The following is a 142,007-nucleotide window of genomic DNA, read 5'->3' as shown; positions in this document are numbered from 1 at the left end:
TAATACTTGACTAATTTTGTGCTATTCACTTGTACTCCCTCCGTCCCACAATATAAGGGATTTTCAGTTTTTGCTTGCAACGTTTGACCACTCGTCTTATTCAAATTTTTTTTGCAAATATAAAAAACGAAAAGTTGTGTTTAAAGTACTGTAGATAATAAAGTAAGTCACAAATAAAATAATTAATAATTTCAAAAAATTTTGAATAAGACGAGTGGTGAAACGTTGCAAGCAAAAACTCAAAATCTCTTATATTATGGGACGGAGGGAGTATTATTTTACATGCCATCATTTTTTTAAAAGCTGTCGAATCGAACGGACCCAGTCTTATCGTTGTCCAGAATATCACTGCGTGTCTGCGTCAACGATCTGCCACTTCGGCCAGTAATAGTGAAAAATGTTTTATGCATGCACTAAATATCTCTACAATGGAAAAATAAGTCATTTTTAGTTGCCAACTTTTTTATCCCATACTTTTTCTTGCAGTCATTAAAACAGTCAAAAAAATTAAAGAAAATTTAACAAGATAGATTAATACTCCCTCTTTTTTTTTTCAAATTTGATGTTAGTTAGCTCGAAATTCGATCAATTTTCTAAATTTTTGTATAACTATTTGAAGAAAGATTTTTAAAATAAAAAAATCAGAGGGCATCCTCGAGGGGGCAAAAAAGACTTCCCCATGATATCTTATCTATAAAATTCTTATTACCCGGTCGAATTTGAGTTTCCAGGGTTGAAAATTTACATGAGGACGTTTGGCTGTTAAACTAATGTATAATAACAAGCGAGTCAAGTCAACCTTTATAAAATGTGGTAGAAGTATACCCGGGCCCCTCGATCGGTGTTTGTATCTAGCAGAAAAAAAACAAGATATAGATACTAGCTAGATAGCGTGTAGTGACATTGATATATATATACCAACATCACCAGAGGGCAGACAAGTATATAGGCTGTCGTGGAGTACATGGGATGTGTGGACGCAATGATGTACGTATACAACTAGCTAACTAGAACAGTGATATATATAATATACTTAATTTCTTTATTTTTAATAGTTCCATATTTTTTAAGAATTATCAACATGGATTGTGAAAAGATAAGGGACCTAATATATAAGTAGAGGAGTCCCTTATCTTATTGGCTAGCTTTTATAGTGTAAAAGACATTTACGATCCTACAATGGTATCAGACATAGGCAGGCTTAGTAGTGATTCAAGGCTATTCAGATGTATACCCAAGATTTTTGGAAAAACAAAGAAGAAGCCTCTATGCTTCATATATGTATTAAAAAATAAAGAAGAAGCCTTAAATTACTTATCTTGGGCCCTATTTCACCATTCCTTCTCTATTAGCCCCATATTTCCCACTCCCCTCCCCCTTTCCTCTCAGGAATAAGTTCACCGGACGTTCCTCAACTTTACATCAAGTTTGTCTGAGATCCCCAAACCACAATACCAGAAATCTCTACCCCTCAACTATTAAAAACTATGTAAATTTGGTCCCATGGCAATATGCACCAAAATTTCCCATGGTTCGCTGACATGGCATACGGTGGCCCCACTTGTCAGCAAATTTTCAACGGAGTGAGCTCTCTCGTTGTTGTCCGGCCAGCTATCGGACGACGACGATGACAGCGGCGGTACTCGCATGGAGGTTGATGATTGCTCCATCTCCATAGGCAGGTTCATCACCTCAAGGCGGCCCTGACACATGCGATGGCCTGGCCTCGTGGCAAAGCGGCGGCGTCCTGTCCTCAAGGTGGAACAATAAAGCGTCGGCTGGCCACCCGTCGTCCTCCTCAGCACATCGTTCCCATGGCCCCTCCCTCGCGTCCATCTGCGTCGTAGAAGCAGATGATGGGGATCACCGGCGGATTCGCCGGCAGCAAGGTCGGCATCAGTGACTTCATCGCCAAGAGCCCGCTTCTCCCAAACCGACCCAAAAGAATGGGCTCGCTGGTGGTGAAATAGTGACAGTGGAGCGGCCAAGGGCGCCTGAGTAGCCGTTGCGGGATCTGTCGCCGCCGCCGCATGGATCCCACGCCGGGTCGCCGGATTGGGGAGGAGGACGAGACCGGGAGATTAGATGAGGGTTGTCGGGGAAAATTGGTACACGTTCCTTGACATGCCGCTGTCAATGAGGTTCTTGTCGCGGACGCCGTCGATCACCTTGTGCTCATCGAACGCCTGGACCCTGAACGACTTGAGGTCCCATGACCCCTTCTTGCCGAACACCTTGTCGCCAGAGCCTCTCGCCAGGGCCACCTCCGCCTCCGCGCGCCGGCGCTTCTTCATGTACATCGTCGCGCTGAGCACCACGAGCACGACGGCAAGGTCCGTGAGGAGACAGGTGAGGACGGTGCGCGTGGTGGCAGCCAATTGGCCTCTTGCTCCGCCGTGGGGGCCCGTGGGGGCGTTCGCCTCCGCCTCTGCCGCGATGGGGGAGGGAATGGGGAGGCCGGCGAGCTCCCGCCACCCCCTGCTTGCTTCGTCCGCAGCCCAATGCCGCGCTCGCTCACCGTCGCTCCGCCCGCCGCCGCGTCACCCTTTGTCGCTGGTGACCTCGCTCGCTGAAGAAGACAAAGAGAAGAGAAGAGAAGAGCAGAAAGAAAAGAGGAGAAAAGAGAAGAAAAAAAGAGAAAAAGGAACGACACCAATGGCACACTGACATGTGGAACCCACCCTATGCCATGTCAGCAAAACCAGAGGAAAATTTGGTCCATACTGCCTTAGGACTTACTTTGCACGGTTTTTAATAGTTGAGGGGTGGAGATTTCTGGTATTGTGGTTTGGGGATCTCATACAAACTCGATGTAAAGTTGAGGGACGTCAGATGAACTTTTTCCTTCTTCTCAGCCCATACTGAGTTTGGGACACAACTCAGCCCATTCGGCTATATGTTAAAATACATTCAGTTCATTTCATGGCCAATTCTATGAATTTATGAAAATATACTTATAGCCATTATATATTATATAGTTTAGAACTATACGAAACTATACATACATATCATTTATTAGGCTTGATATTTTATTTTTTTATCCCTTCCTATTTCGAATACCCAACCTAAAAATCCTGGGCCCACCCCTGGTATCAGAGGTAAGCTATCTTAACATCTCTGATCCGATGGACAAGAATTAGGGTGAGATCTAACTTGATGTTACAAACAAAACATAATTATTACCAATGATAGTGTTTTGAGATTTGTTAGAATAAAAGATAGATCCCCTAAGCATTATATTGAAAACGGAAAAAACACACACTACTACAGAAAAGAACTTCGGTGTCGGTTGGGAACCCCGTTAGGTGTCAGTTTTCCGAACCAGCACCACAGAAGCGGCACGGATGACTTCGGTCACCGGTGCCTGTTTCAAAACCGGCATCTATATGTGTAATAGATCCCAGTTTGTAGGTTTTAAAACCAGCACCTTTGAGACATACGCGAGCCAAAAAAAAAAAGCTTGATGCATCGACTCAGATCGAGACGATGGATCAAGCGCATCCATCCTGCATCACAGAACTCCCAAATCAATCAAAGACAATGAACATCAATCACAATCCCCAATCAAACAACATCAATCACAGAAATCATAGAACAACAAACATTGAAGAACACTCGTCAATTCATCTTTCACTAAAATTTTTCGCCGCTGCTCACCACAGACGCGGAAGGAAAGAATGTCGCCGCTAGCTGGAGGATCCGCCGCCGGACCACCTCTCATCCCGCTGCCAGGCCACCACCTCCTCCCGCCGCCGGGCCACCACCGCCTGCCCTCCCGCCGCCTGCCCTCCCTCCAGATCTGACGGAGGGAGGGCACTACCGCCGGAGGATCCGCCGCCGGGCCGCCACCACCTCTCCTCCCGCCGCCGGGCCAACACCTCCACTCGCCGCCTGCCCTCTCTCCAGATCTGGCAGAGGGGGGAGTTGACAAGAAATCCGCGCTGAGCCGATGATGTCGGGTCTGTATTGGCACGAACTAAGTCCGTGAACACAACGGCCTGGGAGATCTGCTTAGCTCCAGTGCAGGCCCAAATATGATGAGATGAGGGCGTGCTAATCAGTTTAATCCTGCAATTAACAAGATGTACAATAGCAGATCAATGAGCCGATCGGCTGACAAGCCGATGGAATAGTTCCAGCCGATGCCGATACCAGCCGATAGCGATAGGATTTTGAGCTATCGGCTATATGGTTAATGTAGAGTCTGACACTCGATGTAAATAATAATATAAAGGAAATCAGCTGATGGTAATATAATAAGACAACAATGTAATCCAATAAGAACCAATTGGCTAACAATAGTATCATAGAACAAGTGATCCGAAGGTTAAAGCATACATCGGCTGGATGTCCGATGTCATAAGATCCATAAGATTAAATAAACATTGAAACCTTTGTTGTGATCAGCTAAATCCAACTTGTATGTAATCCTTATAAGCCGATGCAAACGTCCAGATAACTCATCGGCTGAAACCCCGATGAAACCCTTATTGGCAATCAAAAGGCATATTAGTTTTTATGGTTCTAAGCACAACTAAGGTCGATGCAACTCGAAGTATGCAAAGAAACATAAAGTCTAAACAATCGAGCCTTTGACTGATTCTAAGAGTGGTGGATACCTTAGTTAATCTAATCTGGTAAAGCAATTTAGCCGATACCAGCATAAATCCTAAAACGAATCTCAGCCGATACAAGTAAATTGATAGATCGGTGCTTACATTGACAAGATCAGAGTGTCGAAGCCCTAATCCCGCCGATGCAAACAGCCATGACAATGACCCTGGGTGTACATATTTATACCCATGGGTAGATACTAGTCCTTCTTGAACAAGAAAGAAACTTTCCTAAAGATAAAAGGAGAGCGCGCCGCAACCGGGCCATTGACGTCTCCGCTGGATCCGGCCCGCAGGAGCTGCTGCCTTGCCAGTGTGATTGAAGAGAGGGGGAGGGGACGGGGAGGAGAGGGAGTGATAGGGAGAGATAGACGGGTGAGAGGAGGAGAGGGAGAGAGAGAGAGAGAGAGTTGTGAGAGAGAAAGGGATAAGACGACATCCTCGTGGTCCTTGCGAGGGGATAAGGACGGGCACGAGTGGATAAGACGCGATCAGCTCAGCTCGATATTTTCAGGTGCCGGTTTTTACCTATAATAAATTATAGGTGTCGATTTTTTTAAAAAATCCGGCATCTTTCTCTCACACCAGTAATAGGTGCCTGTTCTTTTTAAAAACCGGCACCTATTTGAGGATAAAGGTGCCGATTATTTGGATTTTGACGTGTGGACGGACGTGTGGGTGGGCGCGTGGGCTGGAAAGGCATTATATTTGCCGGTTTTACCTACTCCGGCACCTATAGTGCCGGCATCTATTTGATGTTATGTAGTAGTGACCCCTTATTTTTAATTTACATTTTAACCTATTTTTAAAACAAACTAAGTCTAACTTTATTTTGGATGATGAAGTGGATCATAGTTAATTGCTTATAAAATGAATTATACATAATAGTATACAACAACAAATAATAGCTTGGAAAAAGTTATTTAAACAATTCCGATCAAGAAAGTATTTTACACAAATCGTAATTTTAAAACATAGCACAAATAATTCAGTTGATAGTATAAGTCGTCCAAACTAAACCCTAACATACATGCCCGCATATCCGAGCGGGCATCTTCCTAGTTAATTGTAATTTTCGGTGCACTAGTAACTCCGAAAGCTACCTCTGTTCTCATCGATACCAATAAGATTTCTATTAGGTTTCTATTATTTTATTATCCTTCCCAAAAGTCACGATGCAAAATACCTAAAATATGTTTTTCTTTTCATCTTCCTAGTCTAGCCTCTCATCCCTTTCTTTCTCGAACAGGTCAGTAGCCCAAGCCTGCAGCCATGGTTGCCGACGACGGCCGGGAGCATGCAAACTACAACCCCTCAAAATCACTCAACACCACTGGTCTAGTACCCTCGTGCATCTATCTCGCTTCTTCGCTCGAGCTACGATGTCGCCCGCTGCGTGCCTTGAGCTCACTCGCCACTCCAGGCACATACTATATACGTATATATACTATCCTTGTTGGGTTTAATCCCACATCGGTAATTGATGGTAGGGGAGCACGACTTAAAAGGTGGGGGCGGTCCTCACCCATTAGACTAGTCTTTTGGGTTGTGTAGGCCCAAAACCTAAAGTTGTGGCTCCGGTTAGGCCTGTGGTAGAGCAGGCCCAATGTGACCTGGGTGGCCCACGGATGGTGGGCCGGGCTGCGCACTCTAACAAGTGGTATCAGAGCCCAAGGTTTGGAACCCAGAACAATTTCCAGGTTTGGAACCCAGAACAATTTCCATGGGTCACATGGTGGAGAGGCCAGATAAAACAAAGGTTTGGAACCCAGAACAATTTCCATGGGTCACAATTTCCATGGGTTTTCCATGGGTCACATGGTTCCAGAACAATTGCCATGGGTCACATGGTGGAGAGGCCAGATAAAACAAAGGTTTGGAACCCAGAACAATTTCAACAAAGGTTTGGAATGGTGGGTTAAGGAGATTGTTGGTTTGGAATGGTGGGCAATTTCAACAAAGGTTTGGAATGGTGGGTTAGGTCACATAAAGGTTTGGAACCCAGAACAATTTCAACAAAGGTTTGGAATGGTGGGTTAAGGAGATTGTTGGTTTGGAATGGTGGGCAATTTCAACAAAGGTTTGGAATGGTGGGTTAGGTCACATGGTTCCAGAACAATTTCCATGGGTCACAATTTCCATGGGTTTTCCATGGGTCACATGGTTCCAGAACAATTTCCATAGGTCACATGGTGGAGAGGCCAGATAAAACAAAGGTTTGGAACCCAGAACAATTTCAACAAAGGTTTGGAATGGTGGGTTAAGGAGATTGTTGGTTTGGAATGGTGGGCAATTTCAACAAAGGTTTGGAATGGTGGGTTAAGGAGATTGTTGGTTTGGAATGGTGGGCCGTGGGTCACATGGTGAAGAGGCCAGATAACAAAGATAACAAAGGTTTGGAATGGTGGGTTAAGGAGATTGTTGGGCCGTGGGTCACATGGTGGTGGGTTAAGGAGATTGTTGGGCCGTGGGTCACATGGTGGAGAGGCCAGATAACAAAGGGTCACATGGTGGAGAGGCCAGATAACAAAGGTAACAAATGTTTGGTTTGGAATGGTGGGTTAAGGAGATTGTTGGGCCTGTGGGTCACATGGTGGAGAGGCCAGATAACAAAGGTAACAAAGGTTTGAAACCCAGGACAATTTCCATGGGTCACATGGTGGAGAGGCCAGATAACAAAGGTTTGGAATGGTGGGTTAAGGAGATTGTTGGGCCTGAGGCCGGTAACAAGTCTTCGGGGGTCACATGGGGTTAATGTGACGGGGGAGATTGTTGAGCCTGAGGCCGATAACAAGTCTAACAAGTCTTCGGGGTCACATGGGTTGATGTGACGGGGAGATGAGGCCGGCAACAAGTCTAACAAGTCTTCGGGGCCACATGGGTCGATGTGACGGGGGAGATGAGGCCGGTAACAAGTCTTCGGGGTCACATGGGTCGATGTGACGGGGGAGATTGTTGGACCCGATGTGTGACGGGGGAGATTGTTGGGTTTAGGGGTCACATGGGTCGATGTGACGGGGGAGATTGTTGGACCCGATGTGTGACGGGGGAGATTGTTGGGTTTAGTCCCACATCGGTAATTGATGGTGATGGTGGGGGAGTACGACTTAAAAGGTGGGGGCGGTCCTCACCCATCAGACTAGTCTTTTGGGTTGTGTAGACCCAGAACCTAAAGTTGTGGCTCCGGTTGGGCCTGTGGTGGAGCAGGTCCAATGTGACCTGGGTGGCCCACGGTTGGTGGGCCGGGCTGCGCACTCTAACAATCCTCAGGCTCGCTCGTTGTCACCATGTCCATCCTCGAGCTCGTTCGGGGCGCTGCACCCTTGAGCTCACTTATGGCCGTCGTATCTCTCGATCTTTTCTCATGTCACCGTTGTTGCTGATATTGCCCTCAAGCTCACCCGTCACCCTTGTGCTCATCATGGAGGCTCTACAGCTTTGCCGTTGCCGTTGAAGCTCATCCACAGCGACTGGGCCCACTACAACAAAAGAAGTTTTTCCAAGTGGCGAATAAAACGTATTTTCGCAGGCGGGCACGGTACGAACCGTTTGCCCCCAGATATCTGTAAAAATAGGAAATTGTCGCAGGTGGACAGCACAACTACGCGCAAGAAGGATTTCCGCGAGCCCAGCCCGCCAGATCTATGCGCGAGGGAGAGGAAAGCGGCAGGATCCGCGCGGTAGGGGGAGAGCCTGCCAGACCTGCCCCTTAATTTCATGAGATTTGGATGATGCTAGTCCGCGCGTGCGCGCCAGCAAAGTTGCTGGCGCGCGCGCCAGCTGGCACGTCCCGGCTCCCCCACGCCATTTTTTTCGTTTTTTTCCGATTTTTTTTCTTTTTTTTGTCTTTTTTCTATTACTTTTTAAAATCTTTTTAGCACATATATTTTTTTCGAATGTTTTGAGTTGAAAGTTTTTAAATCTTGACTTAAAAATTTTCAAATCTTAACTTAAAAATTTTTAATCTGATTTGCAAGTTTTCAAATCTGGGTTAAAAGTTTTTAAATCTAGATTGAAAGTTTTTCAAATTTGAGATAAAAGTTGAAAGTTTTCAAATCTAGATTGAAAGTTTTTCAAATTTGAGATGAAAGTTGAAAGTTTTCAAATCTCGAGTCGAAAGTTTTCAAATCTGGGTTGAAAGTTTTTTAAATTTGAGACGAAAGTTGAAAGTTTTTAAATCTTGAGTTGAAAGTTTTCAAATCTGGGTTGAAAGTTTTCAAATATAAGATGAAAGTTGAAAGTTTTCAAATTTGAGTTGAAAATTTTTAAATTTTAACTTCAAAGTTAAAATCTTAAGTCAAAAGTTTTCAAATGCAACTTAAAAATTTTCAATCTACTAGTAAAAAAAAATCTCAAAAAAAATCTTTCCTTAATTACTATCATTATCCTTAACTAATATAGTTAGTTACGTTACTTTAAAAAAAGCACCACCAAAAAAAACCTATCTTCGGAGCGGCATCGCGATTTATAGCGTCGACGGCACCGCGACACGCGTGGGCCTTGGGCCGGAAGTGCGCGCTCCGGGCGCGTACGCGCGAATTAGAAATCTCGAGATTTATTGTCATATACATCCTTCGTTCCATAAAAAACTAACTTCTGGGGATGAATCTGGACAAGCATTTTTTGGACGGAGGGAGTATATGTTTGTTTTATAATTTTTTTATCAAATAGTTTTAACAATAAATAACCAATCAACTAATATACGCAATAAATTACTCATGATATATATTTTTTACATAATTTCTTATAGTTGAAGAATTCCAACATATTGGACATAATTAATGATGGATGTATGTCATACATCCCATCGACGTGATATCTTGTATCAATTATTATCATACATTGTTTTGCAAATAAGCATAGTTAAATTAGATATACAGTATATAAAACTATCTCAGATAATACACTATATAAAACTATATCAGATAAGAGGAGTCAAACCCATTGTATAAAAAAAAGTATCTGGTGCCTTTAGTTAGAGTTTAGTTAGAGAAAACAAATAGTTGGTTTTTTAAAATTAGTGTGCTCAAATAATCCAAACAGGCCAAATAATATTTCACATAAGTGCTTTAAATATATTCTATGGTTCCTTTTAGTATAAACTATGAAGCCACCACGTGTTCATCTTATAAACTAGAGAAAATCCTAGAAATTATGAGGAAAAACAACAAAACATCTCACCATCTCTTATCATTTAAACCGGTGGAACATTCTTTCCGAACATTAAATTTATCTTATATATTAAAAAACAAATACCTACCACACCTCCACCTCCATCTTCCCCTCCTGTATATCTTATTCAAGAATCACGTACCAGACTTGGCATCTAGCCTATGGGTGCGAAACCAACAGAAATATACGTTCTAAAAATCATATTGTCTAATTATATTTAGCCGTCCGATGCAGAGCCTTATATGTTCTATTCAATCCATTAGTTAATAAACAATGGTAAACTATATCAGCAATCCAATTAAAAAAACACCTTACTTTTACTATACACTTAATTTGGTAAACATATGTTCTAAACAAAAATATGTCTATCTTATTTTTAGATAATGAAGAAGACTATAAATTATTGTTGCTAAGGATTAATTAAATCTCAATGCTGATAAAAAAAAGGAGAAATCTTATATTTTTGAGTGTAGCAAATGTTCTCCAGTTTATATTATGTTTTTTAGTCTCTTAAACACTTTTTCGAAAAAAAAATAAACGATGCATACCCACGTAAATGCACAAACTATCTTTATATAGGTGTTAGTGAATCTAGACAAGAAATGGGGAGACTAGAGGAAACTATTTTCATCCCTCGAGGGGATATCTCCTCGTTGTTTGCATGTCACCTAAATGGTTATAAAAAAAATTAAAAAAATGTGAGAAGATGTATTAACATGTGATATATCACTCTGCAAACATGCAAGTTCAAATTCAACTTGTACACCTCGCAACGAAAAAACAAATTAAACTATATTCACAGTTAAATTTGTTTTTTCCGTTGCGAGGTGTAGATGTTGAATTTCAACTTGCATGAGTTAAAGTTGTTTTTTTGTTGCGAGGTATAGAAGTTGAATTTAAACTTGCATGTTTGTGGAGTGATATATCACATGTTAATATATCTTTTCATTTTTTTCAAATTTTTTCATAACTATTTGGGAGACATGCAAACAACGAGGAGATATCCCCTCGAGGGATGAAAATCCACTCCCGAAAGACCAGATAAAACGCCCTGTAACGTGGAACTGAGGGAGCTAGTTTTGTAACGTGAAACACAGGGAGTAATGGGAGAATGACAGGGCTCGGGCGCCCGACGAGGGTGGAGCCGATCGGGCGCTCCTCCCGTGCGCCCCTCCCCCCATGCGCGTGTATGCAAGCCCTAGGCCCACCGCTTTCTCTGCTCCCACCTGCCATTGCAACAAATCACCCACATATTTTGAAAACCCTTTATTAAGGGAATTTTGTTTATTTTTTGTTTCACCAAAAATATTTCGCCTAGTGTACTCACGATGTTTCACTATGTATATATTTAATGCTGCGATGAACTGAAATATTCCATTGCAACAAAAAAACCCACATATTTTGGAAACCACTTATTAAGAGTATTCGTTTCATTTGTTGTTCCACCGAAAAATGTTTCACCTAGTGTACTTATAATGTTTCACTATGTATAGATCAAATGTTGCAGTGAACTGAAACATTCTTTCGCTATTTGCTGAAACATTGTTTTTATATAAGGTGAAACAACATCCGATTTAAACGAGTGAAATATTTTTGATCTACTTAGTGAAACAATTCCGATATACCTGGTGAAACATCGTGCAATATTTAAAAATAATTTGATAATAAGCTAAAAAAAAATTTCGTCAGAATATATCCATGTGTGGTCTTGTTTTGAAGATTTAATTGCAACGAATTTAATGGTGCAATCAGATCATGGTTTGGATAAGTAATTTAAGAGAAACCAGTTTAAAATAGTTTTGCTCGTAAATCGGGCGTGACGTTAGCGCACGATTTTTCTCCAAACCGATCGAGCGCCCGACCCGTGCACTCGTCCGGAGTACTGATTATTGCAGAAGGGCACGACGGTGTAGAAAGTCTGCATGAGAGTGGCGACGAGCATGACGAACGCCGCGACGAGGGAGATGAACACCCACGGGGTTGCTCAGATAGGTGGGCTTCAAGGTGCCACGCCACCTGTTCCGCCGCCTCTTGCACTGTGCGTGCACCTCACGCAGCACGTCATGGAGGCCGCTACTAGCTGCATCTCCCCATCACCACCCCTTTGCTCAGCATGTCGTTGATCAGGTTCGCCCGCCACCGCCTCGTCGCTACCCATGCCGCTCTCCACGATCCCCCTGGCCCTTGGTCCTCAGCAGCTAGATCAACGTCCTTGGTCGTGTTCACGAGGTTGTCCATGAAGTAGACGAACGCGGCCGGTCACGTCGTTGACGGCGCCGGGATGCAGCCGCGCTCGGACGCCATCAGGTTGAGGATCGAATATCGAAGATGCACTCGGCGTTGTCGTACGTGAGGATGCTGGGCACGGTCAGCACGCCGCCGTCGAAGCTTACGGCCGCCGTGATTCCACCGCCGCCGCGGCTTCGGCCAGCTTGATGTGGACTCCACACACTGTCGTCGACGTCGCGTCGCCGGCGATTCGAGCGATGCTTTTCTGAAGGACGTCTATGAGATGAAGTCCTAGGTGGTCGTTGACAGGTGCAATATACTGACAGTACATAAACGAGATTGATTTACCTTTCTAGTTGAATATAATCAAATACTCCCTCCGTCGCTAAATATTTGACACCGTTGATTTTTTTTAAACATGTTTGATCGTTCGTCTTATTCACAAACTTTTGTGAAATATGTAAAATTAAATGTATACATAAAAGTATATTTAACGATGAATCAAATGATAGGAAAATAATTAATAATTACTTAAACTAGGAAGATAGCCCGCGTATTCGCGCGGGCAGGCATATTAGTTTGTTTTGAAAATAATTCTAAAAAATAAATTGAAATTAAAGTAAGGCATTTTCTATTTTTAATTGAGTGTTCATTGTATCTAATAACAACAAACTATAATAAATGTATTTTTTCCCACCCTGCTAACCCTTTCTTTAATTGCTTCATATATAGGAGTGAAAACGGTACGGAAACGGACGGAAGCCATCTTTATCGTTTTCGATTTCATATTTTTTTTCGGAATTGGAAACCCCGGATATGAAAACGGAATCGAATATTATCGAAACCGAAAACGGAGCGAAAACGAACCAGCGCAAATACGGTACTGAAAATTTATCGGAATAAAAAACCCCCTCAAACTGATAAATCCAATTGAATAAACTATCTATGTTTAAAAGAGTAATGTTGTCGATAAATCCCAATGCATGAAAAGAAATATTCTTATGTAATTTTAGATTTACATAACAAATATTTTTTAAAAAAAATAACAGCCAAACACCATGATATTCACTACTTAGTGCTTAAAAAAATCTAGGGTATTTCAGTCACAAAATTTCTGATAATTCCGAGAAAATTTCTGGAAATTCCGAGAAAATTTCTGGAAAGTTTTCGACCGATTCCGAGTTCTGACAGAAACTGCCCTTATCATTTTTTATTCCGTTTCCGAAAAATTCCAAAAAAATTCTGACCGACAGATTTCGTTTTCGAAAATAAGTCCGGAATCCGGAAAGTTTCCGTACTGTTTTCACCCCTATTCATATATATGCAATTCATTATGCATCAGAATCAACATACAAAAGTTCTTTAAAAAAACATTTAATGTATTTTGAATTTAGTGTTTGAGTCTAATTTTGAATTTGTGTTCAGATCAAATTATTGTTTTATTCTAAATTGTCTTTTCAGGAATTTTAAATTGTACTTAATCTCGTATCGTGTTGTGTTTGGACTTTTCTTTTGATACTTATTTTATTATTACCAATTTTATCTATTTATAACTCATACTTTATATGTACTCTTGATATTTTATATTCTACATGGAATCTTTTTTATTTTTTTATAGTTTTAATGATTTTTTATTTTTTAATGTATATTTTAATCAAATTGCTTGTTTTGTTATTTTTGTTATGAATTTACTTATGAACTCCTTGTAGTTGATCCGCTTGCCACCATCGGTCTCGTGGATCATCTCGTCGACCTTCTCATTAGTGAGCCTCTCATAACGCATTGGACATAACGTGGCGGGGCTTGGTGTTAGAGATGAAGCCATTTTCTACTCTTACCGAAGACACGAAACATCTCCCTCTGCCCCTCCTCTCAGTACTTGTCCTTTAGCACGCTATTAGGCCCATAAACTCATGGAAGTTAATGCTTGGTGGTGATTGAACCTGGACTTTAAACTCACATATTTGAATTCATCCATCATTTTCAAAGTGCTATTTTGCTCAAATATTTGTAGTCAGAACGACCAAATTATCTAACTTTTATATAGTAAATATGGGTATTATGGATCTTGGATTATGTATTTAATTATCAATAACACAAGAAATCAAATAAATTGAGAAAAGTACATGTAACTTGAGAGTTATGATCATTTAGCCGTTGTTATTTTTTATATATCTTGTGTTAGCTAGAAAATAGGAAAAGTTAGCTAGAAAATAGGAGAGGAGAGTGGGATCGCAGACGAGAGTAGGAGGGTGGAGGAGTACTTACATGCGTGGCCACATACGGTGGGAGTGGAGGTGGGGGTACCGGATTTTTTTTAAAAGTATTAAAATTATTGGGTCCACCTATTTAAAGAAAAATCAATGTTTAGATTTTTTTTTATTTTTGATTTTTTTAATTTATTAAAGCGCCACATGACGTTCTAGAAGCATTGGTAGAACGCCACGTGACAGTTTGAGAGCGTTTGTACGGAGTTTAATATACTTTTAGTATATAATATAATATAATGTTCCCGCAAAATTATATTTTTATGATTTAAAATATATTCAAAACTGAGTTTTTAATTGTATAACTTAAGACTTATTAGCGTGTAAGAGTAGGGAGGCACATACGTAGGCTGTAGGGAAGAGGTAGGGCACGCTCGCTTAAAAACCACCTGATAACCCAAATGGCTAAAATTAATTAATTTATTTTCCAAAAGCTTCAAGAAATTTATATGAAATCAAAGATAGCCTTGCTGTACTACTACGTGGAATAAAGTGACAAGCACAGTAAGGTGAGAAATCAAACAAAGAGACGGAAGTTGCTTGTATCGCTTATATCGATGGAGGATTTTCTTGATCTGATTGTTTGCTTATAAAATAAATTTGAAACTATAGTAATTATTTTGAACACATCGAACTGTTGATTTCTTGATAAAAAATGATTGCTTACAGATAGAAAAGAGAATAGGAGGGGAGAGGCAGCAAAAGGCGTACAGTGCGACGCACGCACGGAAAGAGGCGAGGTGTGCTTGCCGTGAGTCTCAACAGAACTAATCTAACGATGGAAAGAGGTGACTTTGGTTGCTTTTTTCTCGAGATAAATCTAATCGTATGAAATAATGGGTCATCAATTTAAATAAAAATCAACGGTCGAATGTTTTGCTTTTTTTCGTAGAATTTATAGGATTTTCTCTATTTTATTAGAACGCCACGTGACGACTTGGGAGCATGTGTAGGAAGTTCGATGGACTTTTAGTATATAATAACAAGGAAGGAAGGTAGCCCGCGCGAATGCGAGGGCATGCGTCGTACGCTGAGTTTGAGATAAGAATAAGAGCGAAATATTAAATGGAGAATATCTACCGCGATTTGTCCATAAATTGTTTTCATCGGCATTAATTGCTTAGTAAGTTTCTAACCTATTAATTTTATAATATATCGTATTTAAGTAATATCTATGAGGAATTATTTATAGTATTCTTTATCATTCGAATATGAGGAATTATTTATAGTCTTCTTTATCATTCGAAAATAAAGTAGTCTTATTTTTCTTTAGAAAACATGTCAATGAAAGTAAAGTAAGGTGTTTTTTTTAATTGCATATCTATTCTAATAGTTCACTAAAGGATGAATTGGATGGGATATGAAGCTTCACTAAATGTATGGGTTTATATAGCCTAATACAATTGATGTAGTTTGAGAGGAATCCACCTATGAACATTTCATATAGGGTGAGTGATAGGCTTCATGTAACCTAATATGAATACGATAATGACGAAATATAATTGCGCAGTAATATTTTAGAAATATCATGTACCATGAATACATGCTTATCTTTTATATAAGATAAGATAGATCTAACGGTTATAACTAATAGTTCATCGGTTTAAAAGACATAGAAGTATTCCAATAATGTAGCTTAAAAATTATGGTTATTTTAATATCCAATGTTATTACGAAGTGGGTGCAGTTTAATTGGTTAGGTTTCTTGTGGTGGAGCTTGCCCACCTGGTTCAAGTCCTAGACTTGACACGGGTGCTCGTATTTACGGCTAATTATTCTTTCAGTGCTGGTGACGTACCCGTTGACAGCGAGACGCCCGTGGTGGCATCGTCAATCTCAAAATGCGTCGACTCAGTCTTTTGGAGGTACTCAAAGGAGCGGGGGTGCACGTGCTGTGTTTCTAAAAAAAATCCAATATTGTTGATTGTTTCTATTTTAGTTTAATAGCTAAGAAATAGCAAGGAGACAACAAAACTTATTTCTTTTTTTTTCTTAAAAATGTATGGATTAATGAACAATAGCTAGTCCATAGAATATATATGATCCAAAGTAATGATTTTTTTAATAATATAATTAACTTGATTCTTTAATTTTAAATTTTATCGCAAAAAATCTAATATATCTCCTACTTAGGCCACATTCGATCTCATTGGTTGAGCTTATGCTGGGCAAAAAAAATGATGTAGGTCATCAACGCAAGATTAATTAAGTATTAAATATTACAAACATAAAAATAGATTTTTTAAAAAATGTATACAGAGTATTTGCAAAACACGCACAGTTTAGTTGTTCAGAGAACACGCTTAAGATAAATGAGGGAGAGCCAATTTGATAAGCACTTTAGAACTCAACATTAAATTTATTACTTATGTACTTAAAAAAATATGTACAAATCAAAAGCGTAGATTGAGTCATTAACGGCTAAAATCCTGACTTTGTTTTAGAGAGAAAATAATGCGACATATTTTTAAACAATATATTTTTTTGTGTTTCTGACAATGTCCCGAGTAATTGATATTTTAATTACTCAATATTTCATCTTTAACTATCAATGTGGGCCCATTGATGCAAATAAAATATATCTATAATCAACAATTGTATGGTACGTTTATTTGATATATTATATTATATTATAGATCTATTTTTGGGTGTGCATGTTTAATTTATGAAGTTGTCAGGGTTATGGATACCACATATCTAATAGTAGTTCACTAAATCTTGGCAGGACCCACCACATACCATGTTCTATACGGAAACAACCTTCGGATATAGGAGGAGTTCCGCGTAAGGAAGGATGAATAGAGTTCTACATGGAAACGACAAGGACTACTCGGATTATATCCATATTGGTTTTCCTAGTTCTACTTGGACAAGGGGACATCTATGGGTATAAATACAAGGCCCCCTAGAAGGAGAGAGGAGGTGGAACAATAGATCAAGACACAAGATCAACATACAAGCCAACATACGCCAAGACAAGCCGCCGGATATTGACATTAGAGATATGCCTGGGCCAACCCTATCCGGTACTTACAGAGGCCAGCTGTAGGGAACTAGCGTTGTCTCTGATCTCGCCGGGCACGAACTCGAGGAGGAAGACTACCCTGTTATCGACTACGAGTCAACACTTCAGACCGCCAAGTCGACAACAATTAGATAGGCTACCCAAAATATTGTACTGGTGTGATTATGGTGAATAAGAGCAACGACCGGCTTTGGCCAACAGGAGTAGGGTTATTACCTGACAATTCAGGGGCCCGAACCTGTATGAAAATCCTTGTCTCCGTCTCTTTTACCTCAATCTCGCATATATCCTGGTACCAACGATCCCCATACTATGCAAATACCGGAATCGCGACATCAAACGTCGACAGAAGTAATATATTTTTCTTATGCTACCACTGTCGACGTTTGATGTCGCGATTTCGGTATTTACGTAGTATGGGGATCGTTGGTACTAGGAGATATGCGAGATTGTAATAAAAGAGATGGAGACGAGGATTTTTATACAGGTTCGGGCCCCTGAATTGTCAGGTAATAACCCTACTCCCGTTGGCCGAAGCCGGTAGTTGTTCTTATTCACCATAATCACACCAGTACAATATTTTGGGTAGCCTATCTAACTGTTGTCGACTGGGCGGTCTGAAGTTCTGACTCGTAGTCGCCAACAGGGTAGCCTTCCTCTTCGAATCCGCATCCGGCGAGATCAAAGACAGCCGAGAAAAAAAGAAAAAAAAGAAGTCCGAGTCCCATTAAAAAAAACATCCGACTCCGTTGGATATTCCGTTAAAAAAAGGAAAGAGATTTCTGTATGGAAAAAAATCAAGCGCGGAAAAAAGTATGAAAATTTTGTTCTGACTGATAAAAAAGGTGCGACAAAAGGGTTTCCGTATTCCGTTAAAAAAGAAAAAAAATAGTGCAAAAAAAATTTTCTGTCCGATTAAAAAAATCCCGCCTTCCGTCCAAAAAAACAAGCGTGAACATTTTTTCTGTCATATTCCAAAAAAAAAGTTGTGAAAAAAGGTTTTCCGTTTCTCTTTCTCTATCTCTATCTCTACTTAATTTTTTAAAGATGTTTGCGTCGTCCGTCCGTGAAAAGAAGCATGAAAAAGAATTCTGGTGAAAAAAATCGAATCCGATTATATGTGACACGGTAAAAAAAAATTAAAGATATTTCCGACGTCCGTAGTAACGAAAAAAGGGTGAAAAAAACATGAAAAAAAGAAAGTCCAATTCAATCTATCTATATATACCTAATTAAAAAAAATTGTATGTCTTCCGGGTTATAGTTTTCGTCCGTCAAAAAAAAATCATCACACGTGCGATCGATCCCGCTTCAATCCCTCTCCGATGGCAAAAAATAAAAAAGAAAAAACAATAATGAGAGACTGCATCAAATTTGGACCTAAATCCTAGAGAAAATACTACTACAAGAATACAAGATCAGATTCAAGAACACTAAGAAAATGCCGACGCCGGAAGGGGAGGGTGTCGCCGTCGCTGCCAAACCGCCACCGCCGTCGCAGGGATGTCGGTATGCCGGGCTGCCGCCACGTTGTTTTGAGAGAGAGGGGGATGGGAAATGATTTTTTGGTTAGGGTTTGGACTGTCGAACTTTTATATAGGTCAGGATAAATCAGGACCGTCTATCAGATCGGACAGCTCCGGCTTCTCCTGCGTCAGGCCGAACACCATTCGCAGGCCGCCCACACGAAATAAGTTCACTTTAGGTCGCTTAAGTTGTTTTTCCCAATTCTATTCCCAAGCCGCCCACACTATTGGGCCGCCTCATGGACCGCGTGTACACTCCGTATGGAATAAGTTCACTTTAGGTCCCTTCAGCTGAACTTTTTTTATTTTATTATGAATATATTTTCTTAAAGAGCTCATATCATGTAAATCTTAATCATATAATATTTTTATATTTTTTATAACTTTAATTTACCCGTTGTAATGCACGGGCATTTTTTTCTATGTTAAAAAAAGGACCACGATGTACGAGTGAGAGATATATACCGCACGCACCCGCAGGCTCATGATTAAACGGGCTGGCAACATATTTTTAATTACATGTGTAATTGTTTTATTAGGTGATTAAATTTGTTTTCATTTACATAATTAGTTTGCTCTATTTAAGCTTTTTGAAAATTGCTAAAATTTGAGAATAACTTTTCCTACTTCATATTATATTATTTTTAGCTAATGGAATTAACGGAAAATTAATTATATATTTTTATCTTTTTGACCAAAGGTCACTGCAATTTCCTTTCATTAATATTATTATTATGATTATGATTTCTTTATCTTTTTCCCACCAGTATGCGTGATTAAAATTACATTCACCCGTTACAACGCACGGGCATCATTGCTAGTATTACAGAATTATTAGACATCAAGTTCAACAGCAGAGGACTATATAGTGCACATATACACTGCATTCTAGCTGGTGCAAGACAGATCATATAGGAATAATAAGTTATAAAGTTATATATATATATGGTGCACTGCGGTTCTAGGCCTTATCTTTTATAGAATGGCACAATGGTATAGACTGTCTGCATGATAGTAGCAGCTAGAATGATGAATGCCGTGACGACGGAGATGAACACCCATGGGCTGCTGCAGTAGGTATAAAGCTAGCCCGCCACATATTCCAGTTTCTTGCGGTGCGCCTTCACCTCTCGTAACACGTCTATGATACTACTGTCTCCTACATCACTAGTCCCTTGCTTAGTGTGGCGTTTATTAGGCGCCAGGGGCGAAGGTACAGTCAATTACCGGGGTCAGTAGACCCCGATGATTTTATTTTAACCTCTCATATCCTCTTTATTTTACCAGCTATGACCCCGGTGAAAACAAATATTAGACCCCGGTGACATTAATTGTTGATTGTTGTGTTAAATTCCAATTGACAACTACAAACGATACTGGCAGCAGCAAATAGAAAATTACCTAGCATTTATGATTATACGTCAGCCGAATATGCATATACTTTGAGTTTTTGAGATTTGAGACCATGCATAAGGCCAGTGGCTCATAACTTTTCAAATTCCCTAGCAAAATAATTTCTATAGGAAATTATTTTAAAAACCATATTAATCTATTGTCTTTCAAGTTTTTTATAAGCTAATAATGCTTAATTAATCATGTGGTAACCTCGCCCTATTTTGCGTGCTGGGAGGGAAGGGTTCAGATCCCATAGCTAGGTCTGAACACACCCAGATTGTATCAGGGTTCACCAATTCGATTTAAAATTAGATTCCAAATATAGCAATATGGCTTTTTTTTACCAAAATTTGATATTTTTTTATTAATTTGGTTTAATTTTACAATTTCAAATTTGAATTCTTGAAAAACTATTCCAAATTTCACTCAAAATCTACTTTTGTCCCAAGTTGGAACATCGAAATTGCGTTGTTTTCAATCCGTTTTGTTTGAAAACATAGACCATGGCTAGTAATGACCCCGACGATCATTTATCCTGGCTTCGCCCCTGTTAGGCGCGCCACTTCATCATTATTGCCCTTACCGCAGCTTGTGCCACGTCCTTTGCGGTGTCAATGAGGTTGTCCATGTAGTACACAAACGCCATCACGTCGTTTCCAGCACCTGGGTTGCAGCCGCTCGAACACCATCAGGTTGAGCAACATGCTGTCGGTGTTGTCGAACAAGTAGATCTTGGGGATGATGATCAGTACGCCTCTTCTGAAACTGACCGTCCCTCCTCCTAAGGCCGTCTCCAATGGGCAGCTCTTAGCTAGCTCATAGAGTTTTTTAATCGATGAACAGGACGCGCTAGCTCTTCTTCAAGCGCTAGCTCTCACCCTCACTGAGGCGGTGCCCTCTCACAGGCACACTCGCCTAGGCAGTGGCCGCACTGTGCCGAGCGCGTATGAGCTAGCAGCCGGCTCATACCGCTGGATAAGGCCTAACCCTGCAACTTCGCTCACCTTGAAATCAATTCCTGCTTCGTGAAGTTCCACTGCAGAAGGCATATCGGAGTCGTCATATTCTGTGACAGCTGGCCCTTGGCGGTACTGACGGATACCACCGATGCCTTTCTGAAGAATATCCAGGGGATGGAGAGCCAGTTGGTGATCACTGATAGGTGTGGATTAGTGAAACTGATAGACGTTCCATAGAAACCGGATGACACGGACGCACGCACGAGTTGCTTTGTGCGTGAGTATAGTACTATATATATGTTTTTTTCACAGATTTTAATAAAGAAATATTTATCCTCATTTTTGTGACTTAGAAATCAACACATTAATTGAAAGAAAAATAGTGAATCTAGAAAACGTTTTGGTCCATGTTTAGATATAAGGATGTAGATTTGTCAAATATAAGCTCTATCTTTATAATTAGTTAATCCAAATCATGATCTCATACCGGCCAGGAAACCGAACTGTTCTCTTCCTGCCAACACACATGGTATATAGCTGGGGTGTGCAAACATGAATACAACATAAACAAAAGATCATTTTAGCAATTATTTAATTGAAAAAAGGAATCAAAATCCTCTCCTTCAGGTTGGGCCAAATATGAAAAAGTTCAGATTTCCTCCCTTCTGTCTCTTCTCTGTTTATAGCTTGTTTCCTTTCAAAGTCCAGTTTGTGTCCTTTCAATCGACCCTAAGAAAAGAAGTCCTAGCAGAAGTCTAATTTATCTCCCTGTTGCTACAGTAGCTTCTTCAAGCTCCAGCCGAGCCAGAACTCATACTCTATCTTTCCCCTCAAGAAACTGAAGGAAATCCCGTGGAAATCGCTCATGTATCGAGCTCAAGCTCGTGTTTATTTCTCTGGCAAACACTCGAGTTTATTTCTCTGGCAAACACTTTTTATCTCTCCGACAAAGTGGAGTCGGATTCAACCAAATTAGCGTGTTGACGGACAAAAACACAGGCAAAAGGTGACGAACTGAAAGTTACCAATTTTTAATTAGTTAAGATAAGATAAGATAAGATAAAATATACGCACCAACGTCACATTTTGTCTTGTTTCTTTTTTAAAAAAAGAAAAATGGATGGGACGTTCGTTTCCTCCGATTTTTCTCTTCGGCCTGACCGCCTGAGGTAACACCGCAACCGTAAACACGGACCATTACTTCGTCGGAGAAAAGAAAAAAGAGAGAAAAATTCCACCGATTCGGAGGAAGTCGAAGCGGAGGGGCAATGTCGGCGGCGGCGGGGAGGAATGCTCTCCTGGACGAGCTGCGCGCGCTCATGGCGGCCCACTCCCCGCCGCTCCACGCGCTCGTCGTCCCATCCGACGACGCCCACCAGGTCTGCTCTTGGCGCCGCCTCGTCCGCGGAATGGGGGGAGGCGATTGATCGGTCGGGTCGGGATTAGATCCGATCCGACCGAGCTCCATTTTTTTTGTTGGATTTTGCGTTTTCAGCTATCTCTCCTCCTGTTGGTTTTGTTGGTTCGTGCTGGTGATTGAGGATTGGCGCGATTTGTGGGTGCAGAGCGAGTATGTGGCGGAGCGGGACAAGCGGCTGCAGTTCATCTCCGGGTTCACCGGGATCGCCCGCAGCGCTGGTATGTTGCTTCCTCAACCTCAATCCATCCGTCCCTTATGACTTGTGAGCTCATTCTGTGCTAGTTCACCAGCCGATGAGTTGGGCTGCGATGAGTTCAGGATAACTTGCCTTGGATCTGTACTGGGTTTGCACGATTTGGTTAGGTTACTGTTTCGGCAACCGCATTACATTCTGTAATAGTGTGATAGAAGTGGCAGAAGTGGATTGTTGAAATGGTTAAGTATTTAGATCTTCTGCGTGGCATGGCATGACCGCAACGATTGGCTATTTTTCTCATAGGTTTGCTTAACACTTAGCGTGGTTTGTTACTTTTGTTGTGACGTGCTAGGCAGCCCAGAAAAGAAAATGCAAACATGGGCCACACATCAAGCGTCTTTGTAATGTCAAGTGCCACTCCATCCAAACTTGTGCAATCAATGGGTGCTTTAATCAAGTATAATCATGTGATGGTAAATTTTTTATAGTTTTGTTCACTACTTCACTGCCTATAGACATAAGGCACAAAAGTTTCGTGTGGCTCTTTATGCCATTGCCCATTGGGGAGACAACTTTTACAATTTGGGGTGGTACCTCAAAGTAGTTTTGTACTGGGAAGAACTTAACTCATTTCTGTTTTCTACTAGGATGGATGTAACATAATGAACTACTTGTCGATTTCTTTTGTTTTCTGGTTATCATAGATGCAGTACTTTCTCAGTTCATGTGTATATTGGGTTCTATACAGGTTTGGCTCTTATCACTATGAAGGAGGCGCTACTGTGGACGGATGGGCGTTACTTTTTGCAGGCAGAGAAGCAGCTCAGTGATCACTGGGAATTGATGTGCATGGGAGAAGATCCACCAGTTGAAGTTTGGATTGCTGATGTAAGTCTTGAACATCTGTTCTTGAGCATGTTCACGAAATTAATTAATTTTCTCAGTCTAACATAAAAAATGTAGGTTCACACAACTTGTACGTGGAAGTTAATATAATTTAGTTATATCCTTCCTATCTCTTTTTTTTTCAACAGCCAGGTCAAAGTTTTCATCCTTGGTTTTTGAAATCTGCCACAGTTTTTGTGTTGTAAAATCCCAAAAATGGTTTTATTCTTGTTAACTTTAGCAAGTTTCTCTCCTAAATGCGGTCTTTATAGCTTTGTTTTTAGATAACCATATTCAGTTGTGTTGGTAATACCTCAAGCCTACTATCTTTCTACCTGGCTGCTCTGGTAGATTCAAGTAATCACATGATAGCCGGTTTGATACATGGGACTTCCTTTCAAAATTTGTCAGAAATATCAGAGTTTTGGACACATTAAATTATTGTGATCTTAGCAAATGTGAACAGAATTGAAAGACAAAATTGGTGAGATGTTTGTTTTGTTATATGGAGAAAATGTTTATTTTATTATATGGAGAAAACCTATGCACAATTATGCCAGTTATGGAATGATAAATACATTAATAATATATCTTTCTTCCTGGCTGCCAGAGTAGATTCAAGTAACCAGTGATAGTTGGTTTGGTATACGGGAATTCTGTCCAAAACTGCCAGAATTATCAGAATTTTGGACAATAATTTATTTTGATCTTATGAAATGCAATCAGAAATTTAAAGACCTGCACGAGGTTTCTGTTTTGCTATGGAAAAAACTATGAACAATCATACCAATTATTCTATGACTAGAGAGAATGAGTTTAGTTATTTTTTTTTGCATTGTAACACTACTCATGATGACCATGTTATTTTGTTCTGAAATAGTATTGTTTCTGACTAATTTGTTTGTTATTGTGCAATCAGAACCTATCAGATGAAGCCGTCATTGGAATTAATCCATGGTGCATCTCTGTTGACACTGCCCAAAGATATGAGCATGCATTTTCAAAGAAGCACCAGACACTGTTTCAACTTTCTTCTGACTTGGTAGATGAAGTATGGAAGGATCGTCCTCTGGCTAATACTCAGCCTGTAGTGCACCCTGTCGAGTTTGCTGGGTGTAGTGTTACTGGAAAACTTAAGGAGTTAAGAAAAAAATTACTACATGAAAAGGCTAGGGGCATTATAATTGCTGCCCTTGATGAGGTGCTATTAAACTTATTTGTTTCTTGGTTTCTTATTCAGTACAATATATCCAATTGTGTATGTTTTGATTTCTTGAAATTTTGTTAACTTTGCCAGTTTTAATTATTCTCCTTTTGTTATTCTTATTTAGGTTGCTTGGTTGTACAATATTAGAGGAAATGATGTGCACTACAGCCCAGTGGTCCATTCGTATTCTATTGTAACCCTGCACAGTGCTTTCTTTTATGTGGATAACAGAAAAGTATCTGTTGAGGTCAGTTAATCCACTGAACATATTTTCTTCAATTATACCATTATGTCTTTCATAGAATCGTAGTCATGATTTTGAAGGGCATGTAGTGAACTGTGACTCTTATTTAGTCAAGGTCCAGAGCTACATGTCTGAGAATGGTATTGATATCAGAGACTATAATATGGTTCAATCAGATGTAAGCTTGCTTGCATCTGGACAGCTAAAAGGCTCTGCAGTTAATGGTAGCTCACATGAGGGAAATGGTATGAATGATAATTCAAAAATTTTGATTGATAATTCGTGCTGCCTTGCACTCTACTCAAAACTGGATGAAGATCAAGTTCTTATACTGCAATCACCTGTTGCTCTTTCAAAGGCTGTGAAGGTAAATTTTGCTTCCGTTGTCCCTCTTTTATGCTAGTATTTAACAGATCATGTCGGCAGCTTTTCCAATATACTATTCGTGGATGAAAACTGATGTATTTACTTGATTATGGGAAAAAAATATTACACGTTATAAACCTAACAAATAGCTTAGAATAAGTTGTCTAAGTAATACAGTAGAAGATTTTTTTTTTGAGAATTGTATTTTTAGAAGCATGGAGCAAATAATCTGTGACAATAATCCGATTAATAAGCAGAAAAGAACGGGATCTAAAACCATGTGTTTTAATTTATACTTACTCTAGTATTGTTAAGAGGGTATATGCGTTTCAAGCATCTTGGAACTTGCTAGTAAAACAACAACCTGATAATTGAAGTTTGTAGCCTGAGTTGTATATATGAGCTCAATCAATTACCAAGAGCTTTTGCCTCCTGGTTAGGTTGAAATTAGGGGAGTTGGAGATAGAAATGAAGGACAAGAATCATTGACAATTTAACGTCAAGCCACATAGTTTTGTGCTATCTAGCTCCACCAGCCTTAGCTAGAATTTGCTCGCAAAATAGTTTTGTGAGAGACTGTCACCCCTCAGCTTGGCTACCGTAGTAGGACCTATGCTGTGCTGTTCTGGGAATGACAAAATACTCTTGGTCAGCCAAAATTTGTATTACAAATCAAGATATAACCATATATATGTTGGGGTTATGGTGGGGTACTTTTTTGGGTTTTGTAGGGCATAGGAGGGCATAGGAGGAGGTAATGGTGGGGTGGCGGGAGCGGACGGACAACTCCCCTTTTAGAATAGTAGAGAGAAGAATGGGAATATAACACTTTACACTAGAAGTGTATTCTGTTCAAGTATTCCTTTTGTTTCCTGCTATTATTTTTAGTTCTTTTTATCTATGGAAAATCAGCTATATGCCATTACAAGTTTTTATCATTTATTAATCTGTATGCCTGTATTTTTGATTTCTAATGATGATGTAAAATCCGATAGAGCTGGATGGTTTGAAAATCAGCTATATGCCATCGAAAGTTTTATCATTATTAATCTATGCCTGTATTTTAATTTCTTGTAATGATGGTATAGAATCCCGTAGAGCTGGATGGTTTGAGGAAGGCACATATTCGAGATGGTGTGGCTGTTGTGCAATACCTGGCTTGGCTTGACAATCAGGTTGGTGTAAATGTATTTCTTGTGTAGCCTGTTAGCCTTGGACTTTTCTTATGCTCATATTTGAGGATATGACAATTTGATTTGTACCTGCAATGTTCTTTAATGCTGCTGCAATCTTTCTAGTTATTTTCTACTTGCTCTCATGCTCGTTGTCCTATTGACAGATGCAAGAGAACTATGGAGCGTCTGGTTACTTTAGTGGGGCCAAGGGATCACAGAAAAAGGAGCATGTGTGAGTAGTAGTGTTGTATTTATGTTCTTTCGGTATCATATGGAACATATGATCTTTTGTTTACCTATAAAAAATTTGGAATAATGCATTATCAAAAGATGGCCAACATCTCTTTTTAGATTAGGTTTGGGCTGTCAGAACTGTCTAAATCATTTATAGGATAAACAGCGGTTTCTTGCCCTCATGACATCGTTGTCTTGAGTTTTTTTTTTAAGAGGCTGGGATAAAATTTTCTTGAACTTCATGTGCAATACTTGCAACTTGACTTGGTTGCGAGCTTGAGACAGTTCTTTCAATAATCATCCATTTGAGTTTTTCTTTGGAGGAGGTTGGGATAAAATTCTTGAACTTCATGTGCAATACTGCAACCCCACTTGATTACGAACTTGAGACAGTTTTTTAAATACATTGTTACCAAATTCTTCAATAAGACTGATACGATTGATTGGTCTGTGTGTTTCTCTTATTACTTTTTTTACCCCCCTGTTCCTCGGATACAATCGATCCTTCTACGGCCAAATCTCAATTTGTGGGAAGCCTTCGATGGCTTCCTTATGAAAACATCCATTTGTATATGGGTATTAGGTATAGATGTTTTCCTTTTGGATCATATTTAAAATGTAGTTCCTTCATTTTTACACGGCTGCATCTCAGCACTGCATGCTTAAGCTAAACACTTTCAGCAAAAGCCATGTTCTGCATTCAAATTATAGACCAAGGTTTACATGTTCATTTTTTGTTTTTACCTATCTTCTGGAATTATCATGTATCCAATTTTCTCATTTATGCTGCTCATCTATTTCCCATGTGGATGTGTACATCATCTACTTGCATTCTCTGCCCTTTTGTGTATTTTCCAATGGTTAATGTTGTTGTAGCAAATGTACTCTGTCAAACTTGTGAGCACTTTTACATTTGGCAAATTCCTTGAAATTTCAATGCTCCATGATTATTTTTGTTCTTAGCCTATTCTTTTTGTTATATATTACCTTCATCCTGAAATATAAGAAGTTTTTGGGGTTGCACATAGGTATTAAGAAAGTAGGTGAAAATAAATTGAGAAAGGTTGATTGGTTTAGAAGAGGAAATAGGTGGAGAAATTAAAATGTGGAAAATTGTGATTGGTTAATAAGAGAATGTAGGTGGAGAAGTTGTTATCTTTTGTGATAAGAGGGAATATAAAGAAGAGTAAATTGCATCAGTGATACACGAACTTGTCAGGTTGGTGCAATTTAGTGCATGAACTTATAAAACGCTCGTTTTGGTGCATTAACTTGTCTGGTGTGTGCGAACCAATGCCAAATGCCATGAGCAGGCCAATTTTTCTAAGTTGAACATCATAAATTTGTACGATAAGTGTGTGCATGTATGGTAGAAATTCTATATTTGTAAACTTGGTTTCTACTTTTTCTTTCTTTCTTGTTTCTACCCTTTGCATTATTACTCGGTTTTTTATTTCATTCTTTATGCAATTATATGCTTTAGTGTATGTTTTGCTGAACAGATCTTTGTCTAGCTACGTGATATCCTTCTGAGATACATATTTACATAGCGTTCAAATCAACAACAAAATCAGCAAGATAAACCCTGCCATGCGATTTTGGCCTTGGTCCACACACACTAAACAAGTTTGTGCACCAAAACAAACGTTTACAAGTTCATGCACTATTTCACCTACCTTACAAGTTCATGTACCACTGATGCAATTTACTCTATAAAGAATCATACCATTTTAATCATATATTGTTTAATACATGCATAATGGCAATCAATTGTTATTTGCTTTATTATATATGAACAGTAGTGTGCATTTGTGTTAATAATATTTTTGTTTCACTCCTGTAGGGAAGTAAAACTTACTGAGGTTTCTGTGAGTGATAAACTTGAAGGTTTCCGTGCCGCTAAAGAGGTATGCTGCTAAAACATCACTCTTCTTTCAAGCTTAAGTGTACTACATTACTATGGATCTTTTATAGCTCCTGTAAACAGCTGTAGTTACTGTCATTAGCCTCGATTTTTGAAATTAAAAAATCAGCAAGTACACTTTGGTTTTGTGAAAACTGTTAAAATATAAAACAAGTTCCTGATAGTTACTCCCTCCGTTTCATATATATGTCTAGATTCATTAACATCAATATGAATGTGAAAAATGCTAAAATGATTTACATTGTGAAACGGAGGAAATAGTTACCTGTGACTTAGTTTTAGCAAGCCCTAATATCCATTGCAAGTTTGGAACTAATATTATAGCCAAGGCCAATGTGGTTTCACTTGTATCCGTTAAGAACTATCTGTACATTGAAAAATGTATTATTAACTATTTTATTTTTCTTGTGCAATCACTGAGAGCAATGCACACTGTTCTTTGGAGTATATCAGTTATCATGATTATCGACCTTATAGCTGGGGAGTAGTTTTCGAGCCCCCCATCGCATTTGTAAACCCTGGTTGTTACTTTGACGTAAACACACAGTAAGTGGAGATAGAGGGAACCGTCAGAGGCCCTCAATCTCCTTAGTGGAGAGCTCAGAGTGAACGTAGAATCTTTTGCATAAAACAGAGCAAAACTAAGGACAATTTTACACTGCTGATTGTATGTTCAATCTGAGCTCTTCATTAAGGACATTGAGGGTCTCCAATAGTTCCCTCTTTCTCTGCTTACTGTGTGTTTGCATCAAAGTAACAACAATAAGACGTGTTTTAGTGGAACATTTTTTCTTTGGTTGTTAGATGAATATAGAAACTACTACAAAGCATTGCTTGAGGTCATTTTGCAGTTCATAACTATAGTCTCCTGTTATGCCACAACTTTGGAATAACCAGTAACATATTTCTGCAGTACTTTAAAGGTCCGAGTTTTCCTATGATTTCAGCCGTGGGACCAAATGCAACAATACTTCACTATTCACCTGAAGCAAGTTCATGTGCTGAACTTGATACTGATAAAATATATCTGTTTGACACTGGGGCTCAGGTTGAATACATTTCAGTCCAAACTCAAATTTTATGTTAGATGACCTGCTATAATCTTACTCTTTCTATGGTAGTATGCTTGCAGTATCTTGATGGTACTACAGACATCACAAGAACTGTACATTTTGGCAAACCATCTGAGCATGAAAAGTCATGCTACACAGCTGTAAGTTCTGTTTCACCACTTGCTAAAATTTTCTTTTATTTAGAACTAATCGTATGTCACATACTAAGTTCTATTTGGAATTAAGGACCATACTTGTGGTGTCATCCTAGAAGTTACTGAATAAGTCATTTGTTCAAGCATCATTTTGATTCTTGTTTTTCTTTCACATGTTTTGCTTTGCTTGAATATGCATTATTTTCTGCGTGTTTCTAAGCTCTAGGATGTTGCACCTTGCTAGCATCTAGTATATGAGTGTCCAATAATCAATTGACTTGAAATGTAACCTTACCCACGTAAGTGCACCTTGCTAGCATCTATCTAGTATACGAGTGACCAATAATCAATTGACTTGAATGGAACATTACCCGTATAACCTTTCTCCATTAATAGTTTGACCAATGGAACATGTATTTTACTAAACACACTAAACTTGACCAGCATACAAGAAATAGATACTTAACTGCTAGCTCCCCTGTATTTATTTAACAATTCTAGTATTATTTCCCATGAATTTAGGACTTAGTAACTGACATGCAACGTGTTGAAAGTCATGTTGAAATGCTATTGATTCCCTCATTTCCGGAATTGCATTACTTGTCCCTACTTAGTGGATCTGAAAATTCTGTTCTTGAATAATCTGTAAAAATGGCAGGTTGAGTTTTTTTTACTGGCTTGTTACTTGATTTCCTTTGTAGAAATAAGCACAATTAAATGCTTGATTCTATAATAGTTTGTATCTAAACATTGTCCTTGTAGTTTTGACTTTTGACTCTTCTTTTTCTACTATTTATTCAATTTCTAATGCAAGTGATATCGAACATTGGAAATAGGTGTTGAAAGGCCACATTGCACTAGACACTGCTGTATTTCCTAATGGAACCACAGGTGAGTATTTTGAACTTTCATAATTCATACTTCCATACATATGAACTCTAGAGTTTGACATTGATCATGTCGTACCCTAATGATAAAATGGTCTCCAGGTGTACCACGGGGTTTCTAACATCACCTGATAGTGTATGAGTTGATACAATCATCTGTTCTTCATTTGAGTGCATAAGCTTAAAAACATGTGACATCATGTTTTCTCAAAGTCTCATTGCCTCGAAGGTCATTTTCAACGTTTCTTTAACCTTTGAAAACTATAAGAAGATTGCACTAGTCACTAATGTCATTTAGTGATATACAATTTCGCTAAAATTCCCTAGCAATAAATTTGGGAAGGAAAAATGGATGACAGAAAGTTGTATCTGATGACTTTTATACTACCATGTTCTGAAACCAATGAATGTTCACTGTGTTTATACTTAGTTTTGGCAAATTATATTTCAAAAGAAGCCATGAAATTCTATTATAAATTGTGATGTAATGCTTTACTTAAACCTCAACAGGGCATGCTCTTGATATTCTCGCACGGACACCACTTTGGAAAAGTGGTCTTGATTATCGGCACGGCACAGGCCATGGGGTTGGATCTTATTTGACTGTTCATGAAGGTCAGATACTGGTTCATTCTCTTCGATGGCAGTAAATAATCGGATTATATGGGTACTTTAAATGTTTAATTTATACTGTTTGTGCTTTTAATCCAGGTCCTCATCAAATTAGCTTCAGACCTTCTGCTAGAAATGTACCACTACAAGCATCGATGACTGTAACAGATGGTCAGTGCATATCCTAACTGGATCACTATTTATTTCAATAGGACTGTCCAACAGTTTAATATGAAACTACTTTGTAGTCGACCATTCAATGCTAATTATCTTGGTGCAATGATCAGTGTAAAAAGTTCAACTTGCATAATATTTGCAGAACCTGGTTACTATCAAGATGGAAGCTTTGGTATAAGGTTGGAGAATGTTCTGATAGTTCAAGATGCCAATACTAAATTTAATTTTGGAGATAAGGGTTATTTGGCATTTGAACATATAACATGGGTAAGCATTGATTGTTCAATCTCTAAATTATTAACTCTCACTTTGGTAACTGTTCTTCTCTTTGTTTCATTCATTTTGGACTATATCTTGTAACCAGAAGTTGATGCGTTTATAGAGGTGTTTCAAGTCTCTGTGTTTTGTAAAATACTACTCCCTCCGTATTTTAATGTATGACGCCGTTGACTTTTTAACAAACATTTGACCTTTCGTTTTATTCAAAAAATTTATGTAATTATTATTTATTTTATTGTGATTTGATTTATCACCAAATGTTCTTTAAGTATGACATAAGCATTTTTGTATTTGCATAAAAAAATTGAATAAGACGAATGGTCAAACGTTGGTTAAAAAGTCAACTGCGTCATACATTAAAATACAAAGGGAGTATCTTCAATTCACAAGAGATATCCATTGATACTAATATGTTGTACTATCGTTAGCTCGTTGCTTTTTTTATACTTATATGACCATTTTTATGTCAACCTTGTTGCCAGTTTTTTTTTTTTTTGAATATTTGCATTATGTAAACTAGGATATGATGCATGAGGATCATTATATCAACTAATTCTTGGCTGAGTTCTTTCTCTCAAGTTGGAGAGATCTCCAGCAGACGCGAAACGAGAAAGCTCATTAGCACGTAATTAATTAAGTATTATTAATTATAAACTTGAAAAATAGATTTATTTGAATTTTTCAAACAACATCTGTATAAATATTTTTTGAAAAACACATCATTCAACAGTTTGAAAAGCGTGCTAACGAAAAACAAAAAGTTAAAGTTTGAAGTTGAAGAAAAGAACTAGGCCTTGGAGCGAGTCCTGGCGAGGAATCTCCATCATATTTTTTATTGCTTTCTAAATAATCTTTACTTTTCATAACAGAAGCAGCTTCTCCTTAAATCTCCTTAAAGTGGTGCTCATGTTATTGTTCTACTCGTCGTGCAGAATATACTCAGTTCTATTGGCATATCACAATCTCCACATACGAACTGCTGCTCACCAGTTCAATATACTACAGTTCATTAACATGTAATGCTTGTCATGCATCATTTGTTTGCCCATGTATTGATGGATTTCTTGCGTTATTATGCAGGCTCCGTACCAGACAAAGCTGATTGACGCCACTTTGCTGGCCCCTGCCGAGATTGAATGGGTAAACACGTATCACTCAGATTGCCGAAGGATTTTGCAGCCTTACCTGAATGAGCAGGAGAAGGAATGGCTGAGGAAAGCTACTGAGCCTATTACTGTGAGCTGTTAAGCCATCGACTACATGAGCACATGGCACAGGGTCTCAACCAGTTGCAGCCATTCGTGCTAGATGTGCAGAAGTGCAGATGGTTTCTGACATGCCATGCTTTGCCTTGGGTTGAATGCGAAGATATGGAAGTAGAAATAGGACTAGAGGACTGGCCGCTTACCTAGTCCCTACCATGAATATGGGCTGTGTTTGAATCCAAACTTCAGTCCTTTTCCATCACATCAACTTGTCATACACATACAACTTCTCAGTCACATCATCTTCAATTCCAACTAAAATTCAAACTTTACGCTGAACTAAACACTAGTTGTGTTTGTACGGTTCTCCAGACGTTGCTTGAATGCCTTGTGGGCATTTGTATCGTGATGTATCGAGCGGCGAGTAATTGCAGTGTAATAATAAGCGGCCATGTCTGGTGATAAGCTGTTGTTTAAAATTGTATCTCACATCAACCCTGCCTCACGGCTTTGAAACTGAGCGACGCCGGTAACAAAAGGGGAAAGTCTATTATACACCTTGTGTGTTTGTCTAAATTGTATCCCTACTTGAGTAGGCGTCTTGCTGCAGAGGTCTCGCAGCGCCCACGAGCTCCCTACCATGGAGAACAGATCGGGAAGAGAAGAGGGAGGGAGAGAAGGGGAGTGATGGCATGTGGGTCTCACTCACATATTTGCTTCTTTTTTTCTAACCGATCACCCACTAACATGTGGTCCTGTTGATGTTTTTATTTTTTATTTTTCTTTCAAGTAAAATGTATAGTGGAGTACTCCCTCCGTTCCCAAAAAAAAAAAAAAGAGGCAAACTCTGGATTCCCGTGTCCAACGTTTGACTGTCTGTCTTATATAAATTTTTTTTATAATTAGTATTTTCATTGTTGTTAGATGATAAACATGATTAATACTTTATGCGTGACTTGTCTTTTTAATTTTTTTCATAATTTTAAATAAGACGGACGGTCAAACGTTGGACACGGAAACCCAGGGTTTGTCTTTTTTTGGGACAAAGGAAGTATGTCACTATTTTCAAAAATACAATCTAGATCGCTAATTTGAGTTAAGTGCATATCCAACGATTTCGCTTCCGTTGTAGTTTATATTTGGAGCTTGGGGCTGGTGAGGAGGACGGGCTTGATGAGGAAGCAGAGGTTGTGGAAGATGATGAAGAAGAAGCGGTGCTTGGTGGCGAAGACGCCGTGAATGGCGGCGCGGGCTGCGTGGATCCAACGGCGGATCTTGGCCACCAGGGCTTTCCACTCAAGGCACACTCCTCGCCGACGACCCGGATGATAATCAGCATGAGCTCCCGATGGTTGCGGGCAATGGTGGCGCGAGGCAATGTAAGTCGTCAATGGTGCGGTCGCTTGCAGCATCGGCTCGTCTGTCGCCATGGAAATAGAGGCGGGAGGTGGAGTTCTAGCGCATGAAGAACCGCTCGGTTGCCTCCAGCTCCGCTTGTCACCGGGCATTGGGGCCTGGCTAGCTGCGGGGTTGACTCCTTGTCGTCTCGACCCCCACACGAGCTTGCGCTTTGTACAGCCGCGGCGCGAATCCAGGGAGTCGCACGTGTGGGCGTGACCATGCGTGGATTGGCGCAATGGCACACGGGGGCAGGGGTGGGGAGGTAGAGGTGAGCTAGTACTGCTTTGTCCGGTCGCGCGAGACAAGTGAGCATTGCGCTACTGCTTTTTTGTTTATGGTCGTCAAATTTCTACCCGCCACCGCCGCCCAACGACCGCCACAGCGCCACTGTTCTTTCCAGCCCATAGGTGGAAAAAGATTAAGGTGCTAACATGTGAGTCCCATGTTGACTCAACTGCCACATAAGCCCGGGAGCAATACTGTCTTGGGACCTAATATGACCCAAGTTTTGCAGTATTAGGAATGCTTTATTTATGGTATTCCGTTTTAGGGATAATTTTGAAAGTCGAGGTACCTCAAGTGAACTTTTTCCTCGCTCCCACGCTGCCGCCTGTCTGCAGCTAGTTTCTCTAGTTGGGCTGAACACGTATATTGTCTGCCCGCGATCGCATCGCGGGCCGGGCCGAAACCTACTCGTGTGGAGGTTTATTTTAATCTTAACTAATTAAAAGATTAGTAATTTTTCTATCGTCACAACAATTTTATCGTCCGTAAATCCGACCGAGAGCGATGCCTTATGTCTCTGCGCGCGCGTAATCACAGCCAAAAGAAAAATCAAAATGCCGTCATCTACAGCGTGCAGCTTCTCACCGCTTGAGTCCGATTAAGATTTCCGTTCATTGTCCGCACCTCCTCTCCGCGTCCATCGTATCGTTGGACGAGGGCTATGCCAAACTGGATCGAGCTTCCCTCGCGCTACACCTCATCCGACATCAAAAATCCCAAAAAAAACCGCATGCATACAAACAAATCCTAAAATTATCTCCAAAACATCCAACCTCTGAACAAATCATGACTTCACCAAGCAAAAACACAAGCAAACACATCACAGATTGAGGAGAGAAACAAATGCCAAAGAGATTGATCGAGCCCCTGACTCCTCCTTCCTCCGCATCACTGGCCGACGACCGGATCCATGGGCTGCCGCCGTCTTGCCACCAAGAGCAACATGGCACCTACATCCACCATGTCGATGGTTGGATCTACAGGCCGCAGCCGCCGCCGTCCCCAAAGTCCTCACCGACGACGACTGCTACCTCTTCATGCCATCTCTCATCTGCTCGGCTACGTCGTCGGCCATGGAATCTCCACGGCCTCTACGTTGACTTGGACCAGAATTCTCCGCGTCGTGCCCTCCGTTGGCACCACCGCCTGCCGTCCGCTGAGGCGCTGACCCGACGCCCCCTTGAGGCCTTACCGGCGTAGCCTCCCCTTCCGTTCATCATGTCTGTCTCTCCCTCCCTATATGAGGAACGGATATACTCCTACTCCTATATGACTATTGACTGGGTAGATAAGAACGATGCAAGAGTTCGTGAATTCATAGACATGGTCTATGGACCATTGACGCATGGGAGGAGTGAGGAGACGTGCACGTGCTGCACTGTTATTGTTTGCTACTACTATTCCAACTGTTTACTAGCCACAGCTTATGTACTGTTTTATTTTTTTCTATTAGAGATTGCTACTTTATTTCTTTCCCATCAGAGAATATTGGGTTTCCAATGTCTAATATCTTGCTACCTCCGTCCTAATATAACGTCCTAATATAAGTATAGTTGTAGGTTTTCGTGTTCATAAGTTTCCTTTCGTCATAGTCCATTTTGTCCATCCGCATGATTTTTCGTCCGTACAAGTGCATCCTAAGGCAAATCTTAACTAATTAAACGGTTAGTAACTTTCTGATTGTCACCCAAATATTAAGGAAAAATCACCCAAATATTAAGGAAAAAGAAAGGGGTCTCGGAGCCCCGAAGAAAAGCTCCAAAAATTGAAAAAAAAAAGGAACGAAATACCTCACCGCTGATCGTCGCCGACACCGCGCGGAAAGTTCTCCGCCACCGCCCATCGTCGCCGACTCGCGCGGGTAGCCAACCGCCGCCGCCTGTCGTTGCCGACAAGCGCAGGTAGTCAACCGCTGCCGCCGGTCGTTGCCGACGCGCCGGGGAAGTCCACCGCTGAAAGCCGTCGCCGACGCCATGCGGAAGACAATGGGGAGACGGCGGGGAGGATCGTCGGGGCAAGGCCGCTTGACGGTGGTGCACTCACCCTCAGGCGAGTGCGCGCACCGACGAGGGGGCATGCGCCGGCGCCGCCGCTTTTCGCCGTCCGCTCCAGCTCCGGCGAGAGGGAGAGGAGGAGAAAACTAGGGTTTTCGCTGACGGCCGGGAGGGATGGGGTTTTGTCCCTCCGACGTCGGCACCCTAAGATCGGACGACCAGCACTGGCTGGACCGAAACCGATCCAAGTGGAGGCGCTCGCGGGGCGGTTTCCCTGGCCCAGGCCCAGGTTGCGGCCCGGGGAGGGGGGAGGGCCCGCACGTGCGCATAAGAGGCCGTGGGCCGATCGGCCAGGCCGGGAAAAGGTATGTTCTAGGTCCCTCGGCCGAAGAAAAGAAATTTAAGGCCCTGATTAGTTCCCACGCAAAAACATTTCACCCTATCACATCGAATGTTTGGACAGATGTATATAGTATTAAACATAAAAAAACTAATTACATTGATTGCGTGTAAATTGCGAGACGGATCTTTTAAGCCTAATTGCGCCATGATTTGACAATGTGGTGCTACAGTAAACATTTGCTAATGATGGATTACTTAGGCTTAATAAATTCATCTCGTAGTTTACAGGCGGAATCTGTAATTAGTTTTGTTATTAGACTACGTTTAATATTTTAAATATGTGCCTATATATCCGATGTGACACGCCAAAACTTTTCACCCCTAGGCCTAATTCTATATCTTAATCTTAACTAATTAAAAGATTCGTGACTTTCCATTCATCACTAGAAAGACGAAGACCAGAATTAAAAATAAGAAATATTGAAATAATAATAGTGCGGAGTCATGGTCACCACTATCACGGAAGGGAAGCAGACGGCCAAACGCGGCTGCTACCTACCGTGCTACGGTCGTCGATCGTGCTGCTGAGCCACCCCATAGATCTAGCCAACCCATATCTTCAGAGTCCATGTTGACTCGCACCGTGTAAAGGTGGAAATCAAACCAGTTTTATCTTTTTTTTATCTCCCTTTCTTCAGATTATTCTTGAATAATAATTTGTTATGAGCTATTATATTTCTCTATATCATTTGATACTTTTTCTAGCAACCAAAAGTACCAAATCAATGTAACACCTCACATGGCATTTGACAGAAAAACACCTCAAAAATCATGCGAATTCTAGACCATTGGATCGCTTTAAGATTCGTGCTGGCAATTCTAACCCTAACCCCTCTCCCTCCCCCTCGTCATTCCAGGCCGCCGCCGCCTTCTCTTGCGCGTGCGCTGCCTCCGCCGCCGCCCCACGCGCCGCCGCCCGGACTCGCCGGCTGGCCGGAAGGGGTCAACGGCGCCGGCGAGCCCCCCTCCACCCCTCCCCTCCCCCCGGCCGGCCTCCTCCCCTACCCCCTCTTCCTCCCTTCCCAACGGACGGCGCGAGTTCCCCCGCCCCGCCGTCTTCCCCGTCTCCGGCGGCTCCCCGCCGCCGGATCCGCCACCACTACCCGCCGCCTCCTAACCACGAACCGCCGGATCCGCCGTTTGCCCCCGCCGCCGACACCGGCCCACCGCCCTCCTCCATCCCCGCGGCTTCGGCGCCGCCGCCGGCGCCTCGCCGCCCGCCCTTGTCCACCGCCCACCGCCGGGCCGCCGCCTCCCACCGCCATCCCTCTAAGCCCGGCGATCCCCCACTCTTCCCCCTCCCCCCACCCCCTCCCACCCCCATCCCAACCCGGGACCCTAAACCCTAACTCCATTGCTTTCGTCGGGGTCGCCGGAGTTGGAGAAGGTGTCGCCGGAGCTGGAGGAGAAGAGCTAAGGTCGCCGGAGCACGAATCGCGAAGCAAATCCCAAGGTCAGTAATCTGCATGATTTTGGCCTAAAAAATCATTCGACTGATAAATAGCCATTCGATATATCATCGCTAGCTTTTCTTTCGTAACAGAAAAGCCAACCTACTTCCAAAAAAGAGAGAAAAAAAAATCCAGCGATTAGGCGGAGGAGGAAGCGAGCAGAGGTTGCGAGTGGAAGGGAACTGAGGAAGCGGAGCGCAATGGCGGCGGCGGCGAGAGACGCTCTCCTGGACGAGCTGCGCGCGCTCATGGCGGCGCACTCCCCGCCGCTCCACGCGCTCGTCGTCCCCTCCGAAGACGCCCACCAGGTCAGTTCCGCCGCCGCCCCCTCCTCCGCGGCGGACTAGATCGGTGGGGGTGCTGGATTCTGCGATCCCTCCTCCTGTTTGGTTTGTTGGTCGTGGTGATGTTGTTGATTGAGGATTTGGTGTGGTCTGTGCTGTGCTGTGCTGTGCAGAGCGAGTACGTGTCGGAGCGGGACAAGCGGCGGCAGTTCGTCTCCGGGTTCACCGGGAGCGCCGGTATGTTTGCTTCCTTCCTCAATCCATTCCGCCTCTTGTTTCCCAGCCGATGAGTCCGTTGCGAGCTCGCATGATTGTCCTAGCTCACATAAATTGCCTTAGAACAGTACTGGGTTTCACGAGATTTGGTTAGGTTATTGTTTGGGCATATGCATCGCAATGGGTACAGATGGTACAATTGGATGGGTGCGTGTGGCAGAGGTGGGCCGTTGGAATGGTCGACATGTTTATGCTATGCTTGCCAAAGTCGTGTATCGGTTTCATGTTTCAGTATGAGCTTTAGTTAGAAGTGGGTGGAATGTGGCTGCGTCGACGTAGTTATTATTAAATTACGTGATACAACATGGCATTATTACTGCAGATAGATTACTACTTGCCATATATGGTCATTAAATCAGTGTTGTATAAGTCGGATGTACAAGGTACCGACTAGTGACTAATTGAAGGTACATATGATTAGTTGGAATTATATGGATAATTTGGTATTCGCATTAATATGAACTTGTTTAATTTTTAAAATGCAAAGATTTGAGCATGTTTGATTGCTATCTAGTTTCAGATTGTTTATAAATTTATTGCTGAAATACTTATATTTGAAGTATTCTCTTATCAAATATGTAACTTAGCTTCCTGAATACCAAACATAAGTTGATTGGAAATCAACAGGAGAGATTAGTGATATACAGTGATGAGAGGACAAAGCCTATTCACTGCTGTGAAGGCTAATTGCCTAATTGTAGGTTGGTGCATATGCATAGTCGGTCGGTTACATGGCTGTACGGAGTCACTTTTACCACACTACGTTAAATAGATAAATAAATAGGCTAAGAAAAGAGAGGACTACCTCTCTAAATGATAGTTATAGAGGGAGTTGATTTCTTTTGTTTTCTCCCAATTGTGGTAATCATATTTGCATTAGTTTCTCAGATAGAACTATCTTTCTGTTGCTATACAGGTTTGGCGCTTATAACTATGAAGGAGGCGCTATTGTGGACGGATGGGCGTTACTTCTTGCAGGCAGAGCAGCAACTCAGTGATCGCTGGAAATTGATGCGAATGGGAGAAGATCCCCCGGTTGAAGTTTGGATAGCTGATGTAAGTGTTCACATATGTTCTTGACCATGTTCATGATTTTAATTTCCTGAGTCTAACATAAAAATATTGCTTCACAAACTGGTCCATGGAAATGATTTGAAAAGTGGTTTTATTCCTGTTAACTTTAGCAAATTTTATCTCCCAAATGTCATTCTTTCCATTTTATTCTAAGATAACCATATCCAGTTGTTTGGGTAATACCCCAAGTCTACTATCTTTCTTCGTGGCTGCTGTATAGATTCAAGTAACTGCATGATACTACTAGTCGGTTTGGCATATGGGAATTCCTTCCAAAATTATCAGAACTGTCAAAAATTTTGGCACATTGATTTGTTTTGATCTTACCAAATGCAAGCAGAAATTTAAAGACCAACTTGAGGTTTTTATTTTGCTAGTGAAAAAAATTATTAACTATGCCAATTCTTCAATGATTAGAGAGAATGGGTTTAGTTATTTGTTGATCCACATTGCATAGCACTACTCATGTTTAGTTTTCTATTTTATTCTGAACAATGTTGTTTCTGACTAACTTTTGTGGCTTGTTTGTTTTTGTGCAATCAGAACCTGTCAGATGAAGCTGTTGTTGGAATTAATCCATGGTGCATCTCTGTTGACACTGCCCAGAGATACGAGCATGCATTTTCAAAGAAGCACCAGACACTGTTTCAGCTTTCTTCTGACTTGATAGATGAAATATGGAAGGATCGTCCTTCGGCCGAGGCTCTACCTGTATTTGTGCAACCTGTAGAGTATGCTGGCCGTACTGTTACCGAAAAACTTAAGGAATTAAGAGAAAAATTTCTACATGAAAAGGCTAGGGGCATTATAATTGCTGCACTTGATGAGGTACTCTTACACTAATTTGTTTCTTGGTTTCTTATTCGGTACAATATATTCAGTTGCCTGTTTTGATTTCTAGAAGTTTTGTCAACTTTGCCAGTTTTAATTATTCTCTTTCTTTGTTCTTATTTAGGTTGCTTGGTTGTACAATATTAGAGGAGATGATGTGCACTACAGCCCAGTGGTCCATTCTTATTCTATTGTAACCTTGCACAGTGCTTTCTTTTATGTGGATAAGAGAAAAGTATCTGTTGAGGTCAGTAAATCCAATGAACATATTCTCTCCAATTATTCCATTATGTTGTTCATAGGATCGTAGTGATGACTTTGAAGGGCATGTAGTGAACTGTGACTTCTATTATTTGGTCAGGTCCAGAACTACATGACTGATAATGGTATCGATATCAAAGACTATAATATGGTTCAATCAGATGCAAGCTTGCTTGCATCTGGACAGCTAAAAGGTTCTGCAGTTAATGGTAGCTCGTATGGGGAAAATGATATGAATGAGAATTCAAAAGTTTGGATTGATTCAAATTCATGCTGTCTTGCACTGTACTCAAAACTGGATCAAGATCAAGTTCTGATGCTGCAATCACCTATTGCTCTTCCAAAGGCTGTGAAGGTAAATATTTTTTTCTTCTTTTTTTTTTTAAAAAAAAAAATTCATACCACACCTGCAGCTTTTCCAATAGACCAAAAGCATGTCTTTAATGTATGCTCACTCTAGTAGTGTTGAGAGGGTTTATGCATTTCAAGCAGCTTGGAACCAGCCATTTTAGATAATGCTTGGAACCAGCTAGTAAAACAACAATATGGTAATGGAAGTTCTTAGCCTGAGTTATATATATGAACTCATCAATTACAAGAGATTTTGGTTCCTGGCTAGGTCCCAATTAGGGAGTTGGGAGATGGAAATGAAAGAAAAAGATCAGTATAACTTAACATCAAGCTGCATAGGGTATGTTTGGTACATGTACTATCTGGCTCCACCAGCCTTTAGCAATAATTTGCTCACAGAATGATTTGGTGAGAGATTGCGCCCCTCAGCCTATACTGTGGTAGGTCCTTTGGAGGAAATGAAAAAAAAAGTACTCTTTTGCAGCCAAAATTTGTATTACAAATCAAGATATAGCCATATATATATTGGGGATACCCAATTTTTTTGGTAGGCAAACACATGCATAACTGCTCTAGTTCAACTGGTATCAGTTTAATGGAATATTGCAGTAGTTAAATTGAAGTTGTGTGCCAAGAGAAACAAAGATCCTGTCACATTTTACAAGTTTCACAGTATAAACAAACATCTTCATATGAAGGAAGTGTTTCACGTTAGGCCAGTTTAGAAGTGCATCATCTTTACACCAGAAGAATGGAAATATAACATTTTACACCAGAAGTGTATTTTGTTCAAGTATTCAGAAGAATGGAAATATAACATTTTACACCAGAAGTGTATTTTGTTCAAGTATTCCTTTTGTTTCATGCTATTTATTTTAGTTTTTTTATCTATGTAAAATTGGCTTTGATATTAAAAGTTTTACCATTTTTTAATCTATGCATGACTATATTTTGTGTTTCTTCTAATGATCGATAAAATCCTGTAGAGCTGGATGGTTTGAAATATGCTATATGCCATTGCAAGTTTCATCATTTATTAATCCGTATACCTATGTTTTAAATTTCTTGTAATGATGGTACAGAATCCCGTGGAGCTGGATGGTTTGAGGAAGGCACATATTCGAGATGGTGCTGCTGTTGTGCAATACCTGGCTTGGCTTGACAATCAGGTCAGTGTAAATTTGTTTCTCATGTGGCTATTAGCTGGACTTTAAGCAAGTATTGTTCCTATGCTATTGTTTGTGGATATGGCAGTTTGATTTGCACCTGCAATTTTATTTAATTGTGCTGTAGTCCTAATTATTTTCTACTTGCTCTGATGATCTTGTTTTAATGACAGATGCAAGAGAACTATGGAGCTTCTGGTTACTTTAGTGAGGCCAAGGGATCACAGAAAAAGCAGCATATGTGAGTATGCTCTGAGATTGTCCGTATGGTTCTTTTGGCAACATACTCCCTCTATCCACAAATATATCATTTGACTTTTTTTCCGGTCAAACTTTTGAAACTTTGACCATCAATAAATTTTAAAATACTAAGTTTGAAAACATAAAAATGGCATGCATAGATATTGCCTTGAAATGTGTTTTTCATATTATCATAAACTTATTAGATTTTTATGAACTTGTCATAAATAGAGAAATCATGTTCAAAGGCACACTCCGTAGACAAAAGAGTCAGACGACATATATTTATGATTGTAGGGAGTATGGTTCACTTCTGCATCTCAGCACCTCATGCTTACGCTAAACACACTTCTGCATCTTCTGCATTAGCCTGATTTTTGTAAAGAATATTACCATTTCCGTACACATCATTTGGTCTATGCATTATACGGAGTAGCAATCAATTATTATTTATGAACAATGGTGTGCATTTGGTTGTTAATATTTTTGTTCACTCCTGTAGGGAAGTAAAACTTACTGAGGTTTCTGTGAGTGATAAACTTGAAGGTTTCCGTGCATCTAAAGAGGTATGCTGCTAACCGTCACTCTTTTTTCAAGCTCAAATGTACTATGTTACTATAGAAATCATTTATAACTGCCATAATAAACATAGAGTTACTGTCATTACCACTTTTAGAGTCAAAATCCAGTAAGCATGTTAAAATAAACAAGTTCCTCATAATTACCTATAACTTTGTTGTAGCGACCACTAATATCCATTGCACCTTTAGAACTAATATAACTAATGCCCATCTGTATCCGTTAGAGCTACTATACCATGAAAGAAAAAAAAATATTAACTAAATATTTCTTGTGCAATTTTTGAGAAGAAGTTTTTACTGTTCTTTGGAGTGTATCGTTAAGCATGATTTTTTTTTAATAAAAGATTACTCTCTGGATGACATTATACTTTGATGTAGGTAAACACACAGTACTGCGTTCACTCTGAGCTCTTAATTCAGGACATTGAGGGTCTTCAATAGTTCCCTCTTTCTCTGCTTACTGTGTGTTTATGTCAAAGTAATAACAATAGGACTTGTTTTCGTGGAATATCTTTTCTTAGGTTTTTGCTAGATATATATAGAAACTAGAAAACCTTTGCTTGAGGGCATTTTTGCAGTTCATGGTCTCTTGTTGTACTGCATCTTTTGACTATGGTAATATTTCTGCAGCACTTCAAAGGTCTGAGTTTCCCTACGATTTCATCCGTGGGACCAAATGCAGCAGTGATTCACTATTCACCTGAAGCAAGTTCATGTGCTGAACTTGATGCTGATAAAATATATCTCTGTGACTCTGGGGCTCAGGTTGAGTACATTTCAGTCCAAACTAAAATTTTGTGATAAAAGATTTACTAGGGCCTAATTCTTTCTATGGTGGTATGCTTGCAGTATCTTGATGGTACTACAGACATTACAAGAACTGTACATTTTGGGAAACCCTCTGAGCATGAGAAGTCATGCTACACAGCTGTAAGTTTTATTTCACCACTTGCTAAAATTTTCTTTTATTTAGAACGAATGACATGTCACAGTGTTACATACTAAGTTCTATTTGGGATTAAGAACCATAATTGTGTTGACATCCTAGAAGGCTAGAAGTTACTGAATAAATCATTTGTTGAAGCATCACTTTGATGTTTTTCTTTCACATATTTGATTTGCTTGAATTTGCATTGTGTTTTCTAAGTTCTAGGGTGCTACACTTTGCTAGCATAATATGAGTGTCCAATAATCAATTGACCAGAACTGAAACTTTACCAGTGTAACTGCACCTTGCTAGCATATTATGAGTGTCCAATAATCAGTTAACCTGAGCTGGAACCTTACCGGCGTAACCTTGCTTCATTGCTACCTTGACCAATGGGACATGTGTTTTACTAGCTACATAACTGTCAACTCATCTATATTTAATCGTAGTATTATTTATCATGAATTGAAAAACTTAGTGACTGACATGCAACATATTGAAAGTTTGTTTCCTGACACTTTGAAATGCTATTGGTTTCCTCATTTGTCCCTACTTAGTGGAACTGCAAATTCCGTTGTTGAATATTATGCCAAAGGTGGCTGGTCGAGTTTTTCTTTACAGGCTTGTTACTTGATTTCCTTTGTAGAAATAAACAGCATCTTAAATGCTTGAATCTAATAGTTTGTAGCTAAATATGGTCCATGTAATTTTGACTTTTTTTTCTACTATTTGATCTATTTCTAATGCAAGTGATATTGAACATTGGAAATAGGTTTTGAAAGGCCATATTGCACTAGACAGTGCTGTATTTCCCAATGGAACGACAGGTGAGTGTTTTGAGCTTTCATACTTCTATCTATATGAACTCAGGAGATTTAATATTGATCATGTGTTACCCTAATGATAAAATGGATGCCAGATTTACCACGGGGATTTAACATCACCTAATAGTGTACGAGTTACAATCATTTGTTCTTTATTTGAGCGCATTAACATATAAACATGCGATATCATGTTTTCTTAAAGCCTCAGTCTCAAAGATAATGTCCAATCTTTAACATTTGGAAACTGTAAGAAGGTTCCACTAGTCACTAATGTTATTTAATGTGATAGACAACCTCTCTAAATTTGAAAAAAAGATCAGAAACTTGCAAGATTTATACTACCATGTTCTGAGTTCTGACACGTTCATTGTGTTATACTTAGTTTGCAAGTTAGATTTCAACAAAAGACATGACAATTTATTATGGATTGTGATGGTATACGCTATGTAAACCTTTACAGGGCATGCTCTTGATATTCTCGCACGAACACCACTTTGGAGAAGCGGTCTGGACTATCGGCATGGCACAGGCCATGGAATTGGGTCTTATTTGAATGTTCATGAAGGTCAGATAGTTACTGGTTCATCCTCTTCTATGACAGTAAATTATCTGATTGTAGTTCTACCTTTGAAATGTTTAATCCATATTGTTTGTGCTCTTAATCTAGGTCCTCATCTAATTAGCTTCAGACCTTCTGCTAGAAATATACCACTACAAGCATCGATGACTGTAACAGACGGTCAGTATTTCCTAACCGAACCACTGTTTGTTATAGTAGGACGAGTTGGTACTTCAATGGTAGTCCGTCTTGCTGCAATGATCGATGTAAAGTTCAAATTGCACAATCTTTTCTTGCAGAACCTGGTTACTATGAAGATGGAAGCTTTGGTATAAGATTGGAGAATGTTCTGATAGTTAAAGAGGCTAATACTAAATATAATTTCGGAGATAAGGGTTATTTGGCATTTGAACATATAACATGGGTAAGTATTGTTTCTTCAATCTCCATTTTATTAAATTGTTAACTCTCTTTGGTAACTGTAGTGTTTCTCCAAGTTTCAGTATTTCGTAAATACAGTCTTCATCAATTTGACAAGATATTCTGGTTGATAACGTATTGTGTTTTTGTTAGTAACTTGTTGCTTTGTTTACACCTTTATGAACATTTTTAGGTCAGCCTTGTTACCAGTTCGACTGGATCTCCACGTACAAAATGATGCTCACCAGTTCACTACTCCCTCCGGCCCTAAATATAAGGGATTTTGGTTGGATGTGACACATCCTAGTATAACGAATCTGGACTAGAAGCCTGTCCATATTCATTGTACTAGGATATGTCACATCCAACCAAAATCTCTTATATTTAGGGACATAGGGAGTAGTTCATTAACATGTAATGCTTGTTGTGCACCCGCATCATTTGTTTGCTCATGTATTGACCGGTTTCTCGTGTTATGCAGGCTCCATACCAGACAAAACTGATAGACACCACTTTGCTGACCCCGGCCGAGATTGAATGGGTAAACGCATATCACGCAGATTGCCGAAAAATTCTGCAACCATACCTGAACGAGCAGGAGAAGGAATGGCTGAGGAAAGCTACTGAGCCTATCGCTGTGAGCTGCTGTTAAACCATCAACTAGCTGGTTGGCTCTACATGGACACATGGCACAGGGTCTCGACCGGCCATTCGTGCTAGATGTGCAGAACGACAAACGATTTGTGGCGTGCCATGCGTAGATAAATGGTTATCCCGCAATTCAATTGCTTGCAATAAGTGTGAACAGCAGAATAAACATCGCAATTGATTCTTTGGCTTGTCATGCTGCTGAGGTTCATGTGAGGGACTTAGAAATAAAGCTAGGACTGGAAAGCTTCCCTCCCATGAATCTGCAGGTTTCATGTGTACAGTTATATTGTTGGGTATCGAGTGCCTAATATGATTTGCAATGAAAAATAAAGGGTTTGAAACCGTCGTCCTTGATAGTTCTCCAGAGATTTGATTGTTTCCTATACCAAGAACATCTTGTTGAATAATTTCAGTCTATCCGCACTTGTGCATAGGTGAAAAAAAATGCTTAAGGATCAAAATTTCAGCTTAAACAAAACGGATGAAGCATGAACATCATCAAGTGTTCATTTTTCCCTTCTATAATTAGTCGACCGAAAATATTGTGGGCGACATTATTAGACAATCGAAAATAATCCATAATCCGTGTTCCATCATTCGTCTCCAGTAAAGCTAAGAAAAGGAAAATAAAAGCTTTTTTTTTCCATCATACAATCACCTTGCTCGAAATATATACACAAAATCAACCTATCACCAAACCACCAAATCTGTTAACATAACATCCACCTCCACTTGCTACAACCATCAAAATGCAGCAGAGATTTCATGCCAAATAACATGAAGAGAGATTTGAGACTAATAACAGAAACGATAAATAAATAAACAAACAAATAAAAACTACATATGATTTTCCTTGTGAGTTCCTACTACAGAATAGATTTCATGCCAAATAACACAAACAGAGATCTGAGACTAATAACAAAAGATAAATAAACAAATAAAAATTATATATGATTTTCCTTGTGAGTTTCTGCTACAGAATAGTAATCACAGTGCCAGGGAACTGGGCTTTGTTAATACAGTGTAGCCATGGTCCTTCCCATGCCTGCGTAGGCCTGGTTTCTGAAATCGTGGTCAACCTTGCGCGTCGGATCGATGATCAGACGGTCGAGAGCGACCGTGCTCCGGAGTATCCGGTGCGCCAGCTCTAGCTGGCCACGGATGCCGTAGAACCCGGTCATGTAGACGGTCCTGAGCCGCTCGTGGAGACGAGCCGCCGGCGTTGTCGCCGCCGCATCCAGATCGGAGGTGTAGAATGGCGTATTCGCACAGTACATCTGCATGCATTCAAACTAGTGTGAAAATTACGCGGAAATCATAGGTGGTGTTTGTTTCTAAGAAACCAAGGAGATTGTAAAACAATATATTATCACAAATCGACAATCCATATTGTTTCTACTGAACCAGTAAAGATCATCATAAAAGTTGTCAACTGTTCGATCCCTTCGTACCATGATATAGTAATCTAGTATGGGACAAGACACATGCCAGTGCTATGAATCTGGATATAGTCTCCTAACTAGATTTGTAATACTAATATTGGTTCTTATAATTTGAAGGTAGTATTTGTACCATGAAATTAATTAAGATGTGCAGCACAAACGTACCTCAGTTCTGATCGCCATGCTTAGAGTGAGACGGTCACAAACATGAGGAAGAGCAAACGGAAGCTTGGTGCAGGCGTAGTCGAAGCCATCCGACGGCAGCAACAGCCCAACCGACGCCATCGACATGTTGACGCAATCACCAAGCACCAAAGGCACCTGGTGGTTAGCAAACTCAAACTCAGTCAGATTCGGAGCCTGCAGCTCCAGCTTCTGCAGCCTGCAGTGCAGCACACGCAGATGCCGCAGACGCTGCAGTGGCTGCTGGTGTTGGATGACCAGATCACGGTGTTGCAGGGAGCAGAAGGTGAGGCTTAACCACTCGAGAACATCGCACTCCAGGAGCAAGCTCTGAAGATCACCAGCAATGGACACCTTGTGCAGGGTAAGCTTCTTCAGGATTGTCAAGCGATTGGTATTACCAGCAGGAGACAGCTGATGAAGCAGATTCAGGGAGACAAAGCCTAGGCAGAGAGACTTGACGCAAGAATTACTACCACCAACACTGAAAAGATGAAGAGGGAAGCTGTACATTTGGTCTTTGTCACCGAACTTCTCGAGTTCTGGGCACAGATCAAGAACAATTCGCCTTGCTCTTGATGATGCTGACAAGCTGACCCATCTGTCGATGTGATCTGCGTCGCTTTGGAGGAGGGGAAATTTCACTATGAACTTGTTGAGCGTAGCTGATGGTGATGATAGCTGCCGCACGATACTGTTGGCACGCCTGATAAATGTTGTTTTATTCGATGTTGGGTGGTCTCCTGCAGCATTGCTGCTGCTGCCAAGCATCATATCTCCGGTCAAGACCAGCTTTGGGTAGCATCTCCAAAGCCGTTTCCACTTCCTGGACACAACGCTTGTACGTGCAGCTTCTTTGAATGACAATTGTGATAGTATGACACGCAAAACATCCTGCAGAAACATGACACAAATTAAATAAGCTAGAGTTTTGTCTTTCTAAAGGAAAATAACTCATTTCTTGACCAACATGCTTTAAGCCTTTAGAGATAGCAGTTTAGCACAATATGGGACTGTTTGGCACAGTACTAGCTCCAACTCCACTTCTCTTTGAGCTGGAGCCCAACCAAACAATTTCAGTTCCACCTAAAATGAGAACTGACGTGGGTGTAGAGTGTAGCGCTCTCACAAAATGAACTAGAGATATGGAACTGGGTTTAGGCTGCTCCACAACTCCACTCCCGATCTAACTCCCGGAGCTAAATTTAGAAGTTAAAGCTCTACAAAACAAATCATATATTTCTTGCAATTACATTAAAAGATATGTACATGCACGAGGCTAGCGATAAATCAATGAGTATGCAGTATATAGTCCCACTGTAATTAGCTTACTGTAACTCTGTAAGTCATGGCTTTACTTACAGGAGGTAGCCGGTGAAGTCGAAAAGCCTGGGATATCCTCTTCTTCATATTGATCCTGGCACAGCCTTCACTCTTTGTCCCCTTACCATGAACCACGGCTCTCATTTTTTTTCCACTGAAATAAAAATCAGAACATCTGCATTACAGGTATATAGAATTAAAAAATGGATTTGTAAATTGTAACCCTGAAAATGATGAGTATTGAAACATAACACCAAAGTGTACTGGTTCACAATAATACCATTGGAAGATTGCTCGAAGCCAGCCAACATAAATAAAATAAAGGATAGTGTATGAACCGAGGCACTTTGGTTCATATTGTTTGACTTAGCTACTTCCTTGATTTCCTTTAGCACGTTTTTCAAACCGCTAAACGGTGTATTTCGTACAAAAGCTTTCTATATAGAAGTTGATTTAAAAAATCAAATAAATCTATCCTGCAAATTTTTAATAAGTAATGTTCAATCAATCATATGTTAATCATGTTGTCACATTCCTCGTTCTCGATCAGGATAACTTGCCAAAGAATTAAAAGGGTTCGAGGAAGGTGGAGGAAATAAGGCAGAGGAGAAGGGGATTGGGATTCCAGAGCCGCAGTTCAGGTTAGCCAATACAGATTCTATACCCCTCCTCCACACATACATACATCCTCCCACATTTTTTTTTCGTTTTCAATTTTTTTTTTTTAATATTTACAGAAATATTATACCGGTCAAAATATTTATAGAAATAGACCCTGCAGCCCTCGTAGAGGGCGGCAGGGTGACAAAGGCCGATGAGCGGGCATGCGAATTTTGCATATGGCGAAAATTGCATTTCACCTCCTTACCGCCCTTGCGGCAGGGTCTATTTTTATAAATATTTTCGCCGGTATAATATTTATGTAAATATTAAAACAAAAAATTTAAAAATGAAAAAAAAAAATCATTGTATAGCATGTTGGGTCGTCAATTCCTTTTGGGCCTTGAGTCATTGGTGTTGCTTGGTCCTATACTTGGTGCCAGCCTAGCAATGAAGGCCGTGACACACTTTTATGTGTAGCTTAATCATCCCTTTTTTAAAACACACTTTATAACAGTTACTAAACTTAAAATTTTTCGATGCTACAGAACTAGTTGTACAAGAATATTACAGGCAAACATACAATCCTACAAGCAAAATATTTGGTCTTTCTCATAATTAAAGATCATTTTCGACTTCAAAGTGCTCCCATTGCAATTGCAATGCTTATCACATCATCAGAGAACACATACAAACTAAACAAATTGTAGCTTATTCCAGCTGGCCCCGAAATAGAATCCCTAGCATCAACACTTCCATAATTCTTGATGTTTTGGATAAGGTTGAAGTCAAGATTTTGTAACTTTGATTATTAACAATTTTAGAAATATTTAGTTTAAAGGAACTAGAATAACATTTTTAATCCTTGACGTTTTGGATAAGGTTGAAGTCAAGATTTTGTAACTTTGATTATTAACAATTTTAGAAATATTTAGTTTAAAGGAACTAGAATAACATTTGTAGATTTATCTTTCAAAAGTAATATAAGAAAAATAAACATGCATTTACTTATTGTATATATTATAATAGAAAAATAAAGTCAAATATATATTTTGCAGACCGTGTCATTATCCAAAACGGTAAAGAATTATGAAACCGGAGGAGAAAAAACCAATAATCCCCACAACTACGAGGTACCAGCCGGAATGGCCTGTAGTCTAATTGGGAGAAAGAGAAAACGATCTGGATTTCGATTATCCACGCACACAGAAACCAAATCGAGATGAGAGCGGAGCGAAGACAGATTACTAGATTAGGGGTTTCCTTACCCAAGGAGTTGTCGAGCTCGAATTATTCGCTGGTGATGGAGACGACGATGATGTGAGCTGAGTGATTTTTTTCCTTTTCAAGGTAGGAGGCCCAACAGGAGGATTTTGGGGGGGGGGGGGGGGATAGGAAGATCTTTTCGGAGTTTTGTGTAAAAAAGCGATGTAATATATACTACTTTTTTTATTATTTTTGAAACGAAAACGATTTGTTAATACTAGCCCTATATATAAACAGAAAAGCCAAATTCTTGACGCAGTTTTCCACAGGGTACGTATATACGGGAGTTATTAATAATCTGTAAAACTGCATGCGAAACCGATCAGACTCGAATCCGTTTCCAGCCAGGGCTGGGCTGGGCCCGAATCAAACAGCCCTGTGTCCACCTAGGCCCATATAAATAAACAGGGGAAAAAAATTCCACTATTCGCCGAGCAGTTTTGAACCGGAGAAAGAATCGGAGGTGAGCCGGGAGAGAGAAGTACGTAGGTAGGGACCCTAGGGCGGCGAGGCAAACGGCCGGCGACCAACGGCTAGCTCTTACAAACTGGCGCCTAGGTTAGCTTCCTTCCTAACACTGCCCCCTTCAGGCCTGGATCGGTTTAGAGGGGATTGAAGAAAATTGGAAGGGATTAAGAGAGAATAATTTTACACCGCGATAGGTGTGGAATAAATCTTTTCTAATCCCTCCCTCAGACTATGTTCGGTTAATCCCCAAGAGGAAAGAATTGGAAGGGATTTATTCCACTTCTACTTTGGTGTGGAATTATTCTCCCTCAAACCCATCTAATCCCCTTCAACCCTCTCCAAACCGAACAAGATCTCACGGGAATTAACCGAACAAGGCCTCAATAAGAAAAAAGGACAAGATGCCACTCTATTCATTGGGTTTCCTTCAATTCCATCTCTTTTTTTTTGTGTATGTTTCGGTGGGAATTTGAGGGTTGTGTTTTCCTTTCGGGCAAATTTCAGTGTCATATATATTCACTGACCCTCTTTTGTGAACGTACGCACACAGTCAACAGTGTTTCAATGTCAAATTGCCTAAATTAATTTCCCAGCAAAAAGAAAAAAAATGCCTAAATTTCGAGAGAACCATGTTTGACTCAACATAATTAGTGCGACAAACCGCAACTTCTAATGGATTCCAAGTTGGTTGACCCCGAGTTTTTCTTTTTTTAATAATGGAATTCATCCGGGCCTTTGCTTCAAACAAAGCCAATTATTATAGAGATTGTACAATGAATGACTACAAATAAATTAGTAGTAAATTACAGCTGGATTGACCCTGAGCATGCCATACTGGAATTTGATGAGGTGCGTTAGTTTTTGATGAGGCATGAATGCATGATTTTGATAAGCTATATAGTGGTCAGCGAGTCCTATTGCGTAGCTGTTCATCAAATATATCCATTTGGATATGTATACCCATTTTACACATGGGTGGATATGGATACCGGCTATGTGAGTTTTGACTACATATGAATTAGAATAATTCTATTGTTGATTCAAATTGGACATCTTCAATCCATATCCAAATATCCTTGCAATATGACCAATTGATTTTGGAAAATCATGTTTTGCATTCCATGCAAAGTTGCAAACGCTTCCCAATTTCTTTTTGTTGTGTTATCGTGTTGTTTCGTCACTAGTCCTTCCAAACTGTAGGTGGTTTTGTTCTCTGTGTTAATATCAGTATCAGATTCAAGGACTAATTGGACAGGCAGGGTTTATAGTGTTGTGCAGTTGAACAATGCTGAACCGGCGAAAACATTTCGATACCTTTGAATTATATACTTGTTATACTTTCCTCATATATCATTCACTTATTTTGCTGTGTTTTCTTTTCTTACATACTCTATCTCTGAGATTCAGATTACTAGTTTTGTTGGATGACAAAAACAAGCCACATGGTTTATGGTAAAGTATCAAACAGTAAAGGATGTGTCAGATCTGGTCTCAATAAGAGGGCAAGATATGGTAGTTTTCGGCTTCACCGCCTACCTCCTGTAAGTAAAACCATGATTTTCCATGTACTTCTTACTTAACTAGCAAAATACCTGCATTGCAACGGATTTGACAAAGCATATAGCAGTAAATTCTAAACATAATATATATATATATATATATATATATATATATATATATATATATATATATATATATATATATTTCTCATGGAAAAAATATAACTTGCAAGCAAACTTCAATCATGGAGCCAAGCTACATGCACAAAATATCTATGTATCTGCCCTTAAAAGATCCCAGTAGTACCCCATCAGTTCTAGAGATGGTGGTGAGAGGCTCTTTGTTATAGTAGAGATTGTTACATGGGAATGCAGAAAATAACTTGGTAAAGGGACTCCAAAGAAAAGGTTAATTTGCTGAGCTATTTCCCTTGTTCTGATCTGCTGCTTCTGCAGGATATTATCTGCGACATATTTTCACGATTACATTTCAAAGAAGCTGCAAGGACGAGCATGGTGTCTAGGAGCTGGAGAAGGCTTTGGAGATGCTACCCAAATCTTGTCTTCACCAGACAAACAATGCTCCATGGCAGCATAACAGCTGACGACCGCCTGGCTGCTACCTTCATCTCTCGTGTAAACAGCATCTTGTGGCAGTTCAGGTCATCCTCTCTGGAGAATTTCATAGTGAAATTCCCTCTCCTTGGGAGAGATGATGCACATCACATTGACGGATGGGTTAGCTTCTCTGCTGCTTCAAGAGCTGGGCAGATTGTTCTTGATCTCTGTCCAGAAGATCAAGAGGACACTGACATGATGAATGGCATGTACAGTTTCCCCCTGCATATCTTCTTCTCTGGTGACAACTGCGTCAGGTCTCTCTCCCTAGGGTTCGTCTCCCTGACAATACCTCCTGATCTCAATCTCAGTGGCTTCACAAACCTGAAGAAGCTTGGATTGCACATGGTGTCCATCAGGGGAGATCTGCAGTGCCTGCTCTCCCACTGCAATGTTTTGGAGTGGTTAAGCCTGACACAGTGTTCATTGCAACATCGGAGCATCTGCCAGAAGTTGTGCCGGTTGCGGTATCTGTGCGTGCGCAAGTGTAGGCTGCAGAAGCTGCATCTGCAAGCACCGAATCTGACAGAATTCGAGCTCACCAACTATCCGATACCGATTGTGCTTGCCGAATGCCTGAACTTGTCGGTGGCGACGATCGAGCTGGTGTCATTCTCGGATTGTTTGAGCTATGTCTCCACTGAGCTTCCAGCTGGTGGTCTTCATCGCGTGCAGGATCGTCTCTCCATCAACATGACAGTCAGAACTGAGGTGAGTACTGTTCAAGAGCTCAGCAAAATCAAGTATATTTCGCTCTAATATAATGTTCATGGTATATGCAACTTCACATCTCGCCTTTCTGACCATGACTGTATCGCCATTTAGTCGCGAGGATTTGCAGAAAGCAATGGCAGGTTCAACAATCTGAAGCATCTGATCTTGAACATCGATGTCCAGGGAAGTTCGGACAATATCAGCGGAATCCTTCGCCTGGCTTCGCTACTGGAGATGGCACCATGTCTGGAAGAGCTGGAACTCAATGTAAGACCAATTGCTAAAACATCACAATTAAGCTTCTGAACATTCCAAATTGAACCATATTTCTGTAAATAAAAAGGTTATCCAATCTCCAAGATTTTCACTAACTTGCAGTGAATTATTTATTTGTTCTTCCATATATGCAGATGTACTGTCCTAGTGCACCGATCTACACAAAGCGTGGTCAGTTAGATAAATTAAGTTCAGTGTGTGTGCACAAGCATCTCAGGACTGTACGCATGACAGGATTCGATAGTACACGTGGACAGCTTGAACTGGCGTTCCAAATTCTTAGGAGTGCACCCAATCTTGACCGTCTGATCGTTGATCCGATGGTCAGGGTTGCATGGAGCCTGCGCCTTGATTGGTCGGAGCAAGCTGATCTGATGCTCGTTCGAAGGATGATGGCCGAGAACCGCCTTCTCAGAAGCGAGTACCGTCACATGATTACCCTTCTATGAAAAAGGCACTTTTTTTGTAGTTTCAAATTTTGTTGCATATATAAATATCAATATCCAGCGACTTTTTTCTTTTTGGTATATATTTTCTCGCCAGTGAATTGGGAGAGGCCGTGTTATATTTATGAAAATTCTTTGTTGCCAGAGCTAGCTTGTTATTTTATTAGCCACATAGTAAGTTTTTGCGTCGATTTTAAGCATAATAATTCACATGAGGATTTGAGATTTTTTTTAACTAAGCAGCATCATGTAGTTGGAAAGACAGCACAGTATACGGCTTTCTACCTAGCTGGGCTGGGCCAAAGTCCTGTTTGGCCCTGTACTGTTTGAGTGGCATATGGAGAATTTTCTCCAGCACATCCCATCACTAATTTACCCTTAATTTAAGCATATTTCTTTCTAAGCAAATTATAAAATTGCATTCCAAAATATTAGAGGAGTCAGAAGGCGTCTCCACCAGAGAAAAACTCATGATTGTAATGGTTCTTGATGTGAGTCACTGAGATGTGGGGCCCGGAGGGCGTGTGCGTGGGTGTGGGTTGGGGAGAATACAACCATGCACAAGACTTTAGACCTTCCGGCAACCGGTGAAATGAGAAAAGAATCACTCTAGCATCTCTCTCTATCATATCTGCTCTCCACGCCAAAATCCTTTCGTTTTTGAGAAACAAACACAAACGCTCACAAAGCACACGCGCAAACCCTATTTTTATGAGCACCTATGAAAATTTAGGATGATGCATTTTAAGATTGACGAATTTTCCACATGCGCCTTAGCGTGTCAACGGGTGCGTTGACGATCACTGGAAGAATAATTAATCGTAAATATGATCATCCATATATACAAGTCGAGAACTAGAACTTGAATTCGGATGGACAAGTTTCATCATTAAAAACTTAATCATTTGAGCTATGTTCACCTTCACCACCGATCCCTTTTCTGTATTCTCCAAGATCGGCAGCGACGAATCTAGCTCGCCCTCGACGAGGGATAAAAACAGTCTCGATCGGAGCTAGCTTAATTTCCCGGTAAAAATACACATGAAAACATTGATAGTTGTCCCAGCCGTCCTGCAGGGACAATCAACCCTGGCAGGCGAGACGATGACGTTACTACGGACGCCACAGAGTCAACGGGTGCGCGCCAATTATCACTGGAAAAATAATTAATCGTAAATACGAGCACCCATACATACCAAGTCTAGGACTTAAATTTTATGGACATGCGTCCCACCATAATGAAAACGTGAAAACGTTGAGCGCTGTCCTGGCCGTCCTACAGGGACGATCAACCCTGGCGGGCTAGACGAAGTTACTGCGTACGTTAGACGTAGTATACGGCTCGCTCGATCGTCAACAGTGGACCGTAAATTTTCGGTGGTTTTTTCCTGTCCAGATATATATACTTTTCCAGTGACTCGTAACTCCAGCTCCTCTCTGTTTTTTACCGGTCGTGCTACGTCGTAGTACTTCAAATAAGCGTGGAACAAAATTGCTAGCTAGTCACTTAGAGAGGAAAATTCAGGGTCAAATTTTTCATCCCCAAAATGTCCGATCGATCCAAAAACACATGCATCATGCATATGCATATGCATGTACGTGCACATCCTTTTGAACGCCGTGGCAACAGGAGGTCCGGAGTGGTGTGCGCATGTGTTTCTAATTTTCTATGCCCTAGAGTAACGGTTTAGCTTAAGACAATATGTATTATTTACCTAGAGTAGTAACTGTTTAGCTTAAAACAATATGTATCATTTTTTACTTTAGTACTTCAAGTCTTTTTTTTTCTCTATTCCATTATTGTCATTTATCTTATATGTAACTAAACTTTTCTTATACTCCCTCCATTTTAGGTTATAAGTCTTTCTAGCATTGCCCACACTCATATAGATGCTAATGAATTTAGCACACATATATGTCTAGATTCATTAACATATATATGAATGTGGGCAATGCTAGAAAGTCTTATAATATGAAACGGAGGAAGTATTTAAGTAGGAGTAATTAAGCCAATACTTTTAAATCTTAATTCTCTTATATATTATATATCTCTATCTCTACTATTATAAAATTGAAGATATTTTTGCCGGTGGTTTGGTACGTCATCCGTATTAGAGTCCATTTCTTAATTTTATCTTTATCTTTACGGAATTGCTAACTATCGTTTGACAGATTTATGAGCCTTCCGTCATTCGTTTTTTTAAGCCGTCAGATGGTTTTTGAGATCTATGCTAGCATCTAGCTGCTAACTAGGTCCACGTTACTGTTCACTAGTGTCTGAGCCCAAATCAGTAGTTGCTGACTCCATCATTTATGGATTTGAGCTGTGTTTTCCGATGCTACTTTGTTTATGATCCCACGCGTACTAATTACATCGTACTTACACCATAATTACATATGTAATTTTCAGGCTTACATCATAAATACACTATAATTACATATGTAATTTTCATACTTACATCGTAAATATACTAAAATTGCATATGTAATTTTTAGACTTACATCATAAATACACTAAAATTACATATGTATTTTGTTTGTGTATATTAATGTCATCCATTAGATGTTGATCCAAAGGGTAAGAAATCTGCATGATATGAGGCTAAAAAATCTATCACATGATGTATAGGCAGTCCCATTTACATTGCTTTGATTGACTCGGACATTGTTTCTTTGAAAAACAAATAACGTTATCACATCACACAAGTGTAGTTGAATCTCTATCTCTATCTCTACTATTATAAAAATTGAAGATGTTTTTATCGGTACTTTGATATGTCATCTGTGTATGAGTCAGTTTTTAAGTTCGTTCACTCTTGTAAATACAAATCTGTATTTAAGTCGGTTTTTAAATTCATTCGCTTTTCATATACAGAAGGAGTCGTATAAGAAAACTCGCATGCTAACTTTACGAACGGACTCCTAACTGCAACTCATGATTTTCTAAAAATATATATATCCAAGTGAATTTTCACAATGAATTTGATTTTAACTAAACAATATAATAATAATAAGATTAAAATATATATACTCCTCTAGAAGACCCCAATGGCAGTGGTGAGTGCTGAATCTGCCACCACCCACCACCACTACCATGTGTTGTCTCCCAAACAGTGTGATAGATGGACTTTCATCCTTTCCCCAACCAGAAGCCATCAAACAAGGAAAGTTTATTTTAAACTGGGATATAAAATGATGAAAATATGATGTGAATGATTTACAATGGGGATAATTTTATTTTAATGTTTGAGGTTTTAAATTCTTTCTTTAATTCCCGTTGCAACGCATGGGCATTCAGCTAGTTACAGTAATGTAAAAAGCAGTAATTTACATTATAAACATAATTTGACTTTTTTAAAAAAAAATATGACGTCATAAACTACTCACTTAGTTTGAGAATATAATTGTGTCCTTGTTTTTCAATTAGGTTAATACTAAAAGTTTTTACTAATAATTAAAGAAAAAAGCATATGTGTTTAGTGCCATACGCATTTCAAAATATTTTCCTCTGATGTTAATTCTTTACTTGTGAATAATATATTTATGGAATAAATTAATGGCCAAGTATACTTAGAGAACATGTAATATGCCTTAGTATTTTGGTTGAAGGGATGGGATAAGATGATTATATTTTTGGGGTGTTTGATTTGGGATAGTTGGGATGCAATAATCCCTTTAAAAATATTTACTTAAGATCTAGGTCAGCTCTACACCTCAAAGACTAAGAGCATCACCAAGAGATTGACAATAATCAATTCCCAAAACTATGTTTTTTGGAGCACTTAAACTGAATATAGGAAGTGAGAAAGCTAATCTTTTCAAGAGATAGCCTAAAATTGATTTCCTATAATAAAAAGTGAGCCCACCCTTTAATTACCATAAAAAAAAATCAGTTTTCTGCTTCTCCCCTACGCTGATCTCTTCCCCTACGCGCGCATAACGCCAAGCCAACTCCTCCTTCATCTCGCGATTTTTTTACTCCGTGCGCGCAGGAGAGAGCGATTGGGAACAAAAAAAAATTGCTCCTTGAAGTGGTGAACGAGATATCCGGATTTGGGAACCTGGATTATTGGAAAACCGATTAATTAGGGATTATGTTGGATGCGATTTTGACCAAATTTTCCTAAATATGAGGATATATGAAATAGAATAAGAAAGTTGTTGGTCATGCTCTAACAGACTAATTAACACAACTCCCTTTTCTCCTAACTAACATGCAGGCCACTCCCTCTCATCGCAAATAAGTCCATTAATTCCATCCCTTATGTCAAAGAGATAGTTGCGAGCATCCTATACCATAAAACAAGGGAGTTCCTTAAAAAAAAGTAGCGACATATTTTTTACGTTGATTACTAGACTGTGCGTCTGTACGCCTTAAGATCCATGTTGTACATAAAATCGAGCGTAATAGCAGGACAGAAAGGCGCGCAGGATCAAACCTGCTACCTATGCCTTGCAAAGCCTACCAATTACTGGCAACCAACTCTTTTCGTTTAGTTACGTGCAATTTATATTGCACATATAAGTTACAACGTAATTACACTATGTTAATACTATAATTAAATGATACATTTTAAAAAAATTATCGGTATATTTTTAAATAGACCTAAAACAAGAATAGGCCTAACTCATCCTACCTCATCCTAAACAACTAATATTTTCAAACTTAGTAGTATATCTAAGTAGTCACCCATAGAGAAAATCGATGACAAGTACTCCTCGATCCGTCCTCTATATAAAGGAACAGGCACATCGCAGAAGAAAGTAAGCCCTAGTCACAGGAAATTAAGAGACAAAGCCAGCTGCTCGTAGTAGTTCAGGTAATTAGAGAATCATCACCATTTCATCAATGGCGTTAATCCATGGAAGCGAAGAAGTGATCTCCCATGAGGAGGACATGGTCGGAGCCTTCGCGCTGCTCTACCACCACGTGTTCAGCTACATCAAGCCCATGGCGCTCAAGTGCGCCGTGGAGCTCGGCATCCCCGACGCGATCCACCGCCGCGGCGGCGCCGCCACCCTGGCCAACATCGCCGCCGATACCGGCGTGCACGCGTCCAGACTCACCGACCTCCGGTGCCTCATGAAGCTGCTCACCACCTCGGGCATGTTCGCCGCCACCGCCGCCACGACCGACGGCGGCGAGGGCGAGCCCGCCGTCGCGACGTCGACCATGTACACGCTCACCGCAGCGTCCGGCCTCGTCGTCGGCCCGCGCGGGCTGTCCACCGTGGTGCGCTTCGCGGCGGGCCCCGTCGCCGTCTCCCCGTTCTTCGACATGCACGCATGGCTGCGCGCCGCGCCGGCGGCGGCGCCGCCCGCGGCGAGGTCGCTGTTCGAGCTGGCGCACGGGCGGTCCAGGTGGGACGCGGCGAACGCGGACAACGACACCATGAACGCGCACAGCTTCGTGGAGAGCCAGCTGCTGATCGAGGCCGTCCTCAGGGACCACGCCGGCGTGTTCCGCGGGCTGCGCTCGCTGGTCGACGTCGGCGGCGGCCACGGCGCGGTCGCCAAGGCCATCGCCGCGGCCTTCCCGGACATCAAGTGCACCGTGATGGACCTCCCCCACGTCGTCGCCGACGCCCCCGTCTCCGACGACGGCAACCTGCATCTCGTCGCCGGCGACATGTTCCAATCCATTCCACCAGCGGACGCTGTTCTACTCAAAGTACGTATCACATAGGCACATATGATTAAGAACACGTGTAAATTTCAGAAAACCCTATGTTTTATGGTCAACATTACACAAAACCCTATGTGGTTGCACATAACTCCAACTATTATGGTTCTAAAGTTTCATAAAACCCCACCCCAAAACATGTTGGTCAGTATGAATTTAATAGAAATTTTAAAACATAGATTGTTTAACTCTTTACTACTTTAAAAAATATTGTTTCAGATATACTAGAACTAATGGATATTTGAACAAAAAGTGGGGTTTAATTGTATGAAATATTTAGACCACAAAACCTGTGGTTACGTGTCACAAGTGAAAATACACGTGTTTTCTAAAATTTTGACCATAAAACATGAGGTTTTCTGAAATTTACTCCTAAATTAATTACCTTTGAGATTAACAAAAAAAGATAATCTTCTTCTTCCCTAGTACGTGTTGCACTGCTGGGGAGACGACGACTGCGTGAGGATTCTCCGGAACTGCAGGGAGGCGATCCCGGCGAGGGAGGCCGGAGGGAAGGTGATCATAACGGAGCTGGTGCTGGGCTCGTCGGCGGCGTCGCGCGACGCCAACGTGGCGGAGGCGGAGGACATGCACAGCCTCTTCCTCATGTGCATCAGTGGCGTCGGGCGGGAGGAGCGCGAGTGGAGGGCCATCTTCTCCGACGCCGGCTTCGGCGACTACAAGATCACGCCGGTGTTGGGCCCTATCTCCGTTATCGAGGTCTACCCGTGAAATGGAATGAAATCAATGGAGTCCGGTAGTTGATGATCGATCGATCGATCGAGTGTGTGGAAGTGAGTGACCAGTAGTATGTGTAATAAGCGTCGTTTGCACACGCATTGTGTTGTTGTTTTTGTTTCTTTTTTTTTGTGATTTTTGTGTGCTGGTGTGCTTGGGATCTGTATTTCAATAAAAGATAATTATGTAAATGTTGTCAACATTTTTGTCTGTCAGAACATTACACAGATCAAACCTTTTTCATACTATGTTTTTACGGAAGAAGCGTAGATACACATACACCACTATCTGCACGCGCCCACGAACTCCCCTAGACCCTAACGTAGTCAAAGAGACTAGCGGTATATCTCTAGCCTCATTAAAATATTTTAATATGATGAGCGGTATATCTCTGACCTCATTAAAATATTTTCATATGATGTTAATTTTTTTTAAGTTGACAAGATATTATAGTAAGCTACTATATAATATGTCATATATTTTAAGAACACAGGCATGGAGTAGTATAATATGGTAATCGAATTTCAAAAAATAATACGCCGCTGCACGTACGTAACTCTATGCTCTGGATTTCTCATCCCAGGACATGTTCGTCGCATCAAGACCGTCGATTCGTGAGGTATTTTAAAGATTCTATGGATGCATTGTCTAGTTTTCGGCTTCGTTTGGATATAGGCACACCGGATACTTGGACACTAATTAGAAGGATTAAATGTAGACTAATGACAAAACATATTCCATAACTCTGGACTAATTCGTGAGACGAATCTATTGAGCCTAATTAATCCATGATTAGCCTATGTGAAGTTACAGTAAACATGTGCTAATTATGGATTAATTAGGCTTAAAAAATTTGTCTCGCGAATTAGCTCTCATTTATGCAAGTTTTATTATTAGTCTACGTTAAATACTTCTAATTAGTGTCAAACATCCGATTTGACAGGGACTAAAATAAACACCACCTTAATTAGGACGTGGCCACGTGGGGTCAAGAACATCAGGAGAGGCGTTGGCTGGATTGTTTTTGAGCATCAACATAAGGGTCTAGATATGCAGAAATGAGGTTCTAGGGTGAGAGGCGATGATGAGTCCTGGTAATGGTTCTACCACACCAGTCTATTAATATAGGTAAATAAATTAATAGGCAATCATTTTAGGAGATGACAATCTACGACGACTCAACGATAAATCTCTAATAACTTGTGTTATTTTCATGGAGACAGCTGAAGAGGATTATCGGTTTTATTTGATGGAGACATAGAGTGCACGTAAAATGAGGCCCATGGATGTATTTCTGGTGGCAACGCTGTAGTTCTCCTATCGATCTCATTCATTACTATTGTATGGTTTCATCTGGAAATTAATTAATTTTCTTAGTATAACAATAGCTTCGGAAAAGATGGTTTTGTGTTGCAAGATCGATCGCGATGTACCGGGAATATTCTTTCCCGAACTCTTTATTTGTTTTAAAATAAAATACGAGTCTTTAAAAATGGCATTCATTCTTATTTGTCACGTGTACTGTCTATATTAAAGTAGGTAAAGAAATAATAGACATGAAAATCGTCGTGTTTTCATAAAATTAGCAATCTTATGACAACTTATGCGTCATTAGCTTTTGAATTACTGAAAAAAAATTCTCACAAATATTGCATATCGTCACGATGTATCTTTCACTAGCTACCCTCTTCCGCAGCCCAGCCGATAGAGGAATTTTTTTTATTTTTAATTTTTTTTATTAAAAGTTTTACAAAAATAATTTTTCATTTTGAAAATTGACAGAAGTGGTCACCTACCGCCCTCTGGGAGGGCGATTTTTAAAAATCGCCATCCCAGAGGGCGGCGAAAGTGACGTGGCAGACGGCCGTTCGCTCTCGGGCGACGGCCGTCAACGAAATTTGCAGGCGGCCCCCTTGCCGCCCTCCGCTAGGGCGATTTTGTACTGTGCGGGGGGCCGCCTGCAAATGGGCGGCGGGGGGCCTGGAATTTTGCAGGCGGCCCCCTTGCCGCCCTGGGGGAGGGCGATTTTATACTGTGCTTTATATTTTTTATAAATATCAATAGTTATCAAATTTTTTTATATTGAAAACTATACAAGATTAAAATCTCCAAGACTGGTAAAATACAATTTTATTATTTTTTAGGGCCTATTTGGAATGTTACCGTACAAATATTTTGTTAGTGCCAAAATATAAGCAAGTTTTGGCACTACCAAATATTTGGTAAGGTAAAATTGCATTTGATCATATTTGGTTTGCTGCCAAAATGTAAAATTGTAGTGAAGAATGTTCTACATAATCTCAAATCTAGATTACGTATTAACAATGAATAGGCTTCAATCGAAATCAAACACAAGTACTATTCAAATTACCAAAATATTGGTAGGGCATATTTTTGGTAGCAATCCAAATAGGCCCTTAGTCTTACGCATACAAAAAATCCCCACCATAATTAAACATTGTAATGATAAGATAGATAAGAAGTGCCATCGATACACGGTACAAATTTGTCGATCCCGACGAATCAAGCATGCGGTAACCTATCGGCCCCTTCTAGGTCGGTCAGAATGCATTGCATTCTCGTGGTCCTTCAATCGTTGATACTCTACTTGTGTTTCTGACTCTGTTATCTTCTGGCCATGATATGATGGAGTGACATTGTCGATCCATCGAGTAAATCCACCCATCCTTGGATTGCCCTGTAAAAATAGTAATGTTATTCAGTTTGGGTAGTAATTTTGTGCAAATCATAGCGGATTTTGTAAATGGTTAGACATACAACGAAATCGTTGTCTACATTGGGACAGACAAAATATCTCCTTCGAAATGTTTGTTCAGCAAAGGATGTAGCCACCTGCCAGCGATCTCTGCACCCACACTTTGGACGCTCGGACCATTTATGTAACCCTAATGGATTGTTCCTCCAGTCTAAGCTTGCAATTTCCACCCGACGTTCGTACTCTATCCAAGCATGAATGAACTGTATGGTCGGTTCAGGTTGCGTTATCGGCCCGCCACTTGAAGTAACTCTGACTGTGTCAATCCATTGTACGAAAGTGTGTTGTCGTGAGCATAAGTTGTTCTAGCACCATATGAATGAAAAGAACTATGTAGACGAGACAAACACAAGTAGTACTGCAGTAGTAATAGCAAAAGTAGTACTGCTTTACAAGTTTGTAAGCCAAAAGAAACGGTCACATAAGGACTGAAGAGGTAGAACACTACTGACGAGGCCTCTTACCCCTGTCCCTCCTACCCTGCGCCCTAATGTGCCCCTGGGAGTACGTGAGTCGGTCCGGGGGTACGGCACAGCCAACCCGTCCTGCCTGTACAGGTGTGACCTCTGGCTGCTCCTGAGTGTGCGCCTCTGGAGCTCCTCCAAGCTGAGAGGAGCCTAGTACGTCGTGGTGGTGTGCACCGTGCAAGTCGTCGTCGTAGAACTGGCTAGTAGGACCAGTCCTACCGACGTGAGACGAAGAGGCCCCAGTAACGAAGATCCCGGCTGCAAATCCTGCTGGACAAGGACCATCAGTTTCATACATGTATTTAATAGTATTAATAAAAAGTAAAGTACCGTGTGGGCGAGGGATCGACGCTCCGTGAGAGGAAGAGCTAGCGAACGCGCCCGAAGAGGTGGCGAACGCCCCTGCGGAGCTCGCGGAAGCGCCGGTCGTGCCTGCGAACGCGCTCGAAGGCAGACGAGGTCCTGCGATGAGGAAACGTGCAGTTAAAACATGGTGACATATTCGTGCAAAAGCTGAAACAAAAATGAACTAATGTCTGGGCTGAACTGTACCATGCGAAACCGGTGCTGTAGGTCGCACTGCTCCGAAGCTAGGGACGCTCGAAGGCAAACGAGGTCCTGCGAGGATGGAACATCAAGTTACGACGGGGTGATGTTTTCGTACAAAAACATAAACAAAACTTAAGAAACCTCTGGGCTGAGCAGTACCGTGCGAAACAGGTGCCGTAGGTCGAGGTCCTGCTCCGACGGTAGGCGCGCGAGGCCGTGGTTGTACCGGACCAGCTGGAGGTACGACGTCCACGGCGTTGCGACAGGAGAAGACGCGCATGACCGCACGCATCTTCTCCTGCATCCGGTCGAAGGTCACCCTCTGCTCAACGTCAGTCAAGTGCAAACCTCTGTTCAACCTCACTTGGACTGCGGTGATATCGGCACTGATATCCCGTGCGGCATCAGCCTATGCAAGATGGAAATAAAAAATTCAGTAGTTGTCCTATATTATGCAAGATAAATGAAATAATTGTAAGAACTAATACAAATTCGACGTACCCCCACGAAGTAGTCTCGGTCACGGTGCGTGGGATACGCGTCCGTGACAGCGGCAACGTGCGGCTCTGGGGCGTCTGGAGTGAAGGTCACACGCGCACGAGTGCGAGGAAGGTACCAGCGAAGGTAGTCACGGTAGTTCTCCTCCGTGTGTGGGAAGAGCTCGTTGATCACCTCCTCTGTAGCTAACACCCAGTCGTCAACGTACTGTTGTACACGTGGAGCCCAAAGTGCGCCTGCTAGCTGTCCCCGTCGAGTCAACCTGTGAAGAGAGGTAAATTATATGGCTCGATGAAGTAAGTATCATAAAAATTTAGAAATGAACAATCCGAACTCACAAGTGGTCGGCAGGGAGGACGGTCGGCTGCACGTTGCCCGGAAACACCTGCCTAAGTCCGAACTGTCTCATCACACGCTGCGGGCAGTGAGGCTCAACGAAAATGTCGAACACCATCGGTAGGATGGTGAGCCAGTAAGCCTGGTCGCGTGTGCACAAGGACGAAAGTCCTAGCGGTGCTCTCGCAGCGACGGCCTCTTCTGTGTACGGCTCCCAGATGACGTCGCTCGGCTGGAGACGGTCAAACTCGAACACGAAATCCGGGTAACCTCGTCTCACCTGGACGTGAGCGTAACGACGCTGCAATAAACATGATCGGAATTAGACATGTTATGTGAAGAAAAAAAAGAAGACGACTGATAAACTTATAATGCAGCGAAGTTGCACTAACCCCACGTCGACACCAGTAAGTCCCCATCGTGGGACCGTCCTCTGGCCACTGCGCGCTGCGTCCAACCCCGTAGGGTGCGCTGTCCACCACTAGTCGACCTATGGCAAACCTCTCGGCTGCCCAAAGCTGAAGCAACATAGGGCAGCCAGCGATGATCGCTCCCGCGTCAGTCTTCGTGCACGCCTCACAGAGGGCACGGTACGTGGCTGCTAGCACAGCAGAACCCCAGCTCCATTGCAGCACGTCCTGTGGCTGAGCATCCGCGATGGACCGTGCGTAGTGGACCAGCCGGAAGTCCACAGCGTGCCCGTGGGTGCTAGTGAACATCACCCACCCGAACAACCACAACATGTACGCCTCAAGGGAGCGTCGGACCGAGTAATCATCAGCGTCAGGGTGCAGAAGGTCCGCCTACAATTAAGAATGAAATGTTAGTACAAAACACTCTGTTGATCGCAAATAAGCATGTATGATAATAACAACTTATTTACTTACAGTGAACTGGAGCAACCAAGCCTTGCTAGGCCCGACTGTAGAGTACGGAGGAAGGGTGTTGGCCGGTCCTAGGTGTGGAAGGCGCATCACCTGCTCGAAGCGCGCAGTGATATCCTCCTTCCACCCAACAACACCGTCCACGGGACCAACTGGTGCTCCCGCCAGCAGTAGCCCGAGCAGGTACGACACGTCCTGCAGTGTCGGAGCCATCTCCCCACAGGGAAGGTGGAACGTGTGCGTCTCAGGTCTCCAGCGGTCTACCAGAGCGGCAAGGAGTGACCGGTCTGCATCCCACCGCTTCGCTGGGTCACGGTCGTCCCTTCTCCTCCCAACCGTTCTGCAAGTAGTCAATAGCCCGCAACATACCCGCATGACGATCATGTATAAGGCAAACGTTGGGCCTCATACGCATCACTGCAATGTGCACTCTCTCTAGGAACCAGTACCAGCTTTCAGTGTTCTCACTCTCTACAAATGCAAAAGCCATAGGTAGAACCTGGTTGTTCCCATCACACCCAATTGCTGTCAATATCTGACCTCGGTATTTACCTGTCATAAAAGTTCCATCTATGCATAGAACAGGTCGACAATGCACAAAAGCATTGATGCAAGCACCCAATGAGAAAAAGGCTCTTTGCAGCACACTCTTTGTTCGATCATCAACCGATGTAAATGTATGTAGGTCATAGTAAGTATTATTATTCCTCTGGGCAATGGTGGCTAACAAACGAGGCAAATTATCATAAGAAGCTTCAAATGTGCCATACCTCATCTCAATAATCTTTTGTTTGGCTCTCCAGGCCTTTGCATAGCTTATGGTGTACTTGAATTTGTTCTCGATGTGCCTAATAATTGATTTTGGTTCAAAGCCAATGTTACCAACAACACTGCTGTACATCTCACTTGCCACAAAAGCTGAAGTGATGTTTCGGTGATACTTCTCCACCCCTTGTAAGTAGCACTTGTGCTCGGTCACAATGCTAACTTTCCAATAATCATTCCATTTACCCTTATATGCATGGACACGCCACGGACAATCTTCCTTTATGCACCTCACTTCATACACATAATTTGTTGACTTGACCACCCTAAACTCTCTCTGCAAGGAAACTGCCCAATGCTTCACCGCCTCCTTCATCTCATCCTTATGAGCATACCTTGCACCCTCAATTACCTCGTTCTCCTTATACTCCCAGGGTACATGATCACCCTCTGATATAACAAGTCCAGAGAAGTCCTCATTTGCCCAATCAGTGGCCATTACATCACCTTCCTCATCGGATGATGCGTCGTCGTCCGCTTCCTCATTATCCGAATCTTCCCTCTCCATTTCATCAACAATTATACCGACTCTCTCCCCCTCATCCGCCATGCCCATGGCCTGCTCCTCCCTTGGTTGATTTTCCTCATTTTGCATCGATGGTCCAACAACATCCCTTGCATTGATAGGACCCTCTACATCTTCGGTTTGCATTGAAACATTTATATCTTTCTCTTGTACCGACACAAATATAACGAGGGGCCATGACCGTTCAAAAGCCATTTCCACATACCGTCTCCAAGCAGCAGTGCTGTCCATCGGCATTAGTTCCCAAAAAGAACCTTCTGTTGCACGACTCACTACAACTGATACTGACATTGTGTAGACTTCTTGGTATATTCTAAATCCTCTCAACAACCAACTATAAATTGACTGAAATGTTTTCTCCGCAGGCCTATCGATGCCCTTAGATGTCATTACAAAATCTGACAGATCAACACCATCTGGACCAAATCTAATATTTCCTTCACCGTGAACTATCTGAAATGTGACCTTATTTGACATTGTGCCTGATGAAAACAATAACTGCGTTAACCTCGCATTTCTGTACTACGCCCTAAGTTACATTCTCTACAATATTGTTCTCCAAAATTCTAAAAGTATGTTACATTCTCCAGATCAAACTAAACTACATCTTACAATTAACACTACTGTCTATGTCTCAATTCATACAATTATATTCTATGCTCTGGATCTACACATATGTGCTGTGTGCTACAGATATGCTAAAATATATGGAACTAAAACTAAAACGCAACATATATACTCAAACATAACATATTAGTACAAATGCAAAAGATGTATGGGAGCAAACCTGTGATGAAGTGAGCGAACCAGTAGGGCTTCGCCGCTCCCCTTCTGCTGCCCTCTCCTCTCTCTCTTTCATTTTTTTTGGATTTTTAGTGAATATAATGAAATTTCAGAGAGGGGGGACTGGGCTTTATAGGGGGGAGGCAAAAATCGCCCTCCCCCAGGGCGGCAAGGGGGCCGCCTGCAAAATTCCATGCCCCCTCGCCGCCCATTTGCAGGCGGCCCCCCGCACAGTACAAAATCGCCCTAGCGGAGGGTGGCAAGGGGGCCGCCTGCAAAATTCCATGCCCCCTCGCCACCCATTTGCAGGCGGCCCCCCGCACAGTACAAAATCGCCCTAGCGGAGGGCGGCAAGGGGGCCGCCTGCAAATTTCGTTGACGGCCGTCGCCCGAGAGCGAACGGCCGTCTGCCACGTCATTTTCGCCGCCCTCTGGGATGGCGATTTTTAAAAATCGCCCTCCCAGAGGGCGGTAGGCGACTACTTCCGTCAATTTTCAAAATGGAAAATTATTTTTGTAAAACTTTTAATAAAAAAAATTAAAAATAAAAAAAATTCGCCGATAGAGGTGGCCATGCGTGGCCCAGGCGGACGGACGGGCGCGCAGCCCATGTGTGGCTCGTGGGCTTTTCCGGCCCAGCCCATCTAGGCCAGGCCAGGCCAGTTCGCTTGCTAACGCACAAACACGGCGGCGCTGGCAAAGCGGCGGGTGGTCGTCGCGCGTGAGTCCGTGACGTTGACACGACGCGACGCTACAGTATGGTTTGCGAAAGCATGCAATTAGCGCATGATTATGTTTTGTAATGGAGTGGTTTTAATAATGCGAATAGTAACAATATACTCCCTCCGTCTCCTAAATGTTTGACGCCGTTGACTTTTTTAAACATGTTTGACCGTTCGTCTTATTCAAAAAATTTAAGAAATTATTAATTCTTTTCCTATCATTTAATTCATTGTTAAATATAATTTTATGTATATATATAGTTTTACGTATTTTACAAGAGTTTTTGAATAAGACGAACGATCAGCCATGTTTAAAAAAAGTTAACGGCGTCAAATATTTAGGGACGGGGGAAGTATTTAAAACCATAGTACTACCTTCATCCTACTAGAATAAAAGAAATTTTCGAGTTAAACGTTATTATTAAGAAAGTAGATAGAATTAAATGAGCAAATATTGTGATTGGTAGATAAATAAATATATGTGAGAAAATTGAATGGTGAAAGGTTGTGCTTGATTAGGAAAAGAATGTTGGTGAATAAATTACTCCCTCCGTCCCATAATATAAGGGATTTTGACTTTTTGCTTGCACTGTTTGACCACTCGTCTTATTAAAAAAAATTTGTACAAATTTAAAAAACGAAAAGTTGTGTTTAAAGTTCTTTGGATAATAAAGTAAGTCACAAATAAAATAAATAATAATTCTAAATTTTTTTAAATAAGATGAACGGTTAAACAGTACAAGAAAAAAGTCAAAATCCCTTATATTATGAGACGGAGGGAGTATTATTTTTCAAAACAAATTCTGTGTGTAATAGTGGCCGTGTTTAGTTCCAAAATAATTCTTCAAACTTCCAACTTTTCCATCACATCAAAACTTTCCTACACACATAAACTTCCAACTTTTCCATCACATCGTTTCAATTTTAACCAAACTTCCAATTTTGATGTGAACTAAACACAGCCATTTCGGAAGGGGGGAGTAGTTATAATAGCATGGATCAATTAATCTTAGGCTGTGTTTTGTAACATCCTGAAAATGTGTCATTTTCTAATATTGCATCATACTGATTCTTATGTTCTTAATAACTTTCTAAACCTAGGAAAATATAATTAGCGGGACCTCCTAAAACTAACTTGCATAAAAACCTCTATGCTATTTAACATCTTTTGTGCTTTTCATTTAAAAACATATTTGGTATTTCTTGTTGGAACTCTATTTTCGAATATTAAACTTTCTTTCGACTAAAACTCTTTTATTCAAATTTAGTTTGAAAACCATTTTTACTATTATGAATTATGGTCCAAGAAATCCTCCAATTTTGCCCTTGAACCTAAACCAAAGTAATTCCAATCTCATTGGAATTAATTGTTAGCCCGTCCTTTGATTTTAAACCCATCCTTTGATTCTCGATCCAAATATCCAAATTCCTCCTTTTGATCTAGTCACCAATTTAATCTCTGTGGCTTAATTTCCTCTTCGGCACAAGAATTGTATTATTTTTTTTGACTGAACACAAGAATTGTATTATTGCAAATATTGTGAATAATTGCTCTTGTGCTAAGAAAATTCCAACTTATACTCTTCATTCAATTTTCCCTTTTAGCTACAAATATACATAATACCAATTTTAGAATAGGTATCCTATTTATTGTCTTCAACTAATTCCCTTCTATATATTCCCAAAAATATTTTGAGGAATATTATTAATTTCCCTTCCTATTTAAGTGCTTCCAAATAAATTCCCTCAAACTCCACCTCTAAATATTGCACCCAAATAAATTAGGAAATCTCTTTTGTGAATTCTTTCCGAATTCAAATTCTTTGCAAAACCTAGTTATCCAAATCAAGTATTCAAATTAGACTTCTTTCTTTTTGTCATCGGGCCAAAATTTCCTTTCCTTCTTCCCTTGGCCCATCTCTCCCCTCAGCCCAAATAAGCCGAACCGCCTTCCTCCTGCAGGTGCGCGCGCACGCCGCCGCAAACTCCCTTCCGTCGCCGCTAAGAAAACGAAGCCGGCGCTGTCTCCTTCTCCTCCACTCCACCGGCGTCGTGACCCTCCTTGCCGTCCTCCTCCAAACCGACTTCCACCGCCTATAAATAGCCGGCCATCCCTCCCCTTCTCAACATATAAACCAAGCAATGGCGGAGGACGGAAAAAAAAACAAGGTGTGGCTCATATGGAATAACGCGAGAGTGAAAACCCAACAAGAATAAGGAAATAAACAATCTCAATTGCACGATATCGGAAAAAAAACAAGGTGTGGCTCATATGGACTAGCGCGAGAGTGAAAACCCAACAAGAATAAGGAAACAAACAATATGAATTACACGATATAGTACGACAAAATATTACGTCAATAAGCGTATGTTAAGCATGGCAGCAACCATTGATCGTAATCCATTGTCCATTTGCAAACAAGCATAAATAAAAGAGTATGCATTGAAGAATACTTAAAGTAATGAAGTATTTTTATTTTGGGAATACAAGTAAACGCTGAAGTGCAGCAAGTGCTAAACGCTGCTCTCTCCCTGCTTGGTTGCTTGCCGCGCGGTGCCGGTGCCGTTCCCAGCCGCAGCCCGCACCAGTGCCGCCCGCGCGCCTCCTGTTGCTGCCGACCGTCCAACAGCATCGGCAACGCCACGCTTAATGCATACGAGTACTGAGTGGCCCAGCCGTCCAATAGCAACGGCAACACCGTGCTGCGCCTGCGCCCTTACGCTCGTGGAGGGGTACCGGCGGCCGGAGCGAGGTATGGCGAGCGCCAGACCTCGCCATACCGAGCGCTCCGCCACTGAAACCAAGCTCTCTCTCTCTCTCTCTCTTCTCATGACCGGCCATTGCCGCCACTGGCCGATCTCCTCTTCCACAGCTCTGCAAGCCAAGTCCTTGCGCCATCATGTTTGCCTCGACGAGGTGAACCCATTTTTCCCTTTTCCCCTCTCTTTTAGCCACCACAACAAGCCACCACCGCCACTCCTTTTGTTGCCACGGTCGAGCTCTTGTCGTCGCCGTTCCGGCCTTCTCCTTCACTCTCTCCGCCAGCCACCGCCCTCCCAGGATGCGTGGTGCTCGGGAACACCACCCTCCGCCGGCTTCGCCATCTTCCAGCCGCCGGAAAACCGGCGCCCCTCCTCTCCTTCTCCTCTGCTGCTCGTGCTGGAAAGAGGAGAAAAGAAGGAAGAGACGAGAGGAAGAAGAAGGAGAAAAAGAAAAAGAAAAGATACTGACAGGTGGGCCCCTGCACAGTACTATTTCGCATTTTCTCTATTTAACTCAAAATCCAATCTTTAGAAGCCCATCTCTCCTAAACCGTAGATCCGATTCTAGTGAAATTTGGACCTAAATTCATCTAAGTTCAAACTCTTCATTTTCATACCAAATTTGCTATTTTAAGATTTTATTTGAATTTCCTTAATTTATTCAAATACCATTTGAATAAATATTTGATTTAATCTTATAATTGAATTTACAACTTAAACTTATATTTGCTTTTCAAATATTTTCTTTTATCTCCAAAATACCCTTTAGCCACTAAAAAGCCGCCGGTTGGAACTTTACGCCTTCCATGGGGACGTTCGCGCGGTCTACGGACCTCAACGTCGGACCGTTGGTTGTAAAGCCCGGCAAAAACCAAACCCAAGGCCGAAGTGCTGCTCCTGGCACCCCACGCCTTGATGCGTATAGCGGTCGGAGCTTCACTATCCTCTCGACCTCCATTGCACGCCGCACAGTTAGCTCTCGAGCTCTGTGTGATCCTAGCCGCTCCGCCGCCACTCACGGTTGTCGGAGTAACACTTCCACCCCACTAAACCTGCATCACCTCCTATTCTTCTAGCCGATATGTTGTCTATCGACACCGGCTAGAAATGATACCAAATCTAGTCGTTATGCTGTCCAACTCTAGCAACGACTAGCAAACACCTAAAACCCTAGCCGATATTTATCCTACCTCGATATCGGCCTAAACAACTAAACCCTAGCCACTATTCTACAAAAGCCCAACCTTGACCCATATTATCCACATACCTATTTAACCATATCAACTATCCAGTATATTTCCTATCATCCAAATCACGAGAGCCTTCACATAAAATATAAGCAACATTAGTTGCTTGATTCCCTTTTTACCTTAGCCTCCAACCCTCTAGAACCTCCACTTAAAATATTAGCCCAGTAATCCCTATGCCCTACAAAAGAGATAGGTTATACCTTAAACCCTAGCCCTCTTAAGCTGTTTATCGTTTTCTTATTATTTTATGGCTTTTATTGAATTTGGTTCTTCCTCTTTCTCAGTAGAGTTTATTGTCTTTTGGATGGCAAACTTTGGTATTTCGAGAATCGGATAATCAGGTTGCCTATCTTGGATTTATTTGCGTTGGAGCAAGGCAAGTTATTATTCCTCCCCTTTGAGCATAATGATCATATATTCTTATATATCTATTCTATGCATTAGTCATACATGATTTCAAATGCATAACCTGAACATAGCAAATTAGATATGATAGCTTTTGCTTAGCCCTTCCTAGTTAGACTGCATAAAATATAATGAACTTAGATTGGGACAGTACGGTAGAAATGGTTGATTTCCGGGTGGCTAGTACTGTTCCAACCGACATAAGACTGCCAAGTACATGTGAAGAACATACGAGTACGACCGCAATTCTCGTATGGGCATAGACCTAGCTGATTAAGTTATCTAGCAAAGGTGGTACCTCTGTGTAGTGGTTCTTATTTAAGTCCTCGCGCAGGAGGCAAATTTATTCCGCGAAGGGCAATATTGTGATATTTACCGTGGCGCAGGTAAATATTTGTTTGAGATAAATTATGATGTCATATGACTTGTTTGTGAACCCTGATTGCGATGACATGGTGTCATACAATCAGATCTCTCTAAAGACCCCGGAAATGCCAGAACTCCTCTCGCTGCTGATAATGTTACGTTCAGAGCGTATGGGGATTATAGTTCATGGAACAGGTACCACTGATGTTAGTAACCGAAAAGCTTTGTAATGACAAGGCTAATGTGTTTGGCACGTCATGTATTGCGGGTAAAGCGTATATCTACTGCAGTATGAATATCCTCAAAACTATTCGAGTAGCCGTGCTCGCGGTTATCGGGCATTGGGACTCACTATGGCATCTTGGATAGAAACCTAATTCGAAATTTTATTAAATACTGATGCATTTAAAACATTACAGGTTTTCTACTTCTACATTCTCTGCTTTCTGCAAGTAAATCTAGCTCTATACAGATATTACCCCTCATGCATTCATTGTTGAATAATATAATAGCTTGCTGAGTACGTTGTACTCACCCTTGCTTCAACCCCTCTTTTTCAGAGTCTATTTGGAGTTTTTGTCGAAGCTGGGAGTTCAATTACATAAGTTAGTTCCCTTTAAAACTAGTCTTCAAGTCTAGTATAATTAGACGGTTTAATTCTATAGTAAAACGGCAGAATTGGGTCATAGTATAGCTTCTGTTGTAATAGGTAGCCACAAATTTGTAAATGCCCTATTATTTTATATAAATATATCTCCTTTGGAGTCTTGACCAAATTTATGCGATAAAGATCCAAATTGTTGAACCTGTATCAATCTACTGATTCAGGGCTTGATACAGTTAAATATGTCGGTTTCTGAATCGTTAGTTTTGGGACCCGACATGTTTAGTTCACACTAAAATTGGAAGTCTGGCTGAAATTGGAACGATGTGATAGAAAAGTTGAAAGTTTGTGTGTGTAGGAAAGTTTTGATGTGATGGAAAAGTTTAAAGTTTGAAGAAAAACTTTGGAAGGTCGTGTTTAGTTCACCCCAAACTTTCAACTTTCTATCACATCACATAACATCCAAAACTTTATTACACACATAAACTCTTTTTTTTTCTAAACTTCTAACTTTTCCTAAACTTTTAATTTTTTTCAGGAGCTAAACACAGCCTTAGGGCATTAAAGTCGGAGGATGAGTCCGACGACGCTGACATGAGCTAGCAAACGCATGAGTGTTTCTGCCTGTAGCCTGTAGGCTGTACGGCTGTGTTCGTTTGGGATGGTTGGGAACCAAACTCCTCCGCACGGAAAACGGAGCAATCCATTAGCATATGATTAATTAAGTATTAGCTCATTTTTTTAAAAAATGGAACAATATAATTTTTTTAAACAACTTTTGTATAGAAACTTTTTACAAAAAATGCACTAAAATAGTAGTTTGAAAAGCGTGCACGTAAAAAATGAGAAGGGAGAGTTGGGAACAAGGGGAAACGAACTGAGCCGTACCCAGCTTTGGCGTTGGCGCAAACCCATTCGACCGCGTTGCTCTCGGTTCTGCCAAAGATGCGGTTAATAATTTACTACTCTCTCTGTCTTAAAAAAAAGACAAACCCTAAGTTAACGTGTCCAACGTCCATCTTATATAAAATTCTTTTATAATTAATATTTTCATTGTTGTTAGATGATAAAACATGATTAATATTTTATGCGTGACTCGTTTTTTTAATATTTTTTATAATTTTTTAAATAAGACTAACGATCAAACGTTAGATACGAAAATTTAGGGTTTGTTTTTTTAACGGAGGGAGGACATTACTCCTTGGTGCAGCCTTTGCAGACGTGCAGTATATCGATTGACATCTCTTCATCTACGCTCTCCTTGTTTTTCTTCACTGCAGCAGTACATGGGGCCAGTTTAGTTCCAAAAATTTTCCCCTTCACCCATCATATCGAATTTTTGGACACATGTATGGAGCATTAAATGTGGACAAAAAGAAAAACCAATTGCACAGTTTAGCTATAAATCGAGAGACGAATCTTTTGAGCCTAATTAGGCCATGATTAGCCATAAGTGCTACAGTAACCTACATGTGCTAATGACGGCTTAAGTAGGCTCAAAAGATTCGTCTCGCGGTTTCCAGGCGAGTTCTGAAATTAGTTTTTTTATTCGTGTCCGAAAAACCCTTCCAACATCCGGTCAAACGTCTGATGTGACACCCAAAAATATTTTTTTCCCCAACTAAACACACCCATGATGCAGAGCTGCAGGCGTGTCGCGTGTTACTGCCCAGCCTAGCTCGATCTGTAGCACGTGGCCGGCGTTGCATGCCGCCGTACTGGTTGCATCGGTACATCCTGACTCCTGAGTCCCTTTTTTTTTTTTTTGAGAACCACATCCTGAGTCCTGGACCTTCACATGCATGCTCACACGAACCGATCTTTTCTCGTTCAATTCCTCCACGAAAAACTTCTCAAAAGAAGAAAATAAAGAAAAAAACAAACAAAATCTGCATGATGTTGAAGCACCGCGGGTGTACTCTACGTGTTGCATTGATATCCGGGTTTATCGAATCGTTTTAAATGGGGTTACCATTATCCTAGGTTTCGGTGGTTACCATGGTAGCCGTACGGTTATCGTGAGATATACTGTAGTTCTATAAACTAAGAAGATTATTACACCCGCGGTTTTGTAAACCTGCCATGGTCCTCATCGGTAACCCTACAGCTTTAGTTGATCAGTCAAAGTTGGCCTTTTTAGTTTAGCATAATCAGTCCTAAAAAGTTGTCCAGAAAGATCGGATCCACTACCAATAGCTGGTGCTTATTTAGCCCAATAAGCTAACCGATGGGTTTAGTGTTGAATATCAGTCTCAGCAACAGCAAACCGATGAGGTCCCATGACTTCTCACACTGCTCCTCTTCTGACATTCACAAGCTCTCATTCAATTTGTGCATAATGGGGGTGCAAGATATGTAAAAAGAACTGTACTCCTGCTGCTATTTTGTCTGCATAAGTCATAGGCTGTTGCCACCTCGCAGTGCGCCGTTTCATGATCATGAACATACTGCCGATGCGTGCACCCGGCCCCATGTTCCAACAATATCTTGCCCTCGGATTTTCACGGAAAATTTCCAACGAAACGGTTGATTAATTTCGTTCTTTTATATGAATCAACTGCAAAAAGGTGTTCCCAATTACCATAACTAGGGGGGCCACACATTTGCATTATCATGGACTTAATTATCTCTGTAATGTAACTCCGTTTTACTTTTGAATTTTTCCTAATTAAACTAAAAATAAGTTTAATCAAGATTATAAAAAAAGAAAAATTGGCAAAATCTAAAACATCAAATTAGTCTCATTACAATTTAACATGAACGCATTCCAGTAAAATATTTGTTTTGTATTTAATTTGTCTCATTACAATTTAACATAAACATATTCCAATAAAATATTTGTTTTGTGTTTAAAATACTACTGTGTTATTTTATAATCTTAATCATATAGTAATTTAAAATGGAGGGAGTAATAATATATAATAATAAAGCACTGATGAGCATTTGCTTCGCACAACGCAACATACCAAAACCCAAATTAATTCATTAATTAACTCTGACCGATCGAAATCGATCACAGCGCGCGTATATATATAGTACAAGCGAAACCACCAAAATAATTTGGCAATACATATATCACGCGCCCAATTCAGCACACCTGGCACGACGACGATACATACATGCATACATACAATCAATTCAAGCCCAAATTACCCCCAAAACGTTACCCATTAATTAATTAACTGCACGCACTCAAATCATGATTAATCGTAGCCGTACACGTACTCATCCCCATCCATCCATCCATCCATCGGACGGCCAGCAAGCATCGATCACAGATCTCGATGAGATCTCAGGCGTCGCGGTCGCGGTGGCACTCGGGCGACATGGCGGGGTAGCGTTCGCGGTCGTCGCAGTAGTTGTAGATGGTGTGCGTCTTGCGGACCCAGGCGAGGCGGCGGTACTGGTCGGCGTCGAGGTCGCGGAACTCCGGCTGGTCCCACCACCGGGCGCCCTGGGTGGCGCAGTACCGGGCCTCCGCCGACGCCTCGCAGCCATCGACGTGGAAGCCCCGGTAGGAGGCGACGAACGGCGCCCGCGACCAGTCGGTCTTCTCCCGCCCGCCGCGGGTGGCCCAGTCGTCGGCGTTCCACAGGCTGGAGTAGAGCTTCATCGGCTGGTTGAACGGGTACCGCACGCCCAGGTCCTTGCTGTTCTTGAACACCCTGATCGGCGTGTCGTCCACGAAGAACCTGCATATATTGATAGATCGATACATTCAGATTTCAGAACGTACGTATGAAGTTTACAGGATTTTCATGTGCTCCCTCCGTTTCAGATTACAAGTTGCTTTGATTTTTATTAAAATCAAACTGCTCTCGTTTCATCGTCGTTTTGACTTCGATGGAAGTTAAAATGTTCTAAGTTTAATCAAGTTTGTAGAAAAAAAATAGTAACATTTTCAACCCAACACAAATATATTATGAAGATGTATTTAAATTGTAGACTTAATAAAATTAATTTGCTACTGTAAATATTACTATATTTGTTTACAAACTTGATCAAATTTAAAGTAGTTTGACTTTTAAACAACTTATAATATGAAACGGATGAGGTAGATTTTAGATCTGTTTGAGATAGCTGTACATTTTTTCATAACATTTTGTGTGTATAAATTGATGGGAAATAATTAACCTGCACATGTATATATATACATTTAGAACGTATGAATTTTACTGGATTTTTATGTAGATTCTAGACCCGACTGAGACAGCTAAAATTGGTTCATAAATGGGTAATCTATAATTTTCTATAACAAAACTTATGTGTATAAATAAATGAGTTAACTACTATAAAAAAAATTAAGGAAATGTTGCAGAAATGTATTACAAGAAAAAAAAATTATATAGAAATAAAAACTTGCACTGGAAAATCTGAAATTTAGAAATATAATAGGGCTATCATAGGATTTTACTGGAACACAGGAAATACATAGTATTTTCATCAAGTAGTAGTAGGAGTAGTAATTTCAGTTAATACTACTACTACTAGCTTTTAATTTATTGCGGTTTGCTTTCAATAAACTGTTAGCGCACAGCGGCTATCCGCTTCTTGTTCGCACTGTGCAACGCTGTAGCATCGGCGCGTGTCAGCGTGTGGGCCCCACCGCCGACCGACCCATCCCTGCTTTTCATGTTCTTTCTGAACTCTGCTGGTCAGGGACGACATGTACACGCGCGCCAAAATCAATTGCACATGCGCGCCAATCTCTCGTCTCACCGTGCAGGTACCTTTTGCTTTGCTCATCTTTACGGTGGATTCAAAGCATCTTAGTACTACTGACACCGCACTAATTACTCTTACTACTTTCATCCCAGTCTAAGGCAGGATTAGACCCATCCTACCTGGCTACATTTTGAGGAAAAAAAAAGAGAAAATCATTCTGCTAATGTAATACTCTCCCGGGCTATAATATACTCATATACTAGTTTCAAAGTTTTTTTTCAAACTTCCAACTTTCCATCACATCGAACCTTTCATACAACACACAACCTTTTAGTCACATCGTCTCCAATTTCAATCAAATTTTAAACTTTGGGCCAATCTAAACACAGCATAATTCTACAACTCTATTTGTCTTAAAATATACTGTCTGTATTTTAATATATAATACATTTTTTATAACGTTTGACTATTCATTTTATTCAAATTTTTTATGCAAATATGAAAATATTTATGTCATACTTAAAATCACAATAAAATAAATGATAATTACATAATTTTTTTATAAGACGAATGATCAAACGTTAGATAAAAAATTAACGACATTATAAAGATATTATAAAATATTTTAATACTACGAATCTCAAAGTTTACCAGAGTTGATAGTTGTAGATTGTGCTTCCTTATTTTTATTTTCTTCGGAAAATGAGGGAGTACAATGCAAGTAAATAAGTGGGGGTGTTAATGAGGGGTAATTAGCGTACGCGATCATGTAGAGGTTCCAGAGGACGGAGTAGGAGTGGTAGTCCTTGGTGGGGTCGAACCAGAGGTAGATCCTCTGCTCCCGGTCCCCCTTCCCGCCGGAGAAGACGTTCGTCTGCAGGATGTACGGCTCCCCCGTCCTGTTCCCCAGGAACTCGAAGTCGATCTCGTCGTGCTCCGAGTTCTGCGACGACAGCTGCAAATTCCCCAATGCAAAAAAACCACACATCATCGATCTCCGATCAAGAAGCAGAAGGGGAAGAGGATCAGGGAGCAATGGCGGCGGCGTACGTAGAAGGCGGTGACGGTGCCGGCGGAGTCGCCGGCGACGAGCTTGATGTGCATGCTGAAGTGGCCGAAGAGGTAGGAGCCCCGGGTCTGGAAGCCGGTGCCGGTGGACTTGTCGAGGTAGAGCTGCACCTCGCGCCCGCCGTCCACGTAGTGGATGTGGTCCTCCGCCCACGTCGGCACGTAGTTCTTCTCGAACGCCACGTCCACCGGCTTCCGCGGCGCCGCCGCCTCGCCGCCACCCAGCAGCAGCACCGACATTGCCACCACCATCGCCGCCGCCGTCGTCGTCGCCATGTTGGTGGTGAGTGGTGGTTGTGTGTGCTCCGAGCAGAGGAGCTCGCGAGTATTTATAGGGGCTCTGCTCTTCTCGGCTTCCGTTTTCTGATTATCTTTTGCTAATTAATAATCCACCTGTTCCTCTTCTAGACGCTACAGTGAACTGTGAAGCTAACTAGAGCAAGTTTAATAGTACTGCCAATTGTAGGCTACAAATCAACTATAGTCAATTTAATAGTTAATTTATATAATAGTTATCAATAAACATGTTATGCATAATTAATGTCTGTTCCCACGTATGATACACACATGCATCTTGTGGTCCGTGCTGTAGCTGGCTATAAATCTATAGCCCGCTGCTCTTATCTCTTTTCTTTTATATGCTTAAAATATGTTTATAGTCAGCTTATAGTCTACTATTGTACATGCTCTTAGACGAAGAGTGTGTGATTTGGGATAAAATTTCTTTTAACTTTCTTATTTCTCATCAACACGTTTTTCGGTGTGTTTTAAAAAAGTATATAAATAGAAGTTGTTTAGAAATTCAAATAAATCAATGTTTTCAGTTTGAAAAATATCCTCCAACGGACACTTGAGGACTGAAAGAAATCTTAACCATTGATTTATAGTTACTACATAAGAGAGCTTTTTTCTCATATTAATAGTTGCTGGTAATATACATAGATTAGTAACTACTACAGTAAAGACCATGGTGAAACATCCGTTAAATAAAAGTTGTTAATTAAGTACTCGTGATTAGCTAGCTGATGACCAAGTTGTAACCATGTAATAACGGGTGAGTGAGTGAGTGACAGAGTGATCGAGCAAGTTCATAGCAGCTGCTGCGCCAGCTGCGGCCAGACCACCACATGGGTGCACTGACGAGCCTGTGAGGCGAAGGTTTTGTCTTGTGCGTCGTGTCAGGTTGGCCTAGTGGTGAGATGCATGATGCATGGGAGCAGTATCAAGCTGACGCCATGGGATTATATTGAATTTAATCTGAATCATGCATTGCATACTTTTATATTAGATATATCAGCACACAAGTTGGGGGCATTCTTGCAGAGGATGTTTATGTAGGCGTCTCGAACATGAAGTTATTAACAAAAAGTGCTTATATATATGTTTCTTGATAGTGTGTGTATATATATACTACTACTACTAACTACACCGTAGTGTACGTGTTGTGTGCGCTGTCACAACTCACAAGAAGCTTCTAAGCACGCACGAACGCATCAGCATCAATGCTCCATGAAATTTGTGGTACAAGTGATTAGCGCAGTAGTATATATTACTGCATGAGTGTGTTTGTTTGGTTGGTTAATCTTTCAGTAATTGAAAAGTGATTTGCTCGCGGGGAGTACTAGTATATATATTGGTGGCAGCTTAATTAAGTTGCAAAACTTTTTTGGTCAGTCGCTGGCCAAAATGTTCCTGTCTGGTAGTATATCGGCGATGAATGGAGCTAGCTAGCTAGCTACAACCACACGCTGTAGTGGTGTACAGTAGGTCAGTAGCAGTGCTACAGTGGAAGCGCGTGTAGTGAGGCCAGTTCAGTGCAGTGCAGTGTGCAGGCAGGTCGGTGACCGGACCGGACAGGAATGAATGCTGTGGCCGGGGGTTCACATGGGCGGTGAACTCGCATCGCTATCAGGAGCCGTCCCTACGTACGTGTACCGCCCGGGGATACATCGAGCTAGGCCGTGTTTACTTCCTCCAAATTTCCAAATTTCCATCGCATCGAAAACTTTTCTACACATATAAACTATCAACTTTTTCTTCAAACTACTAACTTTCTCCCAACTTCCTAACTTTTCTACCATCTAAACACAGCCATAGTATATCCAAGTCCTAATGCCTCAACGCTCGCTACGTACCGACATGAACAACGTCGCCGACTGTCCGGTGATTTTGAGGTTCTCTAAACCTTAAATTTAAAGTCGATTTTGAGGTTTTCTTTTAGAAGTTTATTTTTTAGCGTTTGCTTTAAATGGTTAAGAACAAGTATGTAAAATTTTATTCACAAATTATTTTTCGTTTACAAATAGGCTTATTTCATGAATATGCCAAATGATGGGGCTGCTCAGCTTTTCCATCAAGTCTATTTTTCAATCTTTTCTTCCAAACTATGATAAACGATTTACTTATAATTTTTTTTACCTTGGTTTATTTTTTTTCAGCTTATTAGCGGTAGTTTAACTGATCAAAAGTTATATAATTCTATATGACTTAAAAGGAGATAACAAGTTTAAGGCTAAGCTGATAACGAGCACGTAAAACAAGGTGTGTTATTAGCAAAGTAATTAATTAAGTATTAGCGGTTGCTGCCCGCGGCGGCGTCGGCCGCGCCGATGCTGCCCGTGGCGGCGTCGGCTGCGCCGTTGCAATCCGCGACGTCGTCGATGGTGCAGATGTGTCATGCAATGGCGTGGATGTGACTCGGATGATCTCCTCTTCTTCAACCTTCTCCATCGAGTTACCAAGACAGCATGTTCTTCACCACCATCTTCGGATTAAGTCTTTGGTTGGCTGGATTTGGGGAAATTCTTCCTCTTTGTCTCTTGGCAGCAATAACCATGCAGGGTTTATCGTTCGGGTTGAGCCCAGATTGGATTTGCAATCTTGGTTTACAGGTTTACAGTCCGAGCTCCTCAGATTCAACGATGAACTCCGTGGAAATATTTTGCGGAGTCCGGTGATGCTCACACCAAAATCTACGGCTTCGCAACAAACCTCTCGTATGTGTCGTTTCCGTGGAGGCAGCCGAAGGGGTTTACCGGTTCGTCAAGCAGAGTACACATCAATAGAGGCCCTTGGATGCAATCGTCGCGGCATTGCCGCAGTACCCTGTCGATTTGCTCCTTCTTTGCTGCTTAGTTTCATTAGGAAGTTTGCTTCCTATTTTCAGTTGATCTCTCTTATTAAAGATGGTACAACTCTTATGTTTATCATGGACGATGTATTTGGGAATTCAATTCCCCTAAATGCTGTCGTTTAATAAAGCGTGTTATGTTTTAAAAAAAAAGTATTAGCTGTTGCAAACTCAAAAATAATTAATATGCATGATATTAATTCAAAGAAACTTTTAGATAGACTTTTTTAGAAAAAAATACGCCATTTAATACTTCAGGAAGCGTGCTCATGAGATACGAGGGGAGATTTTTGCCGACTCTGCTGTGCCGAACAGAGCATAGGGCTCAAATTCAAAGACTATAGTGTCTCCGGCCGGCACCAATGCTAATTATTTTGGGCATCAATACGATCCTCAAGATATACTATCTCCTTCCCATCGTCGCTTTGACTTTTTCTGGAACATTTGACCATTCATTTTTTTTTAAAAATAGTGTAAATATAAAAAATAATAAATCAAATTTAAAGTACTTTTGATAATAAAACAAATCACAAACAAAATAAATAATAGTTTCAAGTATTTTTTTAATAAGACAAATAATCAAACATTACAAACAAAAACTTAAAGCGTCAAGTAATATGGGATGGAAGTAGTAGTTTTCTACAACTAACTGTAACTGTATGTACAAATTTAACAAAAAATATAGTGCATATGTTAATTTATATTGTATTCCCTCAGTCCCATAATATAAGGGATTGGATGTGACACATTCTAGTATGTCACATCTACTCAAAATATCTTATACTCCCTTCATCTACTTTTGATAGTCATATTTCCAAATCTGAAAATTTTATTTTTGATAGGCATATTTCAATCTAACAACTTATTATCTTAATGACTTTCTTGGATTTAATGCATGACTCTTCATTCTTCCACACAAGATTGGTTGCATGAGCATCGAGAAATGTAAATATTAATGAATCGCTTGTTTACGAGGAATGACTAGTAGCATATTTAAATGGATGATAAGTAGAATCACTTATCCTTGGTCTGTGTGTCAAGATGAAATATGACTATCAAAAGTAGATGGAGGGAGTATTATGGGACGGAGGGAGTATATATCTTCCTTTTCCCTTATGTTAGTTTATTTTCTGAAACCGAAAGTAATATTGTCTCTACGTGCGCCGTAGCTAGTAAACGTGGCCTCCTACTAACCGTTGCAAGCAGAATTAACTACCAGTGCTAACTGCCACCAAGAAGAGTATAAGCCATGCGCCCATGTGCAATAGTTTTTGGGGCCAGAGATGAACAAAAAAAAAAGAAGAAAAATGCCGGTTTGGTACAACATGCCGAGGCGCACGTATATAACGTTATGGCATGAATGGCGCGGCTGACGAGCGAGGATGTCGGGGAGCATATTTATTTATTTATTAACCCTTAGCATCGATATTAAGTTAAACAAAAGAAGCTAATTAAGCAACCCTCCATTCACAAATACTAAGCTAGCACTTTAGGATATTGACATTAAGGACACCAACAATGTATATAGATGAAGTGGTCAGGTGGTATTAGTTGTTGCAAACCCCACACAATGTATATGGATATGGTAGGAAGTAGGAAATAAGGTGGGTCCTACGAGTAAAAGGCAGGAGAGAGGAGACAGTAGTAGGATGGAGAATACATATGTTTTTTTTTATTTCTTATGGGTGGTCTTTATACCTAAGGGTAGCCCATCATAATGTCACCTAGAACTACTCCTACTGTGTATAATACCCACCCTAAAGGCTTAAGACCCACCTTATAGCATACATTGTGGATGTCCTAATATGCCACATTGACCAGTAACCAATAATACTATATATAAAGACAAGTTATTTTAAATGGAAATTTTGTAATAATTTATTTCACAATATATATCTAGCATTATCATTTTTATACACTTTTTTGTTACTGGTTGGAGTTAAATAAAATTGACCGAGATAAACTTATTTGAAGGTGGAACCAACGGGTCATTAACCAAATCCAAAATGTCCATTATCTACACGTAGTACTAACTAATGAGGCGATGCCACATGCTGAGAGCCTCATTGGTTGGCTTAATAATTAAGCCAAATCAAAAGTTGAAATTTTAATTTTCAAACTTAATTTTATAGTTGATTTTAAGATATTTTCAATGTAAATCTTTTCCTTGGTTTTTAAATCGCTACGAATAAATATATAAAAAAATTTATTCATAAATCAGTTTTTATTCTCTAATAAACTTTGTGACTTATTAGGGAATATGGGCAATGAGTAATTACAGTTATCTGCGACGGTAACACAGATACATGGTCCCAGTTAGGGGCGATTGATGTGCTGTTGGATGATGACGATAGAGAGGTGTCAAGATACGAATTGACCGGCACATGTTGTCGGTCCGGCAGGCCCCATGTTACCCATTGGACCTATGTTTTCTCCTCCTCAAATTTTAATTTCTTTCTCTCCAAATCACCAAACCAGACTCCATCCGTCCCACTATTTTTCATGCCCAACATTAACTGTCCATCTTATTTAATTTTTTAAAAAACTTAAAAGTATACTCCCTCCGTCCTAAAAAAAGACAAACCCTGGTTTCCGTGTCCAACGTTTGACCGTTCGTCTTATTTGAAAAAATTATGAAAAAAATTAAAAAGACAAGTCACGTATAAAGTATTAATCATGTTTTATCATCTAACAACAATGAAAATACTAATTATAAAAAAAATTCATATAAGACGGACAGTCAAACGTTGGCACGGGAACCCGCGGTTTGTCTTTTTTAGGACGGAGGGAGTAAGTCACATATAAAGTACTATTCATATTTTATCATCTTATAACAATAAAAATGCTAATTTAAATAAAATTTAAATAAAACGAACGATCGAAGTTGTATACGAAAACTTATGGTTGCACTTATAATGAAACGGAGGGAGTATCTATCAATGTAACTAACATTATGTATAAATATAATTAAGCACATGCTTGCATGTGTTCTCTTTGTTTGTTCGCGCCGATGGCGCTATCAGTTCCTCGTTAGGGTAAATCCACGTGCGTCTGCCTGAGCCGTTGGATCGAAAAGGAGTTAAGAGTATGCCACAACTAATTACATACTCCCCAATGAATAAGAAAGGCTGTCCAAATTTAAATCAATTGATTATCTGGTTAAAATCCTACATGAACTATGGGTGTGTTTAGATAATGGGAAATGAGAGGTGGGATTGAGATTGGGAAATGAATGAAGGGTTAGGATTAAATGAAAGGGGGAGAATGAATGGTTAGGATTTAAAGATGTCTATTGGTGGGTGGGAAATCATTTTCCTATCCCATTTGCCAAACATGGCCTATATGATATAGAATGACAATATCAATTTCATTGTTTCCTCTTCGACTTATCAACCGTAACAAAAAAATTAAATCTTAAAACAAAATCTTAGAGTTGATTTTAACGTTTTTCTCATGCTAAGTTGTTTTTCAGGTTTGGCTTTCAATACACTAAGAAACATACATATAAATTACTTATTCCATTGCTTATATGACATGTCCGTACGCAATCAGCTGTGTCGAGACATGTCGTCTAGAATTAAATTTCATTTTCCTTTTATTTATCGAAGAGAGACGCAAGAACATCTCCACATTTCCATTAGAATGAAAAACAATAGTTCAGAGCAGAGAATTAAAGTTAATAAAAATGTCAAAAAAAAATTACACCCGCTTATTACAGTACATTGATTAAAGTCTTTAAAAGGGCCCCACGCAGCAGTCAAAAGGAGATCCATCATCATCCAGCAAACAACGCGATCTAACCTGTCCTGCAAACACCTGAAAAAAGCAGGGGGAATCCTGCATATGCATGCATGCATCGCTATCTTCTTACTGTTCATGCAGCATCCATCCACTTGCTTGGAATAATCACATCATTACATACAGCTAGCTACCATTTTTTTTTTGTTTTTTAGTCTGCATATTTGTCCAGGATAATCCATTCATAATAGCATACCCCATGTAAAGCCACATTTGCATCCATGCATAGAAGCTTGTTTCGTGAAGAAAAAATGCATTTGTTTGTACCACAGGGAAAATTGAATCAAAGAAAAATTTTCAAGAGATCAAACCTAGCATCTTGCTTTTTTTTTTCTTAATATGGAATTGACCATAGTAATGTAGGGGCTAGCTGTATGGTTGAGTACTTCAATTTACCCAAGCTTGCTATAATTTTTTTTTGACTAACTAGCCTAAGGTTTGGTTAACAAAATTAGAGCGACACTTTAGCTAGCATGACTATACGTACTTGCCACACTTGTTTTTATCTCAATGGCATATGGGGTCTACATAGTGAAGAAGAAATTTGGTCATAAGTGTGGCTATGAACCAAATAGGCATCTAGCTCGGTTAAACTTATGTAACTTGAGGTGTGGTAACCTTATACAAGTTATGTGTCAAACCAACAGCCCCTACTCATATAAATTTTTTTTCCATATGAACCAATGGGGCCTCTGGGAAAAATACTAAGCAAATTGAATGCTCCAAAAAATATTTGCCATTCTTGCATTTCAAAATGAACCATTAAACTAAACTTTAAATGGAAGTTCATCTAGCATCCTAGAAAGAATTATAGGAACAACTGAACGAACAAGCATTGCATGAATATTTTGAAATGTGGAAATTTTATAGAATTATCACAAGATTCAGTTCAGTTCCTTTAAAAATCTTCAAAACTCCTCCGTTTCAAACCAAGGCCATAGATCCACATCTTAAAAGGAACATTCACATCTTAAAAGGAACTTTGAATGGGTAGATCTTCTACGCATGATGCTCGGGAGCTGTCTTATCCCTTGTATGTCAAGTTTTAAAACCGGCCTTAGCTATATATATTTTTAAAGATAATGAAAATACTCCCACCGTTTCATAATATAGCAACTTACTTAATTAGGACTGGATGAAATATTTTATAGTCTTATTCAGATTCATTGTACTATTAAATATTTCATTTGGTTCGGTTATTATATTATAAAACGAATGAAAATAATTTACTTCCTCTGTTTCATATTATAAGATTTTCTAGTATTGTTTACATTCATATATATGTTGCCTAGATTTATTAACATATACTCTTTCCATCCCTAAATGTTTGACGCCATTGACTTTTTTAAACATGTTTGACCGTTCGTCTTATTCAAAAAATTACTTTTATGTATACATATAGTTTTACATATTTCACAAAAGTTTTTGAATAAGACGAACGATCAAACATGTTTAAAAAAGTCAACGACGCTAAACATTTAGGGAATAAGGGAGTATATGAATGTGGGTAGTGCTAGATCTTATAACCTGAAACGGTGGAAGTAGTACAGCTCTATCGGTCTATTTGCCCGGAAGCATCATGATTCGATCGTTGATTGACATGATGTTAATAAAACGGAAGATCGAGGTTGGTTCGATCGATGCCTCGATGGGATGAGCAGGCAGGTCCCAGCGGCCACGTGCTCGCACGCACGTCATGGTACTAACTGTACGCTAATTTGGTATCCAAATCATCAACAGCGTCATGGACCAGTGATGCAGGCAGCTTCATGGCTGCAGCCTGCAGGCAGATCATCACCACTGATCTATCCAACCGAGTGGGCCTAAGGCTGTGTTTAGATCTAAAGTTTGGATCCAAACTTCAGTCTTTTTCCATCACATCAACCTGTTATACACACACAACTTTTCAGTCATATCATCTCCAATTACAATCAAAATCCAAACTTTGCGCTGAACTAAACACAGCCTAAATAAATCTCTTGATCCATCCGCATGAAGATTTTTCTAGATAATAAAACAAGAAAAAGACTATGCGCACTAACTTTTTCTTACTGAATTCTTAACTGATGTCGTAATAAAATCCGCCTTTTTCTTTCAAGAACTTACATGACCGATGTTTGAAACTAATTAAGATAAAAGATTAAGTAAGTGTACGAAAAAATAAGAAAGATATTAGCGTATGATTAATTAAGTTTTAATTATTACAAATTTAAAAAATATATTTATTTAATATTTTAGAGCGACTTCTATATACAAAGTTTCTACACAATATGTATTATTTAGCAGTTTCAAGAACGTGTTAATGAAAATCGAGGTAGAAATCTACATCTATTTCTATTGGTTAACAAATAGAAATATAAATCCAGGAATCGAGGATGCAAAGACTAATAACTCCAACACTTTCAAATTTTTTCTATTATTTATCTTAAGTCTATTTGTAAATCTAAATCCCATATCGGCATATATCCGTATATATGTTAATGAACCCATCACCAATATATATAAGCATGATCTCATGGGCGCGGTGCCGATGCATGCATATTCCACAATTCGATCATGGTTCCATGCAGCATATATATCATTGATGCCATTTCATTATTGAGTGGATCCATCGTCGATCCATCCATGATACATACGATGATGAGAAGTTATTAGCAGTTAATTCTCATCATCTCGTGATGCCGGTGCATGGCCAGCCAACGCATAATGCAAATCCCCATCCATCGATCCATCCATCAATTGTGTCCAGCCAGCTGGGTCGTCTCTCAATCACCGGACAACTGCTCATGGGATCATCTTATGGCTGGAAAACAATAAGATCCCCCAACAAAAACCAAACAAAAAAGAGGAAGAAAAACTAATGGCTCCGGTGAGTCGGCAATGCACATCGATCTCGTCCAGTCTCACGAGACAATGTTCGATCAGGTGTGAGAATGACGAGCCAGCGACAGACAGATCAAACTAGGGATACATAGTTCCCGGAGTAGTAGCCTGCCATTCTATCCCGAATTTGATCGGTGAGCATGGATGCAAGTTTGATCGAGACAGTGTGAAGTTAAGAATCTAAGTTAATTACAGAAGGAAAGAAATGACCAGTCGGCAAATGATTTTTGCAACTTGAATAAGTAAAATTTGACCTTATATTCTTGCGAAGGTGATATATTTCATATTAATCTATCTTATTATTTTATCAAAAAAATTTAATAACTATTTAAATTTCATGTATGAAACGAGAGATGCTTTCTCGAGCAACAAAATAATTAATCTCTCCCACATATATGTATCAATGGGGCATCGACTACCGACATGAACCGGTGCTTTAATTTTTTTTAATTCCTGCTTGCAGTGCACTTTTGCATGCGCCGGGATGCACTGTTTGGATTGGTTATTTCAGATTAGGCGTAGAGACACGAGGGAACTAGCTGGTTTGATGGCAACAGCACAGAGAAGAGGGGAGGAGATGGATGGCATATGCATGAAAACTGCTACCAAAATATATTATGGCCAATAATCCACAAGATCGAAGCTAGCTAGCTTCCATGTGGGATCAGGACATGCATCCAAAGTTCAGGTAAAAAAATACGGAATTGCCATATTTCGTTCAACGGCAGAAATTCTTGGAAAAAATCTATCAGATTGATCACAGACCTAGCGAAAAGTGAAGTTTACGCCATCAGGTGTAAAAATCACGATGGCGTAAACAAAAAAACCTTCCCCTGCCCTTATCTTAACCTTCCTTTACCCACTAGAAAACTTCGAAAGGTGGCCACGGCCATTGCAGCCATGGAAGCGGTGATCCACGGGCGGCAGCCTTGGGAAGGGCTTCTACACGGACACGGTGGCAGCATGCGGGCTCGAGAACAGCGGATCCACCGTCGGCAGGATCGGGAGCACCAAATCCGTCCTCGTGCGTGGTAGAGAGGAGGCGGAAGGAGCCACGGCGACCACGACCACGACAGTGGCGTGCATGTTCTAGAGCATTGGATCCGCCGCCAGCGTGCTCGGGAAGGGCGGATCTGCCACCGGCAGGCTCGGGAGCGACAGATCCACCCTCACGCATGATGGAGAGGAGGCATATGGCTGTAGTGGCGACGCCTGACGACGGCGACCTAGGGTTTTGGATTTCTTTTATTATTATTATTATTATTTCAAAGTATCATTGCAGTCGGGCATCCTTATTTGGTTGCCTGCAAAAATCGGGTCTTTAAAAGTGGTCTCCTTAGGACGCTCATCTGCAAAAATGGTTTCTCACATGCGGTTGTGATGACCACATGTGAAAATGCTGATTTTTGCATGTGACCGCCGCCGGGCCACCGCCCGTCCCTGCGTCACCGTGCACGCCTTGCAACTAAGGGCGTGTTTGGTTGCCTGGACCGCACTTGGCCCGCATCTGGCGTGCAACCTGCAGGTTGTTTGGTTGCTTGGACGGGGGACTCAGCCAGGCCCAGCAGATGCAAAAAGGCCCGTCGAGCCAGGCTGGGGGAAACGACCAATTCGAGCTTCGCTGGGCGGCCTGGCTCGTGGCGTGCAGCGACAAGGCACGAGGCTGCACCCGCGCATGCAGACAGAAAGAGATGGGGTCACCGCGCGCTGCCTTGACTCCTCAAGAGCTTCTCCCTCTTCCTCATTTTTTCACAGTGAAAAAAAAGCTAGGGTTTTGGGCTACTCGTCGTGAACCTCACCGCGCCCATCCTCCGTCGCCAGGCGGATGTGAGCGCCGGCTCCCTCCGTCGCCGGGGGTGAGCGCCGGCTCCCTCCTTCGCCGGCTGCTCCTCTCCCCCCGTCGCCGGCTGCTCGTCTTCCCTTCTTCTCCTTTTAGCCCCCTTCTTCCTTACGCCCTCTCCTCTTCAGCTCTCTGCGTCGAGATCTTAGGTAAGTGCAAGGATGGTATTCCTCTTCCCTTTCCAACCTCCTTCAATTTCGTCTCCACTCTTTCTTTGATTTCTTTGTTTGGATGGATGCACATCTGCACATGTCCCCTTCATAAAAAAGTAGATCTACTAAAATGTGATGTATTTTAGGTTGATTTGGGTGCAAGGAAATGTTGCATAGGCCTGGATTTTGTTATATATGTTTGCAATGTTATGTACTGTTGGTATATTTTCTAGATGTAGCTGAGCATGACTAAAAATGTTTTTCTTTGTCGATCTACTCATCAATCATATTTGTACACATGAATATTTGTTAAATCGATTGTCTCTTAGCTCAGATCTGCACTGGTTGTTTGTGATTTGCTCATTCAAGTTAGATCTATGACCTTGTTAGTTGTGCATATTACTATGCCTTTTTGTTATGTCCGAGCAATTTTCCTTGGTCGATGATGTGTTTGTCACTGGAGGTAGCATCCCTTGGATGTGGCAGCCGTGGCATGGGTCCATAAAAATTGGATTTGCAATACTTAACAGTGTCAACACCATCATATAAATATGTATTGACAATGTACTACATATGTTATTTACATAGATGGAAGAAATGTGACGTATTCGGCGGGCCCTAATTGCTAAAGCAGCTGGTTTAGTTTCCGTGATGTGTGCTTATGTTCTTTTCATTGTGCGAAGAGCTAGAAGAAACACCCCTAGGATCTCCTATGGACCAATGTCTGAAAGAGACATAGCTAGACAATCGAACCTTAGATTCATCTATCACACAGATGATACTAATTGCTTGAATCAGCTTCGAATGAGGAGGGCCCCCTTTTTTCAACTATGTAACTTGTTGCGAGAAAGAGAACTTTTGCGGGACATCATCCATAGCTCAGTGGAAGAACAAGTTGCCATGTTCCTCCTTGTTGTAGGCCACAACCATAGATTTAGAGCTTTGCAACCCACCTTTAGGAGGTCAATTGAAACTATTAGTAGATACTTTAGAGAGGTATTGTATGTTGTTGGTGAGCTACGACACGAGATGATCACAACACCTTCATCCCACACTCATTTGAAAATTACATCAAATACAAGATTCAACCCTTATTTTAAGGTAAGAACCTAATGTTTTTGTATTTCAACTACTGAATAAAATATATGTTTTTCATAAGCTTGTGCTAATATATCTAATTGATCATTAGGATTGCATTGGTGCAATAGATGGAACTCATGTCGATGCTTGAGTTCCATATGCAATATCTGCTGCATTTAGGGGTAGGAAGGGTGTCACTACACAGAATATGATGGCTGCGGTGGACTTTGATCTTAGATTTACGTATGTACTTGCTGGGTGGGAAGGATCTGCGCACGACGCCCTCATACTTGCAGATGCCCTAGAAAGGGATGATGGTCTTAGTGTCCCCCCAGGTAATAGAAGTGTCCAAATTTAGATGATTAAGGTTTTTTTGGAAAGGTTAGATAATGATTACACTCAAATTATTTTTATCTCATAGGCAAATTCTATCTTGTTGATGCTGGATATGCTGCTAGGCCAGGGTTCCTTCCACCATACCGTGGGTGTTGATACCACTTGAGGGAGTATGGTAGAAGAAACTACCCTCGTGACAGGAGAGAGTTGTTTAACTTAAGACACTCCTCTCTTAGAGTCACAATCGAGCGGGCATTTGGTGCTCTCAAGAACCGCTTCAAGATACTGTACAACAAGCCTTTCCATCCATACAAGACCCAAGTCAAGTTAGTTCTAGCGTGTTGCATACTTCACAACTGGATACTTCGGTTTGGGCATGATGGCCATGTTCCACTAGAGGATGATTTGAGTGAATCGTCTGATGATGAAGAGGATCCCGATGAATTAGAGGAAGATAATAGGGGAATGACTCAACTTAGAGATGATTTGGCTATGGCTATGTGGAATAATAGAGGGACGTCTAGGGTCTGAATTTTTCTAGGGATATGTTTGTAACTCTCTATGTATGAACTTATGATGGTGTTGCACTGTCTTCTATCCATGCATGAATGTGTTGAACTGATAGTGCTTTATTTCAGACCTATGAAAATTTGCAATGATGACTGAAATCAGATCTGTCATGGTTTATTTTATTTGTTAAATTCATTTGTTCACTTGCATATTCTTTCATATAGGATGGCTGAGGCTGGTGGTGGGAATGGTGCCCAAGGTGGACACCAGGGAGCTTTGCGTTGGACAACCAACATGTCTAGCTTTATGCTTAGGCGTATGGTTGAGCTTATAGCGCAAGGTGTTAAGACTGACAAGGGTTTCAAGGAAGTCCACCTTAACCAAGTTGCTAGAACTGTCTCTGACCGCTATGGGTTTGAGATTAGTGGGACCCAAGTGTACAACCATCTTCGCAAATGGCGCACAAGGTGGGTGCGTATTACTAGGCTCAAAGACATCAGTGGGGCTCTTTGGGATGATACACTGTCAATGATTGTCCTAGATGAGGAGCACTACATGCTTTATATCAAGGTTTGTGTCTAACTAGCACTTGTTCAATTCGTGGCATTAGTACAATTCAATTCTCTCTTTAACTGTAATGATTCTGATAATATAGGACCATGCTAAGGATGCTGAGTATCTGAATGTCCCTTTAGAGAACTATACACAGATGCAAATTATCTTTGGCAATGGGCAAGCCACAGGAAGATTTGCCATGGGCTCAAATGAAGCCCTTGGCAACCCTCCAGACATGGCTGACAGTGCTCTTGGACCTCTTGATGGGATTATTGGGGATGTGATTGCTGCTGGACCAAGTGGTGTTGGTGTTGAAGGTGGTGGGACTGCTGCTCGAGCTAGTGGAGTTGGGCCTACTAGTGATGAGCCGACTGGAGGATCTAATCCAGATAAGAAGAGGAAGAGAACCCCGGCTTTGGCTGAAGGTGAAGTTGCTCTCATCACCAACATGACTGATTCTGTGAACAATGTGGCTTCAACAATACTCGCTACAACACATACGGAGGTGCAGCCTGATTTGGAGAACTCAGTGATGGACCTCCACTACCACCTTAACCACCACATAGCCAAATATACATAATTTGATGTCCCACTACCACCTTAACCATCACATAGCCGAATGTAAATAATTTGGTGTCACACTACCACCTTAAGCAGTGAGTACTATCCTACCAAAAGAACAAATGGTGTCCACTACCACCTTAATCATCATTACATACAAAATATGGTGTCCATTGTCACCTCTCCTGAATAGTTAGCTAAATAGTTAGATGCTGTCAGGGTGGTGCTGTTCTAGGAACTTCTTAACCCAACGAGCACGGCGAGCCTCATTCTTCTGAATGTACACAAGGCTTGCTGCCTTGTCATTAGTCAGATGAGTTAGAACAAGGTCCAATTGATCCTCACTGAAACCAGGAGGATCCATCACCATATTATTGTTGCATGATCTATGCTTCATGATAAATTTCATCCTTCTGCACTTGTTTTATCCTTGTTCCTCCACTGGGACTTACAGATACAAACTTGGTCTAGCTATTTGCACTTGCCATTTTTCTTGCTGTGAAGGGTGCAACTGATTTAGAACAAATGTGATGATTTGTGATGCGTACAAATGGATTGTGAATTCTGATATTAAGTGCGCTTTGTGATCCATGTTAACAGATTTTTGTTTGGCACTTGACTGCTCTTTGTGATCAATGTTAACAGATCCATGTAACTTGTTAACATGCCTGGGCATGATTTTTTGGTCTGCACTTGTTCTTTTTTTTCCCTTGATGTTAGAGATTGGGAAAGATGGTCACTTTGATTTTGTTTTTTAATCTGGATGACTAAATTTATGGTTTATGTTCCATAGCTAGATGGTTACCACTTTTTTCAGAATATTCGCAGATATACATGCTAATGATATCGACGACGGCTGTACAGAGGTAGAGAACACAGATGGATCAATTTGTTTTAATACTTGTATATATGTAGCTGAGGTTACCGGCATGCATGATTTTCACATTGATTCCTTCTTGTTAAAAAATATGCATGATTTTCACATTGATTCCTTCTTGTTAAAAAATTACATGATTACTGACAGCTAGTTGTTTAAAATTGTCAAATATATGAAATTAACGAGATTTTCGAAAACTTGGCTTAAATAGTAACACCATGGTCACCCACAAGAGTCAGACTTAGAAAATTTTTGTTAGTGTGCTTCGTGGGGGTAACTTTACCATATGTAAGAAGAGGTCACCCAGACCTAAGGTCCAATCAACAAACCAAACACCATCTCTATTGTACAACATCCTGTCATACAACCAACCAAACAGCATCTCATATCATCCAGGATAAACCCATGCGGACAACCAAACATAGCCAATTGCATTATCCTATCCAGGCTGAGGGCACCTTGGATGAGGGATACGAGCCAGGCTAGGGACATACGAGCAACCAAACACACCCTAAGAGATAGAGAGAAAGAGAGAGGAAGAGGGGAAGATGAGGTATGATAGGTGGGTCTCATCATTGTTTTTTTTTAAAAAAAGTGCTGACTGGATTTCACGCGTATGCCACTTAGGATAAACCAGGGTAATTTGTCATGCATTATAAGTTCAAGGTGAACAATGTTTGGTTTTCGGGTTAGGGGGTAATTTGATCGACCACAATAGCTCAGGGGTAATTTGATCGACCCCAATAGCTCAGGGGTAATTTATAATTTTTCTTAGATAAATTAGAAAGAAATAATGGTTTATTGAATTGCAATCCAAATCTACAATTTCAAGAACATTCGACAATCCAAATTAACAATAGTTTATCGAATTGCAATCCACATCTTGCTAACACCACAATCCAATTTCACCGTCTCTCAAGGGGTAATAATCTAAAGCGTGGCGTACTCGCGTCGATACCCTGCGAACTCTCGTGATTCGCCCTCTTTTTCGCTGACGATGAATCGGAGATCCATCCCTCAACCATGTGGTTGATGTGATCGTGCATCCTCTGATTTCCACCGTCGATGCGCATCTCTTCGAGGTGAATCGCGTTCTCGGCGAAGAACTTGATCAGCTTGACGCCAATGCAGTTGGGTCGATCCATCCGAAACTGGATTACGAATCTTCTCAGCGAGTTCTTCAAGCAGGCGAAGGATCGGCCACTCAATCCTACGATGCTCAGGTGTTCGTCCATGGAGTTCACCGGCGTCGGCGGCGGCGGCGGCGGCGGAGGATTGGGTTTGCGTCGGCGGCGGCGAGCGAAGCGATCGAGAGACTCGGCGAGGTCGGCTTGCTGTCTCGCTCGCAGGAGATCGCGGCCGTACCTGCCGTTCATGGCGGAGTCGCGCTCGCGCGGCGGCGCCGTGGCGAGGTGGAGCGCGAGGTGGCGCGCGGCGGGGCAGCACCGGAGCAGGTTGCCGATGGCCACCGCGGCGGCCGTCTCGCTCGCGGATTCGTGGTGCCCTTCCAGCTCGAGGTGCTCGACGTTGGGGAACGCGACGAGGAGCTCGGCGCGCGTCGCCCTGCCGGCGACGGCGACGTGCTTGAGGTCGCTCACCTTGAGCTTGAGGGACCTGATGCCGCGGAAGCTGCGGACGAAGCGCCAGAAGAGGTCGCGGCTCGTGGAGGCGGAGGCGTACATGTCGTGGAAGAAGTGGAGGTCGGCACGCGCCATGTCCGGCGGCGAGGCGAGGGAGAAGCGCCGCGCGTAGCCCGCGTACCTGAACGATCGGAGCCCCGGCGCGTCGATCTCGACGGAGCTGGTCCCCAGTGGGCGGCCGCTTCTCCGGTAGCGGTAGGGCTCCGCGTCCGTCCTGCACCTCGCCAGCACGAGCGCGGTGGTGGCCGCCGGGAGGCGGAGGCGGTAGCAGCCGTGCTCCATCCCGTCGAAGGAGACGGAGTCGAGGTGCACGGTGGCGAGCGCCGGCGCGGCGTCGATGACGCGCTGCAGGTCGTTCACGTTCACGGCGCAGGCCTGCAGCCGCAGCGTCGTCAGCCGCGGGGTTTCCACGGCGGGCGGCATGCGCAGGCCGCTGCACCGGGAGAGGTCCAGCACGCGGAGGGTCTCCGACGGGACGTAGCGGAGGTCCAGGTGGAACACCCCGACGAGACGCCCGACCTCGCCGTCGTCGTCGTCGTCGTCGACGGCCGGCGCGCTGGCGCTGATGCGGAGCTCCTCCACGCGGCGCGCCGCCGGGTGGGAGACCACGTCGCGGACCACGTCTCCCCTCTTCACCCATCTGTCCGCCTCTCGCTCGACGTCGTCGCTGAGCCGCAGCCACACGTCCGTGTCGGGCGCCGCGTCCGCACCAAGCGGCCTCTCCGTGTGCACGAACCTGTCGATCACATCCATGGTCGCCGCCCGAAGGTCCAAGGTGAGCCTCGTGACGTGGCGGCCTCGGCCTCCGGCTGCGGCGGCGGCGGCGGAGAGCGCCGCCTGCGCGGAGCGGACGAAGGCGTCATGGCAGGAGGAGACGGCGTCGTGGCTGACGCGGTGGCCGTGGCGGCGCCCGTCGTCGGGCTCGGGGAGGCGCACGGCGAGGTTGACGGCGCCGGTGGAGCGCCAGAGCGAGCGCCACCGCGCTGAGAGCAGGGCGGTGGACGCGGCCTCGTTGGCCGGCGCGAAGCGGAGGATGCGCTGGATGAGGTCGTCGGGGAGCGCCGATATGCGGTCGACGCCGCCGTGATCCGATCTCGCGAAGGCGAAGGCGGTGGAAATTTATCCGTGGCGCAACGCGAGGGATATGCATTGCAGGTGGTGCGAGTCAAAGTCGGTGTTGATGGCGAAACAAACTAGGCTGTGATGGGCCGAAAGCCCGGTTCGTCTGCAGGGCCACAACAATACGAGAATCCTCTCGTAGGAATCCGTGTTAAAGGTTTGACTATCCATCTTATTTGAAAAATTTATAAAAATATTAAAAAAAGTTAGTCACACATAAAGTACTATTTATGTTTTATCATCTACTAACAACAAAAATGTTAATCATAGAAAAATTTCAAATAAGACGAGCGGTCAAACGTTGGACGTGAATAGTGTAAAACTGTACTTATTTTGGGACGGGGGGAGTATCAATTTAAATAATTTTTCTCCTAAACTACTTATCCGATTTACGATCCGATCAGATAATTTTTTCTCCTAAACTACTTATCCGATTTACGATCCGATCGTACTTGCTCCTACTCTCTCTTCTCTCATGCATGGATTTAATAACCTTTAAAATAATTTTTCTCCTAAACTATTTATCTAATCGTACGTTGTATTCGTTATAATTAAATCTTCACAACAAAATATCGCATGATTATGTTCTGATGAAAAGAAATATATATTTTAGCCCGTTAATACTCAATGTATCATACGTGATAGCAACATGTTTCAATGTGCCTTCACTATGTTTCATAAATTTAAAGGTCATTGGTGAGTGATTAATAAATTATTAACCATTGCAAACTTGAAAAATATATTTATTTTCTTTTCTAAAAAAACTTCTACATATAAATTTTTTGTGCGAAATATTACGCCTAGTAGATTGAGAAAACTACGGAAAATATAGAAGCTGATTCAAACTCACTCAGCCAAAGATGGGTAAATTATTGCACTTAGTAAACTTAGTTTGACACAAAGCAAATCATAAGCCAACTAGGCACCACTAGGACATCACAATGCTGATAGCTGGACATGAACCAGTGGGTAGGGCGCAGGCGAAAGAAAATGAATCGTACTTGTAAATTTAACAACAGAAAGGAAATGAAGAAATGTGCCATAATCCACAACTGGTATGTTAACTCGAGCTAACTTAGAAGGCTCGAAAAAGTTATTCATCAAAGGATAAAGCTCTAAGCAACTTAAACTAATCACATTGTTGCCCAATGGCAGATTAACTATATGAGCATCCTAACAGCGATGGCTACAAAAATGTACCAGCCGATCGAGAGCATCTTCCTCTAGTTATTGGCCTGGGAAAAAAATATTAAAATGTGGCTGAACGTTTCGAGTTTATCCTCAGTTATTAACATCCAAGATGATAATTGTTAGAAGAATTAACAGCAGCGGTGTAGGCGTGTGTAGCTTCAAGCAGCAGCCTTCTTGCAGTGGTTTTCCAGCCACTCCATGGTGACACTCTTCGGTCTTTCGAGCGGCAGACCAAGAGCACGGTCCCAAATGAGCTGTCATACATAATGTATCACAAGTCAGAATTGGTTGATACAAGATCTGAAGAAAGAGGTAGACAGTTGAAGGGAAGAAATATACCTGGGATCCTATGCCTATGCTCCTCGAAACTCCGAAAAGGACGGTGTAATACCTGCGTAATTAGATGGCCGCTTTTATTAAGTACTCGTTCTGAAGTACATTTACTATTCCATCATGGGTTCAAGATTAAATTTGGTTACTAAATTATTTAACCAGGACAGGTAAACATACCGAGCTTCAGATAATCCAAAGTGGTTCAGCAGAACTCCACTGTGAGCATCAACATTAGGCCATGGGTTTTTGACCTGGAAATATGGACAATGTTGTCACTTTTTAGCCAATAAGATGGACATAAAACGGTAGCAATCATGATCAATCTAGTGGCATTACCTTGCCAAGCTCAGTGAGGATTGGAGGCACAACTTCATACAACTTGGAGACCTGACAGGATATAGATCGATAAGAATCCCAATGAGATAGTTGGACTGCAAGAGAGCCATGCAGTTGGACAGACATTTTAGACTAACCAGTTGGAAAAGTGGATCCTCAGGCAAGTACTTCAAAGCAAACTCCCTCTGACATGTATATCGTGGATCGGTCTTACGTAGAACTCCATGACCGAAGCCAGGAACAACCTACAAATGAATGCGCTGTGACCTTAGTAATTCTAAATTCTCAATTCATGTTCAACAAAAAATAAGGTAAAACTGTATGCAGATCATTAGAGATCCAATATAACACAAAATGCTTAGCAATTAACTCTTAGAAAGCTGAGTTTTCATTTCAAACTTCCCGAGAAAATAAATTTGCAGTTAAAACACGATCATATATGCACTTCCTCATCAAATAGATATAACAGTGAGATAAGCTACCTTTCCACTTTTTAGTGTCTTCCACACATACTCTTTGAGTTGATCAGTTGTAACATCACTACCTGTCTCACCTATTACAGATTTGATCCACAACAGCACTTCCTGCATTACATGTTGACTATGGTCAGTTCACACAAACTAAAAATCGATTTAAAAATGATCTGCAGCATATGTTGAATAGCGCAATGAGTCCTTTTTAGCAGGATGCGGCAAACAAGATCCAGTGCAACAAACTGAGCATATACCTGATTAGCCAGGCCGTGCAATGGTCCAGCTAAACCATTCAGTGCAGCTGCAAAAGAAAGATAAGGATCTGACAGAGCACTTCCAACCTGTAATTGAATATCACAAGTATGGGATGAAGAGGTTAGTGCCCAGAGATGAGTCATGAGAGATAGGCAATGGCCAACAAAAGTAAAAAAAAAGTATATCATAAGTTATAAACATACGGACTTGAAAGCTAAGAGATTGCAAGGTTTTCTGTGGCAAATTATGATGCTACCTTATACTATCACCACAACCACTTCTACCTTGGATATAGAAATTCAGCTCTCAGGATCACCCCAAACAACCAGGATTTTTCTAGCCATACAATAGCTCGTCCAGCAGAAATAGATCGATAGTCTCAATTTCATAGTTTTGATGCTATTAGACAATAAAATGTACTCACTACGCATTTCTAAGGACTAAAGACTCCATGGGCAGTCAATGGGTCTAGGTCCTTCAGGATAACAGTTCAACTAATGAAAATCTCAGCTGTTAGTTATGTTCCTAGTTATTTCTTAAAGATATCATCCCTAATTGCTAGTTTGGTTTATTATTACCGCTTTGTTTTATCAGCGCATACTAATCGCAGTGAAGCAAATCAAAGGCTTGAAGTGGAATCCAATGCAATAATGCATGCCAAAACTGCAATACATAAAAAGGCACAAGGATGATGCAGCAGCCAGCAGTGATCCGGTGGCAGGTTAAAACAATGTTAGCAACACTAACAAGAAAAATCAACATTGAAAACAAAGAAACAATAATTACCAGATGTCCAGTATGAGCACTGACATTTCCACCTTCATGATCACTGGAAGAACCCAGGTGAAGGTATGAGGGAAAATAAATCAAACCAAGTCTTTAAGAAACAAATATATAAGTCAAAACAAGGATGGAATACATTACGTGTGGATTGTCACATATAGTCGCATCAACTCGAGCATTTTGGGATCATCAAACCCAAGCATGTGTGAAAAGTTTGCTGCATAGTCCAGTGCATTATCAGCTGCTATAGTTTTCCCATCCTTGAAGATCCTTCAGTGAACCAGAAAATAGGGTTACTATTGCAGTTACAAAATTTACAGGATTGCCTGGAAAGTAAAGATGTTGGATGCATTGGTAAAAAAAGCTACCTCCGGTAAACATACGAAGCCACTGGTGGAAGGCGAGCTATCAAATTTAAGCAATCTTCATAGGTAGGCTCCCAGAACCTATTAAAATAGCAACAGAGCAGTCAATAACATGGACAAATCTATTGAACAATTAATGCAACTCTTGAGGCAGTATAAATCCCAAGCATACTTTGATTTTGGCATTCCTTTGTCGTAAGCTTTTTGAAACTCACTCTCAACCTGAAAATAAGAGTTAAAATAGAAGAGCTAAATAAGAATTACAAAAGGCAGAGAAATACAAGGCTTTTATTAACGATTTTTTAAATGGTTTTGGTTAATTTATTTTGGCATACATCACCTGAGAATTAAATATGCTTTCAAATAAATGGCAACAGAGTATGTTTTTATTTCAGGGGAGTGATATGCTACAAATTAAAAACAAGAAAAGAAGAAGTGTTTACTTGAAGTGCCATCACCCCTGTGGTAAACTGTGTCATTGGATGAGCAGTTACAGGGAGAGCATCAATTGCCTTATACACATGGCCTGCATCCATATCATATGTCAATCAAATGGGAGCCCAGTAGCCAAGTGGTGAACATACTATCAGTTTATAGAAGTCCAAATTTATATGCAGTACTCCCTACCACTAAAGATTAAATGCACAATAAACTCAAAATCAACTTATGAAAAATGAATACATAAATAAGCTATATCATTATGACAATATCAAAGGAATGGTGTTTATAGATGTCCAAATTTATATGCAGTACTCCCTACCACTAAGGATTGAATGCACAATGAACTCAAATCAACTTATCAAAGATGAATACATAAATAAGCTATATCATTATGACAATATCAAAGGAAAGGTTAAAAAAATTCAAGTTACTCTATCTATCAGCAGAGGGCATGAAGAGTCAAAATAGAGAAAATAAATGGAACTGGCCCAAAAATACTTTCTACAGTTGCCTTTAAAATTTTAACTACACGTAAGAAGTTCTTAAGTTAACAACAATAATCTTAAGGAAATTGAAAAGGTTAACCTTAAAGCTAACAGATTACTATAAGAAATTCAGAATGAAGTAGCTTCAATTGTTTTCAAACTAATTTATAAGAAACTTGGTGTGTTTATGTGTACTTTCAGAATAAAACTTCATAGGAACAAAACCTCCATAATCTCTGTATTTATCTGTCTATATTTGAACTTTTAAGAAACAGAAAATATGATAATGATGTGAAACTCATCTAAGCAATAATGTAATAAACCAACAGAGACAATAGCAGACCTGGAACACTCGAACGGGTAACCAATTCCTTTGATAGAGCATCGACTTGCTCTTTGGTTGGCACCTGAAACAAACAAATACGCATCAGTCCACACTAATAGCTAAATGCTGACAAAAATAAGAATAGGAAAATCGAGATTACAAGTATAACAGGTAAACAAAGAAGCTCCTACTGAATCAACAAGCCCTGTTTCTGGAAGGAACTTTATTGGCAGATCATCAAACTATTTCAACAAGGATTCTATAAGAAAGGCAAAAGCCAAACCTTTCCAGTCAAAAGAAGCCAAAGGAGACCCTCCGGCAAAGGTTCTCCACCTTTAATTGCTGTTGGCAGCACTTTCTGGCACTCTGGAATCGAGAGACCCCTGAAACGAATACCCTGGATAGAAAAGAGAGAGATTTACATCCAACAGCAAAACATGGAGTGATACACGTTTAAATTTCACAAATTCCAACTAAGTTACAACTCTAACTCAAAATATGAAGCAAAACCGCCACCTCTAAACGATAAATCATAAAAGCATCACACTCTTTCAATGAAGCACATTACTATATAGTGACTTCAGAAATGAGAAATCTAGACTATTTTGTCCGTGTACCTCCTTTAAATCAATGTGCTAAAGTTGATTGTGGAACTTGATTCACATTGACAAATATGAATAATAATTACATCGTTGTTACTGTGAATTGAACAGATCATGCTCAACTGTTAGTACAGAAACTTGTTTGGAGATCATGAAAATATGGTGATTCATTTGTTTAATTTTTCATCTATTGCACATTACAAGATATATATAGACAAAATAAGCACTTCTGCTTTTATATTATGGTATCATAGAACCATACATAGTTACAAGTATACCTCCTCCGGGTCAAGCAATGATGTTTCCCAAAGCATTCCAATCATTCCTCTCATCCCGCCAAGGACCTGGAGAAACACAATTCAAGACTTTAGCCCAATCAATTAAGGACACCCTTAAAAAGCAATAGCAATAGATTTATCCATAAATAATCGATAGCAGAATCATACCATATCAACAGTTATGTTTCCAAGCTGGACCTTCCCATGTTCTGATTTAAGTTTCTTTAAGCGATCCTGTACCAGAATGGTAAAGTGAGTTGTGCTTTTCTATCCTGATCTTTGACAGGAAATCAGCTCATATATAGAGTTTAGGTAAAAGTGAACTGGTGAGCTAGCTGCAAGTAGGTCCTTCTCTGATACAGATTCTGAATGTTGTTATTAGTGCTTGATGCAAAACTAAACTTGTGAAGAAAACAATAACCTGATAGGTCAATCTTGTAGTGCATTTTCAATAGCCCAGAGAACCAAGCTAGTGATGGGGGATTTCTTAAGGTGCTGAAACAATGCGTTCAATACAGTGTTCATCTAACATTTGCTTCTATGCCCCAGCACAGCTTTTACACAAGAGAGAGAGAGAGAGAGAGAGAGAGAAGAAGAAGAAGAAGAAGAGAGGTAATCCGCAACATTTGGATGTTGGATGTAAGCATGCCCTCACACAGTAACAGCAACTTGCATGAAGCAAGAAGATGGCAACATTATAGGCTAAAGCAAAAAAAGTAAAGATAAGGAATTGGATGCCAGAAACATTTCAACTTTGTCGAATTATTAGATGTGCTAGCGAGTAACAAAACATACCTGTTGCTCGGGAATCAATTCCTGCAGCTGGGACTTAAGATCCTGAAAGCATAATATTTAGGAACACAAATCAAACATCTTTTTCAGAGCACATTTCCAACTTAATTTCAATCGTAGCCAGCCACAGAAGGTAGAGAGGGTAACTATCAATTTCAACCATGCAAATATTTATAGCACGAACAAACAAACAAAGAAACAAACAAACTATTATTGTCTTACAAGATCAGATGGACTCTGCATCTGCAGCCATCTCACACCACCAAGCGTGGTGGCCTCCTGTGCCTGGCAGCAACACGAGCAAACGGAATTTCAGCGCCACACCACAAATGCACAAAAAAATTGACATGGACGATCGATGATGGATCACCACTACTCACCATGCGGGATCGAATCCTCGAAACCGCGGTCAGGCCCCGGAAGAACGCCATCGCCGCCTGCAGGGGTGGACCTAACAGTTGAATTGAACCAACCCCCAGATATTATACTCCCCAGATTGAACCTAGCTTCCATTCCAGATCGAGTGGAGGATAAGACAAGGTTAAGGCGAGTTCGAGGGCGCGCTCACCGGAGGCGGAAGGGAAGCAGCAGGACGACGGCACCCGCCGCCGCTCCTAGCGAGGAGGAGAGACCTCCTCCGGGATCCGAGGCCGGGAGGGAAGACGGACGGGGAGATTGCCTCGCTTGGGCACCGCCGCGATGCGATGCGATGCGATGCTCGCCGTCGCCAGCGATGGAGATCGGGTCGACGGCGGCGGCAAGGAGAGGGATGGATGGGGTTGGGTTTCCCTTCGCCGTCGTCGAGTCACGGGGGAGGGAGAAGACCCATCGACTAACAAGGCCGGCCCATTAAGCAGGAAGCCCAGCCCATTAAGGAGAGGAAATGGCTATACATACGACCCAACTGTCGACTCACGTGGTGTTTGGATCCAGGGACTTAACTTTAGTCCCTGTATTTAGATACTAATTTAGAGTATTAAATATAACTACTTACAAAACTAATTACATAAATGAAAGTTAATTCGCGAGACAATTTTTTTAAGCCTAATTAATCCATAATTAGAGAATGTTTACTGTAACATCACACAGGCTAATCATGGATTAATTAGGCTCAATAGATTCGTCTCGCGAATTAGTCCAAGATTATGGATGGGTTTTATTAATAGTCTACGTTTAATATTTATAATTAATTTCCAAACATCCGATGTGATAGGGACTTAAAAGTTTTAGTCCCATCTAAACAGGGTCTGAATAACGGTTGTAAATGGCTACTCCCTCCGTCCCATAAAAAACCAACCTACCGGATGTGACACATCATAATACTATGAATCTGGACATATTCGTAGTACCATAATATGTCACATCCGGTATTAGATTCGTTTTTTATGAAACGGAGGGAGTATTTTGCATATTAACATGTTTTTTTTTAATCTATGGTTGCATATCTCTAGTCGTGTAAGTCGTATGTATTGCAACACTCTTAAGGAGAGGACGAATGTTGTTTAGTAGCATGGGCTATCCGTATCACGAGGCAGCGGAGCACACGCTTTGCAGGGCGTCGTGGATCGGTGGACGTTCTACCGCCCGCGAAGTTTAAAAAGAAAGATTGATTTTTTTTTCTTTCAGAAAAAAATACTTGCATGCGTTATATGGGGAAGAAAAGAGAAGGAAATTGAGAAGAGAAACAGAGAGTGTAGTCGCCTAGTCGGCAAATGGTAGTAAGTGGCGATCATAATGCATATTGCTCAGCTTAGGGCATCCACAATGTGAGCCACTCCTAGAGTGTCCTCACTAACTGAGGACACTCGTAGGGGGAACTTGTCTCGCAATGGAGGGTATCCCTGGATGGGCTTCTCAAAATCTGAAACAACCCGATAAGGGTACTACATCTCACAATGGGTGTCCTGGCTCAAGGTAGCCCAGTACAAAAATTCCACCCATACCCCTCATCAGACCACTAGCCCAGCAACCTCTTCCTTTTCTCTTTCTCGCATTTTCTCTTCTCCTCCGCCCACTGTCTCCTTCTCTTCCGATCTCTCCCCCTCTCTCTCAGTCGAATGAGGCGCGGTGGCGAACGGCAAGCGCCGCGTGAGGTGGACGATGGCGACGGGCGCGCGGCGTGGCCGACGGCGACGACGTGCGCGGTGGCCGACGACGACGAGCGCGCGGGCTGGCCGATGACATCAATTGCCAGATCCCCTTCCCTCCGCCGCGGGGTCGTCGCCGTCGCCGTCGAGGGTCGTCGCCGTCGGAGTGGCGGCGGAGTGGGGCTTGCCGGATCTGGCCTCGAGCAGCGACGGCGGCGGCTTGCCGGCGAGGTCAGCGCCCGGTCGCCCTCCTCCCGCTCCCCTCTCTCCCTCCAGCCGTCGCCGTCGCCGTCGCCGACCCCGGACTCCGCCACCCCGTGCTGCCTCACGGGTCGCCTCGCTGACAACTCCACCCTCAACTCCGACACCCCCGGCACCCCCGCCCAGCGCCGCCTCACGGGTCGCCTCGCCGACAACTGGCTCGCCCTCCTCTTCAAGGCTGCCGAGCTTCTCCTCGCCGTCGCGATGGCGTCTGGTGGAGCGGATCGACGAGCAGGCGGCGCTGTGGGAGAGAGGCGAGGGTAGGAGGGGGATTTGGGGGGAGCGGCGAGGAGACGGGAGCCTGCAGTGGGTCTCCTCCCAGGGGCGAGGGTCGTGTCTCTGCGAAAAGCAGTTGCTCCTTGCAAAGAGCCGTGTCCCCCTGCTTGGCGCCGCGTTCCTAGCTGGGGAGACGACTCACGCTGAAAAGGGGACGGGAGGGAAACGGCCGTTTGCGAGGGCACGAGTCGACGGCACCCATTGTGGATGGCCTTATTAGTAGTAGTGTCGGTCCTATCATTGTGTAGCAGTAACTCTTTGGCCACTGTAACAGGTGTAAGGCTGTATTTTTTTTTGGAGGGGTTGGAAAGCCCCTCCCCTTCGCATACAAAATGGGACAATAGATTAACGTATGGTTAATTAAGTATTAGTTTAAAAAACTTAATAAGATTAATATGATTTTTACAGCAACTTTTTTATAGAATTTTTTTTATAAAAATATACCGTTTAGTAGTTTGGGAAGCGTCCGCGTGATAAACAACAGAGTGAGGTTAAGAAGCAAACATGACCTAAGTGTGCCCTATTTTTACAATGGATTGGAAAAGGAGAATCTGGTTCCCTACGTTATCCATATCTTTTTATATTATTTTTCGTCCTTTTAATCCGTCAAGTCTATAGATGGCCATGTGGGCCGCCCGGCACGGCACGGCCCAGGCCCGGCCGTGCCTGGGCCGAGGCTTGTCGGGCCGGCACGGCCCGACCGACGCACCGGGCCGTGCCGTGCCAGCCCACGTGCCGCACTCATAGCCCAGGCACGGCCCAACACGCCTCGGGCCGTGCCGGGCCGGCCCGAAGGCACGATGGGCCATCGTGCTTTTCCTCAGAATAAGTCTAAATTTTCTCCCTCCTATTGGGCTGTGACATTGTATAGCTAAAAAAAGTCTATTTTACCTCCCTCTTCTTTGTGCTGTGGTATATTAATAGCTAAAATAAGTCTATTTAAGGTCCCTATTCTTTAGACATTGACATTTATATGTCTATTTTTAGTCCCTATACTTTGTGTACCGGGTCTGGCCTGCCAGCCCATCGTGCCGGGCCGGCCCGACCGTGCCGGGCCAGCCCAGCGTGCTGGTGGGGAGGCCCAGGCACGGCCCGACGGTCGGGCCGGGCCGGCATGGGCCCGACCCAAGTCGGGCCGTGCCGTGCTTGGGCCGGGCCAAAAAGGCGTGCCGTGGGCCGGGCCTTCGGGCCTCGGGCCTTATGGCCAACTATAGTCGAGTCTAAGCTAAAAATAAATTCACATCTTACTAATCTTCTCAACACCTTAATTAAGTTTCAACCAAAACCGTAAACCATCTCCTTTAATTTCATCGCCTCTGAAGCGGTGACACTCTAAAACGCGGCATGCTGCTTTCCAAAACATCAGGTTGTGAAGAACTTCCCGTGCCATTCTCGCTCTTTGCTGATGAACAGCGACGACCAGCGATCCATCTCTGAACCATGTGGTTGATGTGATCGTGCATCCTCTGATTTCCACCGTCGATGCACATCTCCTCGAGGCAAATGGCGTTCTCCGCGAAGAACTTGATCAGCCGGACTCCGATGCAGTCGTTGTGTTCGTCCAGATGAAACTGGATTCCAACTCTTCTCAGCGAGCTCCGCAAGCAATGGAAGATTCGGCCGCTCAATCCATGGATGTCACCACTGACATCGTCCAAGTCCTTCTTCGTCGAGCTGCCTCGCCGGCGGCGGCGAGCGAAGCGGCGCGCGGACTCGTCGAGGTCCGCCCGCCGCCGCTCCCGCAGGAGGTCGTGGGCGTAGACGCCGTTCTTGGTGGAGCCGTGCGGCACCATGCGGGTGAGGCGGATCGCGAGGTCGCGGAGGTTGGGGCAGCAGCGGAGCAGGTTGGCGATGGCCACCGTGGTGGACGTCGTCGTCGTCCGGCCGCCGCTCGCCGCCGCGTCGGCGTGGCGCGCGGTCAGGTCGAGGCGCTCGACGCCGTGGAGCGGGAGGAGGAGCGCGCGGCGCGCCGCCGCGCGCCCCGCGACGGCGATGTGCTTGAGGTGGCTCACCTTCAGCTTCAGGGACTTGGCGCCGCGGAAGTTGTGGAGGAAAAGCCAGAAGTTGGCGCGGACCGTGTCGGCGGCGTCGGCGTCCTTGTGGTGGAAGTGGTCGAGGAAGTGGAGCTCCGCGCGCGCCACCACCGTGTCATCCGGCGGCGGCGCCGCCGCCGGCGAGACGAGGGAGAACCGCCGCGCGAAGCCCGTGTACTTGAACGATCGAAGCCTCGGCGCGTCGATCTCGGTGGCGCCGTAGCAGCCGCCGCACGCGTAGCAGTCCGCGCCGCAGTTGATCATCGCGAGCGCGGTGGTGGCCGCCGGGAAGCGGAGGCGGACGCAGCCTTCTTCTGCCGTCCCCGCGAGGAAGACCGACTCGAGGTGCACGGTGGCGAGCTCCGGCGCGGCGTCGATGATCCCCTGTAGGTCACTGATCTGCAAATTGCATAGCCGCAGCCGCAGCGTCGTGAGCCGCGGGAGCGCCACGACGCCGGCGGCGGCGGCGGCGGCGGAGAGGCCGCCGCACCCGGCGAGATCAAGCACGCGGAGCGTCTCCGACGGCTGCGCGTCGAGGCACAAGCGGAACTCCCCTTCGCTGCTGCTCGTGACCTCCCCGTCGAACGACGGCCAGTACGCTTCGACGACGGCGGCGGCGACGCGGAGCTCCTCGACGCGGCGCGCCGCCGGGTGGGACACCACGCCGGCGACCACGTCGTGCTTCCTCTCCCAGTCCTCCGGGTCGCGGTGCAGGAACGCGTCGGCCGTCAGCTGCATGCAGATGCGCATGCGCTCCGTCTCCACGTGCATGGTGAGCCGCCTGACGTGGCCGGCGGCGGCGGCGAGCGCGGCGTGGGCGGAGCGGACGAACGCGTCGCGGGCGGAGAAGAATTCCCGCTCCTGGTCGCGGCGAACGTGGACGGCGAGGTTGACGGCGCCGGTGGAGCGCCACCGCGACGAGAGGAGGCTGGTGGACGCGGCCTCCTTCGCCGGGACGAAGTGCAGGACGCGCTGGAGAAGGTCGTCGGGGAGGTCGGAGATACGGTCGACGGCGGCGCCGGCGGCCATCGTCGGCGTCGGCGGCGGCGATGGCATCGACCGATCCTATCAGCAAGAACCAAGAAGGCGATCGATATTTCAGATGTTGTGATGCGACTTAGTACGGATAGGATGCGGCGAGACGGAGCGAACGGGCTGGACCGAGTGCTGAAGCCCTACGGGCCGGGTTAGCTGGGCCTCAAACTTCGGGCCTGTTTGGTACAGCTTTAACTCCTAAATATAACTCCAGGAGTTGAGTTTGGAGTAGTACATTTTGTGAGAGAGCTCCATCCAACTGCACTCCTAGTTTGGTGGAGCTGAAACTGTTTAGCTGAGATGGAGCTGTGCCAAACAGACTCTTCATAATCAAATGCTCGTGGTGCATGATTTGATTTGGGATCTTTAAAAAATATATCTCTCATTTTTAAGTGTCGCATAAAAATTATCAACAAAATCTTTTTAAAAAATAGATCTACTATATGCATAGTCAATTTTAACTTATAATGATCAAATTTAACTTTAAATAGAACACGTAATTCGTGGTTAAATTTATTATTTTCGTTTTGAATTATGTAATTATGAAAAGACATATCACATATTGGTCTATCTTGACATTTTCTTTAAAATTTTTGATGACTTTTAAATGCCGCGTACAAAATGAGAGGACGTTCCTTCAAGTGATAAAAATCCACTTCCATTTAATTTTCAATTTTAGATGTCATGGTTACTTCAAATTGTTTTTTTAAGGTGTCATGATTACATCAAATTGTTTGATTCATAAGAGCAATAACAGTAATTATTACTTCAGATTCATTAGTAGAATGTGTTCTTTAGACTAACTTCACAACTCATATCCATCGTTTTTCGCGTGTATGTTTTTTAAACTACTAAATAGTGCGTCTTTTGAAAAAAAAAAGTTTCTATCGGAATGTTGCTTTTAAAAAATATATTAACCTAGTTTTTAAGGTTTTTATAGCTAATACTTAACTAATCATACGTTAATCCAGCACTCTGTTTTACGTGTAAAGGGGAAGTGTTTCCAACATCTAAAAAGAACACAGCCTATTAATGAATTTTAGGTGTTGGGAACTACTCCATCGCGCAAAAGAACGACTTGTTAGCGCATGATTAATCAAGTAATAGTTATTTTTCAAAGAAAATAGATTAATATGATTCTTTAAAATAACTCTCATATATATATATATATTTATTTAAAAATGAATGTTTAGTACTCCCTCCGTCCTATAATATAAGGGATTTCGAGTTTTTTGCTTATATTGTTTGACCTCTCGTCTTATTGAAAAAATTTGTGCAAATATAAAAAAAAGAAAAGTTGTGCTTAAAATACTTTGGATAATAAAGTAAGTCAAAAAAATAAATAATAATTCCAAAATTTTTTGAATAAGACGAGTAGTCAAACAGTGCAAACAAAAACTCAAAATCCCTTATATTATGAGATGGAGGGTAGTTTGGAAAGCAGTACACGGAAAAAGAGAGGTTGAGTTGGAAACTTCAAAAAAGAACTCAGCCATTTAGATCAGTCAAAATACAATCTAGATATGTTTGATAAGAGCAAGGGTAATAATATAGCCAGCTGCTGGTTGTATAGATCTTTATACCTATCTCTCAGCTCACTTATATACTAGTTAGCTCTTCACTATAAACATATGGTCCACCTATCTATCTCGTAAATTTTCTTGGTGATTGTGCCTAAGCCGGCTGTAAACTTACGGCTTGCTTCTCATCTCTCTCCTCTTCTCTCTCATCCACCTCAGTATTCAGCCTTCTTAGAGCTCAATATTATTCTTGCTCTAATTTTTCGCACAATCTAATACTGGTACTGGTACTCCACTAAAAAAATGATTACTTAAGATTATTTTCATGCACGATTGCGCATGCAAGCATATCATCCGAAGTTGATAACTGCCGCCTTGTTCATCACCCAGCCCTTGATCTCTCGCACCAGCTCGTCCTGGATCCACAAGGGCCCCATGGCGAGCTCGCACCTCAGCTCACGGATCACCGCCGCGCTCCGGAGCAGGTACATGGCCAGCGCCCTCTGCACCGTGCCGCCCTGGTAGTGCACCAGGTTGATCTCCCTCACCCGCCTCCTCAGGCAGGCCGGCGCCACCATGGCGGCGCCGCTCGTCGGCGCGGCGAGGACGCTGTGCCGGTTGTATCTGAGGAGGTGCTTGTCATGGAGCTCCTCCTCCTTGTGGTAACAGTATGCGCGGTAGCCGTCGTCGTCGTCGCCGTCGTCGAGAGGCTCTGGGTGGAAGACGAGCGACAACGCCTCCAGGTTTGGCGCGAGGTCGAGGAGCCTGATCAGTGCGGCGAAGATGGTGCCGTCGTCGTCGTCGTCGTCGGGGAGGCATCCTCCTAACTCGAGGCGGCGGAGGGTCGACAGGTCCGGGAGAGTCGCGAACGCGGCGGCGTCGTGGAGGCCGGAGCCGAGGCGAGCGGACGCGAGGTGGAGGTGCTCGACGCCGGCGAAGCGGCGGAGGAACGCGCCGAGCATGGCGAGCTCCGACCTCGACGTCACCTCGTCGCCGCAGATGTCGATCTTGCAGTAGGCGACCGTGACCGTCTCCAGAGAGACGCCGTGCCCGTGCTTCGTGGTGGTGACGAGGAAGAAGTCGTCCGGCACTTCGCCACGGTACTCGAAGGCCTGGAGCTCCGACGGTGGCGACGCGTCGTCGTCGCCGAGGACGACGGTGTCCAGGCCGTGGCAGCACCGGAGAGCCAGCCTGCGTAGGCGCCGGAGCCCCGCCACGGAGAGCGCGTGGGCCTTTGCGTAGCAGGCCTCGAGCGTCAGGTCGGCGAGGCGCGGGCAGCCGGAGATGAGGCGCTGCATGCTCCTCTCGTGGTCGGACTCGGTGACGTCGGCCAGGAGCAGCGTCTCGAGGGACGGCAGCGCGATGGCCGCCGCCGGCAGAGCGAGCCGGACGGAGCCGAGCGACAGCGAACGCAGCGCCGCGCAGGCGAAGAGCCCCCTCGGCACGCTGTACTCCTGCGGCTCGAACCGCCGCCTGTACACGGCCATGGGATCCTTCTTGCCGTCGTCGGAGAGGACGTCGTCGTCGTCCTCGTCGTCGGCGTGATCCTCCTCTCCGCTGCTAGGGCTCTCGAAGAGAATGTCCTCGGGCGGCATCGTCCTCCACCGTCTCGGCCTCGCATCTTCGTCGATCGCGGCGGCGGAGCGGCGGCGGAGGGAGTAGTCGCGGTGGCAGAGCGAGGGGCGGCCGAGGCGGAGGTCGAGCTCGACGCCGTCGGGGGCGGGCTGGTTGACGGCGTAGGCGATCCACTGGTCCACCGCGGGGGAGACCCTGTGGGCGTAGCCGGCCATGGAGACGCGGAGCGCGCGGAGGGGGACGGCGGCGGCGCGGCGGTGGCGGGCGAGGAGGGCGGCGCTGACGGCGCTGGCGAACGGCGGCGGCGGCGGGTTGGGGTTCGGCGGCGGGCCCCACCCGGGGCTGTACCCGGCGAACTCGTCGTGGTCGACGACGGGGGCGTCGGGCTCCACGAGGGAGACGGTGTGGACGGCGGCGAACGTGTGGCGCCACCGCGACGAGAGCACCGCCGCGCGCGCCGCCTCCTTCGCCGGGAGGAACGACAGGATGTGGCCGATCACGCCGTCGCTCAGCGAGCTTAGCCGGTCGCCGTCGCCGCCGCAGCCGCAGCCGCAGCCGGCGGCGGAGGTGATGGCCATCTGGGGTTGGTCGCGAGATCTTCGTTACCTTAATTAATTTCTCGATACGAGTTGGGAACTTCTAGGATTTACGGTGACCTTTCTCACCAATATACGAGTGCCCTTGTTTTACGAAAATTGAAGTACACCTCTTTGTAGTTTGTACTCGAATTTCTAAAACAAATTGGACAACCTACGAAAATTATGTTTATTTCTCACGGTCTCTAGCTTAGGGTACAAATTTAACATCTACCTTCTGTATCCTTATATATTTCCTTAATTGTTACGGCCTCTACGAGTATCTTGATATTCAAATACAAAAGGTTTTTTCACATAAAACCCTAATGGTATAATTTTCATATGGACAAACATGTATATTTCTAGTGAGTGTGTAGATTTTAGGCGCCTAAAGTTTCAAAAAATTTAGTAAGTTTTTTCAACCCTCCGATGACAATCCAATGTATATGGTTCGAGGGCAGCTACTGTATAGGATTTCATTGCAAAGTGGTAGTCACGGGATAACTAAATCCCCCGACAGATTTAATATGTATCTTTTTCTGACTGAGGCCCACGCTGTCCACGCGATTCCACCCCAAGCAGAACCCGGCTTGGTATTGCGCTTCGCCAGCGGCGCCGCGCCGCCGCAACTACTTCGAGCAGGAGTGCTCCTTCCTCCGGCTGGCCAGAACCTTACTCCGCACGCGATACCTCGCCGGCGACGCCTGCAACTACTCCGAGCAGGACTTCCCCCATCCAGAGCAGGAGAGGACTTTGGTTGTGATAGCAATAGGAGACAAGGATCAAGGCTAGGGAAGGGAGAAGAGGAGAGAAGACGTGTGGTGCTTGATACTTGATACCTTGCAGCCAGCCATGCTACCTGATACCTTACAGGTGCCCGGTACCAGGTCTGATACTTATGGGTACCAGCCATGATACCACAGGTACTAAGCATGGTACCTACTGGTACCATGTCTGATACCTGGGTATCAGCCATGATACCTACAAGTACCAAAGTATGATGATACCACTAAAATGTCACCGTAATAAAGAACTAAAAATCATGTGTTTATCAAGAGAGAGTTGAATAAAAACTAATAAAGGAAATATATTCCAGGAAAAAAGCCAACATAGCTGTAGAAACACCTATAGAACATGCAGAACCCAAAATCAAATGTAGAACTAGATAACGTAGGAGCTTGGAGGTCGCGAGCCTAGATCTGGGTGTACGGATCCACACCACAAGAGGTCTCTTGTCCTTGATGACAGTGACCTCGTCGACAATGGCCACCTCCTGAAATGTGATGGGCAGCTCCGCCTCCATCATGTGCTAATTGGGCACCTACCTCACTAACAGCTTCACGATCTCCTCCTCTACTCCGCCCACACCTCCACCAGCAGCAATGGCGGTGGCGGTGATGTCAGCTTCCTCCACGCCCGATGCGCCATCCCACAAGACCTCGTCGCCTCCGTGCTCCATGAGGGTGGTAGAGAGAGAGAGAGAGAGAGAGAGAGGAGGGAAGGGGAAGAGATGAGAGGATAAGGTTGAATAGAAAGTGTGGGGAGTGAGAGATATTTACTGGTAGTACTTATCCCGTGTCTACGGAATACTGATGTTGAGTAGTTTTTCTGATACGGTTCTCATCACTAGATAATTCATACTATATTACTTATCACTCTTGAATGATTGCACAATAAACTATTCTCACTTACAAAAACCAACAAAATTACATGAAATAGACTTTTGAGTCATAAAAATATATAAAAATCTCTAGAAAAATATTCAAACTTATATAAAAAGACAATAAAATCAGATATATATATAACAACAAAATTGCAGTAACAACAATGAACTGAATTGCAAATTGCATAGCACTGCAGTTTCAGGCTTAGCAATATGTAGTTTTAGGTTCCCCTAGAACCTAACAAATCACATTCTAAACAAATTAAAATATAGAAATTACCAAGGTAACGGAAGGAGTTACCATGGCACTAGGTTTTGAATCGTGCATATGTCTCTGAGTTACTTTGAAAGGACGTGCCATGTGCTTCAAACTCAATAATACATTCATCATAAAATATAAATATATATTTACATTTTTTCTATATTTTTCGATTATTTTTCTCCCAAAATTTGAACATATGTAATTATAATGCAATCGTAATTTAATTACATTGTAACTTGTACTATGTAACTTTCATATAACTTTGAACCTTTAGATTTGTTTTAAGATTCGTGTAAAGAAGGAAAAAAAGTCAAGGCATACACACATGTGAGAGGATTTGTTCCCACAACCTCCATTTCACGGAAACTACTATGTTATAGAGGGATTTTTCAAAGTTACGTAGAAGTTATACTATAAATGTATATGTGGTCCCTATATATATACCTTTTTTTAAAAAAAAATAAGGTTGAGGTGAGAAATAAGTATGATTGGTTGAGATGAGAAACTATCTAAACAAATTAATCGAGTGATGTTTGTGACTCGTTGGGATGAGTAAGTAGATGCATAAGTTGTTTTAAAAAATCAAATAAATTTATTTTGCTAGCTTTTAGTAATTAGTACTCAATAATCATATGTTAATCATGTTTCTAGTTTTACGTGCGGCTAATCATTAGTTTCAAAACACACTTTAGTAGCTATATTTTGAGATAGAGGCAGTAAATAACAATGCTCACCAATTCTTTAACATGAACTAAAATGTAGTTAATTACACACAAGCGTAATGTTATGAAAGCTCTCTTCATAACAAATTTGGCTATATATGTCATTTTGATTATTTGGTATATCCAAAATCTATATTTTGTACTACACCAATTTAAAACGACATTCTTTTATCACTGAAGATAACAAGCTAGAAAAAAAAAACCCGCATTTTATTTGCAACACACAACTTATCAAGACCTTGATTAATTTCAGTCACTTGCAAGTTTGCAATAATCCATCTCTCCTAATTTCATCGCCGCTCAAGCGGTAACACTCTAAAGCATCGCATGCCACTCTCAACGATCCATCTCTCAACCCTACGATTGATGTGATCGCGCATCCTCTCGTTCCCTCCATCGACGCGCATCTCCTCGAGGCAAATGGCGTTCTCCGCGAAGAACTTGATCAGCGAGACGCCAAGCCAGCTGCGCTCGTCGTTCCGGAACTGGATCCCAACCCTTGTCAACGAGCTTCGCAAGCAGGCGAAGGATCGGCCGCTCAATCCATGGATGTCACCGCCGGCATCGTCCAGGCTTTGGTTCATGCAGGAGATCTTTGTCGGCGGCGGCGGCGGCGGCGGCTTCGGCCAGCCTCGCCGGCGGGCGAGGCGGTGGACCGACTCGTCGAGGTCCGCCTGCCAGCGCCTCCGCAGGACGTCGCGGCAGTAGCCGCCGTTCTTGGTGGAATCCGGCGGCACCGTGCTGAGGCGGAGCACGAGGTCGCGGAGGTTGGGGCAGCAGCGGAGCAGGTTGGCGATGGCCACCGTGGACGTCTCGCTCGCCGGGTCGTGCAGCGCGGCGACGTCGAGGCGCTCGACGCCATGGAGCGGCGGGAGGAGGATGCCTTTGCCGTTGCCGGTGACGGCGATCGCCTTGAGGTAGGTCACCTTCAGCTTGAGGGACTTGACGCCGCGGAAGTTGTGGAGGAAGCGCCAGAAGCGCGCGCGGAGCACGGCGGTGGTGTCGCGGTAGTGGTGAGGCCCGTCGTCGTGGAGGAAGTGCAGGTCCGCGCGTTCCATGTCCGCCGCCGGCGAGATGAGCGAGAACCGCCGGGGCAGCCCCGTGTACTTGAACGATCGGAGCCTCGGCGCGTCGATCTCCATGGCGCCCTCGCAGTCGCTGGCGTCGTCGTCGCCGTTGTGGTGGCTCCCGTGGCCCCTGCACTTGGCCAGCACGAGCGCGGTGGCCGCGGGGAAGCGGAGGCGGGCGCAGCAGCCGTCTTCTTTCGTCCCGGCGAGGAAGACGGACTCGAGGTGCACGGTGGCGAGCGCCGGCGCGGAGTCGACGACGCCCTGCAGGTCCTCGACCTGCACGACGCACAGCCGCAGCCGCAGCGTCGTCAGCCGCGGGAGCGCCGCGCCGGCGGGGAGGGAGACGCCGCCGCACCCGGTGAGGTCGAGCACGCGGAGCGTCTCCGTCGACGGCTGGGTGCCGCCGCTGCCGCCGAGGGAGAGGTGGAACTCCCCTTCTTCCATCTCCGTGACCTCCCTGTCGGACGACGGCCCGTCGGCGGACCTGACGGCGGCGACGCGGAGCTCCTCGACGCGGCGCGCCGCCGGGTGGGACACGACGCCGGCGACCACGTCGTGCCTCCTCCCCCAGTCCTCCGCGTCGCGGTGCAGGAACGCGTCGGCCGTCAGCTGCACGGGGAGGCGCTCCGTCTCCACGTGCATGGTGAGCCTCCTGACGTGGCCGCCGGCGGCGGCGGCGAGCGCGGCGTGGGCGGAGCGGACGAACGCGTCGCGGAGGGAGAAGAAGTCGTCGCGGCGGCGGACGAGGACGGCGAGGTTGACGGCGCCGGTGGAGCGCCAGAGCGAGCGCCAGCGGGAGGAGAGGAGGCCGGTGGACGCGGCCTCCCTCGCCGGCGCGAAGTGGAGGATGCGCTGGATGAGGTCGTCGGGGAGATCGGAGATGCGGTTCGCCCCTGCACGCACCGACTGTCCGCGATGGTGGCGAGGGGACCCGGCCGGTTCGAGCTCGTCGGCGCCTCGGCGGTGTTCGCGATGATGCCCGTGGCGTCCATGAAGCGGTCGCCGAGGCGCACGAACCACGTGTAGTTGGGGCTCTTCTTGTCCACCATCGGGCACGGCACGGCATGGACGCTGGCGGCAGAGGCGCGGCAGGCCAGGCACGTCCACATCCCCGTCCACCTCGTCGAACTCCACGGTGACGCGCTCGTGGAGCACGGGGAGGTGCAGCATGAGCGCGAGCATGGTGCTGGCCGCTGGTGGACGACATGAACACGTAGGACAGCACGCCGAGGTCGCACGCCACGTCGACTATGGGCGCGGTGAACATGTCGAGCACGAGTGCAGCGACGGCGTCCCTGACGTGTGGCGCGTGCAGCTAGCTGGATGTACCGCGCGATGAACTCCTCCACGCTGAGCTGATCTTAAGATACATGATTCCAAACTAGTAAACTAAACTCATGATCTGATCGATCAGTAAACAGGCTGCTGCTAAAGCGATATACGAGTAGCTAGAAAAGAATTAATGAAGTGAATGGAAAGATGATTGACCTGTGGCTTGAGGGAGAGAAGAGGCGTGCCGTGGGCCGTGGCCATCCTTAAGCAGTAGGTCGCCGGCGAAAGCTTTGCGGCGGTGGTAGTAGTTTTGTCGACACGGAACGCGAGCTTGCCGGCGGAGTCGTAGACGGAGAAGCCATCGGTGCCCTGGAAGCCTATGCTGGACCTCTTCCACACCGTGTACACCACCGGCTGATCTGTAGCGGCGGCCGCCTGACGACGTGCACGGCTGCTCCCGCCGCCATGTATTGATCTGTATCCTCCTCACGCTGCTAATTGATGAGGCTAACTTTGAGAGTGAGGGAGCGTTAGCTAGATTATTATTAGCTTAGGTAGGGGAAACAAAGCAAAGATTTGGTTGGGCCAATTAGTAAGCAAAATGATGAAGGTATGGACAAATAGTGCAGGGCACGTAGGAATTAGGATTAGGATTGGGATTGGCTTAATTAGCGTGAGGGAGCTGGCATGCATTCATCTTCTACTATTCTACTCTACTTATCCACTGCGTGCTTGCCCGCCGCCGCCGCTGCTCCGCGCGCGCTGCCCCTTGCCTGCTTCGCCCGCCGCCCCGCCCGCCTGCAGTCTCGCTGAAGTAGAGAAGAGATCAGGGAGACGAAAGGAAAGAGAAGAAGAAAAGAGAGAGAAGAGAAGAGAAGGGAGGACAATGACATGTAGGGCCTACTGTATGCCACATCAGCGAAACCGGGAAAAATTAGGTCAATACTGCCTCGGGACCTTTTGTGCACGGTTTATGATAGTTGAGGGGTAGAGATTTTCGGTATTGTGGATTAAGGACCTCAGACAAACTCGACGTAAAGTTGAGGGACGTCAGGTGACCTTATTCCAAACAAATTTGATTTCCAGGGGTTTTAAGACGACGTAGCTAGTTCAAGTTCTTTAATTTGGTCGTAAAAGAAAAGTACATTAATTTGCAGTTTTTTTCCAAGTCACCGTACGAGAGTTGTAAGAGGAAATGTAATTCAAAGGCAATCATTTATTGGACTAGATAGACACCCATGCTACAGGAAATACAATTCAAAGGCAATCATTTATTATTATCTAGCCCTTGATAGACACTCATGCTACATAAAAGGATACTATTGTTGGGCTACATCAAAAGGATACTATTTATTGTTGAGAGTGGTGGTGGTGGAAGTATAACATAGATCCAAGAGGAGAAGTCAGGCCGATGTGTCCCTTTGGTAGTGGCCTAGGTAGAGGAGGCAGAATTGACACAACGTACGTAGATGCTCAGGGTAGGGAGGGTCCTAGTGACGTCTACTTGGAGGAGTCGGGAAGGAGTGGAAAGGGATGCGATGACCGACAAGGTAGATACCTGCAAGAATTGCAGAATCAATGTCTAGGTGGCTAAGGAGACGGTGGAGGAAGTTGAGGACATCGGCAATGTAAATCCAAGACAGTTGGCAACCCCCACGAGGGGAAAATGGAAAGTTACTGGCGATGATTCCTCATCAGACGATTCCTCAACAAGTAAGATGAAGTGTTTGGGGACAACTCAGTAGCTAAAATTTTGTAACAAGACCTAAACACAAAGCAAACCTTTTTCCATATATATCCAAACCATCCATGAGCGGAATCCAATTTGAGAGTGAAATTTTGCAGCCAAAACCAAACCAAACCAAATCTTTCTCCATCTATATCCAAACCGCTTAAATCCATTAGGTGCTTCAACCCACTCAAAGTGTTACCACATTGAAATCTTGTCTATTAAATCCATTTGTCGATGTGTTAATGTTGTGTTGTGTGTAAGGAGATAGTGACATCTAGAGTCTAGAGGTGGTTTCAGAGGAGAAAGATAAAGTAGGTGGTGACGTGGTTTCGGAGGAGAAAGAGAAGGGTATGCTGAAGTTTACAAAGCAATACAAATCTCTATCTCTATCTCTACTATTATAAAAATTGAAGATGTTTTTGCCGGTGGCTTGGTAAGTCGTCGTGTCCAAATCCGTCTCGCACATTATCACTGTCAATTTAACTATTTATGTGTCCCACATGTATGAGCTTTAAACGTTGGATTTTCCCTAAGAAAATTTGCTTGTTCGGATCAGTGACTTCAGCCGATTGTATTTCGTGCTGTGCATTGTCACGAACCAACTGCCACCGCGAAGTTGTCATCTTGCCGATACGATCTGTTCAGCAACACGGTTTGGGACCTGTTGTCACGCACCTATATCAACACCAACCAGCAGCAGTCAGTTGTGTTGCCGTGTGCCGAGGCCGGCCAGCAGCACGACATACCATTGTCGATTTTTCTCTACACGCATACACTGTATCGAGAAGAATTCCTACCGTGTTCATCAGAAACTCAATCCAATACGGTCTGCCGGGTATACGTGTTCCAGAAAGATTAAAAAAAAGATCAGGATATCAAAGCCGAGATCTATTACTACCCACATATCGAAAATCCACACGTGCAACAAGACGATCAGCAACAGTAGCCGATCGATCACGGTTGCCAAGAGAAATACAAAAACCTAATCAGAGAAATATTCAATCAAGCTACTGCACACATATCTCTCTATCTCTATCTCTTTCTCTACTATTATAAAAAATAAAGATGTTTTTGCTGGTATTTTAGTACGGCATCTGCGTATGAGTCGGTTTTAAGTCCATTCGCTTTTGAAAATACAAATCTGTATTTGAGCCAGTTTCTAAGTTCGTTCGCTTTTAGAAATACAGAAGAAATTGTATAAGAAATCTCTTTAAAAACTCACATACTAACTTGAGACGATCGGACACCTAATTGCAGCTTACGATTTTCTAACAAAATATATATCCAAGCGAATTTAACACAGTGAATTTCATCTTAACTCGACATAATAATAATAAGATTAAAATAGTTTTCACCTGTTTAACATTACTTGCCCCGTTTAAAATTTCATCTTAAAGCACGGACATTTTTTCTAGATAAAATCAGAAAAGGTCACACCATTTAACATTACTTGCCCCTTTTTTCTATTCGATACTTTTTACCTTTTGCAGTAATTAGACTTCATAATCGGCGTTAACATATTGTATTATTATTATTATAGCATTATGGACGTGTTGCCCGCAGCAAATCAAATGAAGAAGTTTATCATATAACACTTGTTTGACCCAAAAACAGTAGAGGAGACCACTATGGCTGTACGGCATATTAATTTTCGGGAAATTTATTAACGTACAGAATCAAAAGGTTATAATAAGTCAAATCCATAATCAAAGAAATAGTGATTTGCATCTCTAAGCCTCATAAAACAAATCCAGTATTGAGACCAAACTTTATAGGGCCTGTCTATAGATCATTTGACAGAAAACCCCCTCACAGATCTTAGAAATTTTAGACCATTCGATTGCTTTAAGATTCGTGTAGACAACCAAACCCTAAAAATCCTCTCTCCTCTCCCGATTCCTCACGCCGCCGCTCCTTAGCGCTTCCCCCGCCTCCGCCGCCACCGCTGCCCCAGCGCGCCGCCGCCCGGCCTCGCCGGCTGGCCGAAAGGTGTCAACGGCGCCGATGAGGCCCCCCTCCCCCTCCTCTCCTTTGCCTCAAGCCGACGGCGGCAAGCTGTCCGTCGTCTTCCCTGTCGCCGGCGGCAGGGCGCCACCACCGGCCGCCTTCAACTACCACTCTTTCCGCTTTGCCCCCGCCGTCTACACCGGCCCGCTGCCGTCCTCCAGCCCCGTTACACTGGCCCGCTGCCGTCCTCCAGCCCTGCGGCTTCGGCGGCGCCGCCGCCGCCTTGCCGCCCGATCCGCCGCCCACCGCCGGGCTGCCGCCTCCCACGGCCATCCCTCTAAAGTCGGCAAACTCCCCCATCTTCCCCCTCCCCCTCCCCACCCCACCCCACCCCACCCCACCCCGGACCCTAAATAAGAATAGTCAACTAAATAAGAATTGTGGCAGCAAATAGACAAACCCATATATTTTCTAAACAATGGATTAAAATTTCGGCCTACATCGACAAGGACGAAAACAGCCAAAGACAAACCCTCTTTCGAACAAAAGAAAGAAATCAAACTGGACAAGATCAAATTAATCGATGCATGGTTGCGCAAAGCGGCATCATATCAACCGATGTTGACAATGGCCGCCTTGTTCATCACCCAGCCCTCGAGCTCCCGTGCCAGCTCGTCCTGGATCCACAAGGGCCCCATGGCGAGCTCGCACCCGAGCTCACCGATCGCCGCCGCGCTCCGGAGCAGGTACATGGCCAGCGTCCTCTGCGCCGCGCCGCCCTGGTAGTGCACCAGGTTGATCTCCCTCACCCGCCTCCTCAGGCAGGCCGGCGCCATGGCGCCGCCGCCGCTCGTCGGCGCGGCTAGGACGCTGTGCCGGTTGTAGCTGAGGAGGTGCTTGTCGTAGAGCTCCTCCTCTTTGTAGTACGTGATATGCAGCATGGCGTCGTCGCCGCCGTCGAGAGGCTCCGGGTGGAAGACGAGCGACAGCGTCTCCAGGTTCGGGGCGCGCTCGAGGATCATGGTCAGCGCGGCGTAGATGGCGTCGTCGTCGTCGTTGGGGAGGTATCCTCTTAGCTCGAGGTGGGAGAGGGCTGAAAGGTCGGGAGCGTCGCGAACGCGGCGGCGTCGTCGAGGCCGGAGCCGAGGCGGGCGGACTCGAGGTGGAGGTGCTTCGCGCCGGCGAACAGGCGGAGGAACGCGCTGAGCTTGGCGAGCTCCGACGACGACGTGACCTCCTCGCCGCAGATGTCTATCTTGCAGTAGGCGACGGTCGTCAGCGAAGCGCCGCCGTGGATGGTGAGGAAGGTGTCGTCCGGCACGGAGCCCCTGTACTCGAACGCTTGGAGGCGCGGCGGCCCCGGCGAGGCGTCGACGGCGACGGTGCGCAGGGCGTGGCAGCAGCGGAGGGCCAGCCTGCGGAGGCCGGCGACGGTGGTGAGCGCGGTCACCGTGGCGCAGGCCTCGAGCGTCAGGTCGGCGAGGCGCGGGCAGCCGGAGATGAGGCGCTGCACGTCGCTCCCGGCGTCGGAGACGCGGGCGAGGAGCAGCGTCTCGAGGGACGGCAGGGCGATGGCCGCCGGCGGCGCGAGCAGGCAGTGGCCGAGCGACAGCGAGCGCAGCGCCGCGCAGGAGAAGAGCCCGCTCGGGACGGCGTGCACCGCCGGGGTGTAGTCGTATCCCCTCGTGGACTTCTCGTCGGAGGAGATGACGTCTTCGTCGTCGTCGTCGTCGTCATCCTCATCACAGCCCTGCGGACTACAGCTCCGACGCGGCGGCGGCGGCGACAGCAACGGCGAGCGCGGGATATACATATACGGTGGACTCAGACCCAGATTGGCATCTTCGATGGACGCATATCGCACGGGGGACCTCGACCTCGACCGCCACCGCCGCCGCCGTTTGCGGCTCGCATCTTCGTCGTCGTCGTCATCGTCGGTGTCCTGGTCTGCGTGATCCGCGCTCGCGCCGCGGCGGCGGCGGAGAGAGTAGGCCTTGTCGCAGAGCGGCTCGCGGTGGAGGCGGAGGTCGAGGTCGAGGCCAACGGCGGGGTCGGCCTGGTTGACGGCGTACGCGATCCACTGATCCACCAGGGAGGCGTCACTTCTGCAGTACCCGACGGTGGAGACGTGGAGGGCGCGCAGGGGCGGGACGGCGGCGCGGCGGTGGCGGGCGAGGAGGGCGGCGCTGACGACGTTGGTGAAGGGCGGCGGCTGGTTGGGGTCGGGCGGCGGGCCCCACCCGGGGCTGTACCTGGCGAGCTCGTAGTGGTCGACGACGGGGGGGTCGGGCTCCACGAGGGAGACGGTGTGGACGGCGGCGAACGTGTGGCGCCACCGCGACGAGAGCACCGCCGCGCGCGCCGCCTCCTTCGCCGGGAGGAACGACAGGATGTGGCCGATCACGCCGTCGCTCAGCGCGCTCAGCCGGTCGCCGCCGCCGCCGGAGGTGGGCATCGTCTGGGGTTGGTCCAGATCCATCTTGACGCGGACGGTTTCGTTTGATGGCGAGATATTTCAGGATTTTTCGGGGGATGAACCGAGACGGTTTGTTGTTAGGTCAAAGAAAAAAAAGAAAAAGAGGGACATATACTCGGATTCGGAGTGTGCTCCACGATTTAAAAAAGAAAGACCAACACCAGGTGAAATCGCAGTAACAGAATCCGAGACACGAACACGATGAACGCCACCGTTGCATCACCGTCGGAGCCAGCCGCCACCGTCACCGTCGCATCGCTGGACGAGCTCCGCGAGGTGGCCGAGCATGATCCCCGCGCGTCGGAGGAGGACGGGGGCCTGCGCGTGGCGGTCACCGGCGTCCCCGTCAGCCAGGCGGAGGAGCTGCACGCGCTCGTCCGCGACCATGTCGAGGCGAAGCTCTGGAGCGTCGTCGGCGAGGTCGACGCCATGGCGGCGCTCAGGTCCGCTGCCGACGGCGCCGCCCGCCTCGTGGAGCTGAGCCGCGCGCTGGACGCCGTCGTGAGGGACACGGAGGACGGCGTCCCGGTGCCGGCCACGGGGCCCCGCATCACGCTGCTGACGGAGCTGGCCCGCGACGTGTCCACCCAACGGCCGCCGCCGTTCCTCCCGCGCAAGTACGTCGTTGCTGTCGTCGAGGCGGTGGACATAGGGAGGCAGGCGGAGGCGCTGAGCTACTATCGGTACTCCGGCGACAGATGGACGTCGCCGGAGTCGCTGGAGTACTCGATGGCCTACTTCCGGCGGACGGCGGAGAAGACGAGGGCACGGATCGCTGCCCTGTTGGGGATGACTATCCCGTTCGAGGATCCTCCCATTGTTATCCACATCCTCGAGGTCTCAAGTTGGGAAGCCAGATATTACTCCAATTCATCGTAACGTAATGTGTAACCCAATTTTTGTTTAATTGGATCCATGTTATTGCAAATATGCTGATTCAGATAAATGTTACTACAATTCATCTATTTGTACACTTGTCATCCGAATATCTACAAATCATATTATCATCGTTATATTTTTCGTCATCATATAGACCAAAATACCTATAAACGTAGGACCCACGTGTCAGTTCTATTTTTTTTTCCAATTACGGCTGCTGGTAAGGAAGACGTTCAATTGAGATCTGCATGTGCACGTTGGCGATAGAGGAGAATGAGTGAGGGAGGCTGATGACGTGGCTTCGCGCGATAGTGGATTGACGCCGATGGGAGGAGGTCAATGGCAACAATTGCTCCCTCAGCAGCGTGACGCGGGGCACCGTGGCCGGCGCCGGGGCTCCGTCCTCCGTGTCCGGCCGCGACGGCGTCCAGCGCGCGGCTCAGCCCCACGAGGCGGGCGGCGCCGTCGGCCGCGGACCTGAGCGCCGCCATGGCGGCGTCGGCCTCGTCGCCGACGCCGACGCTCCAGAGCTTCGCCTCGACGTGGTCGCGGACGAGCGCGTGCAGCTCCTCCGCCTGGCTGACGGGGACGCCGGTGACCGCCACGCGCAGCCCCCCGTCCTCCGACGCGCGGGGATCATCCTCGGCCACCTCGCGGAGCTCGTCTAGCGATGCGACGGTGACGGCGGCGGCGGGCTCCGACGGTGATGCAACGGTGGCGTTCATCGTGTTCGTGTCTCGGATTCTGTTGGTGCGATTTCACCGGGTGTTGGTCTTTCTTTTAAATCGTGGAGCACGCATACACCGAATCTATGTCGGTCACGAACTAAGCAATCTTTCCTAAATCCGCCGCCGAGAGAGTAGGCCCACGTCGGCCGCCAACCGGACGCCGCGACCTCGATCGTTCCCGGCGCCGGCGTGCCTCGGCCTGGAGGCTGGCCTGGCCGTCGCGGTGAGGTCGATCGAACTGGACGCCCGCGCCTCGGCGAGCTGATCCGTCACGGAAGGGGCGAACTCGTCGCGCGGCGGCCCCGTGCGTGTGTCCCACCGCCTCGACGCCGTGGTGGAACGGCGCCCGGCCCAGCGACACCAGCTGTGGCACGTGCACACTTACCCCGGCGGAAGGCTACTTTGATCGGTAGCCTTCCGCCGGCCTAAGTGTGTACATGCCCCATCTAACAAAAGTTGGGTTGTACATGCATGTCTGGAAAGCCCAAATCCTGGTTAGATAGTCTGGCAAAAACAACTGGGCCTATACTCGTTATCCCGTTACAGAATAGCTAGTGTTAAGCCTGACCTACCAAACAATGGCCCAACTCACAAGAGCAATTCTTAGGTAGACGACGTTGCTTCTAGTAGAGTGTAAAATGGCCGAGTTCTTTTTCTCAAATCGAGTTTGTCATAAGTAAAATTGTAACCATACTCATAATATATTATCTCCGTTCCACATTGTTGTAAGTAGTTTACAAGTTTTAGTTGTGTCCTAACTCAAATTTCTTTATTTTTTATTAAGGTTTTGTTCTTTTCTAATTCCTCATTTTGAATTTTTATTTTTACGTTTTTCAAACTCCTAAACAATGTATTCTTGCAAAAAGTAGTGTGTATATGCCCTATCAACACCAAATACCTAGTTGTTTATCTTCGGTGAACACTAATTAACAAAGGCGAGAAAATGAAAGAAGCAGGTAGTAGGTGTTAGATGGGCAAAGATTGGATTTTGATTCTCATCAACCACAAGGCCAACGTCTTCCATGGAATTTTCACAATTTAATCTAATTAACCTGTCAGGAATAACCTCTCTAATAAATTAACTTCACTGAACATCCCATGCTACTCATTTAAGCAGTAAAAAAAAGGAAATACATATTTGAGCGAACTAATTAACCACTAGTGCATAACCAAATCAGTGAGAACTCCCAAATGCGACAAGAGGATTTGGTCAGGTCAGCAATTTGCCGCATAAACAAAACACACGGTTTCAGAGTGCGTATGCAAGCGGTTGTCAGAGTCAGAGTCGTCGTTGGCCATGACCAAACTAAACTGGTTTTCAGACTTTCAGTTTAGTTTTGTGTCTAAGTACTGTGGCACACGCCCTTTTCGGTAGGTGCATGCGTGAGCATTTTCTTCACAAGAACCGAAATAAATCCGATTATATTAGGTTTAGTTTGTGTGATAACTACTTAGGCTGCTGCATCTGATAGCCAACCAAAGATTCTTGCAGGGCTTACAGCCATCTGCCTTTTGGTTTCTATGACAATGAGACTTCACCTGAACAATACAAGGAAATGATTATTCAGATCAGGTTTCATGATTTCATCAGTAGCTTCATCTGGTATCCTATGCATGCAAAACTTTTCTTTTTGGACCAAACATTCAGTTGCAAGATTTGGTTGAATTCTCATTCTCTGAAGAACTTCCAAATTGAGCAGAAGCAGCTCTGCAGGGCATTTTCAGGTGATCTCATGAACATGATTTGCCTTCCACTTGTCACAAGACTAAATATCAGTGGAACTTCACCAAACTCTGCATCAGCTGTCAGAACTTACAGGTGAAAACCCGTTGTGCCAGGACGCAAAGATATGCAGCGAAAAGAGGAGAAAATCAAAGCTGCCAAGATTGAAATCTTTGCCCTTCTACAGCCGCAACATCTCTGAATTTCTGACCTGCAACACGGAGAAAGCTCTCTTCTTCTGCTCCGCTGCTGTCACGAACCAGCTGGAACCAACACTCGTAGTGATAGTGCGTGTGTTTTTAGAAGATTGTTCAAGTCAGGCATGTGTGTGAATAACTAATGCTCTCCTAGGCCTAGGTACAGATCGCCGCATCTTACCAAGATTGAATTTTACCACGTGATTGATGAAAACTTACAAAATTCAAACAAACAATTTCATCGAGTGTTCATTATTGCATTAATTTTATACGTTTAGAAGCACTTTGGATGGTTACAATAATAGCACATGGACCAACTGCATATTTGGTCTTCCATTTTCTGAACTTCAATTACCATTCTTTTCAAGAGTTCAAACATCATTTCTTTTCTTTTTCTTATATACTATCTCTATCAAAAGCAAAACCCTAGGGAAAAAAAGGTAATTTTAACATTCATGAGAAGGTATTAGGAGGTATCATATTTTTTAGTATAAAACTTAGTACCTTCAGGTATTAGGTACCTTGAGAACTTTGTTGAGAAATCACACTTGTAGTAGCTAGCTTGTTAAACAACAGTTCTTGGTCAAACTCTCCTCCAGTTGAAATTTGAAGTGGATTTGTCCATGCATAAGTGCACATGTACTACTACCAAATCAGTTTGATCAACTCAAAATTGGTTTGGTAAATTGATTGGGGCATTGCAAATCAATCATTCACCTACTATTCTATCTCTTCAGTATATGCTCCATACCAAACATAACCCCTAGTTGGAAAATTTTACTACCAGCTAACTGCACCCTACTTAACCCTGAATATCATAGGTCAAAAAGAACAAAAACAAAATATACAAGTCATTATCTTGAGAGGGAAACCAGAGTGATGGTCAACATTGCTATCATACTAGGCCTAGCAGCTCAGATCCTAAGGTCAAGAAATCTTATAATTAATATTGACATGCCCCAAATTCAGACTAAAAGAAGAAACCCAATTGATCTGATACTGACTCAATGACTCAGGCAGTTTACAAGAAAGGAATCCAATCAAAGCAGTAGGAGGGTGTGAGAAATTTCTCTCCTTTTTCCTCACCAACCACCAATATGGCTGCATGGAATGGATGATGGATGTATGCATGCATGCAAAGATGAAACCAAATCAAAATTGAGTCAAAACTCTTCAGATTTGGACAGAGATCTGCCATTTCAGGGGTGGTAGTGCCACATGCCTCTATGTAGCTACTTGGACCCAAGAATTGAAGGCTTCTTCACAAATATGGACAACTTTTAACACTGCCTGGTTTTTCACCTAACATTCTTCCAACTTTTCTCTCTCTCTCTCTCTCTCTCTCTCTCTCTCTCTTCTTGGTGTCATGTGGAAACAAGATGACCTGTGAATCAGTGAATGGTAAAATAATTGGGAACTAATTATGCAGAATTTATATTTTTATCCTCCACAACGACAATGAGCTATGGCACTGTAAATAGTTATAACACTCCTGCTGCATGAATTATACATCTTGAAAATTCTCAAGACAGGAAACTAGGACTTCTTCCATTTCCTATGGTGTTATCTTGAAACAAAATTTTCTTTTTGGAAAAAAACAGAAAAAGAATTGGAAACAGTCCTGTAGACAATCTGTTAGAGTTGGCTTGGCTTCTTTGGAAACATGTTGGGAGCACACTTTGAACAGAACATACAGGACAAACCTTTGATCTTTCCTTATCATGTCAACAAGGGACAAAACATTTCAACCAGCAAGTCTTTTCACAAGCATGCTGGGACGCGTTTACGACTAGATGACGGCTAAGCCGAATCCTCTTTGAAAGCTTCAGGTTTCAGAGTTCAGAGTTCAGACACCAAAACATGTTCTTACAGCACAAATTAATCCAGAAGAATGTTGCAATTCAGACGGAGAAAGCTTCTGATTTCAGAAGGAACGGATATGGGGAGAAAAAAAATAAAGGTCACCGACCACACTTTACAGATATGAGATATCGATCGAATAAGCTGAAGAACAAACTGAAGATGATGCATAACTGAAAACATGACCTCTGAATCCGACAGCGACATCAACAAATTTGCTTCGTCAGCCGTGTTGGCGACAGGCGTCAAACGATCGATCGTATGCGCCCATGGTTTGCGACAAGTGGGTATTCTCTGAAACTGTGATCGATCAAGCTGTTTTACTGTCGAGCAAAATCAGCAGTAGATTACAGTACGTTAGCATCGTCGTCAGTGACAGCATGCTTATCTCTTTCGTGTGAATTCAATTGCCTCTTGCGGTTTTTGTACAAGTGATTGCTGTTGTGTTCTTGACTCGAGCGTTACGTCAGCGACCTTTTGTGATGTTGTTACCAGGGTTTACAACTTTGGTATCAGGCGACCGAATTCCCGGAACGAAATTATTTGAAAATTGAATAAATTTTGACTGAATTTAATAATTTCTTTTCTAAATTCCACAAAAGCATGAAATTTTCGGGAACAATAGTTTCGTGCCGGTGGGTCCAAAATTTCGGAAATTTTGAACTGAAATCTCAAACACATGCTGTTACTGTATTTGTGGGAGATGTCCTAAGCAGAATGACCCGGGGGGGGGGGGGGTTTGAAGAATGGACACATAAAAACTACTCCCTTCATTTCAAATTGATCTACATATTTTTTTTTATTCTTAAATGATCTACATATTTGTGTTTATTCATTAAGTCTATTCGTTATTTGTGCATTGGAGTAAATGGACATTGATGCATGCACACAAGTATTTATAACCCATATGCAATATCTTGATTTGCTATTGGCTAAGAAATAGTGGGAATGGTGCATGTATCGAGTTTGTTGCTATAATAAATATAGTATGAGAGAGTTATTAGTTTTTTTTTGTCTTGGTGTACCTATGAAATATGTAGATCAATTTGGAATGGAGGGAGTATTTCACAACAAAAGAGAGTTTGTGGTTTGGATTTGGAATTTGGGTGCAGGTGATTTATAGACTACGGTTCAGATGTTACACAAAAAATTATGGTTTCATCAACTACTTGTTGGCTTTGTCCATCCTGAAATAAGTTTATTTCTGGTTCTATGCTAAGTCAACCATCTTAAGTTTGACCAATCCAATGGAAAAATAAAAATAATTGATATCAGATGAGCATCATTAAATCTGTTATGAAATTATTTTTATAGTCTACTTATTAGGCACTATAAATATTAATAATCTTCTCTTTTTAGTTAAATTTAGGATGGTTTTAATTAGGGAAAAACTATAAATGTATTTATTTTGGGATTGAGAGAATATTAATTTTAGCCTTTTTATGCCTTTAAAAATGGCACAGCAGATACCACAAATTATCTTTTGGTACTTCTCTAGTGCCGGTAATACACCCCGTTCTTTTGGTTGTTTAGTGTTCAAATAACTAGGTTAATTTGAAAAACTTAAGATAGCATGTTAGTTTTAAACCTAGTTTTTGTGTTTCTCAGCTAACACAATGAACTTATTTCTGTTTGGCTAGCTAGATATAGGGTGTAGGATAGTACAGTGCAGGACAGAGACGGTTGGTGATCTTTGTCATTATCCTTTATATATTCTGGCAAGCCTGATCAAGAGCCTAGTTGTATTTGGAAAACAATACAGGTGTGCGAAATTAAAAAATATATATATCAAATGTCCAATTTGTTCCTTGGATCATTATCTGCCATTACTGCTGTTCCAAAGCTTTTAATTTGTTTCATATGCAACCTGTCTATTAAACTAAGCTCTTGCATGACGTAGACCATCAACTGTTGATATCATTTTCACTGAGTTTTTTAAAGACGATATATATCTTCTAACTTCACATTTTTGTTAATTTGTTAACGTGCCGTGGTACATGGAATAAGAAGGGGAAAAAAACAGTGGTACAAAATATTAGAAGAATTACCAACACACATCCCAGTTGTAATCTGGCTAGTAAAGACACGGAATTTATTTTTTTTTTCGCAACTCAAATTGAGAAGTCCATGATTGGGTATGCAGAAGTATTTTCTAATTTAAGTTTGTAAATTCCACTAAAGTGTGAAGTCAGGAAAAAGATAAAAGGCTGTGCCGAAAATGCGGGCATCTATTTGGAGCTGAAGCATTATATCTGTTTGCCCATATCTGCTTAATTTACCCCAAATTTTACTTAAGAAATCAGAGAGGAAAGGAGACTTACTTCAGTTTGTCGTCCTATGAATGATGCAACATAGCACTTGTCAAGCTTCTCCTCTTTAATCTTCTTGTCTCAAACTTTTGAAACATATAGTGGCTTAGTGGGCAGGCATGAAAAAGCTCTGCTTGGCATAGACCTAATATGGCAGCAGTTTTTACAACAATTTTCGGGATTTTCTGTAATAAACAAAAGTAGGCTATGATGTATCCGATGATTTTGATATTTTTGTTCATATCTAATTTGATGCAGACTTCTGTTTGTATCATTTTCATTGAATTTCTTTTTGTGAAGAACCGACACTCAAATTTTTTTAGATAATGGAATAGAATGACACTCAAATGAATAATTTGTTTGTTACTCTCCAATTAAAAAAAATTTGCTGGTTTCAACATTTCTGAAAATGAATAACTTTGTGGACATATATAACACCGGAAGAAATACTGGCGTGTCCTGACGTTTATCATAGTCAAATTGACAAAAATTGAACAGAGAAATATCTCTTTCTAACGAATTTGACCATGAAAAGGCCCAAAGGTGGGAATAATATTTTAGAAAGTGAGGTTTCTGATCTGAACCGTCCAATCTACCGACATGAAAATGAAATTCCTCTTGGAACTAATGAAAATGAAATTCCTCTTGGAACTAATGAATACAATTAGAACCATCCATTTCCATACCCACATTTCCAAAATAATTTTAGCACGGAAATTTTGCCGTCCTGGATCTTTATATATTTTCCACGAATTATTCGTGGTCTCATCAAGTGGATCCATACATTTCCACTTCAAAAAGAAACAAAATGTTGACATACACATTTAATTTGACAACTACATGATCACACCTTTGACATCTCGTCATGTTTCTTCCTCCTTTTTTAGCCAAAGTTCGTTATGACTTATATATGTGAAATAACTTCTGCAAAGCAAAAGGTTCCACTTCTCTTTGTCGTCCTATGATGCAATATCTCTGAAACTTCCGTACTACTTCCAAAGTTCAATCTCCAATGCCCCAGCCTTATTATAAAAAAAGAAGTTTGGTGTATTGATTTATTTTAATCAGAGCTTGTAAATTCATATCATACAGTTGCAACCGGTGCCAAAATGGATTTGTAGTTTTATTAAGCATATTATGATATATTTTGTCAGTGACAAAACTAACATACATGTTTGACGAAAGCAAAATCTAGGAAGGCGACACACAGGTGCCTTTGATGTGTTTATTTCTACCTACTGGATACCTTGTTTGATTCGTTAGATTACTGTAATTTGGCAGTTATACTGTCACTACACATAGAACACACCATGATGAACAAGTTGACAGAATAATGGGCAGGCGATCAAAAGGTGCATATCTAGCTTTGTAACATCTGTATGTTATCAATATATAACTACTGTATAATGTCCTAATCAGGCAGGTGATGACTAATGACATTGACATAATCCTCTATTTGATCAGTTAATTAACAAGGAGCAAGTAGATGAGTTAAAAGACATGTATATAAAACAAAAGAGCTCAACATCTCACTGATCCGACCCAGCTCCAGCTGCAAAGAAATAATGAGTTACTGCAACGATCAGCTCGATAGAATTAGCCTCAAAACGACGTAGGACCAAATTTAATTAATATTCTGAACATAATTAAATCGCAGTTACTTGTTCCTAACAAAAAGATAGAGAAGAAGAAAGGTACGTAGCTTCCATTCTCAGTGACCTCTATAAATCTCTCAAAAGATTGAACCAAGTATCTTATATAAGGCATCAAAATTGACGCCACGGGGACGTTTCCCAAGCCACTAATCGGGATGATTTTTATGAAAAAAAGCTATATATATAAAAGTTCCTTCAAAAGTTTAAATAAGTTTATTTTTAAGTTTATTAAGGTTAATACTTAATTAATTATAATCTAATTTAGTGTTTTCTCTCGGGTAAGGAAACCGACTAATTGGTTGAAATGGTGAAATGGACGCAACCAAGATTGAGATTAGGGGAGAATCGACGTCCGAGATCGTTTGGGCATCCCATTTAGTTTCCCCTTAAAACAAGAATAACGACTGGCTACCAGCAAGCACTAATTAACTGGTGAGCAGCTATCAGTTTTATTTTTCTAAATGGATTGATCATGTGATTAATTAAGTGTATCATAGAAAGGTGATTTTTTTTTGACGAAAGTGATTAAAGTTTTTTTTAAGGAAAGAAGGTATCTCTATCTACCTTATAGTTAGTAGTAATTCAAATTTAGTTAGGGTATTATTAATTTTTTCCAAACCTTAATATTTGCTAGACAATATATACTTCTACAGAATGTGGAATAAGTTCATTTTTAGCTTCTCTTATTCGTCCTAAAACAAGTTCAATTTTGAGTAATCATTGTATTGTAGTTGGTAAATGTAGGATCGAATTACAAGAACTAAGCCAACCAGAGGGGGGTGAATGGTTGGTATACCCAAAAACCTATACCCAAAAACCGAAAACTTTTAGCGGAAATAAAAGTTACCCTCGAAATCGACGGAAGTCGGTCTGACCGAGATTGATCTGCCGGTCTGACCGAGTGGATGCCGCCGGTCTGACCGGTGTTGAATCTCCGGTCTGATTGCCGAAGTCGCCTGCCGCACCTGCCGCTGCAGCCGGTCTGACCGCCTCGCTCCCGCCGGTCTGACCGCCGCAATGCCGCCGGTCTGACCACCGGTGAGTTGCCGGTTAGACCGCCGAAACCCGGTGAAACACAAATCGAAGAACTCTTAAAGTGGATGACGACTTTATTACTTCTCTCTGTGTTTACAAAGTGCAACAACAGCACTCCTTACAAAAATTTCGACTAAACTCGAAACCCTAAACCAAAACTCAACTCTATTGCTCTCTAAAGCGATACAGGAAGCCTCACGCTCCCTCTCTATTTATACCACAAAAACCCCTACTCAAAATAGGTGTAGAACTCTTATACACAATAGGACTCCATCCTTCAGTTTCCATACGTTTTACAATTTCCAAACGTGCAGCAAACAACCGGCCGCACCAGAAATCCAAAACGGATTCGCTCCCAAGCTGACGTCCACGCGTGACCGTCTCCGACTCGCTGCCAGCTGGGCCCTTGCTTCTCCTGGGCCGACTTGGCATGCCGCCAACAGCCACCGAAGCCCACCGAGGCGCTCTCCTGCTGCTCGGCCAACCAATCATGCACACATACATGCTTCACCATGCATGTATCGATCACACATACATGTACAGCAACGTACATGTATGCATACCTGCACGCTACAGTACCTCGTGTACTGTAGCACCATATACTACTCCAACTTTACAATTCCCTTCGCAAACACTGGCACTTGCACGCACACCTCGTGAAGCCCGTTGCAAAGATCTCTCCCACACGATGTCCATCCACCGTATGCCATCTTGTATCCAACTTCGTCACCCGGTATACTTTACCGTCTGGACCTCAACTCCTTCCTGAGTTTAGTCCCGATCCCCACCGTTGACCGAACTTGACCTCCAAGAATCCAGACTCTACTCACCTTCTCACATGGTATCCAGACCGCAATAGACCTCTGCTCCTCCCTGAGCATAGTCCCGGTCTTCACCATTGACCAAGGCTGACCTCAAGTCACCTGCACACAATTAGACAAAACAACCGTTTCTGGGCACAGATATCACAACCTGACCCACATTAGTCACACGCACTCACACCAACATTCACACAAACTCTCAAACCAATTCTTTGATTAAATCATTTGCATAGCCAATTGTTCATCACAAATATTAATCATGACAATGATTTCACAGTAAAAGTAGGAGATAAATACATTAAGAGTATATAAAGGAGAGAATAATTGTATTTGGATTTGATAAAGTGAGGGTATTCTAATCCTTTTATTTTATATTGACATGTATAGAATGTGTGAAAAATAAATTTATTTTGGGACGAAGGTGTAACTTTCTTTTTGGATGGAGTAAGTAATTAAGTGACCACTGACCCAACAATGATTAAGTAAGCTATCAATACATGTGCCACTTACCCTGCTTAGAGCAGGTACAGTAGCAGACTATATTAGTCAGCTATAAGCATATTTTAATGAGATAAAAGATGAGAGAGATGAGTAGCGGGCAACAGATCTGTAGCCAGCTGTACCACAAACTCTAAGACGTAATGTGTGTATGATATGTGGGACCATATACTAATAGTATAGTAAGCAATTATTATATGAATTGGCTTTTAGATTGACTATAGATGAATTAAAGCTAGTAGTAGGCTATACTATTAAACTTGCTCTATTATTGACAAAAGTATCATTGGCACTGTTCCCGATGCGTAATTAACCCCTTAAACTAATCTCTACCCGCTTTACCTAATTAACGACCGTACGTACGAAACGCTAGTCAGCTGAGAGACCGTTGACGACACGTGCGAAACGTGCGTCAAATTAACCGGATAGCAGTGTGAAATGGTGAAATTTGTAGTAGTTAATTACTAGTATACTCCCAAAGAGAAAATCAAGCTAGGCTAGCAAGCTTGTGGACTTCTTTTGGAATTAGTAGCTAATCTCAATCCTGCAGCCGTACGATAGTGAGATAATGAAGTGACGGGCTCATTTCCAGGTGTATACTCCCTCTGTACCAAAATATAATAGATATATTTTAGGTGATATATTTTAGGTGGATGTAACATGTACTAGACATATTTTAGGTGGATGTAACATGTACTAGTCCTATAAATTTAGACAGGAACACGTCTTAGTACTTAATGAATCTGGACAGACTCCTGTACAGATTCATAGTACTACTAGGATGTGTTACATTACATCATCTAAAATCACTTATATTTTAGGATGGATGGATAATCAATCATCTCATTAGTCAGCCCTAGCTAGTTGATTAATGAAATTAAGCTCGATGGCTAGTCAAGCTTTTTCACACGCAAGGTTTAGCTAGAGATGAAGATCATATCCTTGTAGGGGACGACACACCAATAAGTCATCTCAATTGACCTTAATTTGTGTAGTTATCTATAGCTTTGCATATTATAAATATGAGCTACAGAGAATAACAGATGACGTGCATGCTTCTTCTAGATGTTATAAACCACTACAATTCAGGACACTTTAAAACAGATTATTAACTACATTATTGTAATAGATTATCTACACGATTATAAGAATAAATTAAATACATGAATAAATAAACTAAACAAATAGTTTAGAACAAGGGACCCGAAATATTTTATGAGAAAACATACTATTTTTATAGATGAGGGGAAAATAATCGGTTACAATAATCCAATGAAGTACATGATAAAAGGGCATGCATGGAGTCCCGGTAGATGGATTGTTGTATTTGTTAATTATCTATTATTTCTTTTTCAATTAATAGAGGTATGGATATTTTTTAAATTCAACATTAATAAATGAAAGTTGTAATAATTCTGAAATTAAATAGTAAAAAATATTAAGCTGTACCCATCAACCTAGCTACTCTTATGATTTCTTATAATTCAGCTGCAATTTTTTTTTAAAAAAACAATTAGTATATTATAAATTGTGTAACTCTTCTTTTAGTCTAAACCGTCATGATTTGGTCCATTTGGATGGAAGGCCAAACATATGCACTGTTTATTTTTCTGAATAACTCGAGTTTCTTGAAATGTTCGATTTACATAGATATAAATAAGAACATTTCTCATACAAATGTAACAGCTCTAATATATATTTCGAGCCATTATATACCGTTACAACTTTAACCAAAACCACAGTAAAAAAAAAATGAAGATCTTTTTCTTCTCAGAGTACCATGTGCAAAATTTGGAGCCCTCAAGAGACTAAGCACATGTAGGTTTGTTTTTATTCCGTTGTAATATAATAATAACTGGACGAACTTTTGTGTATTCAATCTAAAAACTCAAAGCCAAGTATTAGTGACTACATTAAGTAAATTAAGGATAGATTGATCATGATGATATTTAATTTGTTTAGATCACACACTAGTAAAAAATGATTTTCCTGTACGGGACCCACATTAGATTGCAGACGAACTATAAGTGGTCACATCTGTAAAAATCGTGCTCTATTTTCGCATGCGACTCTTTAAAATGACCACACAGAAAAATCAATTTTCGCAGACGAGCCTCTTAACAGAGCCTATTTTCGCGTGCGGACCTGTTAAGTGATCAGCATGCAAAAATAGCCCACCCACCTTTTTAGCTCCTGATGCCACTAGATCTCCTCCCATCCTCCCACTCGGCCACTCCCACTCCCTCTCCCTCTCCCTCTCATCCTCCCATCTCTCCTCCTACTCCTCCCATCTCCCTCTCACTCTCCAGCCCTCTCCCTCCTCCCTCTCCCCCTCTACCCACTCCCGGCGATGGTGGCAGCCTCGGCTAGGGCGGCGGTGGCGGCAGCATCGGTGAGAGCGGTGGCGGCATTGATGGTGGCGGCATCGGCTAGGGTGGTGGCGGCGGAGCGGATCCGTCGTCTGCCACCGTGGGGAGGGCGGATCTGTCACCGGCCACCGCGGGGAGGGCAGGTCCGTCGCCTGCCACTACGGGAAGGGCGGATCCGTCACCGGTCACCGCGCCGCGGGAAGGGCAGATCTGTCGCTGGCGACCGTGGGGACGATGGCGCGGGCCTCAGGCAGGGCGGCGATGACGACGGCGGTGGCAGCAGTGGTCTCCCAGCCTCGGGCGTTTGGATCCGTCGTGGGCGACTGCGGGGATGACGGCGGCGGGCCTCGTGCTGGCTGGC

The 142,007-nt window shown here is 42.9% G+C and overlaps 13 protein-coding genes and 1 pseudogene across 17 annotated transcripts; 6 read left to right on the top strand and 8 right to left on the bottom strand.

The window, feature by feature from the left end:
* Positions 1 to 22,360: 22,360 nt before the first annotated feature.
* Positions 22,361 to 33,759, top strand: LOC4350667 (aminopeptidase P1). Its single transcript, XM_015761503.3, has 16 exons — positions 22,361 to 22,565; positions 22,752 to 22,824; positions 23,551 to 23,690; positions 24,607 to 24,888; positions 25,019 to 25,141; positions 25,254 to 25,505; positions 26,593 to 26,679; positions 26,844 to 26,911; positions 28,757 to 28,820; positions 29,751 to 29,885; positions 29,970 to 30,050; positions 30,881 to 30,935; positions 31,442 to 31,546; positions 31,643 to 31,714; positions 31,863 to 31,987; positions 33,080 to 33,759. The coding sequence occupies exons 1-16, from the start codon at positions 22,455 to 22,457 to the stop codon at positions 33,245 to 33,247; spliced, it is 1,941 nt and encodes a 646-aa protein (XP_015616989.1). The 5' UTR covers positions 22,361 to 22,454; the 3' UTR covers positions 33,248 to 33,759.
* A 4,914-nt stretch (positions 33,760 to 38,673) lies between these two features.
* Positions 38,674 to 47,532, top strand: LOC4350665 (aminopeptidase P1). The gene is made up of 17 exons (XM_015761505.3): positions 38,674 to 38,739; positions 38,830 to 39,045; positions 39,195 to 39,258; positions 40,214 to 40,353; positions 40,915 to 41,199; positions 41,327 to 41,449; positions 41,564 to 41,818; positions 42,897 to 42,983; positions 43,154 to 43,221; positions 43,723 to 43,786; positions 44,432 to 44,566; positions 44,651 to 44,731; positions 45,502 to 45,556; positions 46,014 to 46,118; positions 46,221 to 46,292; positions 46,412 to 46,536; positions 47,014 to 47,532. The coding sequence occupies exons 2-17, from the start codon at positions 38,938 to 38,940 to the stop codon at positions 47,182 to 47,184; spliced, it is 1,938 nt and encodes a 645-aa protein (XP_015616991.1). The 5' UTR covers positions 38,674 to 38,739; positions 38,830 to 38,937; the 3' UTR covers positions 47,185 to 47,532.
* Positions 47,533 to 48,103: 571 nt separating this feature from the next.
* LOC9270886 (F-box protein At5g03100) lies at positions 48,104 to 52,017 on the bottom strand. The gene is made up of 4 exons (XM_066305547.1): positions 52,000 to 52,017; positions 50,171 to 50,306; positions 48,668 to 49,702; positions 48,104 to 48,475 (listed from the first exon to the last, which is right to left on the bottom strand). The coding sequence occupies exons 2-3, from the start codon at positions 50,273 to 50,275 to the stop codon at positions 48,767 to 48,769; spliced, it is 1,041 nt and encodes a 346-aa protein (XP_066161644.1). The 5' UTR covers positions 50,276 to 50,306; positions 52,000 to 52,017; the 3' UTR covers positions 48,104 to 48,475; positions 48,668 to 48,766.
* Positions 52,018 to 52,501: 484 nt separating this feature from the next.
* On the top strand, positions 52,502 to 56,162 carry LOC4350664 (F-box protein At5g03100). 3 transcript variants are annotated; one of them, XM_015761048.3, is made up of 5 exons: positions 52,502 to 52,555; positions 53,873 to 54,006; positions 54,461 to 55,293; positions 55,408 to 55,563; positions 55,707 to 56,162. In XM_015761048.3, the coding sequence occupies exons 3-5, from the start codon at positions 54,478 to 54,480 to the stop codon at positions 56,019 to 56,021; spliced, it is 1,287 nt and encodes a 428-aa protein (XP_015616534.1). In that variant the 5' UTR covers positions 52,502 to 52,555; positions 53,873 to 54,006; positions 54,461 to 54,477; the 3' UTR covers positions 56,022 to 56,162. The 3 variants fall into 3 exon arrangements, with proteins under 3 accessions (XP_015616534.1, XP_015616533.1, XP_066161602.1); XM_015761047.3 differs by having other exon boundaries at positions 54,421 to 55,293; XM_066305505.1 differs by lacking the exon at positions 52,502 to 52,555 and having other exon boundaries at positions 53,874 to 54,006; positions 54,464 to 55,293.
* A 4,639-nt stretch (positions 56,163 to 60,801) lies between these two features.
* On the top strand, positions 60,802 to 62,635 carry LOC4350663 (acetylserotonin O-methyltransferase 1-like). The gene is made up of 2 exons (XM_015761117.3): positions 60,802 to 61,689; positions 62,128 to 62,635. Exons 1-2 carry the CDS (start codon positions 60,868 to 60,870, stop codon positions 62,431 to 62,433), a joined length of 1,128 nt encoding a protein of 375 aa, XP_015616603.1. The 5' UTR covers positions 60,802 to 60,867; the 3' UTR covers positions 62,434 to 62,635.
* A 16,521-nt stretch (positions 62,636 to 79,156) lies between these two features.
* LOC4350662 (probable xyloglucan endotransglucosylase/hydrolase) lies at positions 79,157 to 82,228 on the bottom strand. The gene is made up of 3 exons (XM_015760099.2): positions 81,909 to 82,228; positions 81,620 to 81,813; positions 79,157 to 79,885 (listed from the first exon to the last, which is right to left on the bottom strand). Exons 1-3 carry the CDS (start codon positions 82,200 to 82,202, stop codon positions 79,486 to 79,488), a joined length of 888 nt encoding a protein of 295 aa, XP_015615585.1. The 5' UTR covers positions 82,203 to 82,228; the 3' UTR covers positions 79,157 to 79,485.
* A 12,089-nt stretch (positions 82,229 to 94,317) lies between these two features.
* LOC107279380 (protein ALP1-like) lies at positions 94,318 to 95,676 on the top strand (annotated as a pseudogene).
* Positions 95,677 to 95,880: 204 nt separating this feature from the next.
* Positions 95,881 to 96,790, top strand: LOC9267763 (uncharacterized). The gene is made up of 2 exons (XM_015760789.2): positions 95,881 to 96,225; positions 96,311 to 96,790. Exons 1-2 carry the CDS (start codon positions 95,881 to 95,883, stop codon positions 96,788 to 96,790), a joined length of 825 nt encoding a protein of 274 aa, XP_015616275.1.
* A 1,638-nt stretch (positions 96,791 to 98,428) lies between these two features.
* LOC4350661 (uncharacterized) lies at positions 98,429 to 100,558 on the bottom strand. The gene has a single exon (XM_015761099.3). It carries the CDS (start codon positions 100,039 to 100,041, stop codon positions 98,554 to 98,556), a length of 1,488 nt encoding a protein of 495 aa, XP_015616585.1. The 5' UTR covers positions 100,042 to 100,558; the 3' UTR covers positions 98,429 to 98,553.
* Positions 100,559 to 101,393: 835 nt separating this feature from the next.
* On the bottom strand, positions 101,394 to 107,859 carry LOC4350660 (citrate synthase 4, mitochondrial). 2 transcript variants are annotated; one of them, XM_015762564.3, is made up of 20 exons: positions 107,635 to 107,859; positions 107,447 to 107,517; positions 107,289 to 107,351; positions 107,070 to 107,111; positions 106,443 to 106,508; positions 106,275 to 106,340; positions 105,678 to 105,791; positions 105,413 to 105,476; positions 104,587 to 104,669; positions 104,316 to 104,365; positions 104,147 to 104,224; positions 103,920 to 104,048; positions 103,782 to 103,824; positions 102,995 to 103,081; positions 102,750 to 102,851; positions 102,405 to 102,512; positions 102,268 to 102,318; positions 102,109 to 102,182; positions 101,938 to 101,989; positions 101,394 to 101,852 (listed from the first exon to the last, which is right to left on the bottom strand). In XM_015762564.3, exons 2-20 carry the CDS (start codon positions 107,495 to 107,497, stop codon positions 101,757 to 101,759), a joined length of 1,419 nt encoding a protein of 472 aa, XP_015618050.1. In that variant the 5' UTR covers positions 107,498 to 107,517; positions 107,635 to 107,859; the 3' UTR covers positions 101,394 to 101,756. The 2 variants fall into 2 exon arrangements, with proteins under 2 accessions (XP_015618050.1, XP_066161643.1); XM_066305546.1 differs by having other exon boundaries at positions 107,447 to 107,503.
* Positions 107,860 to 110,997: 3,138 nt separating this feature from the next.
* On the bottom strand, positions 110,998 to 112,752 carry LOC112936997 (uncharacterized). Its single transcript, XM_026021686.2, has one exon. The coding sequence runs from the start codon at positions 112,750 to 112,752 to the stop codon at positions 110,998 to 111,000; it is 1,755 nt and encodes a 584-aa protein (XP_025877471.2).
* A 1,812-nt stretch (positions 112,753 to 114,564) lies between these two features.
* Positions 114,565 to 116,431, bottom strand: LOC136354248 (F-box protein At4g22280-like). Its single transcript, XM_066305940.1, has one exon. The coding sequence runs from the start codon at positions 116,429 to 116,431 to the stop codon at positions 114,629 to 114,631; it is 1,803 nt and encodes a 600-aa protein (XP_066162037.1). The 3' UTR covers positions 114,565 to 114,628.
* Positions 116,432 to 119,268: 2,837 nt separating this feature from the next.
* LOC9272260 (uncharacterized) lies at positions 119,269 to 121,971 on the bottom strand. Of its 2 annotated transcripts, none has more exons than XM_026021194.2 (2): positions 121,634 to 121,971; positions 119,269 to 121,505 (listed from the first exon to the last, which is right to left on the bottom strand). In XM_026021194.2, the coding sequence occupies exon 2, from the start codon at positions 121,325 to 121,327 to the stop codon at positions 119,366 to 119,368; it is 1,962 nt and encodes a 653-aa protein (XP_025876979.1). In that variant the 5' UTR covers positions 121,328 to 121,505; positions 121,634 to 121,971; the 3' UTR covers positions 119,269 to 119,365. The 2 variants fall into 2 exon arrangements, with proteins under 2 accessions (XP_025876979.1, XP_066161266.1); XM_066305169.1 differs by having other exon boundaries at positions 119,269 to 121,500; positions 121,634 to 121,932.
* A 3,580-nt stretch (positions 121,972 to 125,551) lies between these two features.
* On the bottom strand, positions 125,552 to 127,610 carry LOC107275608 (uncharacterized). Its single transcript, XM_015760788.3, is given in 2 exon segments — positions 125,552 to 126,189; positions 126,192 to 127,610. Coding segments are annotated over 2 exon segments (1,866 nt in total). The 5' UTR covers positions 127,576 to 127,610; the 3' UTR covers positions 125,552 to 125,707.
* Between the last annotated feature and the right edge of the window lie 14,397 nt (positions 127,611 to 142,007).

This window comes from Oryza sativa, chromosome 11, assembly GCF_034140825.1.
Source record: "Oryza sativa Japonica Group chromosome 11, ASM3414082v1".
NCBI lineage: Eukaryota > Viridiplantae > Streptophyta > Magnoliopsida > Poales > Poaceae > Oryza > Oryza sativa.
The sequence above is the reverse complement of the archived record's forward strand: the minus strand, read 5'-3'. Positions and strand labels throughout refer to the sequence as shown.

Bases quoted from the DNA above. Each gene is read 5' to 3' on its own strand.
- LOC4350662 (XM_015760099.2), bottom strand. From the start codon at position 82,202: ATGGCGACGACGACGGCGGCGGCGATGGTGGTGGCAATGTCGGTGCTG. The intron at 81,814-81,908 runs GTACGCCGCCGC...GGGAATTTGCAG, and splicing joins GCACCGTCACCGCCTTCTAC to CTGTCGTCGCAGAACTCGGA. The intron at 79,886-81,619 runs GTACGCTAATTA...CAATATATGCAG, and splicing joins TGGAACCTCTACATGATCGC to GTTCTTCGTGGACGACACGC.
- LOC4350664 (XM_015761047.3), top strand. From the start codon at position 53,890: ATGACAAAAACAAGCCACATGGTTTATGGTAAAGTATCAAACAGTAAA. The intron at 55,294-55,407 runs GTGAGTACTGTT...ATCGCCATTTAG, and splicing joins ACATGACAGTCAGAACTGAG to TCGCGAGGATTTGCAGAAAG. The intron at 55,564-55,706 runs GTAAGACCAATT...CCATATATGCAG, and splicing joins TGGAAGAGCTGGAACTCAAT to ATGTACTGTCCTAGTGCACC.
- LOC4350663 (XM_015761117.3), top strand. From the start codon at position 60,868: ATGGCGTTAATCCATGGAAGCGAAGAAGTGATCTCCCATGAGGAGGAC. The intron at 61,690-62,127 runs GTACGTATCACA...CTTCTTCCCTAG, and splicing joins CGGACGCTGTTCTACTCAAA to TACGTGTTGCACTGCTGGGG.
- LOC4350660 (XM_015762564.3), bottom strand. From the start codon at position 107,497: ATGGCGTTCTTCCGGGGCCTGACCGCGGTTTCGAGGATTCGATCCCGC. The intron at 104,670-105,412 runs GTCTGCTATTGT...ATATGGATGCAG, and splicing joins TACCCGTTCGAGTGTTCCAG to GCCATGTGTATAAGGCAATT. The intron at 102,513-102,749 runs GTAGCTTATCTC...ATTCATTTGTAG, and splicing joins AGACACTAAAAAGTGGAAAG to GTTGTTCCTGGCTTCGGTCA.
- LOC4350661 (XM_015761099.3), bottom strand. From the start codon at position 100,041: ATGGATGTGATCGACAGGTTCGTGCACACGGAGAGGCCGCTTGGTGCG.
- LOC9267763 (XM_015760789.2), top strand. From the start codon at position 95,881: ATGGCTGAGGCTGGTGGTGGGAATGGTGCCCAAGGTGGACACCAGGGA. The intron at 96,226-96,310 runs GTTTGTGTCTAA...CTGATAATATAG, and splicing joins ACTACATGCTTTATATCAAG to GACCATGCTAAGGATGCTGA.
- LOC9270886 (XM_066305547.1), bottom strand. From the start codon at position 50,275: ATGAGAGCCGTGGTTCATGGTAAGGGGACAAAGAGTGAAGGCTGTGCC. The intron at 49,703-50,170 runs GTAAGTAAAGCC...ATGTTTCTGCAG, and splicing joins GACTTCACCGGCTACCTCCT to GATGTTTTGCGTGTCATACT.
- LOC4350667 (XM_015761503.3), top strand. From the start codon at position 22,455: ATGTCGGCGGCGGCGGGGAGGAATGCTCTCCTGGACGAGCTGCGCGCG. The intron at 31,715-31,862 runs GTCAGTGCATAT...TAATATTTGCAG, and splicing joins ATCGATGACTGTAACAGATG to AACCTGGTTACTATCAAGAT. The intron at 31,988-33,079 runs GTAAGCATTGAT...GTTATTATGCAG, and splicing joins CATTTGAACATATAACATGG to GCTCCGTACCAGACAAAGCT.
- LOC112936997 (XM_026021686.2), bottom strand. From the start codon at position 112,752: ATGGCCGCCGGCGCCGCCGTCGACCGTATCTCCGACCTCCCCGACGAC.
- LOC9272260 (XM_026021194.2), bottom strand. From the start codon at position 121,327: ATGCTCGCGCTCATGCTGCACCTCCCCGTGCTCCACGAGCGCGTCACC.
- LOC136354248 (XM_066305940.1), bottom strand. From the start codon at position 116,431: ATGGCCATCACCTCCGCCGCCGGCTGCGGCTGCGGCTGCGGCGGCGAC.
- LOC4350665 (XM_015761505.3), top strand. From the start codon at position 38,938: ATGGCGGCGGCGGCGAGAGACGCTCTCCTGGACGAGCTGCGCGCGCTC. The intron at 46,293-46,411 runs GTCAGTATTTCC...CTTTTCTTGCAG, and splicing joins ATCGATGACTGTAACAGACG to AACCTGGTTACTATGAAGAT. The intron at 46,537-47,013 runs GTAAGTATTGTT...CGTGTTATGCAG, and splicing joins CATTTGAACATATAACATGG to GCTCCATACCAGACAAAACT.